Source organism: Uloborus diversus, chromosome 2 (assembly GCF_026930045.1).
Source record: "Uloborus diversus isolate 005 chromosome 2, Udiv.v.3.1, whole genome shotgun sequence".
Taxonomy (NCBI): Eukaryota; Metazoa; Arthropoda; class Arachnida; order Araneae; family Uloboridae; genus Uloborus; species Uloborus diversus.
This window is the reverse complement of record NC_072732.1, coordinates 63,355,001-63,499,179: the sequence shown is the minus strand read 5'-3', so window position 1 is coordinate 63,499,179 and position 144,179 is coordinate 63,355,001. Positions and strand designations below refer to the sequence as shown.

Genomic DNA, 144,179 nt, shown 5'->3' with positions numbered 1-144,179 from the left:
GTTTTTATTTCTCACGTGATTCTTCGAGGCTTTTCTCATGTCAAATAATAATGTTTCTGTCTTTTTCTTCCATTTTTTAAAAACTAGAAACGAAGTTTTTAAGAACATCATCACAGGCGGACTATCCTTTTGAATTTAGAAGAGTGCATTTTCCTGTAAAAGTTTGCTTTGCAATAATCGTTAATAAGTCACAAGGACAGACATTAAAAGTAGCAGGGACCAATTTAAAAAAGACTTTTTTTTTTTTTCACACGGCCAATTTTATGTAGCTTGCTCCAAAGTCTGTTCATCAAGCAGCTTAATAATTTTAGCACCAGAAAAAAAAACCAACCTAAAAATGTGTTATACAAAGAAGTTCTTGCTTAAACATAGGTATAACAATAAAATGTGGATGACCTGTGTTTGCAAAGATAATCAATACTTTAAAAGGATCGTTAATAACAGTTAAAGATCGGTTAAGTACAAGGGCATATACATAAGGAGTCCAGGGGCCCCGGGATCCTCCCAAAATTAGAAAAAAATATAGGTAATAAGTAATTATTACAGGGGATTTTCGAAACTAGGTGCCTCAAACACGGTTAACTCTTGCTAATTCCATTACCCGAGCAATATGCCAGGTACGGGAATGCTAGTATATTATATTATTATTAATTATTTATGTAATATATTATATTATTATTGTTTTATGTTTTTAATTCTTTTGTTCCTAAATTGGCCAACAACTTAGAGTTACAGAATATTTACAAGAAAAGAAAGAAAAAATATTTTCCGTTAACTAAAAACTGAAGTGTAATATAGTTTTAAATCTCATCGTCATATTCTGTACGAAGCTGTCAATCCTGTGATTAAAACATGCTACGAAACTTTAAAACTTGTTAGTAAGCAGAGTTATATAATTTGGAAAAAAACGTTCATTCTGACAATTACTGTAGGGGAAGCTGCTATATCGACGGACGGTTGTACCTACGGACGTTGGTCGGGAAATTCCGGGTATCGTCGAGAGAGATCCTAATTGGGGTTCAACGTGTGTCACAGCCCTCTCCAGTACCCCCAGGAAGTAGGCTTACAGCTAAGTGGTGGGGTGCGTGCGGAGAAAAGTACCCCCAGGAACTTTCAACGCCATCAAACAAACATTTAAGATTCTATCACACATTTTTTCGGTTTCGGTAGGATCTAAGTAAAAAAAAAAAAAAACGAGCAATTTTTTTTTTTGTCCGTCGTATATTGTATTATTGAGCAATCACGAATTGCTTATTGTTCTCACTTGACTGTTTTTGGCGTCCTTTGATTTTATCCCCCCCCCCCCTTCTGTAGCACCACCGTCGACCGGCCTTTCCCGATGCGGTTCCTCCAGCGCCCTGCTAGGCGGTGGCGTTCATGTCCTACACACACATGCCTACATACGCACGCTTTCACACAGGGCCGATCCTAGGGTGTCGGCCGCCCGTGTGCAAAAACCTAATGTGTCGCCCCTCAAGAGTAATTTGCATATTTTAACGAATCTTGAACGTCAATATAAATCTTTCTTTAAATTTCTATGCCAAGTTCGAATTCAAAAAAAGGGGAGGGGGGACAGAAAAATGATCTTACAAAAAGGAAGAAATTTTTTATAGAAAGAAACTTCTTAGGGACAATATATATCTCTGAAAAAAGTAATAGATACCAAAACGCATTTTATAGTCTTTCTTCGGTGACATCAGAGAAGGGACAGCGGAAGGGGAAGCGTGGGGGGGAGGTGTCAGGGGTTCAGGGGAGGATGATTGCTCCAAGAAAATTATCAAATTTGGCGTATGAAAAATATTTTTGGTTAATCTTTAGTTGTGTTTGGTTGCAAGAACAAAAGAGTCAAGTATATTCAAGGTGCATGGAGAAATTTTCGAAATCTACGTCACATATCTCAATTTTAGGAACTTTTTCGAGACTTTAGGTGAAAGTAATGTTGCAGTTCTTTCCTAAAATTCTTTCAAAATTGAAATCAATTTGAAGCTATTTTTTAAGACCGTAGCTTAGGAAGGATCGGCGTTCTTCCCGAAAAATTTCCGAAACTGAAATTTTAAACCCGCAATTTTGGGTTACCTTTGTTGACGTTGCAAGAGGGAGGGAGATTCAATCGTCTCCCATCGAAAGATTTCGAAATATAACTTTAAAACGCAAATTTAGGCCGTCTTTGGTGACGGTAGGGGATATGGCGGCTATCCTCCGGTAATTTCTCCGCACTATTTTTTCAAAAACCCGTTTTTGGCTAGATTTGAAAACAATAGGGGAAACGTGAAAATATTCCGAACCAAAATATTTTTCGGAACTGAAATCCATTATAGGCTATTTTTGGGAAGGAAGGATTTTGGGGCTCTTAAGCGGATATTTCTAAAATCGAAATTTTATATTATCCTTGGTGACGTTAACAAAACTGGGAAGCTTCTACGGATCTTTCGGATATTTTTCAACATTAATATCTGAAAAATATAACTATAGACTTTTGTCCACCTCATCTCGACGATTGATGGATATGCCCTAGCGCCGTAAAAAGTTACATAAGCCAGGCAGTTCTCCTCCGGAATTCTTTAGAAACATAAGTCCCAAAATCGTATTTTAAGCCTTGTTTGATAACGATGGGGCTAAGAGCGGGCGGGGGTTCAGTGTGCCCTCACGAACTGTGCTTTTGAAGCTGAAGTCAATTTCAGGCTAGTTTAGGTAAGAAGCTGTGGCTCCACGGAACCATCTAAAAACGAAATTTTCAGGTATAGTGATTGCGTTGGAGAAAATTGGGATCCGGGGTCTTTCCCCAAAAGTTCTTGAAACTGATGTTTGATAAACGCAATTTTAGTTTGTTTTTCAATACGTTAAGTGAGAGGGGGTGGAATTAGAGGCTTCTCTAAAGACGCTAATTGAGACTGTCTTTGGTAGTAATGTTTGCGAATGAATTTCGGGATCCTTCACTGCAAAAATTTCGAAAAATGCCAAAGCAATTTTATATGACGTTTGGTGATAGGAAGAGCTGTCGTCTGAAAACACGTTTTGGATTTTGGAGCCAACATTTTTACGCTATGTTTGATTAAGTTAAGTTGGAAGAGGTGAATCAGAGACTTAATTGAATCCTTAGGATCGATGGTTCAACCAGCGAAATTTTCCGAAAGTAAAGTGCTAGAAACGCAATTTTAAGCCTTCTTTAGTTTCGTCAAGGAGGTAATGGCATCCTTTTGGATCTTCGTTTTGGAGCCACATTTAAATTTACTTCCCGGGACAAGGGCCCTGTCCTCCTACCTGATTTGAAACCAGGCAGTTCATTCAAGAATTTAATCAGAAAAATTATCGTAAAGGGGGGAAAAGTACAACATTTTAGTTCGTCATTCATACATGTTACTATCAAGGGAGTCGCAATTTTCCACTTTCCCTCCACGCATCCACGATTGTTAAACACAGAGTTTGTTACATAGTTTGTTGTTTGAAATGCTTGCGAGAGTATCTAATCAGTATAGCTTTTTTTTTAATAAATAAAATATGTCTTCATTGTTTAGGTCAATAAAAGCTTGGGGGTAAACATTAGTGGCCGCCCTCGGTGCTCCTTTTAGACAGCACCATTTCATGCCCCAGAAGGGGACCTTTCCCCTCCCCTGTATCCATGCCTGATTACCGGTTCTGTCACAAACTTTGCAACCAAATGAAGCATGTGTGTTAAGAGTAGATATTAATGTACAATAAACCAACACAATGTTCCCTAACATTCTATTTTTCTTAAACTATGCCATGCTGTCGGAAAATCGACACATACTTTGACAATTGAACATTTAAAAATCAGCATATTTATTCTACTTATTATAAGTTATCTTGTGAGAAATTCTTGAGAAATTTTGCTTGATTATAAGAACTACATGATGCGGCCGCCCCTTGCTTTGGCCGCCCTTGTGCGGCGCACACTCTGCACACCTGCTAGGATCGGCCCTGCTTTCACACACACACACACACCTACATACACACGCCCACACACGAAGGCGCGCACACACGCACGTATATGTACACACGCACGCCTACACACACACATGTCTACACACACACACATACACGACGTGATTGCGAAAAGCATAATTTGAATTCAAGATGTCAAAAATTCAAATTTTCAGTTTTTGATTTTTGTTGTACGCATCATGATTCCCTATATTTTGAAGGCTTTGTTTCTGATTTTTAATGTTGTAAAACTGGTCCTGTCAATGTGACTGGCTTGCAAAACCAAAATGGTGAACCTTTGTACCCAAGGACACACAACCATATGTACCTAAGGATGGCAATTTTTAGTCTCCTTGGGTCACACCTGAGTCTTCTTACAATGTGAAGTACCTCAAAATGGTACCTTGTCATCAACGTCCGCTTTCAACAATGATGATGAATGTGAAGTAGGGCTAGAAGATCTAGTGTTGAAGTAACCCCCACCTGTTGTAGGATCTACAGATCGTCAATCCCACCTGTTTTCATTTGAAGTCGACTTTTCTAGATTTTGATGGTTTAATCTAAACTGAGGTTTTTGTAATGGGTTAATTTTGGTTAAAGGTTTCAATTTGCATATAATTTGAAGTTATTATGTAGGTACAAAGAGAGCCATACTATCATGAATGTAGTTATTTTTTGCTTAAAAACATATTAATAATTCATAACATCATTTACTCTCTTAAGAGTTATAACTTTTTTAAAGAGTTCACTGATGCTAAAAATTAAGGAAAATTTTAAAAAAGGGAAAAAAACCTTCGATTAATTTTCAAAGTTTTTAATTTCTGTTGGATATTTTATTTAATGTTATTTTCAATGGATATTTGAAGTATTTCAATATAAAATGGCTTATGAAAATGTATTGAGTATAATTGAGTTCATCAGACCTATTTATATATTTTATTTTTTTATATGTCCATGGGTACAAAGGCACCTGTTCGCGGGGTGAATGGGGTGTTGTACTCACGGACAAAAAAATGTTTTAAGAAATTTTTTTTGAAGGTGAAAGCTTTGAGATTTTCAACTGACAAAAATTGCCAAATTAGATGATAAGTTGTAGATTCTGCCAGAAAAATTTTCCGATCCATTATTCATTCCCAAAGACCAGCAAAAATTGAAAAGTAAATTTTGTCCGTGGATACAGCAGCTTCCCTTACAATTTAAATTGACCAAACAACTGCTACTTGGTTACAAACTCTTTAGTGTAATTGGAAAAGACGTATACGTTTCAGAAAAGAGTTTTTCGTTGTAATATGATGCCTGTCTTGCTTTTTTTTTCAATCGTGTTCATATGTGCCTCAGACTTGTTCACATGTGCCCTCCCACAGGGGCGCATGTGAACAACTGAATATATTTTTTTAAAAACACCATGAAGTAACGATATATATATATATATATATATATATATATATATATATATATATATATATATATATATATATATATATATATATATATATATATATTCTTTTTTTTAAAATCGGAAAAAAGTTAGGGCACAAAGAAAAGACTATTTAATCATGAAAACACTTTTGCTCTGAAAAATTAATAATATTTTTTGAGATATTATGAAATGAAAAAAGTGTTCACATGTGTCCCTTTTCCCCTACGTATTTATGTGTTTGCTGAATAGTACTATCTGATTCGCTGTTTGGTGGATGACGTCATCACTGTCATTTTTGAAACGGATAAAAACAATGGTTTCAATAAGAACGTAAAATTAAGTACATGATTAATAACTTGGTTTTAATCATAATTAATTTTAAAAAAATCTCAAAAAATGCTTAGTAAGTTTGACATGAATCATTTACATAAAATACTCTTGAATTTGAAAGCAGCATTAAGGGATTGTATAAAGAAACGAAAAAAGTTATTTGAATTGTTTCACTATACGAGAAAAAAAAATCATTGAATTTAAACTTAAACATCGTGAAAGGAATCATAAGGAATATCGGAGATGCAAAGATAGCTGTGGCGATTTTCAAGATTTCAAGGGGGTCAAGGGTCAATGACTAGAAGTTTAGAAATGAGATTCGTTTTAAGAACAATGGATTAAAAATGAAGAATAATTGTCCTGAAATTCCCAAGGCAATCATTTTCAAGAAAATAAAAGGAAGGGCGAATAAAGAATAATGAGGTAATACTGCAATGCTTTTTGTTTTGAGTAAATTCAAGTGGAACGCTTGGAAGAAAATAAATTAACTCACTTCCAAGAATTTTGTTGAAGTTTGACTGTCAATAACCTCTGCAATTTAAAAGTTGTAAAAAGAAAGCTATTGTTTATGGTTTGCTTTCAAGCAGAAAAGGAGGAAATCCGATTTACCAATGTGCCGTGTGAATGAAATTGAAATTCTACACCATTGAGGCTATTTGTTTTTGTTTCATGGTCTACAGTTGAGACAAGTTTTAGTTTTTTTCTCAAAGTTAAGAATGCATGTTATTGACCTCTACACCATAGTACTTGACTTGACTACCATTAAAACACAGCCTTTTTTTTTTTTCGTAAAATATTATTTCGATAGCAATTTCTTGCGAAATATTTTGCAGTTGCATTGTGCCGCGTGAGAAAATATTAGCAGCGAATGATTGTTTCCTTTCAAAACTTGTTTGTTTACAGCTTATCTTACATATTTAAAAACTGAGCGTACATATACCTATCCATCTATCTATCTATCTATGTCCGAGTTACCTCTCCCGAACACCAGTCAACTGACCATCGAACCAGGTATCGATAGATTCGTCATTTTCTTGTCTTTATGTTTGGCTATTTAACATAATCCTCCAATAATAATTAGTGGAGATATCTATTAAAAACTATTAATTATGATACTTAGATTTCAACGTAATCCCTATTTTTCGAAGGCTTTCCTCCACATTCAAATTATTATTCAGTTCTCATCTCAACTTTCCATAACAATTCTTATAGTAAAATTTGTAGCGTGAAGAAAATCATTGAGAAGAAAGATCTGCTGACATTTTTTCCCCTCGAATATGAACAACTAATTTCAACATAAAATCCCTATTTTTCGAAGGCTTTCCTCCATTCAAATTATTATTCAGTTCTCATCTCAACTTTCCGTAACAATGCTTTTATTACAATTTGTAGCAATGAAGAAAATCATTGAGAAGAAAGATCTGTTTCAATTTTTCCCGTCGAATATGAACAACTAAAATTCTGGCTTTTGTTTTGAGGCGTTTCCTGTAATCGGGGGGGGGGGGGTTAAAATATTTCCTATTTGGTTATTTTTCTGCCATCTGCCGCAAAATTTTACTGATTAATATTATTTTCTTTTTTTGCTCAAGCCTGATTTATGAACACGCGTCACTTGGTACAACTTTTATTTTCGAGGTAGACCGTGCAAAACCGGGTGACGCAGTTAGTACTTTATTAATACATAATGATATTTACGTCAAAGTTACAATGAACCAAAAATGTAATTGGAACATAATTTAAATAGAAAGCGAACTGCCTCTGGCAATCGTCGACTTCACTTACAATTTATACCAACATAGGGCATGTTTCTGATTTACAAAAATAGACATCGATATCGATGATAGTGATAAACTATAGACACAATAGACTATCATCGATTCAGAAATCAAGAAGAAATTAAAAATAAAGTTCCGTAAACTGGGGCTACTTAAACCTCCAGGGGCTACTTGAAACCATGAGAAAAAAAAATGTTTAAAATCCGTCATGGTCCTATAAAACTCAATGTATAGTCGTAAAAAACCTTCTGCATGACAGGTAGCAGTACTAGGCAGAGGCTGGAGCATGAAACGAAGTTTCTGCTATTCCCGTCTTTTTCTGATTGAGGTTATGATTGCAAGTTGTCTAAACAGTTGTTTTTAATGTCTGCAAACTTTCACATGTAAGTTCCTGGAAACATCTGATATTTTCAAGGTAAAGATGGTTAGTTTTATGTTTGCATTCTATTTCGTAATAAAATAACAGTGTTTTAAGGTTATAACTGTATAATTAACACAGTAACTAATATAAGTAAAAGTGCACTGGTTGCCTTAAAATGGGGCTACTTGAACCCAACGTTCAAACAGCCCCAGACCACATTTTAACAATACATTAGTATGTTATGTAAGATTTGTAATCTTTCAAAATAAAGAGGTTAGCTACTATTTATACCCGATAACTTGCAGATCTGGAGATAAAAAGGGTCCAAAAGTAAAAAAAGAATCCTTTGAAGTAGGAAATATGAGGATTATTACGAGGAAAAATTACAAGTGTGTCCAGATTCAATTAATTCAATTAACTCGAAAATTTATAACCGGTGAATTAGGAGACTTAACAATTTTATTTGTTTCAAGAACACTAAAAAAAAGTTTGAATAATATTTCAGTTTTATTATTTTCATGTTCTTTTGCAACAAAATTCATTGAAAAATCAGTAGGTTTTTATGATTTAAAGCAAATTTTTTATATTCTTCATGAATTTTCTTTTCTTTTTTAACTTCTTTTTCTGTAAAAGAAAACTTTCTTTCAAATAATTTATGTATTTCCGTAAAATCACTCCACGGCAATTTTATAGCTTCTTGCTCTTTTGCTATATCTTGATTAGTTTCCATAACTTGAATATCGTTAAAATCAGCATTAATTTTTACTGCACTAATTAATATTTAAAAACATATTATTACAATGATATTCATAAATTTAGTTAAGGAATAGTTAAATCGGACGTTTAAAAAAGTAATTAAAAATTAAACGTTTTGAAAATAGAAGATTTTTTCGTTCCATGTTTTTTGCTCATTCTATATGAACTTCGGTGACTAAAAGTAGTATTTTTGACTGATGTAAACAACCTCATTTCCAACCTTTCTGTTGTTACACTTTGAGGTCTAATTTATCAAAATGGAACATATCCATTTTCTAAAAATGTTCAGGAGGTGAGAAAAACGAATAGGGTAAGAACAAAATAGTTTATCAACTTCTTTGGGTACAGAATTGAGCATACGAAAGCACAGCAAATCATTGCCCAGAGAAAGCAATGTTTGTGTAAAAAAAACAAGGAAATATAGCCATCTTAATTTTGGATATTTGGCCTTTTTAACGAAAACCTGAATGTTAAGAATACCAATTTTACCAAAACCCTAATATTTCACCTTCTCATATTCTCTTATCGAAGTACATGAACCTAAAAGTAGTGGATTAAAATTTGAGGATTTTAGACATGTGTTCCTATGGATCTAAAAGTCTTCGTACTACAGATTATTTCAAGATATGTTCCCTTTTGTTCAAAATAAAACGTGCAGAGGATGGATTTGTTACCTTTTGATCAAAAATCCACACTTTACTCTTAAATAAAATAGGATTTTCCACGTTTGGACTTCTTGAGAGTAAGTGATTCGATAAATGTCATCTGAAAGATTTAGAAAATGTCATAAAATGTTTTTTTTCTAAAAAGGGGATATGTTCCCTTTTGATAAATTACTCCTCACTTTTCATTACATCAACGTTCATTCAACTATAACTAATTTCCCTGAGAGTTTCTTTAGATTTTTTAACAGAGTTTTCAAATTCTCTGTTCTTTTTGTATAGTATAACCTCGTCTTCCCGGATTAACTGGAACCAAATGCATTCCGTATAAACGAAAATCCTATGACCGCGGTATTAGCTGGACGCTCTTACCAAATGAGCCAATAGGCCTTCATCTCGGGATGCTTTACAAAAGCAATGCGCAATTAAGTAACGAAATAAATTGAAACGATGCCTCTGTTTTGTTTAAAATTTTTTTTTTTTTGATAGTTATGCTGCGATTTATCATGTTAAATTTAATGTTTCTTTTCCTGATTTTAGCAACAGCAGAACCGTAGTTCAGAATTCTGCAATGAGTTTAGGTTACGCAGTAATGGAATTTTTTATCGAATATTCTGCTCAAGCTAAAAAAAAGTTATCAAAACGACCTGTTTTTAGCCCATGGGGATGTTAACTTACGACTTTTGCATTGTTTGCGCGACGCTGTAACCAATTGAACCAATGGAGTCTCCATTTCGGGATGCTATACATTAAAGCAATGCGTTATATAAGAAAAAAAAAAGAGTAAATCAGTTTTCTTCTACAAAACAACCTAAATGTGAATTGTCTGTTTATTTTTCGTCAAAAGCAGTGAAATTTTTTTAAAATGATGCCTTACTTGTAAGATTTAATAAAGTGTTTAGAAAGTGATGACGTCCCCCCCCCCCCCGCCGCCAAAAAAAGAGAAATAATTTGAATGCCAATAATGATGATGATATCGATGATGGCAATGATTATGATAATAGTAGTAATAATATTCGTTATGAGAAAAATATTGAGAGAGAAATTCTCTTCTCTCCACGAAAACCGAGACGGTGTAAATCGCCGATAAATGAAGATTAAATGAAGGTGATGCCGCTAAGAAAAATAAAAGGTATCATACAATCGCACCATAAAACGTTCGAAAAGACGACAGAAGATATTATTTCTTTGTTAGCTACGCAGCGACAGCTTTGTTTTGAGAAGTTCATCGGGTGTAAATAACTATCAAATGTGCGTCATTCTACTACGGGTCAATGGTTAAAAACAGGTCGTTTAGTCGAGTCGGTCGAGCAAAACAATTTTGGGGGATTTTATTTTTAAAGTTGTTGTGAGCTACCATATTACCTGCAATAAAAGAAGGAATTAGTGAACTTGGTTTAGAAAAAGCGAAGCTACCACGACAGTTGTTTACAAATGGATTTCCCTTTATACTTGGGGAAGCGTGAGAAATTAAACTGCTTTACGTTGTCTGTTTGTAGTTGTTACTTGCTTTTGAGTTATGCAACATACATAAGCACATATGCACATACATACGCACATATGCACATACATAAGTACATACAGACGTCACGAGAAAACTCGTTGTAATTAACTCGGGAATCGTCAAAATGGATATTTAGCGTGTCTATACGTTCTTAGGTACTTTTCCACGTGTGGTCGAGTCGAAAAAAAAAAAAAAAACTCAACGTTCATTCGGGGGGTGAGCAAAATGGAAATTAAGATCGATGTTTGAGTGAAAATTTTTTCGCGAATACAACGCTTCCTTTTTTGTAAAAGGAAGTAAAAAAATTGTTGGTGGAAACTTCAAATTGATTAACAAAATTCGACAGGACGGACATCATTTGCACTATTTTTGTGATAATGACCCTTCTACCCCAGCAAAATTTTACCAATTCTGATAATTGCAATGGGAGGCGAAAAGCGCATTCGTTTGGCGACGTCTCGCCACCGGCAACCCTTCCCGCGGCGAAAGGAAGAGAAGAGCGAAGTGGCAATCCGTCGAGCGCGTTCTTTGGTTATTAATTGCATCTAAATAGGCTTAGCGATGCGGCAAGGCAGCGCGGCGTCCGGCCGTCCCGCTCTTAAGAGCCGGATCCGGCTCGAAGATGAGGGCTCGTTAGAGGCGGTCGCGTTGCCGGATGCCAGTCGCAGAAATTTCCTTCCCGCGGAGTTTTCTCCCTTTCGAACGAATATGCCGGATAGTTGGGAGGAGCACGGAAGTAAGCTGAAAAAAAGCGGTCAATTTCAATGAAATTTCGTCCAACCAGATGTCTTATAATATTGAACATCATGCTTTTCCTCTTTCCAGAAGAAAAAAAAAAGTCTAAATTATCATTACTAATAATAAAGCTGAAAGTCTGGATCTCTGTCTCGATGTCTGTTGAGCGTAGCGCTTAGACCGTTCGGCCGATTTTCAGGAAATTTGGCACAAAACTAGTTTGTACTATGGGAGCGTGCACCTCGAAGCGATTTTTCAAAAATTCGATTTTGTCCTTTTTCAATTCCAATTTTAAAAGCATTTTACAGAGCAAATTATCCTAACATGGACGAATAAATTATCATCACATGGACGAGCAAATTACCGTAACGTGGACGAGCAAATTACCATAAAATGGGCGAGAAATTCATCATCCATTATTCGTAAATATACAGGCGAACCAAATGACCTTTTAATTTTCTACTACAGCAAAACCGTGCGGGTAACACTAGTAAAGAATAATACTGACGGAACTACACCGTGAATACAACTGTAGAGAACAGTTATCTCTACAGTTGTATTCACGGACGATTCGAACATTGGTGAGACACTTCACACTCCAGGGTCCCTGAAACCTACTACTTTTCGTAGTTTACAGGGTTGAATGGAAACCTGGACGCAGCTCTTATTTTTTTATTTTTTTGATCCAGACAAGGAGCCAAGCAACCCCTTATCTAGGCTCAAAGCGGGTGAGATTAGTTTTTCGATACAATCTGCTAAAAAACTTTCTAAAATCCGTAAAGACTTCATTTTCACGGTTATTTCCCCAGCATTAACTTCCATTCCTGGCCATTTACCAAGATTTGGAACGGACCAAAACCTAACATGACATCCATTTTTTATTGTTAAATGTTTACTAGTTTCGTTTAATTTCTTTTCGTTCTTCGTTTAGTTTCATCCAACATTATGATTTATGACTGTTTAACTTTTAAATTTTGTAGTTTAACTGTATTTAAATATTTTAATAAATTTTGCTAAATATTCTTTACCACTCAACCAGGATGCTTAATCACCTTACGATCTCAAGAAATTTCGATGCGCGACGGCATCAAAGATGAAATCGAGAGAGCTAAATTACAATGGAACGTGTGAAGTTTCTTCTTTAATTCTATCTAGGAACTTTCTTCGTGAATGTTGTCCTAAGTTCTATTGATAAACAACATAGATTGTTTAAATGAAAAAAAAAAAACATTTAATTAGCACACTCATTCCTACCATTTACCTACAGTATACGAGCATGCAGCAGCTTTTGATATCATATCCACAAACCTCAAGCTCAATACTCCATCTCACACTGAATCTTATTCAAACTAAATTCAAAACTGTTCGCCTTGAACACTTATAGAGTATATTTGAATAGAGCAACTGGTTAATCCGGACGGTATTTCATGACGTTTGATGACGTCAACGGTTAGTGCGGTGAGTGTTCATAGAATGTAATCATATCGTCGCTGAAAAGACGAATGGGCGTATCTTTAAAAAAAAATCGAAAAATGAGTTATGGCTACCGCAGAAACGTTCAAAATCGATTTTATAATATGACCAATGGGCGTATCTCTACAATAAATAGAAAAAAAGTTACAATCCCTCACACTGGTGGCGGTTCTCAAGCGATACATTAAATTGAAAATCTTGAAATCGGTTTTCTGCAAAATGCTTAAAAGTGAGATACGCCCATTCGTCTTTTTAGCGACGATATACGAACCGGTACACTGTTAAAAAATTTACTGTAACACGTATTGGCATCGATGGTGCAAGTACTTTTTACCGTAAAATCCTATTTTACTGTAAAATTTTGTGGTAGAAAAAAAAAACAGAATTATGTATCTAGTTGCACTGAGTCGCTCCATAAGTCATGTGGTGTACCGGTTATTGCAGTAATTGCTTACTTTTTCCGGTAAAATCTACTGAAATTTTTTTCTGTACTGCTAACACTATATTTTAAAGCACAACTTACCGTAATTTTTTTTCTAAACGTACCTCATTAGTCACCGGTGAATCCGTGTTATCCGATTGCTCTATTCGAACATGCCCTTTATCGACCATATCAATTAAGGTCACGGAATTTGCATATGTTTACAGTTAAACGCTGTTGCTTATTTCCAAACATTTTAAACTAAGAAATATGTAAATTACATTTAAAAAAATATTTTTTTAATTTTGTACTTTTTAAACGCTTTTGAAAACTAAAAACAGCGTTTAAGAGGGAATGAAAAAGGAAATAATAATAGTAATGTCAAATATCGCTGCAAGAAGAAAGTTTAGTGCTGTGGTTACGGGATCAGAGAGAAATATATATACATAAACAGACTCCGTACAGAGATCATGAAGATAAAAAGAAAAAGAGAAAAAATTTTCATCATTCATTGACTGATCGTTTTACCGTGGTTTTGAGTATACGTGACGTGGCTTCATTAGTTAAGCTGCGTTTTCAGTCGGCCGAAATGCCATGGTTGCCCATTGTGAATTCCCGAATTGAAACAATTTACAAAGAGGACAGATGAGCACAGCTAATTTTTTGAAAGGGTGATTGAACGACTTGAATCTACAGGAAATCTGGCAATGCAATCAGTTTGAGGAAGAAAAAGAATGAAGTAGCAACGTTGCAAAAGTTCCACCTGCTGCTTCTAAACAAGAAATAACTGCATTGCTGGCTACACAAAATGCAAGTGATTACAAAATGAAGGCTAAATATTCATTTATTACTGAGGAAATCCCAAATAAATGGAGGTTTAAGTACCTTGTTAAGCCACCTCCAGTGTGACTGTACGATACGAGGTGATACAGTCGAGCATTGTGGCATAGCAGTCTCGTACGATGTCCTACGTCGTTTCGTACCACAGTTATTACTGTAAACGCGCCTCTAATTCGACCTTCAAATTCACAGACTGCCCAATTTACCGTCTCAAGCAAGGGCGGAGCTAGCTGCTGGTTTTGGAGGGCTCATCATTTGAATGGAGGGGATCAAAGTGCAATTTTTAGGCAAAAATAGCGTGTCTGGAATGAATTTTCTGAAAAAAAAAGCCCCAAAACACTGATTTATGTTATATTAGGTCGCTTAGTAGAGGGGTCATGCTCCTCATGACCGCCCCCTCCCCCGGATCCGCGCGTAGTCTTTAGTTATCTGAGATAAGCTCGATTTGAGACAAATCCGGCGCGGGTCAGATCACTCTTAGAAATCCTCACTGTTTACGTGTATGCATCTCCTCCAAAATGCTTTTTACTCCTCTAAAAATGCCAAGGTGTATTTTCACGCTTTGAATAAAATCTTTAGCTATATCTCTGCCTACACTACACGAACTAATGAATTCAATCTTTTTTTGTCTCTGCATAAAATGCTTACATAACATATTAATGATGTACTACTTTAAATATAACTGAATCTTGAAAACTTTGTGATATTTTATTGCAGCACATCATCTCAATTTAAAAATTATCCTGTAAATTAGTACATCACCGCTCTTTGGTCGTCTGGTGCAGAAGTTTTCTGATCATGTTTCGCAGGTGGTCACACATACTACAGCTTGGTTTACCGCCATTAACTATGTGCTAGCAGAGAAACGACTTGTACATTTTTTAACCAGTCAATTGTTCCTTCAATTCTTAACGACTCTTTCTCGAGGCCAGATTCTCAATCTTTAGCGGCTGTAAGCTGAGATTTGAAATTGAAAGTCTGTTATACAACATTGCAGGAAAACGGATTGTCTCAAATTTACTCTTTTTTTTTTCAAGTTGTTGCCTCACCGCTCATTGGTCGTCAGGGATAGAATGTCTCTCAGAAGATATCACATTCGTCGAGTTAACTCACCTGCATTGACAATGTGCTAGCAAAGAAACGACTTTTACAGAGTTTTCTTAACCGCTGATTTTGATCCTTTAATTCTTCTACACTTTTTCTTGAGGCCAAATTCTCAAGCTTTGGTGGCTCTTCGCAGAGGCTTGAAAGTTTGTAATAGCACAGCAGCAAAATATATCAATTTTACTATTTTTATGCAAGTTAATGCGAAACCACTCATTAATCGTCTGGTGCTTGGCGCAGAATGTCTGCCGATCATTTTTCTCAGGTGACTTCACATTCTACAGCTTGTTTTGTCTGCATCAATAATGTGCTGACAGAGGAAAGTGTTTTACAGAGTTTCTTTAACCAGTGACTTGTTCCTTCACTTCTTCAAAGCTTGTTGCTAGGGGCCAAGTTTCGGCGATTTGGCGACTTAAAAGTTTACCGTGCGACATTACAGCAAATAGGTGACTCAATTTTTACTATTTTTATGCAAGTTGGTGCTCTACCGCTGCTTGATTGTCGGGTGCAGAACATCCTGCGATCATTATCTCGAACTCATGATTTTCGGCGCTAGTTGTTCGAAGCCTAAAATTAATGATGGAGGCTTTTGACGTCCTTCCGCCAAGGCTTGAAAATTTGTATTACCACACAGCTGCAAATAGGTTTTCTCAATGTCATTATTATTTTGTAAATTGGCGCGGCATTGCTCCTTGATCTTTACTTTTATCGAGTTTATCAGTATCTTGTTCCTTCAGTTCTTCGAGGCTTGCTGCTCGAGGCCTTCGTCGGTCCTCTTCCGAGGCTTGAGTCCTTGTTTTTGCAGCACATTATGACAGTAAACATATTTGTCTCAAAATAACAATTGCAGTGAAATTCCGTTACAACGAATACCAATACAATATTTGTTTCAAAGAAAGAATAGCCGCCTGCCTTGTCTAGTGGTGAGAGAAGTATGACTGCGACAGGAAGTTCCGGGTTCGAATCCCGGCTTGGGCATGGACGTACTTCCTGTCTCCTGTCTTTGTCCTTTCTTTGCGTGAATGTGCTGTTGTGCTGTGAATGGTTGCCAACTCTATAAACGGGTCCTTGTGGCATGCGTGTACTGTAGAAGTTGGACTTCACACCAAACTACGGTACAGTTGGAAAAGTGAAGCAGCACACCCCGAAATGTCAGCCTAGCTGGCACACCACAACAACAACGACGAAAGAATACAACGAAATATCCGTTTTAACGAAAACCAATACAACGAAATATCCGTTTCAACGAAATAAATGTTCTGTCTGGATTTAATTTCCATTTTATTGCTTGAATTGCATTACCAGTGGCGTACCCAGGGGGTGGGCTGATAGGGCTACAGCCCCCCCCCCCCCCCGAAATTTTCAAAATTAATTATAAAAATTATAATAAAGAACAAGTTTTTTTTTTATGATGTATTTTTGAAATCTTACATTCGTATTGATATCAGAAAAGCGATACATGAACTTTTCTTAGCTACAGTTCATAAGTATCCCCCCCCCCAGCTCAAAGACTTTCGAGCTCAGCCCCCCCCCCCCCCGAACTGATTTGTCTGCGTACGCCGCTGTGCATTACAACGAAATTTCCGTTGCAACGAACAAAATTTGCGGTCCCTTGAAATTCGTTGTAACGGGATTTCACTGTATTATGCAAGTTGGTGCGACATTACTCATAGATCACCACTTTGAGACAAAATAGACTGTCTCAATATTGTTATTTTTATGCCTGGAGCGCAAACGCTGATTGGTTGTCGGAAACAGAATGTCTTGCGCTCCTGTTTCTCAGACTACGAGTATTTCACATTCTATAGCCAAAACAAGTGTCTCAATTTTGCTATTTTTATGCAAGTTAATGTGCCACCTCTCTTTTTTCGTCGGATGCAGAATGTCTCGGGCTCATTTTCTCAGACGATTTTACATTCTGCAGTTTCATTTGCTAGCATTAACAATCTGCTGGTAGAGAAACAACTTTTAGAGTTTCCATGCCAGTCACTTGTTCCCTCAATTCTTCGAGGCTTTTTTCTCGAGGAGTACTTCTCAATCAAAGCTGCTTTACGCGGAGGCTCGAAAGTGTGTGACACAAATTGCAGCAAAACAAATGTCTCAATTTTACTATATTTATGCAAGTTCGTGTATCACCTCTCATTTGTCGTCGGGTGCAGAATGTCTCGCGATCATGTTTCTAACACGAGTTTATATTCTTCTGCTTCGTTTACCTGCATTAACAGTGTATTGGCAGAGAAATAACTTTTACAGACTTTACCTACCAGTGACTTTTTGCATCAATTCTTAGAGGGTTGTTGCTAGATGCCAAGTTTTCAAGTTCATTCCGTTGATGATGAATATTTAAAATGTAAGTCGCATGATTTGCATGTAATGTGACTTAAGTTTCCCTAATTTGGGACTTTTAGTTTAAATGAAGTCGATATTGCTTCAATTAGGTCGAATCAGAGATTTGCGGATGTATCTTCCTCCGAAACTCAAATCACAGAAAAAGAATTGAAACTAACTATATTTCCCTCTCTGAAATTTAACCATATCCAACTCCGAAATTTTATCTTGCTACGCCACTGGCTTGAATCACGATTCCTTTATTTATACAGAAGTTGAGGAACCTGATTTATTGTTGACATACAAAATCAAGAGGTAAAGTAATAATAACATTACAGTTTTTTTTTTTTAAATTTAAACGTCTCATTGACGAGGCAAACTTGGAAAAATAAGTTGAGCGAAATGTTATCGTATGTGACATAACACTCACAGTTCTCTACTTCTTAACTTCCATTTCAAGCAAAGTCGAGATTATTCCTGATCTCTCAAATCTTAATTTATTTACTCCAGCAGGAGCTAAAGCTTCTGATGGACTGACGTAAAAAGTAAATTCAGAAAAAATTCAAATTTAAACACTTCATTGATGATGCAACAAGAACAAAACGTTGGTTTGGTGAAAGTATTTTGCACGTAAGGCTCAAACCCTCCCGAATTTTGACTTTAAAAAACTCAAGCAGAAGTTGACATTACCCTTTCCTGCTCTAGAGCAGAGTCGAGACGAGCAATTTCCGATAGTGACTCGAAATTAATCGAATCTCCAGGCTCCGGATGAGAGTCGATGGCACATGTTCTCTCCCAGATATCTCTCCCGTAGTCAGTCCGGCAATCGTTAGGACACCCACGGACAAAATACAGGGAACCATGAGGCGTGTGGGTATTGGTTTCCAGAAAGTCCATTATTCACCGCTTTTCCTTGCAGCGTCTACGGTCGCTTTGTCTGTGAATTTGCATGAAATGGTCGCTTGATGCAAGGCAAAAAAGACGGTGTTACTTTTGTTTTCAAACGAATTGTGAAACTTCTGACAGGCGAACAGAGTTACGTCTTTGTAACTTTCTGAGACGAGAGAAAAACAAATAAATAAATAAATATAAATAAATAAATAAATAAATAAATAAAAATGTCATTGAGTCACAGTAAAATTCCTGTTATACCTTACTTCGGTATATCGAAACATAAGTGATACCGTGGCTGCTATCTTGTACCACATTATTCTAAGATCCTGAATTCGATTCAAAATATTTATATTGTCTCGCGCATATTTTTTTTTATATATGCGATGCCTAATTCTGCGTCATAAGCTCTATATGCTCCATTAAAATACACACTGTCTGTTCTCCTAGCTGAGTTTCTATTGTATTTACGCTATATTTACTGTTCCTTCGGGAACATTTTAATTTAAATTCCTTTTGTTTAATTAATTTACTTTCATTAAGAATGCATGGCACGTTATTGCATCCAGAATTACCTTCTGAAAGAGTTTTTTAAAATCAAAACAGTCGTTGCATGATATAAATTATTGTGTTTGGATAGGCAATAATGTAGAACTGGGCCTCTGTGGGGCGTTTTCACCCCCCCCCCCCCCCCACCTCATTAAAAGCTGACATTAAAAGATTTTCTGTTTGGGTTGGGGAGAGGGGGGGGGGGGTACCACGAAATACCTTCCCGGGTAATTCTAGGACTAAGAGCACCATTGTTACTACTAATTGTCCAAATATTTACGAGTTCAATGAAAAATGAAACAAATGTTGGAATATTGTTACAGTGCATCTGCAACAGGCCCAAATGTCCCATTCATTCGTACAAAATCTATAAAAACAATTTTCACAAAGTTTACTTGACATACACGTTGCAGACGTCGCCATTAAATAGTTTTACGTATAAAAAATGTTCATGCATTATCTTTAAACATGCGTAAAGAGTTATTTTTGTTTATTTATTTTTTTTAAGTGGAGCTTCCATCTTATAAATATATATATGTACATTATGTATGTATGTAGAAAACATGTTTCTAAACTCTATCAGAATTTTCTTCTTTGAGCTAAATACTAAAAAAGAAGAAAAACCGCATTATCTCACAATGTGTCTGAAAAGATATGCTATTAAATAGACATATCTCCAGTAGCAAGATTACGGGAGGAAAAAAGAATAAACGCCATTAAAAAAAAAAAAAAAAAAAAAACTCGTAATCAGTACTTGTCCTGTTATCATACATCCCACTCCTATCATTTTACAGCAGAGGGGAAGGTCAGCTTTTCTAGATTATGCTTATTATCCCGTTTTAAGATGCGAAGTTTGAGTAGCTTAACATTTATATAATACAATTTTATTTCCCCTCAATTTAATTTGTTCGTAAATTGAGGGTTATTTATACTTCACGTTTATTTTCCACTTCAACTCGAAGGGGTTTTTCCTTCCTCCTTCTTTTAATGGTAATCCAGAATTAAATTATCGTCTTGAATAATATGATGTAACCTATATCGCATGTAAAAGAAGTAAGTGGTAGGAGACGCTTGGTATTTGATTTTTTGATCCCCGTCGCAAAAATTTACTGCTTCATAAGTTTGACGTGCTTGAGTATGTGTGTACCTGTTTGTGGCATTATTGTAGCTCCTAGATGAGATCCAGATGCAGAAAATCGCCAGCCCTCACGTAGCTGAATAATGCGGCATGTAAAAAAAAAAAAAAAAAAAAAAAACAAGTTTATTATTCGTTTGGTTTTAAGCACCCTCGCAAAATTGAATTCTTAGTGCAGTTTTGCATCGAAGAGAACGAAGTGCCTCCGTCTAATGGGAAACTGGATGTCAAAATTCTCTACGCCATTGACATCCGCGCTTTTACAGTGGCAGTTCAAAACTGGATCCCATAATTGGGGATCGCGCTAGGTTTTCAAAAAAAAAAAAAAAGAGTCTACGTGGTACAGTATTAGTACTTCGAAAAAAAATCTGAGCTTTGACTCACGCGATTGGTAACGGTTTCGTTGTTGGTAGGCAAGGAGAGTGCTCAATAACTTACAAATTTTATCTGTTGCCATTTTCCATTTAGCAAAATACTTATAATTGATTTTTAAAGCAAGAAATTTTAAAAGTTTTTGGTCAATCACGATTGCTTATTGCTTTCATTTGACCATCCTTGATTTCCGGTCCCTTTTTCGGAATGGACCAGGGGGCCTCTGCAACACCGCCGTCCACCGGAGGACGGAGCTGCTCCTCTGGTCCTAGCCTCCACTAGCAGCACTGTTCACCGGAAACCCCTCCTCCTAGGCGGTGACGTCCATGTCCTGCATACACACACGTTTACACACAAACAAATCTTTACACACATACACACACGTAACCGCCCTGGAGGAGGGACAGACTTGGGAGGACATGAGCCGTTTCTAGAAAAAGTAGCCTCCAATGAGTAGGCTCGTGTCGCAACTCGTGATTGCGAAAAACATAATTCGAATTCATAGTGTCAGAATTCAAATTAGCTATATATAAACACATTTTTTAAATTTTCTCTCTTGATTTTGCTGCAGAAAATAGCAAAATTTAATACTTGCGGCTATCTTTTCTTTTACGCGTTTTCTTTCATTCCAGATTACTCTTTTTTTTTTTTTTTTTTTAAATGAAAACTTTTATGGAAGGGCTTTGAAATTATGATCAGATCAACAAGCTTTTTGTGCGACAATTGTTTTTTATGTGTTCCCAAAAATAATGAAAAATAATTAATTATAAAACGAATTTTGTTAATAATTTTTTACAATTTAATTTCAAAGCTGAAATTAAGCATGCATATAGTTCAAGTCAAATCATCAGTTTATAGCGTAATCCACATTGCTCAAGTTTAGCCTTGAAAATAGTTTATCAAAATTAACTTCTTAATTCCTTATGTTTTTCATTGTTTTTGGCAACAATTAAAAAACGGGTTTCGAGTATTGTTGTTTTTTCGTTGTTTATAATCTATTTTCTTCATTAAAATATACAATTTTTTTTTGTAAAAATGCCTAAAAGAGCGTGGAGTAAGAGAAAACGTGAGTGTAAAGTAACAGTTCAGAATGGAAAAAAAAAAGAAAAGATTTAAAGTTTCAATTCTCTTGTGTGTATTAACGACACTCATTTTTTTTTTTTAATTGAAGATTAAATGTAAGTATTGGCATTAATAGTCAAAATATTTCTGACTTGAACAATAAATTAACGTAATTTGAAAAGTTGTTATAGTTTTGCATCTTTAATGGACTATATAGATACATATTTCTCATCCATTTCTACAAAACCTGAAGAAACTATTTCCAAAAAACTTGACACTGGTTATTGTCGTCGCTATGTAATTATTTTATGCATAAAAAAATATTCATGCTCTTCCTTAAAGCATATGATCGTGAAAGGGGTAAAATATTTGAAAGAAGTAAAGCTTTCATTACAAAACATGTTTCTTAACTCCGTCAAAACTTTCTTATTTAAGCTAAGTAGTGAAAAATATAAAAAACGTTCTTCAATTCTAAAGACTTTCTACATGCTTGGTTCGCACTAAAAAGTATGAAATAAAATCAGTACATGGTTTCTTGATTACAACACTCAAAAATTGAAGTTGATCTTAACATCTTTTTATTTATGTTAAGTCTAAAGCTACTAATGAAATTTAAAGTTAAAAATTGACAGGAGGAGATATATAGGCGGTATAGTAAAAGCTATTTCTTCTCTCCAGTTTTTAATTTTAATTTAATTGGCTGCTTTAGAATTAACATAAACATAAGGATATTAAGAGGAACTTCAATTTTTGACTGCTACAATCAAGAAATCCTATTACCTACTTTATTTCCATGCTTTTGAGGGCGAACCAAGCTAATAGAAAGTCTTTAGAATTGAAAAACATTTTTTATATTTTATTTTAAAGTTTTTACATTTTGAAATTTATTTGAGGTGAGACTTTTTTAATTTGAAAATATATTTACTTGCTACCAATCCTTCTTTGAAAAAACAAAAATTGAATTTCGTTTCAATATAAATATATTGCATACAAAGGAAGAATGACTTATATTTACTATTAATCTTTTTTCAATGTTGCTGATTTGTATGCTCGAATTAAAAGCGCTTTTGAAGAGGAATAATGGAAAGAAAAAATGCTTTTTAAAACGCCTGCAAATATATGTTTGCTTAAGTTCAGCGTTGAAATTAATTTAACTTTATTAATAATTCATTTATTCGTTTTCTTTTTTTTTTTTTTTTTTGCAAAAATTAAAAAGCGGAAGTATGATAACTTTATAATTACTATTTTTCATTGTTCTTAACAACAATTAAAAACCGGAAACAAAACGCAGGAATTATGACGGAGAAAGTAAACTGAGAAATAGTCTTTAAAAACAACAACAAACCAAAACGCAATACAACTTACAATGGTGAATGAAAAGATATCCCGCTATTAAATAGACATATCTCCAGTAGCGAGTTTGCGGGAGAAAAAAAAAAGAGTGAGCGCCATTTAAAAAAAGAAAAAAAAAATTGTAATCAGTACTTACCTTCGTTATCATAATATTCCACTCCTATCATTTTTACAGCAGAAGGGAAGGTCAGCTTTTCTAAATTATGCTCATTATCCCTTTAGAAGATGCGAAATTTGGGTTTGCCAAATCTTTTATACTTATTTCGTTTTCCTCCAATTTAGTTTGGAGTTCGTAAATTGTAGGTTACTTACTCCACATTTATTTTGTACTGCAACTCAAGGGGTTTCCTCCGTTCTTTTGTTGGTAACTCACAATGAAATGTATTTCTATATGTTAGAAATCTCATTTGAATGTATGTATCATACGTTTGTAACTGATTTTGCCTATCACATAGAAAAAAGTAAATAGCAGACGAAGCCTTTGATCTTTCGACCCCGACGCAAAAAGGAAGGCGGTTATAATTTTGACGTGTTTGTGTAGGTGTATGTGTTCGTGGTATCGTAGCTCCTAAACGGGAGTACCGATTTTGATAGTTCTTTTTTTATTCCAAAGGTGACTTCATTACTGAAGATGATAGATAAAAGCATAAGAAATAGCTTTTTTTGAGCAATCACGATTGCTTATTGTTCTCATTCGACCGTTTTTGATGTTCCGTGCCTTTTTCAGCTTGGACGATAAGCCTCTGCAGCACCACCGCCCACCGTCCTCTGCAAGCGGCGCGGCGCGGCTGTTCCGGTCCTGAGCTATCCGCTTCTCCTGGTTGGAGGCGTCCATGTCCTGCACACACGCACACTCACACACATACACACACGCCTACGTGTATACACACAGGTCTGCGCACACACACAAGCACACTCACACACATACACACACGCCTACGTGTATACACACAGGTCTGCGCACACACACAAGCCTACACACTTACACACACAACTATGCACACGTAACCGCCCAGGAGGAGAGGCAGGTTTGGGGGGGGGGGACAGGAGCTGTTTCTAGAAACAATAACTCCAATGAGTAGAGTCCTGTCTCAGTTCGTGATTGCGAAAAACATAATTTGAATTCAAAATTTCAGAATTCAAATTATTTATTTATTTATTTATTTTTTTGGTAATTTTGGTGGTGAAAGCACACTTGCACATTTGAAATATATTAGTACTATTCGAAAGAGGGATTTTTTTCTGCGTACGGGGAAATACGGTGGTTGTTTAGAAATTCCAATTTAATGTAGATATTTTTAAATAAATTTTAAATACAGTACTAAGCCTTTAGAGTTAGCCGAGATTAGTAACGATTTCATAGTTGGCAAGCAAATAAAAATACAGTAGAATCTCTCAGTCAGGGACACTAATAGTGCGGTCAAATTAGGTCAAAAAAGGTCCTGTTAGCCTAGCCGAAAACTAGGGGCCTTGTCCTTAGGGGGGGGGGGCGATACTGACGCAAAAAAATAAGTAAAGGAAAAAAGGAAGGGAAAAAAGGGGGGGGGGGTGGACTCAGCATAATAGGAAATGAAAAGATTAAGTGACATTAACTCTTTTGGTATTAATTGTTTTATAGTAAGCAGTTTTGATTTTTTTTCTCTCCCTCCCCTTTTTTTCTTATTTCCCCCTTTATTTTTTTCTTCTTTTTGTGGGAGAGGGGGGGCAAGAGGGGCCCGTGACATAACTGACAAGGGGCTCGCCTTGGCTCTCTGCGGTCCTGGACATTTCGTCGTTTAAATAGAGGTGTCCCTCCTTCGGAGGTATATGAGGTATTGCAATGTATTAACTCATTATAGTTTTGTGATGAATGTAAACTGTGAACATTTAAGATAATGTAATGAACATGCTTCATTTATTTCGTACTTTTAAAAAATCGGAATATTTAAACATTCATTCTTTAAAAAAAAAAAACCCTAAGATCTCAGAAACTACCCGGCAGATTTGGCTGAAACTTTCATCGTTTGTTCTTTTCGGTACTAGGAAGGTTTATAGACCAGTTCGAAAAAATCCGATCGATAGTTCCTTTTTTATTCTAATTTAATTCCCAATTTTTGCATAAAGGCCCCAATATGGGGGGGGGGGGAATACGTGCACATGTTAAAATTATGTGTCCATTGAAAGCGCTAATTTTTAACACGCTTTTATTAACTTCACCTGTATGTATGTATGTATGTATGCATGTATCTTGCAACGAAATCTTGCAGCTCAAATTTCGCAGACTTCCTGCGATCGGATTCTTTTGAAATTTGGCACTCGACCTCAGACCCGAGGACAATGCAATATTCTATAATCAAATTAATTGATTAACTCTTTTAATTGTTAGTTTCCTCCAATTTTAATCAATATTTTGCCATAAATCCAACATTGTGAAAAAGGAAAAAATAAAAAAAATACATTAAAAAATGCTCGCAAAAATTATTTAAAAATATCTACAAAAACCTTTAATTTTTCTGCATCAGACAAAATTTCTTCCAATGTTCCAAGGTAATTAGAACATGAAATATAATTGTTTTCAAATAATTTCATGCCAAAATTTAGGTGAGCCTTCAATTGGAAATTCATTGCTGATCAGACCATTGTTGAACAAAACTTTTATTCAAATGCATCTCAAATTTTCAAAGTAATATAAATATGATTTCCGCAAACATACATCGATGACTCACAGTAGCTTCCCATCAGGGTGCCCTTGTCTTAACTTTAAGATATTACCTCGCACTCGTTTTATAAATAATTTCGTCGCCTGATAATTCTCCAACATATGACTAAAAAACAGAAAAATAACATAATAGTTTAAAATACTAAAAAAACACGCTTTAGTAGCAAAATGAACTAAGAAGTGAAAAATAATCTTTGGATGATAGTAGTTGACCAGTCACTTAATTTTAATGTAATACAAAAAAGCGTTGGGGGCTTCTTATCAGTTGTCTTGAATTTCTTCCATTTGTTGTCCAAGCAAAAACGTAAATAGACAGCACCCCACGCTTTTTTGTATTACATTAAAATTAAGTGATTGGTCAACTACTATCATCCAAAGATTATTTTTCATTTTTTAGTTCATTTTGCTACTAAAGCGTGTTTTTTTAGTATTTTAAACTATTATTTTTCTACTAAAGATGGCATCTGCTAGAAAGTTCTAAGTTGTATAAGAAACAATTTATGAGCTTTTTTGTTCCATTTTCGAAGGCTTTCATCAACCCAATTCATTATTTTGTGTATTATCTCAACTCCCAGTTGATAGCTAGGATTGTTGTATTCTTTATCTTTACTAATAATAAAGCTGAAAGTCACTCTGTCTGGATCTCTCTATGTCTGTCTTTCAGGATCTCTGTGACGCGCATAACTCCTAGACCGTTCGGTCGATTTTCATGAAATTTGGCTCATAATAAGTTTATAGCATGGAGGTGTGCACCTCGAAGCGATTTTTTGGAAATTCGATTTTGATCTTTTTCTTTTCCAATTTTAAGAAAACTTTACCGAGCAAATTATCACAACGTGATTGAGTAAATAACCAAATTATCATAACGTGGAACCGTAACATGGGCAAGCAAATAAACATAACGAGTTGGCGAGAAATTTGTCATCCATTATTTGCAAATATACAGGCGAACCAAATGACCTTTTAATTTTCAACTACGGGCAAAGCCGTGCGGGTACCACTAGTGTTGAATATTTTTGCGTTTCGTCTGACTGTTCGAGGCTTTTCTCAAGTCAAATCTTAAAATAACGTTTTTACACAAGGTTAGCTAATAATAAATGGCTGTTCATTTTCCATTTAAACGGAACTATAATGTAATTAATGGCTTGTAATATTATTTATGTTGATTGAACACTTACTCATAAATCCAATCAACCAGCAGAAATATCGCCAAAGTTTTTGCAGAAAGATTTCAGTAGCTGATCCATTTGGCAGTTTTTTTCAACGTCGCGGTTTTTGAAGCCAAAGACTACGTAATAATGTTTCTCAGCTTTCACCATGTAAAATATCGCCAATCAAAGAATCTTTAAAAAAACTTTTTTTACTGCGTAGAATAATCCAGCAACTAAAGGTAAATCCACAAACAGCAGAAAAACTTCCATTAATTTTTCTTTTTGCACAATTTCAAACAATCGCGAAATTTTACTGCTTATTTTGGAAACATTTCGGATGAAACGGTATAGCGCCAATATATGGTGACCAAAAGTATCTCAGCATCTGGCGACAATATCTCTGTAACGAAAATTAGTAACATAACGTTTTACAAAGTAAAGAAAGGAGGGGGGGGGGAGCATCATCGAAGGTATCCCAAAACGATTCTCGAAAATTTGGTAAAATCGCACCAAGAGCCTTCAATGATTGAAATTTCCCAAAATAACTAAAGCAACGGCGGCTACTTTTTTAAAACACTTCGTACTTCAATAGCCATACAGAGAATGTTTTAGACTCCATGGTAAAAAAAGGTATTAACAGATAAATCTTTTTAAACATGTGAAGATTAATTTCCTACTTTAGAAATTCTTCAAATTTGTAAATCAATACTATTTTGTTCTTTATAATTATTGCTATTTTAGTTTTATGAGTAAGGAAGAAGCTCGATTTTTAATCACGTCAAAAAGGTGTGTTAAAACTTTTTTCTCTTAAAACAGAAAACAAATGCAAATAACGATTGTTTCTCATAATTATTACTGACCCAGGCAACGCCGGGTATTTTTGCTAGTATCTTACTTGAAACTTTTGTTTCAAATCTTTCTTTCCATCGCAAGATTTAAAATACCGCCCTTAAAAAACATTGCTCCCTCGAGTAGAACATAATCTTCAATTTTCACACCTACGATACTAGTGCGATACTACACTGTAAACCAGTAAATCGCCACATTTTAAGTAAATTTTCTCATTTGAGGGCTAGGAAATGTTTTATTTTCCTTTCTAGTGACAGTTCAGAACGTTTTTCTACAAATATAACAAATAAAATATACTTTAACTTAAAAAAATCCCCTCCCCCCCTACTGATCATTGTGCTATGTATGATGATACCTTTGTTGTCTTGCCAATGCCACTCGCTACTTACGCCACTGGCTCCCACACTTTCTCTCGGTCCCACTCTTTTAAAAAAATTAAATAGTGAGACAAATTTAATCAATTCGGGATGAAGCTCTCCTGTTTGGCAGTCTCTCTCCTCTAAACTTGTCCGAGGAGGCGACAGCTGGCCTGCGCATGTTGTTCTCAGTGACACATGGCCCCTTTTAGAACAAGTCTCCCTTCTGTAGGCCATTAGGGCTAGTGGAAGCTGCGCACGCGATCCCAGGCTTTTGTTCTTCCTCCCTCGGTGTCGGGTGTTGCATGTTTACAGAGGCAGCAGAGCGCTCGTTTTAATCTCGTATGCGTAGAGCTCCCAGCGTTTTCTGGAAGATAAGGATCTTGGATAAGAATTTGCCATGCTGTCACTTATTTACGCTGGAGATTGGAAAAGTTCTATGAAGCAGGGGCGGTGTGGAAGGGGTCACTGTGACCTGCCAAAAATGGCCTTATTCGGCTACTTTTTTAGACTAATTCTTCTATTGAGCCATTCCACGCAGGGATGGCTCTTTCTCCCCCGCCCCCAAGTTCAGTGGCATCCCCCCCCCCCCCCATTTTTCTCAAGCTTCTTTCCCTTTTTTATTTTCTAGCTCTCTTTATTTAATTGATTTTTTTAAATATGTTATTATATATATATTTTTTATTTTTTTTTTATTCATTTGCTTATTTATTTATTATTATTATTATTTTATTAGAAAAGTTCTGTGCTACGCCAATGACACACACACGTTAAATAAATAAATGAAAGGAAATATTAACAGAATAAAATAAAACAAATAACTTTTATTAAAAATAAATCAATAAATAAATTTAAACAAATGAAAAAATTGACCCCCCCCCCCCCCCGGATTTTTTTTTTTTTTTTTTTGCGCCATAATCCCTCCCGGTGGGCACCCGATTCCACGGACAGCGGTCATTTTGTTCAGCACATAACGCCTCGTATATTTCATCAAACATAACACTTTAACATAAATGAACCAATGTTTTCTGCTCAATAAATTACAAACTTATGTGGGGTATCTTAGGCGAAAAATTTCGTTATTACCCAAAAAATTATTACTTTTTAATGAAGTATAACAAAGGGTTGACTTTTTTGTGGAATGGCTCTATTGCAGTTTTTAAATGCTCGAATGTCCCTTTTCATTAGACTTTGGTGTGTAAACACGTATTTTATCTTTCGGAAAAATTTGGAGTTCTATTCGGAAGACTGAGAATATCCATCCTACCAAACATTTAAGTTTGGAACGCCCCTTCTGTCAAAAATGGGTGTTCTCTATAATTTTTGAATTTTGCGTTGCGTTAGAAAATTAATCTTTAAAAACTCTATACATAAGTGTTTTTTTTTTTTTTTTTTTTTTTTTTTGTGGTAGTTCAGTTGAACAATTTTATTTTCTGTTGTGCTGCGTCGTTTTTACGTTTCATATTTAAAATGACATTTTTTCCTCAATTTCTTTTTCCACCGAAATAAAAATTATTTTAGATGAAACACTCTGATTTAAGCTAAATAATCTAACCGAGGAACCACATGAACAATGTATTGATGAAAAAAAAGTTAAAAATAGGTAGCAATCGAAGGAGCATATTGAGACTATTTGCCCCGATTCCCACTCTTATCGAGACATAAGGTCTTAAAGTCTGCCGAAATGTTAAAAAAAAAGCGCCAAATCTGAAGATTTATCGAGAAATTGAAGGTGTCACATTTAATCGCCTGAAGATGGGATCTTCCGTTTTCAATTTCGGAAACTCGCTAAATTTAGTGACTTTTCTTAATATTTCGGTAGACTTTTAGGATTTCATATTGCGATCACGGGGGCACGAGGATAAATAATTTATGAATCCAGATTCATATTTTACTATCTTATATAATTAAAAACTGAGCGTATGTATCTATGTCCAAGTTACTCCTCCCGAACGACAGTGAACTGATCATCGAACCAGGTATCGATGGATTTGTAATCTTCCCGTCTTTATGTTTGGCTATTCAACATAATCCTCCGATAATAATTAGCAGAGATATCAATTAAAAACTATTAATTAGGAAACTTAGATTTCTACGTAAAATCCCCATTTTTTCCTCCATTCAAATTATTATTCAGTGCTTCATCTCAACTTCCCACAGTAATACTTGTATTAAAATTTGTTGAGTGAAAATAATCACTGAGAAGAAAGATATGCCTTTTTTTTCTCTCGAATATGAACAAATAATATTCTGGCTTTTGTTTTGAGGCTTTTCCTATAATGGGGAAATTAAAAGTTTTTCTCTATTTCGTTGTTTTTCCGCAATCTGTCAGGAATTTTTAGATTTTTTTTTGTTGTTGTTGTTTTTGTTTTGTTGGAATTCAAGCCTGATTATTGAACACGCGTCACTTGACATAAGTTTTATTTTCGAGGTAGACCGTGCAAAGCCGGACGACGCAGCTAGTACTCTTTTAATTGCTGCCTATTTAAAATGTTTTCCTCATTAGACAATCGTATGGTTTCCTGAGAAGGTATTACGTTCAAATAGAGCAACTGTTAACCGCTTGGTTGATTTGATGACGTCAGTGACGAGTGTCCCTTGAATGATTTCATATACGATTGACAAACCGGTAGAACGCGCCTTATTAGTCACCGGTTAACTGGTTGCTCTTTTCGAGAATACCCATTATAATATAGTTTCATAAGACTGTAATGGAGACAAGAAAGACAAGATTTTATAACGTGTATTTCTTTTTTTAATAAAAGACAATCAAACACACATAAATTAATATACATACAAATTCGGGTGGCCGAAAAAAGTCAATCTTTTTACACAGTACGCTTCTTTCGCACAGCACACTCCGAACGGCATTCACATATATATATGACTTTCTCTCTCTGTACATCTATATATATAATAGGCAGGCTTTTTTCTCTCCTCTGCCTGAATTTATATGACTTTCTATGTACATACAAGAAGATTCCTATGTTCTGTGACATCCCTGGTAGCATTCAAGTGCACAGTTCTCTTATATACTATTTTATAAATCAAAAGCAGTGCATATTTATAAGCGTACACAGACCGAGTATGCTTTGTTAACGTATTGCGAAGTGAATGAGAAAATATATTTTTCAATCATTGTGCATCTCGAAGTTGTCATCAGAAAAAAAAGTCGTTTTTTTTAAACACATGTACAGATATTTACATATAATAATACAAGATATAATTTAATGGACTAGCATAGATTCGATTTCAAATATGTGTAGTTTATTTTATAACTGCACATATTGGTTAAATTTTCATTTCAGGCTCCAATTTTTCGAATAAATTTTCTGCTGGTGCCTTGGAAATTGTACAGAAGTGCATATATATATATATATATATATATATATATATAAGACTTTTTTTTTACATATAAAATAAGTTTTTTTTTCCTTATAAACATTAAAAAAGCATACTTTAGGTCAAGCTTTAACGAAATTTTAAAATTGATGTTCCATGTTTCACACAATGTCACTATCAGTTTCAATGCTTTCAGAATTTTTTACAAGCAAAATTTAATTCGTATAGCTTCAACAGAACAATTATCCTTTGACTATAGCATTACTTTTTCACTTTTAAGCGCAGTCTCTATCACAAATTGCTTCAAACGATGAAAGAATAATTCTTCAGGGGCTATTCACAAAATACGCAACGTAGGTGGGCTTATATCTCGAATAGCGTCATAGGTAAACGAAATTCTAACAGTTAGAACAATTTATAGAACCAACTGAGAAAAGGTTTTTATTAAGAAATGTTCGAATTTAACTGTTCTTTTAAATTTAAGGCATGAGAATGAAAAAAAAAGTACGAATTTGAAAAACATTGAAACGAAATATATTATATGCATAAAAAATGCTTATTCGTTCCTATATTTACAAAATTTATAGTTAAATTATATTTTAAAGAGTAAATGAAAACTTGGGAAAAGTCGCGCATAAAATACCGAGAAATCATGCATTAATTTTTAATACTAAACGCTTTGTAAAAAATAAATCACAAAATAACGAACTATAAAATAAGGAATGTTAATAGAAAGCAGTTTTGAAAAGGAAACCCGGACTTGCCGCATTTTTTAAAAGAGGAATGAGACCTAAAACGTAAAGTGGCGAAATTTGCAAATAGCCCCCGAAGCTGAAGACCTATCTCTGCTACCGCACGGAGATAGTTTCTATTCCTAGCACTTGCCGGATACTGTTATCTAGCCGGACCAGGTCCGTAGTGCTGCTCCCATTGTCTGTCATCCGATCTGCCGGGTTGCTGGGCTGGCGAGACAGTGGCATCGGTGCGCCCGCATTTGCCCCGCTGTCGAATTTCGTGCCCGTGAGCAGGGGGCTGCAGGTCGCACTGGCTTCGAATTCGTGCTTGGGCAGGGATAAGATTTCAATGTGTGGGTAGACCTGGTGGAAAACGTCCTTGGTGATGGTGAGTTTCCGCAACACGTCATTCAAACGGAGATAATTGCATTGCCTGGAAAAAGAAAGAGTAATATTTCAGTTTCTGGAATTTAAGTCTTTAAGCTACATTGTTATTTTAAGTAAGCTAGCGTATCTCGACTTTTTCTTCAAAACAGTTCTGTTTCATTTAAAAATCCTTTTCTAGACTTACAGCATATGAATTGGTGGAGGAAAAAAAGTTGTATGTAGATTTTCAACAATTTTTTTTTCAGTGAAAACTGAAAATTAATATAATCCAGAGCAGTGACGCAGCGAAGGAGAGGAGGGGGGGGGGACACCCCTTAAAGTCATTGGTTTTTACATAAATTCAAATCCTAATGCAGTAGTTTTATGCATATGAAAGGGCTGTTTTGATCAAGAAAACCCTCTTCAGAAAGTATTTCTAGCTGCGCTAGTGGTCCAGACAATGAATTGTGCTTTTAGTTTTTTAACACGGTTAGAAACTGCGGTAGTTGGCATTGGCTTTGTAAAAAAAAAGCGTTCATAATTGATGGAAGAACGTTGTATGTTGCAAATCTGGTTTGGGGTCTTCCTTGCAATAGAAAGTGAGTAGGTAATTCAATGGAAAAACGTTGTATGTTGCTCTCAGTGGCTGATTCAGTGTATTGCACTATGCAGATTCATTTTTTGGCTGTAGTGAAAAGTTGTTGTTTTCAACATACAACGTTTCTCCCGCCATTCATTCATATAAGATTAAGCTAAAATATTATATTGAGAAAGCAGAATTAAAAAAGGTAATATTTACTGGTTTCGTAATTATTTAAGGGTTAAATAACTACATTAGGGGCTTATTTCGGAATTCACACAGAATATTTCGACTCTGGATTGAAATTCATAACTCCTCCCTCATACCGTCTCAGTTTGCGTAATTTCTATGCGGAGACATTTCAAGGAGGACTTATGGCGTCATTTCGAAGCGAGATGCTACAGATCTTTTCTGGAATAGGGTAAACTTTTCAGATACATACGTCTTTTTTTTTTTTGCTTGGATGGGCAATACAGAATGCAAACAAACACTTTCCACAGTGTGAAGGTTTCTCATTTGAAGTGCGTCTAGAAGGAGGCAGGTCGTTTTCTAGACATTTATTTTTTTTTCGATGAAAAATTGTCGCAACTAGCTATAATAATTCTGTTCCGGTTAGTTGAGCTATAACCTTGACAACGTTTACTAGTAAAATACACTGTTCAAAAAAATTAGGGGAGCACATGGCTTTAAAACTAAGAAAAATACTATTACGGAAACTAATTTCCAATAAAGCCTCCATGTTTTCTGAAAACATGAGGATAAAACGTCAACTTCAGAAGCAAATCTACGTTTCTGTCGTCGAAAAGCAGAAAAACTATACAAGGGCAGAATTCGCGATTTAACAGAAGCCTATTTTTTTGACTGAGCAGTAAAATTCAACAGTTTTTTTTTTTTTTTTTGGAAAATACCACGACACCGTAATTTTACCGGATTCCATGGCTCGACGGTTTATCGGGAGACTGGAATCCGGGCTACCACAAAGAATTATAGCAGACGATGTTGGAGAGGCATAATTTCATGTTCGTTTCACTGTTCTATAGGAGTAAAGTTCCCAGTCAAATGTTTTCTGCTTCTTTTTTGCTATATAGCATCTTAATGCACGGGTATACTCCATTTTATACTTTTGCAAGGCTACCTCACAACGGTTTCTTCACTATTGCGATTGCTCCCCTAATTGTTTGAGCAGTGTAGTTGAAGTAATAACTAATTATATATACTTACGCCTTACTACTAGCAGCCGACAACAAAAGTCTGAAGGTGGGCAGGTGGGGTGAATCGCTCACTTCGAACAAGAAATCATTGTCTCCCTCTCCGTCTGATGGCGGGTCGGACGGAACACCATCGAACACATCGTAACCACAGTCTTCGGAATCTGAAAAGAGACCACAAAAGTTTGATCAATTATAAACACCCACATTCCTGTTGAATCTTGATGCATTATTAATGAACAACCACAGGCAAGAAAAAAATAAGAAGTACTCACCAAGACAGCGTGCAGAACCCCAAAACCTCCAAGGCAAATGAGGTCTGCTATCTACTTCACCACTGATGTCGGCAAAGAAACCTGTGAGGAAAAAAAAACTAGAGTCAGTTTTATTGCGCTCGACTAACAGCAAGTTAATGTTTTAACTCACCAACCACTGAAAGAAAAAATAAAAGCTTCGATGACTTTATCGATACTTGTTTTCTATTTATTTGCCTATTTCTGACGATGATAGACGATTTATTTTATTGCAATGGTCTAAAAAGCCAGGGCGATATACAAAGGGGGGAGGGGGTTCTTACTGGTTCAACCCCCCCCCCCCATCCAGAAAAGTCCAGTAATGTTCGTTTATTCTTAAAAATTTCCAAAAAAAAAAAGTATTGTTTCAAAACTCAAATGTATTTTATATGTATATTAATTGCATAAAACGCTTTCATAATAGATAACTCGACGACTTGAACATTAGCATAAATAGCTCAAAGCTCCGCATGAAAGTTTTTAAACCCTCGCCGAAATTATTTTCTGGTTACGGCCCTGTAAAAGGCTGCTCAATCCATTTGCACCAATGAAACATTTTTAAGCAAATATTTTCACTTTATTCCCAGAATTTTAAGCTTTGGCTTTTAAGAGTGATACATTCGGGCATAAGGCACTATTATTCATCTCATCATCATGAAGTATCAATTTTCAAAAAGTTTTCTTGCATTAAATATTATTATATTTAATTTAATACGAGATGTTTCTCACATAAAAATAAGTAAAAAAATAAATAAATAAATACAGATTTTAAACATTTTGTTGAGAAAATAAATGCTAATAAGTTACTTTATTGGAGTTTCGAAAATATTCTCTTTGCTTGACCATTCGGCTCAAAGATATAGAAATGCGATGTAGCAAATGAAGCAAACTTACCCTGTAGAAATTCTGCCATCATCGGTGATCGCGCCAGTTTCATTGGCTCCAGTCCCGAATAAGTAGCAATGGTCGGATCGGCACCATACGATAGAAGTAATCTCACTATCTCTACATGGTCATTTTCGACGGCATCGTGCAGAGGTCTGTAACAGGACAAAAAAAAAAAAATTGTCCATTCAGCTTTCGATGTAATTGTCTTTACATGTATCAAAAGTTAGTACAAATTTGAGCTTTATTTAACTAATCTCAAAATTTTCTCCTCAATTTGCTCAGTTTCATTTCTTGTTTTTTTTCATGAACCGTTACAACTGTTCAACTAGCATTTATGAATATTATTATATAGAAATTTATTACATAGAAAGATATTATGAATATTGTTATATAATATAATATATATATATTATATTATTATATAACATTATTACATTATATAGTATTTAATTTATCTTAGTTTTTCTGAGCACCAATCTTTCATCCTTATGTCAAGAATAGAATTACATATACAAATAATTGACCTATCTAGCTATACTTTTGTAATATTAATAGCCTATTTATTGTCTATTTTTTCCTATTAATTTATTTAGCTATTTGTAGCCGTACATTAGCAGATTTTTTGGATTATCACTGCGCAATCTTGCACTACATGTTAAGTTAAAATTACATTTCTAACCAAAGTTGCCTATTTTATTTTTTCCAAGCAGAGTAAATGCTGACAATTTTGGATAACATATACATAAATTATTCACAGCATTAACCACATTTAAAATATAAATGATTCATTAGTAACAATTCGTTTTTAACTGTCTTCCAATGCATTTCTGCAATTTTCAATGTTCAGAAAAGTTTCCAAATGTAAGAAAACAAATACCTCTTCATCCTCCAACGTTTCTAGAATACAGTAAACTCCCAATTTTCTGCATAAATGGGTGGCACGAGTGCTGCGGATAATAGAAATCGCGGATAAACCGCAAAAAGGCTAAAGTGAGATACAAATAAGAATAGAATAATAGAAATCGCGGATAAACCGCAAAAAGACTAAAGTGAGATACAAATAAGAATAGAATAATAGAAATCGCGGATAAACCGCAAAAAGACTAAAGTGAGATACAAATAAGAATAGAATAATAGAAATCGCGGATAAACCGCAAAAAGGCTAAAGTGAGATACAAATAAGAATAGAATAATAGAAATCGCGGATAAACCGCAAAAAGGCTAAAGCGAGATACAAATAAGGTAAACATTTTCCTTCCTCAAAACTTAGCTGCATTGATGCATAATACTTTCTTCAAACGGTGAAAATAGATACAGTACAGGAAAAATGTTTTGTATTTTTGCACAATAGAACTTAACATCAATACAGAACAAGTGTACATACGATGCAGAAAGCACAAAAAATTAATAGATAAATAAAACAAAAACAACTGAGTTTAATTTTACAATTTTTCGGCAAAAAAACATTTGCTATTGGTATTTGCTTTTTGTTGCGAAAATACATGTTCCTGATTGTTGATTGACTCGCGTATAATCAGTAGTTTACCACATAAATACGAAATTACAAATTCTCAACACTTTTAATTACCTAATGCCGCCAGCAGCACTAGCATTCACATCAGCTCCATATTGCAGCAAAGCTCTCGCAATATCCAGATGGCCCCTCGAGCAGCATTCGTGAAGGGGCGTGTATCCAGCGTTGTCACGAGCATTCACGCTCACGCACTTGGTCTTAAGGCAATAGGCGACAGCCTCCTGGAAAATACAAAACGGAAAGATTCACCCGGGGAACAAACATAACTCTATCGAAAGATACGGATAAAAATAGCCGCGTATCTTCTCTTTTGTATACGACATGGGTTTTTTCACTGGCTCTTTGTGACGCATAGACAGAGGTTTGGGGAAAAGATCCGATATTTGGTTTCGATCTAAGTACTTTTTCGGAAAGGAATGGCGAGTTTTTCAAAACTCCAATTTTTGCCAAAAAAAAAAAAAAAAAGATTAACTTGAATTTTGAAGTCATTCAAAATTTTTTTTCGCAATCACGAGTGTGTTTTTGGAGGCGCTTGTATGTGTATGTAGGCGTGTGTGTGTGTGTGTGTGTGTAGGAGAGTGTGTTTGAGTGCAGGCGTGCGCATTTCAAGAATGTTTGACGTTAAATTTAACTCAACGAAAAATAATGGGTGATGAATTTCTCGCCAATATGGCATAGTAATGTGCTCGTCCATGTTATGGTAATTTGCTCGGTATTGCTGCAGAGTAAGCCGGTCGAAAATTGAAATCAAAGGACATCAAAACAGTCAAATAAGAACAATAAGCAATTCGCGATTGCTCAAAAAAACGGATATGCAAACAGAAGCAAGTCTAGTTTAAAAAAAGAAAGAAAAAAAAGTTCAGACATTTCAAAATTGCAATTATATTCAAGGGCGCCCATATAGGAGGGCAGGGGGGGGGGGCTAAAGTCCGCCTTAGAAATAAGAACTTCCTAGCTTTTAGTACTTTTTTCTTTGCAAAAATGTAAAAACATTTGTTCTCAAGCCATTAATGAATAAGTAATTAAAAATGTCAAATTTTAATGACTCTAATCAGTAATGAAATCTGTTTCCATGGGGAAACTATCCTGCTAAACCATGGTTAAAATATCTGAGCCCCCTCCTACAGTTTTGCACATGAGCGCCCATGATTATATTTCCAGATTTGCCGAACCGGTAGGCAAAATTTTCAAATAAAAACATTTTTGGAAGGTCACAACGACCTCTCGTGACAAGTACAAATGTATTTATTCATTTTCATGTATACTAATATTAGTGCTGGTTCCTGATTGTTGGAGGGAACGTTACTTTAGATTGATGGAACTTTCGAGGAGTTGTAGCATAGTAGGAGATACATTCGATTACAGTTAATTTATTTTATCAAAAGTACACAGATTACACATTTTGGCTCTAATTTCAAACATTGCGAAATATTTTAGCTGAGTTGTGTTTTTTAAAACAAAATTCTATCACGTTTTGATTAAATATAAATGCACGAAAGTAGAACATTCTATTCCATTCTGCATTTCCCAGCAGCAGCAAAATATATAACTCGTCAAAAGCTTTGAATGTTGAACAGCGTATTTAGAAACCGAGCCACAAAAAAGAAAAGCCATTTGGCGGAAAGAAATTCCCAGAAATGCAGTAAACTAAGATAATTTCCATAATTTGAGAGGAATTTTTCAAAAGAATCAATTTTTTTTACACATAAGCCATGTTTGCTGTTGTTGTCTTCACCTCCAGTTCATTCGGAATTAAAAATAGCTCATCTCTTTCGGCATGAAGTCCCTGATGCAAGTTAAATGGCAAACGCATTCTTATAATGGCAAAAATCCGGTGAAAAAGAGCTTCATTAATGGCAGAGCCTACTTCTCCACATTAAATCTTCTTGTTGCATCGGTGCTACTTGTCCGCTTAATAACGAATTCTAAAACACTAAAAAACACCTCCACGGAACAAACTTGACTCCTCTGGCAACAGTCAAACACGGAACGATCCGCCGAGAAGAATTTAATAGGGCCACACGTGACAGACACCGACGGAGAGAGGAAGAAAAAAAATGAAAAAGATCTCCTAAAGACGGGAAGGGGGAGGGCAGCCATTATGCATGAACCCAACGTGCTTATCGAAGCGAACGAACGGCAGATAATGGGGGGATGCAATCCCATTGTGAGGAAAAGTAGGCAGAGGGCGAAGTGAACAATGAGTGGAAATATACTGGGAAAGAAAGAAGAGGAGGAGGAGGGGGGGGGAGAAAAAAAACTAAAAGCGCGGCATTTGTGAAACGGGAGAGGAGAATTAAGTGGTGACGGCCCGGAGAGTCATTAAAAGCAACGTCGCGCTGACGCTGCTGCAGCCTTTATGTTTCATTTCTCCCGATGTCTGGTGATTTTTAGGGCCTCGTTTCGAGAAGAATTTCAGCGAGGGAAATCGGCCGACGTTATTTATATCTGGAGCGGGGATTCGGCGCGAACATCATCGGGGGATGCGGCCACTCTGAATTCCGCCGTCATTTTAATGCAGAAAAAGTACCGCCAGCATCTATTCATTTGTTTAATATTTACAGCAACGGGTTTATTTCCGGAACTATTGATAGCTGTTTATCTTTCAGACATCTCATTTTCTACCTTTGCATTTTCCCAAACAATTAATTTACTTTTGTAAAAATTGAGAACAACTATGATGAACTTCAGATCAAATTTGAACATTATATAAAACATTTTGCAATGCTTTTGAGCGTTTGTCAAAAAAAAAAAAAAAAAATTAGATTTAACTGTAGTGTTTTTTAAATCCCATCGATTTTAGCCACCAAGGCCGAGGTACTGAGGGCCCGTCCGATAGTACAGGGCCTGTATGTTGGGCTGCATGAGTTTTTTAAATACTACTAGAGACCTTAGGACTGCAGGTTGGAGAAGTTGATAGCATTTTTAAAATAGTCTCTTTCAGAAAGCACTTGTGTCCTACTAGTCCGCATCAACTACAGAAAAAAACATTTGCGGAAGAAACCCCTTTCACTTATGAATATACTAGTGGTGCCCGCACGGCTTTGCCCGTCACAGAAAAATTAAAAGGTCTTTTGGTTCGCCTGAATATTTACAAATGTATGGTGAATTTTCTCGCCAATTGGCTTGTACCCATGTTACGGTTCCACGTTATGATAATTTCGTATCTCGCCAATTGGTTTGTGCCCATGTTACGGTTCCACGTTATGATAATTTCGTAATTTACTCGTCCATCTTATGATAATTTTGTTCTTAAAATGGGAATCGATAAAGAACCACATCGAATTTTTGAAAAATCGCATCGAGGTGCACATCCCCATGCTACAAACCAACTTTGTGCCAAATTTCACGAAAATCGGCCGAACAGTCTAAGAGATCCAGACATCCTATAGACATCCTCCGGACATCCAGACAGAGAGACTTTCAGCTTTAATATTAATAAAGATTACGTTTATACATACATCTAATCATTGTTCCAGTTTAGCTAAGTATACTCATCTGTTCCTACTAATTTGTTTTTGTCTAAATTCATCTTCACCTGTCGGGAAGATATTTTGATACCCTTTTCAGGTCTCAAAAGACAAATTTTCTCTTAAAAGAAAGAAAACATGATTGCATAGCAGAAACTAAAAAAAAAAAAAATGATGTCGCAAAAAACGGATCATTCACATAAGTAATCTATACCAAAAATGAACTCATCACAAAGATTACGATCGCAAAAGAGGAAATATCACAAAATGATTACATTCATTTACATAAAAACAATTATTTGAAATGACTAAGGATCTCCATTTTATCATTTTGTAAATCAATGATTAATTTAAAGAAAAAACCATATTAAAAGTTCTAGATCTTTGCAAATCTAACCATCTAAATATTTTAAATCATCAATATATCAGCTTCCAACTGATTTTTTCCCCTTTTGTACTTATGTACATTATTATTAAATCTATCTCCTAAAATGTTTGTTCACCTGGCTGTGGTTTTTTGTAAAATTATCGTCTGCTGCGACTGCATTGAATTTTATTTTATTTTATAATCGTCTGCAATGTTCTTCTTAATATCTTTTCCTATTTATCATCTGCCCTTTATATTTCTTTTTTGGCTATAGCAAAAAAAATGTGTCAGAACAGTTTTTTTAGTTATTGTGATGGAATGACAAATGTTTTTTTCTCACCCTTAGTTGGAGGAAAATTTATTTATGTTACGTATATGTAATTAAATGTCTTCTTTTATTTAAAGTACGAATTGGATTTATTTATTGAAGTCTAGAATCATTTATTTATGGAATTTCCTGAGTTGAAAGGAGCAACACTAACTCATATACATTTATTCAATAACATTTTTGTTTTATGCACAGTCATACATTTTTATTTTCTATCTTTATCTCGATTTGTATTTGTCTCTCTGCATGACTCAATGCACCCCAATCTATAATAACGCATCCCCACGTGTCTCTCCGCTCACTCGATCAAATCGGCCGGCATCATCTATATCCGCTCCGGAAATTTGTCATGAATAACGGTAACTACCAGAGAAAGCATCAAAGGAAGACCGAACTTGAAGCGAGAATTAATTCTAATTACCTTTTTTCGATTATTTACCGGGGAAGACGGGGGAGAGGGTTCAAAGAATCAATGGTTGAAAATTCAGCCCTTGTTTCTAATTAACATCTTCCCTCATCTGTAGGTTTTCATTCAAAAACGTTTAATTTGTAACAGTTGGAACTCTCTCTCGGAAATCCGAATCCCCGGTGGAATGTGCTCTCTCTGCGATGAATTGCGCTTTTCGTGATTATTTCGGGCAAAACAAAAATGGAAAATCCTCTTGATTAAATCGTCAGGGCACTAATCCGGGTAACATTGTTCTTTCGCACAAAGCGAGTCGACGACAAAAGGTGATTTGAGAGAAGTTGCAAAATTAAAATCGAACTGAAAGGAAGAGGCAGTTGCTGCAAGACATTAGTTACAGTTCGTTAATTTTTGACATTTTCATCCGAATACGATGTATTGAAAGAAATTTGAAAAGAACGCGAGGAAAATGATGGTGCAGAATAATTTGTAGACTTTGTATTTACTCAACTACGGCGACGTTCGATTTTAGAACAAAGATCTATGTAATCTTTGCACAGCGGACGATAATTTTTGCATTTTGAGCGAATTCTGTGAACAAGACCTGACTAATAGGAATATTAATTAGTAAACATAAAGCATGACGCGCGTGCGTGTGTGTTAAATAACTCCAGAAATTCTTGAAGTATGAGATGCTCATTGTTGAGAGAAAGATCAATTTCAGGGCTAGCCTTGAATAAGCATTTTTGAATGGGAATCAGAGTACACTCAAGCTTTATACGTTAAAATGTATAGCAATTAAGATACTTTCACTTACAGGATATCCTAATCTTGCTGCTCGGTGTAAAGTCGTCTCTCCCAATGCTTTGTTGACCATGAGTCGTTTCATTTCGGCAGGGATGGCGAGGGAACATTGTGTATTCGAAGTCTGTAAAAAAGAAACATTTTTTGTTAGATTTTGCTCATGCTTCACACGATCAAGAAAACATAATAGTAGAACTTTTTACCACTTTAGAACGAACCCTTATCTTTAATATAATGCATTCATCGAAAGCTATTCCAAATTGTACTTTTGTTTCTTTTCTTGAAAACACCAAACACATTTTGTGTAAAGTCTTTTAATCAAAAACCCAGAAAATTTAAAACGTTGAAAATTCGGAAGTTGATATCCATAGAATAATCTGTATTTAGTTTCGGTTCATTGAGCATCAAAATTAAATTTGTGTTGTTGAATTTTATTCAGTTTCGTGTACCTCAGAAATTTTAGTGCCTAGATTAAGTGAACTTCAACGGTATAATTTTAAGCAATATTTGAAGTAGACCGACCAGTAAGTGAACAGATTCGACCGGCCTCTTAATTTTTTGAGCAATCACATTGCTTACTGTTCTCATTTGACTGTTTTTGGCGTCCTATGATTTTATTCCCCCCCCCCCCCCCGCCTTCCTCTGAAGCACCACCGTCGACCGGCGACTCCCGATGCTGCTCCTCTGGCGAGCAAAGTCGCCAGGTTGCGTATATATCCTACACACACATACATACCCACACAATCATGCCTGCACACAGACACATACCTCCCCCCACACACACACTCACATACCCACACACACACACATTCGTGATTGCGAAAAACATAATTTAAATTCAAGATGGCAAAATTCAAATTATTTTTTTTTTAAAATAAGGTTTCAAAAAAAAAAAAAAAAAATCTAAGACGATTGGACAGAGTAGTAACTTTCTTCAACACACTAGAAAAAATGATAACAAGATGCTGTTTGTCCACTCGTTGAGTGTATTCATTCATTCGGTTGACGCCTTTTCTTTCCATTTCACTCCCCCGAAAAACGGTTCACCCACATTTTTAAAGAAATAATTACAGATTTCAATTAAAATATTTTTTTACTGACATGTACCAAATGCTTCAGTTTTTAACGATTTTAAGATCTTTTGAAAATGAAATAGAGTTTAAGTGTTCATTCCCTGCGGACGGTCGCGCTATACTTAATAAACTTTTCTTGCCACTCCTCTTAGATTTTGGGCTTCGCTTAGAACTGTCAGATCTGACTTTAAGATAAAACTAAATCAAATTTATCACTCTTTCTTATTGCGCTACTCACTTTGTTCGCAGCGTTAGCCAGCTGCGCCTGCTTCTCCTTCACACTTTCCTTGGCCTTCCTGATCTTGAAGACGATCTTCCCGTCGCGCCGCTTCTTCCGCAGGCGGACCACCGCTCCCTTCCTCTGCTTGATGGCGTGCCACTTGTGCACGTAGCGCCGGTGGGCGAAGCGCAGCGTGAGCTGCGACAGTAACTTGCGGGCGTGCCGCACCGCCAGCTGCCGGTCCAGTGCGGCGCGGTCGGGCTGCTGCGCCGCCGGCAGCGGCCGCCGCTGACGACAGATGCGGGCGAGTAGCCGCTGACGGATGCGGCGACGGGCGCGGATCGCACGCAGGCGGTCCTCGGACGGTGGAGGCAGGCGGCTCGCAGGGATGCATGGGAGGGTGACTTCGGGGGTTTTGGCCGGTACTGCGGGAGAGAGAAATTCCGACAACAATTAAAACGTGCACAAGCAATTGAAAATATAGCGTCGGCGTTCAGGCAAAAGTCAATAATTCCACAAAAAGAAAGTAACAGGCTGCATGGGGGAGGGAATCCTGAAATATCAGAATAGAAAATGGTGGCATCCGTTTTCTCAGCTTTTTTTACCGTAAAATCTTGTTTTATTGTACGATGTTACGAAAAAAAAAATACGAAAACTGGCTACTTGCGCTGGTCAAAAAGAAGGAGATGCAAGAAGCGGAGTTCGAACCTGCTTTTTCCACGTTAACCCCGATACTGACTGGACGTGAGAAAAAAGAAAGAAATTATGTGCTTCGCACTCAATGTTACGTGGCTTACCAACATACCAAGAGGAATTGCAATCGTTTTATTTTTCTGTTAAAATTTACTGTAAAATGCTTTCTGGTGTAAACAGTCCATCTCACAGTAATATTGACCCTAAAATTGTCCGAAACTTTAAGTGTTTCAGCGAATTCAAATTTATTACTAATTATTTTCTTGCATAAAGTAATCTACACAATTTAAAAAATTTACTTCAGCTAACCCTATTGTATGAGTTAAGCTTACCAGTGCCTTTTTTAATCAATTCTTAAGAGGCTTGTTGCTCGAGGCCAAGTTCTCAATTAAGGCGGGTCTACGCAGAGACTTGAAAGTGTGGCACCAAATTGCAGCAAAACAAATATCTCAATTTTACCATGTTGCAAGTTCGTGTGTCACCTCTCATTTGTCGTCGTGTGCAGAATATGCACACGACGATCTTTTCTTGCGATCATGTTTTTAACACGAGTTTATATTCTTCCGCTTTGTTTACCTGCATTAACAATGTGCAGGCAGAGAAACCACTTTTACAGAAATTGCTTGCCAGTTCTCAATCGAGGCCAAGTTCTCAATTAAGACAGTTCTACGCGGAGGCTATCGATAAAATGTTTACTATTTTTCACAACGATTTGAGCTCAAATCGATAATAACTCAAAACTGCAGTTTTGAACCATGACTTTTGCCTGAACGTCGACGACATAGTATAAGTCCTAGCTCTCGCCGTAAATTTAAAACAGGAAGTTAAGTTAGTTGATTACGACATTGTAATTAGAACCTTTTAGATGAAAAGTCTAAAATGATTCTTACCTAATATGGGCGATTTTGGAATCGAATTCGGAATGGACACATCAAGAGGTTTTTCCACCACTACATCCCTTCTCAAAGGTTTTTGGATGTCTTCGGGCTTGTGCTGCGAACAGAAAGCTCATTTTAAAAAGATTTTCAAAATGGGACAATGTTTAAAGCAAAAACTTGGACTAAAAGTTTCAAATTTTGAGGCGAAGACCGTTGAAGAGAAGAAACGAAATTCCAATGAGCTAATTGACTCTTACCTGGTTGTAATTGAGAGGCGGCTCTGGGATGAAGGTATATGGACACTCTGGAGCTTCTGGTGCTTCGTTAGCAAAGGCAGTTGGCTGCAAAGAAGAAAAATCGAATCTCAGTACAAGTGGTTTTTAAATTTAGGATTGAATTTTGTGTAATGGTTTAAGCGAATCTTTCCTTCGTACATAATTGGAATATTTATCAGCTGCAGATATGTATGACAATGACTAAAATTTTTACACATTGTTAAGATAATTGATTAAAATTTAAGTCGAGTCTTTCACCCTCTTAACCTTTTTTTTTTTAATTAAAAAAGAAGGTTTCTTAACCAGAAACACATGCATACAATACTCATAACTGCACAATTTTAACAGTTTTAAACCATTCTAATAGCTGTTTGTGCAAATTTAACATTGATTTCATCAATCTCCAAGCTATTTGTGAAATTTTAATATTGTTTTCAACTTATCGCATAAAGATGCACTTTTTTTGGTCTGTGTGTGTGTGTGCTTGAAAACTACCTAAGCTTAACAAGCAATGTATATAATGCTACACCATACTTCAAAATTATAATGTGATCATCCAGATAAATTTCAAATGCTTTTCCAAGGTCACGTATACAATAACGTAAACCTTGGCAAAAGTATTTCCGACCTAACGGGGAAAAGATTAAAATTTGTAACTCATTATTCTATAAGTAATTTATTTGAATTTCTCCCGGAACATTTTAATCTTTTCCCACGTATTTACACCCTATAGAAATTGATACAGCTAAAAATTAATTATATTCTTATTGTTAGTATAAAACTAGCATATAGTTATACTCTAAGTGAAATAAAAAACCTCGTTGGAACGTATATGCTGCCAAGAAGGCAATAAAGTTCTGTTCTGGTAAACCCGGCATGATCGAGTCTTTACGGTAGCCAGCCAAAACTCCCGAAAGCGAAGCGGATGAGCGGCATTTCCTGGTGACCGAGAAACTGATAAACGCACCGCAATTCCGAAAAACTGGCAAATACTAATAACAAAAAGGAAAGCGAGCTTATGCTTCGGAAGAGCCCGAATTCCGGGCATTTTCTGAGAAGGAAGGGTTCTTCTGCCGCATCCTACTCTGTCTCTTTTCTTCTTCATGGTTTCCTGTCATTTAGCAGACGATGTCATCACCACGCAAACTGATGACAAACGACAAATGTAACTTAGTTTATTCAGAAAAACAGAACGGGTTATTTAATTTGGATATACTTCAGGTTTACATTATGCAAAGTTGTATTCAAAGGGAACAGGAGCACCTGTACCTAATTCTTATCCTCCTAATACCCCCTACAACAATACCTCTAAAAATTTCAGGGGCACGGTCTGCGTGGGCACTGGGCACCCTAGTAACAAAAAAACAATATACGAAATATGGGTCAGGGCATTCTTTCTATACCTCCTTGTTAATACACGTACTAATTATAAAGCACCGTCTTATCAATGTTAGTAGAAACGTATATTTGTATTAAATTTTAACGAAAAGGAAATAAATTAACTATTTTGAATAGTTACTACGTAAGTGAAAACCGTATTACATTAACATTTGAATTTTTTTTCTTCTGAGTATCACATACCGTCCAAATCAGTATACTTTGCCCTAAACCCAGAGATATTTTTTATCGCTTTCACAAACATACGTCACGCATTCAAGAATGGAAATGCATTAGTTAAACACCTGACAAGCGATTTTTCAAGCTTTGCTTTTTGGAGGAAAAATTAACAACGTAAAAGAAAAATGCAGAAAAAAGCAATTAAGAATTTTCAAAATATTACATTTAAATGTATTTTCTTTAATATGGTGAGTCAGACAGTCTAAGTATTATGCTATGTTTTTACTAGGTTCCCTGGAGTGAAAAGTCTAAGTATTAAAAATCAAAATCTTCTTTTCCCAGTTATCTTCCATTTCACACATGCTTAGAAAAAGTTTTTCTTTTTCCTTCCTTTTATGAATAGAATTAATCACTATTGTGGTCTTAATTGTTTACATGTATTTCAGTCCTCGAAAGTTCACTACTCTAAAAAAAAGAGAGTATTTTCAGGCATTGAAGAAGCCACAGCAATTTGGGTTAGTCGAAATCTGGTTTCCGGTAGAATCGTTTACACTTGTTTATTCCATATATATCAATACATTTCTTTCCAAAAACAAAAAAAAGGTATCTGACTATGTGTAGCGTAAGCCAAATAGAAATTCAATTCACACATAAAGAAAGCTTCCATCGAAAAGATTTCAGTAATGACGTAAAACTCGAGCCACCGTGACAGCCCAAAATTTGCCCATTTCCAAATAATCCGTTCTTTTCTTTCGTTACGCAGCGTGGGTGAGGTAACCGAAAAACGAATCTGTTATTTATTTATTTTTTTAACCATTCACCAGGTCTTTTTCCGGAGTTCAAGAATGACAAGAAAACTCAAAAAATAACGAACTCTATCCAAAACATGCAGATTCCGATCTGCACATATTTCTTTTTTGAGGAGAAGGGGGGAAAAAATCTTGATGAGAGGGGCAAGTGTGGAAAAAAATGTACAAAGAAATGAATGGTGAGATTTCCATTTTTCTCCCCCTCCCCCATTTTATTCGGGGGTCGAATCTGGAGAAAAAAATGGTGAAAGAGAGAGAGAGGGAGAAAAAACTGCGCGACCGCGGCCGTTAAAAGATTCCACCGAAGCGTTCGGAAACAATTACGAGTGCAGATTCACCTCTTGTCTCCCCGCTTTCTCGTTATGCACGTTTTCCTTTTCTTTCTCTCGTAGGATTTTTTTCTTTTTCTTTTCGTTCTTATTTTCGCTCCGTCTCTTTCTTTTTATTTTCATTCGGCTGCCGCTTCGTTCGTCATTTATTATTTATTTTATCGCTTCGCCTTTTTATCTCGGTTCGGTCGCGCGCTCTTCCCAAACGCCCGTAGGAAGCGGAAAGAGAGGGACCGTCTCGCCGCTTGCATCGGGAAGGACTCCCGATTGGAATCGGAAAGGCGAACGTTCTTTCCGTTCATAAATGCTACGGACTTCTCATTCAGAGATTTCATGGAGAAGGGTAGACCGGCCCGCAGTTGCATAGCGAAAAACAGGTATAGATAAGAGTAGATGGATACAGATAGATGCATGACATAGTCAGACACATAGAGATAGATCGAGGCATAGATGTACATACAAATATAGATGGATATATATCAATAGACAAGTACTAATAGAAATAGGTATAGAAATAGGTATTCTTCGTAAATATTACGAAGATGCTTCATAATAGATGGACCTAAACAGGTATGGACTGATAGATAAACAAGTACAGATGGATAGATATTAATAGATAGATTAAATAGGCATAAACAGAGTGATAGCTTCACTATATAAATTGATAGATATAAATTTGGCGCAGTACGGTCATAAAATTTTGTTCCTTCATGAGAGAGGCTGTAATCCCTGACTCCCTCTTGTTACTCCACTACTGATCAGTGAATTAACAAACCGCAATTTTATTTATTTGAAAAAAAAAGGTTTAAAAACATTTTTCTAGGATGAATTGACCGTATAGTAACTTCCTTCTATGTAATTCCAAAAGGAAAATTATTAGAAAATGCCATGTTTGTACTGGTCGGGCGATAGCTCTATTTCCTTCCGCTGAAAATGAAATATATCGAACCTCGAAACATGTTTATCCAGTGTCCAATTGATGCACGGGTCCGTGAACCTGAGCACCACAATTTTAAGAGCACCAAAACAGCATAAATTTCTCTCCTCCTTTTTAAGCACACTTCATGTGACAATTTTAGTGTACATTTTAGCAGGGTTAGTGTTAGAATATTCGACAGGTTTTCTAGTGCACCACTCCTTTGAAAATAGCAGAAGGATTTTTTTGTAAAGCTGGCACCAACTTTTACCAGGGTCTGGGCATCATTTTGACTTCATTGGATCGTACGTACTTATTTTCATTAGAAATCCAGCTGGAATTCTTTATGCAAAGTTAATCAATTCCAATTGGAACTTCGATCACATATAAATAAACATCTGACATAATTTCTTTTTAAAGTTACTAAAGCAAAAATATAATCATTTGCAATTCAAGGTTTTTGAATTCATAACCTTCCAGGGGGGTGGGGGACACGTAAAAGGCTTAAAGGTTGACCAAAAAAAGTGACATAAATTCAAATGGTGATTATTTTACAGTTTAATACTTTAGCAATTGTTATTTTCAAACGATATGATTAACCGAAATGCCCGTACACATTCGTTTCTCTCCCTCTCTTTTTTTTTGTGGTAATGCGTCGCATTATTTTCTAATAATGCAATTATACTAAATCTCTATTTGGTATCTCTACAATGCAAGCTGAGCTGTAGCATCAGATACGGTGTTTGGCGTTTCCCACTGTATTTACCGCTGCGAAATTGGTATATTGTGGCTTCCGAAAATTAAATTTTTTAATAGAAGCATTCAGTCACAGGTAGCCGTGGTGTTTTCAGGCAAAAAAAACGCACAGCGCTTTTGCTATAGACAGATAGTTTGATTTTTTCTAGCAACTAGTTCTCAACTAAAAAATAGATTGAAATATGCAAAAACACTCGCTTTGAACATTTTAAATTGCAGCTTTATTTAATTCTCACAACTAAACAGCTTTCGATTGACCAGATCTGAAACGACACATTTCTCTAATGCCTTTCAGCAGCAATGTAAAACCATTGCGAATTTGCTTCTAATGTCTCCCGATGGACTGGGTGGCACTTCTTATTGTTGATAACCTTGGAAAGCAATGCAATATGTCCACTCCCGCCATTGGAAGATTGTTTAATTCTGCAATATTTATAAAGTAAAAAAACAGCTTCAGAATGTGAAGAACCTCTTTCAAAACAAATGCCACAAGGTGTATAGCATTTAATCAAATGTATAATATTTACACATTGACTACAAAAATTTTAAAGTAATTACGGCCGAATTAAATTTCTACTCAACATTCAAATAGCTATCACTGGCTTTGAAGGGCATAAAGTACGTGAATACAGATTCATGCTGTAGCATATTGTAAAAAATTAATGCTTTATTGCCGTGCTAAGCACAATAGTCGTATAGGCACTTTTTCTCAAAATTGAATTGATGCCACGAGTTGGTTCATCACAACATATGTTTTACCTATTTTCAATGTTTTATGGCCATTTATGAATGGGAAATATATATATTTTTTAAATCTGAAATTGTGGAATCTGGCCGAATTATATGCATGTGACAAGCAGTAATTGCAAGATTGTTCGAGCAAAATTTTTTAAATCTTTCTCTCTCTCTCTCCTCCCTTCCAGATTATTTTAATAAATAATGTAAACATTGGTGACTGAAACTAAAAGAACGGAAGAAAGAAATGTATATCAACAAGAATTTCCAGGAAAAAAAGTTTGCAAAAAATTTATTTTGAAAAAACTTTTCACTCAAAGGCGTACCCAAAGAAAGCAGTACGCACATGTGGAGATATCGGGACTTGTTTTTCTCTCCTTCTTCAAACCTCGAAATACGTCACCGCAATATATAACCGGTCCCCGTGCGAGCGAAACGAAAAAAGATCCGACGCGTGGTTGCGAGAGCAGAAGGGAGGGGGAGTGACAACAGCGGGAGAGAGAGAGGACTAGCGGCAAGTGAAGTGGCACGTCGTGTGGGTGAGACGAGTAGGGGGTAGAAAAAGTGAGGGGGAAAGAGAGAGAGAGCTCTCTAGACACCGATGCCTGCAGCTGTGTGTGCGGCGAACGGAGGGAGGGGGGGCCGAGAATCGATCACTCGAACCGACTTTGCCCCATCCCCCGCCCCCCACGGGCAGAGAGACCCGCGTCGCCGGAGCCGCTGATGAATAGCGCCTTCCGATGTCGGGAGCGATGCGGCGGGGTTGCCGTGATTTGGCGACTTTGCGCCGAGAAGGCGGGTGCGGGGGGAAAAGTTTTGGGCGCAACAGCTTAGCCTCTTTTTTCCCGATGGGTGCGGCGGGGGATGACGGATTATTTGCGGGGGCAGAGGTGTGAAATCGGTGACGCGGGTGTTGCGAGGAGATTGATGACAACTGGCATATATGCGCGGACTATTGTTTTGTGACGGATGGGAGGAGGGGGGCTATTCACTTTCGAGTACCTGACTTGTGGGCTTCTTGCTCAGCGTCAGCGTGATCAACCTTTTGCCTCTCGCGATGTGCAATTGTCGTGGTGCAGCGTCGTATTCACAGACTAGTTGGAAAAACTTGAATCATGCGTCAAATTGGGAGTATCTATTAGATTGTCTTTCCAAGCAGTAATAATAACTTTTATCAGGACTTGATTAGCTTGAGACCTCTACATACCACTTCTTGTTAATATCACATAATATTTCACTGAGTAAACAGAATCCAGGCTATTTAAAAAATGGAAATAAGTTCTGATGACTATACGACTCCCAACTCCCGTACGATGTCGAATATTCATTTCAGAGCAAAATAGTTGCATTATTTCACAGTTTAATGACCAATTATACCCACTGAAATATCCATAGAAACATACACAAAGGAAGACACTAGCTGTTCTTTTATATCTATTTTTCTTGCTATCTTCAGACTAATAAAAACAAATACTGAACATTAGGTACTTTATGCAAACATATTTTTCAAGAAACTAAATGCGGTTCGAAGAACTTGTTTTCTTTCTTTGGGAAATAAATAGAAGCAATGATTTTGGAATTACAACAAGGAATTTGAAAATAAGGGTTTGGTTAAACTCTGCTTTTTAAACTAAATGTCAATAATGGATGTGTTCATTGATACTAAAATTATATGCTGACAATACATAACCAAGGCTTACTTTACATGGTAGGTTTCAAGGAAGGTTAGCTCCTGTACTACTTTTCGATTTCATGTGGGCTCGCATACTTGTGTTGATAGAAACACCGCCCTGTGCATAATGTTCGTCAAAATCAAATTATGACGCCAACCTCTATACTAGTGCTTTGTCAAGGAATAGACACCAATCTATATCGCTGCATTGTCGAAGAATTGACAACAATCTCTACGTCAGTACTTAGTCGTGTTCATCGAAGCCATGCTTCACATTTGTGCTTTGTTGAGGAATCGACACCAATCTACATCGCTGCATTGTCGAAGAATTGACAACAATCTCTACGTTAGTATTTTGTCGAAGAATCGAAGACATGTTTTATATTCGTGCTTTGTCGAGGAATCGACATCAATCTCTAAATCAGTACTTAGTCGTGTTCATCGAAGCCATGCTTCACATTCGTGGTTCGTCAAGGAACCAACGCCGATCTTTACACCTATGCTTTGTCGAGGAAACCAGAAGCAAGCTGTAAAAGTTTCAAGTCGCTCGCTCAAGCGTTTCCCAAAGCCAAGCATCAACAATCTCAAAGGCCGGAACTGCACATTCGAACGAACCGGACGCCCGGCGACCGGACCATCTCTTTCCTCGTCCTTTGAGCCGGAACCATTCTCTTGGGGAGCTTATCTCCAGTGCTCCCCCCCCCCCCCCCCCCCCCCCCGCGAGTCCGGAAACCCTATCTAGTGCGTGTGTGCTTCTCGCAGATAGCGCCTCGGAATTTTTTCGTTTAATCAGCTGCGCCACTCGCTTTATCAACGGCTGTCAGGATGGGCAGACTGGAAAAGGCGAGCGCACAGGCGGCACTGATAACCTGGGAATGTCATGCCGTCTGTTGAAAGACTTTTCTCTCAGTCCGCTCTGTTTACTTTTCCCCCCACTGCAATATCAGATAGACATGTCGCCGATTTTTTTTTTTTTTTCTCTCCCCCTCCGTTTTTCCTAGAACAGGAGAAAACGCGAGAAGAGAAAACTGGAACCCCAAAGCGACATGCGAATAGACAGGAACTCAAGCGAATAATTTTTACGAAATGACAGTGCTCCTAATTACGAGTCAGGCGCTTTCTTTCTTAAAAAAAGTTTTGTAAATTTAATCTTTTTCTTCAAAAGCACGAAGAAATTAATTCTTAAAAAATAGTTTGACGGGCGCACCCCGGTTGAAAGTCATGGGACATAGTATGCACACTAGGGTGGAGTAAAAAAAAAACGAAATTGAGAAATATGTAAAACCTATATGTAGAAAGGTTGCCTCTTACCAAGCCTATTTATCATACAAAATTTCAGTTAAATCAATTAATATCTTTAGCTGCCCATTTGACTATGAAATTTAAGTAATTAGTTTGATTTTTCACCAAACTGACGAAAATGGAATGATAAAATATAATTTCCTCTCATTTGAAAGTTTAAAAATGAAACTCTTGATAAATAAATACTTAATATACAGTTAGTTGAATGACCTAGGCGATTGCGAAATTGCTTTCCAATGTGCATTAAGCGCACTAAACGCATATGCTTTACTAGCGCACTTTCTTTGCATACACTGCGTTCTTTATTCGAGTTGGTTGTCTTTCTTTTTTAAGTATTCTATTTGGTTCGAATGATTTAAAACTATTGAGTTACAACTTCAAATGTAAATGGAAGTGCTGTCTTTGCATATAAACAACTTCAAAGGAGAAAGAAAAAACAAAATTATAAGCCATAGTATAGTATCGTTGTTTGGTGGCTAATTACAAAAATTTCGCAGTCAAATGCACAGCTAAAGATATTATTTGATTTAGCTGAAATTTTGTATGATAAGTAGGTTTGGTAAGAGGCAACTTTTCCGTTATATAGAGGCTTTACATATTTCTCAATTTAGTTTTTTCACTCCATCCTAATGTACACGCCGTATGAAATTGCGCATAATTCCGAAAGCTTCTTATTTCGGCTTATTTGTGCTGTTTTCACCAAAGTACAAATATCTAAACTTCGAATTGTGACTTAGGAATGACTTGCGCCCACATAACGTGGTTCACTACGACGGGTTTTTTTTTTTCTGTTATTCGTTGATTTCTCTACGGAAACGAGCAGTGATCTATTTGTCTTTCCTGATGCCGAAATGACAAAAGAGGAGGGCAGGGAAGGGGGACGGAACGAGTCAGAGAAGTGGGAGAAATGTAAATCAGATTAAAGGCTAACACCGCTTTGAATACTCCTAAAAGCTTCCAGTGGATAAATTTATGTATCTTTCGCGGAACTGCGGATTCGTTAATTCCGCTGTTAAGCTTCGGGATGCGCAGCGTGAGATAAATATTCGATTAAGATTTGCTTGTTTTAGTGTTTCTTCGACACCAAAGATTCGGATGCAAGGCTGAGATAGGGGAGGCATAGTGTCTCGGATTTCTGCGATTGCAATTAAAGGGTTCCGTCATCGATGAAAAAAGCGAAATCTAACTAGCATAAAGAGGGAGTGTTTCAGTTGAGCAAATTTATGGAACTACGGGAAGTGTTTGTGTTGAACAAGTTTATAAGATTTTGAATAAATTTGACCATATAGTCGCGCCTATTTATAGCGAAGACGTGTATAGGGAGCTTTCGGCTACATCGGAATAATTTCAAGCCATCTTGTTTTTGAGAGAAAAATATCCAACTTTTTTTTTAGCGAAGCAAAAAGTTCTTTTAATGATAGTGAAGCCTGTGCTAGTGCATAAGAATACTGACAAAAACAATAAGCCTGTCGGTAACAATATTTAGCTAATTTTTCATTTATATTCGGCCTGCTTATAGCGATAACCACAATCTACAAAACGATCATTTATACCCCCCCCCCTCCCAAATTATTTCATTTTGAGGGTTTCTTTTTTTTTCAAATCTTCAAAACTACATCCTGGATTCAAGATTTTATTTATTTGATCCTGGATAAAATAAATAAAAATAGTAATGAATCAGGACAATGGGGGGGGGGGGGGGACATAAATTTGTACGGATATTATAATGAGCAATTAGTCATCAAAATTGGAACTTAATCAAATTTGCTGCTTTGCGATTTTTGTTTTAATTACAATGCATCATTTTTTGAGCAATCACGATTACCTATTGCTTTCATTTGACTGTTTTTGGCGTGCTTTCATTTTATTTTCCCACTAGCACCCTCTGCAGCACCACCGTCGACCGGGTCCTCACGATGCTGCTCCTATAGCGAAAGCCGCCTCCAGTTGCATCCATGTCCTACACACACGCACATACATACACAACTACACACGCACACACAAACACATATACTCACGCATACATACAGACACCTACACATACACACGGACATACACACAATTACCCACACATTCATGCCTGCACACAGACACAAACACATATGCCTACATACACATGCACATACCCCGCCCCCACGCACACACATTCATACACACAACTACCCACACACTTATGCCAGCACACAGACACAAACACACATACCCCACACACAAACACACACGCCTACATATACATACTCGTGATAGCGAAAAACATAATTGGAATTCAAGATGTCAAAATTCAATTTTTTTTTTTTTTTGCTGCAATGCTAGTTTACCGGACGTTGTTCAGGCACTTCAATAATTCAGTGAAATTAAGTTAAGATTACAACTATTAAATAATACAATGTAATGCACAGTGAAGCATTCTTTTGTCTGAAATTTAAATATTTCATTACTTTCTACTCATTTCATAATTTTTCCACCGGTAAAAGTTTTCCCATTGGTGAAAGTTACGGATTTTTTCAGTGACTAAGAGCATTACATTCATCAGTCCTACATTCATTTCCACATGTTCCGGAGCCATAAGCTCGAACAGCTCTATAGCACAAGCAAAAAATGTGTAAGGAAACACAACGTTTTGAAAAATATTAATATACTCTTAAAATCAGATTTTATGTAAATTAAATGTTTTTTTTTAAACTAAATGATAAATCAAACAAAAAATACAGACAATCTCAACCGAGCTTCCAAATTTAAGTATTTTTATTATATTGCTTATTTTTCATCTGCACACTTAAAAATTTGAATTCAATGTTTCACCAAGAAATTAATGAAACCAGCAAAATCCAGCTGCAATCATTTATTGGTGGAATTTATCACCAATAAGAACCATCTTCTGAGTGAAACTTATTACCAATAAGAACCGTCTTATTGGTGAAACCTATCACCAATAAGATAGACGCAGCTAGATTTCACCAATTTCTTGGTGAAATACAGAACTTTATTTTAAAGAGTGTATGATAAGAAGTTTCCTCGAGTAACTTTTTTCCCCTTTCCTCCTCCCTCTTAATCCTCCGGAAAACTTCCCAAGCGGGTTTTACTATATTATCCATCTTATAGATACAGGATGACCCCGCCCCCGAAAAACTGCCCAGGATTCGCGATTCCAAGTCTTTTCTACGTAACAAACAAGAAAAGGTCACAACACATCGGGTCTCGGAAATAAAAACCAAGCCGAAAACGGGGAAAATGAACGAAGGATGACAACAAAGAGGGGGAGGGTCAGAAAGAAATCGCCGCACGAATGCACCTATCAAAAAGAGAACATGCTGTGAGCTTTCGTGCCTAGCGTGCATGAAGGCAGAAACACACGCGGGCCCCTCTGGCGCATTGATTTCCGATGGGTCTCTCTCTCTCTCTCTCCGCTTGGACATATTCCCTTCTTCTCCCCTCCCCCTCTCGGGCCACGCGAGGGAATAATAACGAACGCCAGGCAACCTGAATTCCATTCTCGTGCACCCCAGTGAGTGGCCAGCCCTCCTTTCCTTCCCCCTCGCCATAATACACGCGGCAGAATACTTCCCCTTTTATTTGTGGTTTATAGATGGGAGCGGGGCAGAGTGTGCAGTTCACCAGCTTTGGAGGCTGCAATAGCTCGGAGAATGGCAAGTTCAGAATTATAGACCATTCATTAAATAAAAGCATGATTCTTCCCCCCCCCCAGCCCCATCGTGATGTTTTAATTAAAATATGTTCGCATTTCATAAACAGTCTACACTGCGAAAAACGTGATTCGATTTGCCTGTCTGCCATTTGCAATCTGAGTTGAACCGAAGTTTCGGTGAAAATAAGAGATTCGGATCAAAATCTTTTTAACGGGGGAACCAGGAAAATGATGCACCTTCTAGATTCTAGAAGGCGGTCCATCATTTAGCTGATGCATGGTAGAACTTCAAACCCTTATTTTTAACCGTGCAGTAAAATCGTATGTTCAAAATTCCACCAAAATGAATTTTCTGTCTACATCTTGATTTTGATGATTTTCATGTTTTCATAAAGCAGGGTAAACTTGAAGATAAAAAATAATTAAGAGTGAGAAAGGGATAGTAATTACTGCAATAGTGTCTTAAGTCGAAACCTAATGAAATCCCTCCCCCCCCCCCCACCAAGTTAACAAAAAGGCGTCCCTAAAAGGGAACAAAAGACCTATTCCATCATTCCGCCGAACTTTCACTGGCTTTTAAGAGCTAAATCATTGATTTCCGATCAGTTTTTTATTCCACTTCTTACATTCGTATAGCAGCCTTTTTCCTTTCCCCAGTCACATTCGAAAAAAAAAAATCCATTCTTCAGGTACTCTTGTCTTCTCCCTTTCATATCTATTCCCACCCATTTTATCGCAGAATGCTTTTTTCTCCACAGTGTCTTATTTCTTTCCATGGGAAACAAACAAAAAGGCTTTGTTCCAGACGATATGGTTTCAGCTTTATCACGTGCCCATTGTGCATCAACTCTTCTGCCATGATTAAAAATTCCTAGATTACAAGTTGGGTAAAAGAATCTTTCACTCTTGTTTTTATTTCATTTTATTTTTTATTACCACTATTATTTTAGCCGCTATTTAGCGGTTTTATGCAAAATATAACCACAGCCTTTTTTTCTGAATATTAATTTGAAAGTGTATACAGAATAAACAAATTCGCGTTTTACTGACTCTTTTGAAGCTTGATGCAACTATTCTAACGTTTTGTTGTTGGGTAACATCATTTAGTAGTCCAAACATTGGAGTCGCTGTGTTTCATGTAGTCATTATACCAGAAGTAATTAGCCAACTGACAACTTGATGAACAATAATTTTTAAAGTACGTTGGACTTTGTTGGTCTCTTCGAATGCCAGAAGCTGTCTTGTACAGAAACATTTACCATTTGGCAATATTGTATCGCTGGGGAAAACTAAATTTTTTGGCCGCTTTTTATTATTATTTATTTTAAGCATCAAGCCAATTCAAGTGATATTTATATAACGCTGATAATGTATTATTGTTAATATTTTATTTTGTATATTTTTGCAGGTTCATTTCCAATGAATAACCGAATTCGCATTACATTTACGTTTCTTACTCGTTCCATGCTATTTGACAATTTAAATGCGAGACAACTTAAAAGAAGCAAGAATTTTCTTTTCCCATCCAAGAGACGAAGACTTCCCCTTTAGTGCCAAATGAAATCAAGGTAATTTGCTCCTATGGTAGCAACGGCGCTGGTACGTGATCAGAATGTCAACGGCCAGCCCCTGTGATTATATCTCATTTAGATGGAAAGTGGATGGCATTCGAAATGAATTCGGTACTCCACACACGAGATGCGAAAGTTCACTGCATAAGACCTATTTAGTGCGGACGCATTTTGTCACTCATTCAAAAGTCGGTTCATTTAAAAATTTTAGAACCGTTAACTTTTCATGCCTCAATCGAATAATCCAACATTGAGAGCAGAAAACCATCAACAGCTTCATATTCGAAACAATGCCAAGATTCTTTAGAAAATTTCTAAAATAATATTTATAAAATGTATTTTTTAAATGTTCATTATTATTGTTTATACACCTGAGTCATCGACTGAGGATACTTGTCTCATAAAGAAGACAGACAAAGATAGGACTTCAGAGATTCTAAAGCTCATTCCCGAAGTGCCCTGTTGGTTCAACAACGTCCTAAATCGATCTTCTTTTCACATATATATTTTTTGTTTAAATTTTTTAAAATTAAGCAATGGATGATCTTTTGATTGTTCATTTCATCCCTCGATTAAAGTATACATAGAGAATACAAACACAGGCAAAAAGACAGGTTGGATGAATATGAGTTGTTCAATTGCTCACATGCATCAGAATGAGTTACTCCACTAAAACAGAAATAGGATTTCTTTCATGGAAGAAAGTTCGCAAACAAGTATGATTTATAAGGTGATGTGTTTAGCAATGTATTTATTGATATACTTGAATTAGATTCACACACAAGTTTGAAACAATAGTTTTAAAGCTGCAAATAAAGCTCTAGACTAGGAATTCTGAATAGTAGCCACTGGCTACCAGTCGCAAAAAAAAAGGTAGTCGCATTTGACTTTTGGTACACTTTTTGGAAATATATATATTCAGCGCAAAAAATCAATAACCTTAAGAGAGTTTACCCCGAATTACGTTGTCAAGGTAGAGTCCACTGAAGCGCTTAACGTCTCAGGCTTGTCACAGGACGATATGCGATATGATATTTAAAAAATTGAGAAACATATGATAGACACTTTTCGCGACCAACACTTAACATTTTGGTAGCCGTTTTCAATGAAATAATCACCATTGGCGACTTTCGACCGCTAATCTAGAGCTTTAGCTGCAACATGCGACTTCTCATAGAGTGGGGTCGACCGTTATAGGCTTCATTCTGGGTTTTCGATAAAAAATAAAGTCTGAATTTGAATGGCACAAAATTTAAAGAGAAATCGATCGTAGTAGAAAAAATATTCTTACCTGAAAAGAATATCTAGGTTGCTGGATGTGAGGTGCGCAGAAATCCGTTGAAAGAAGTCTTTTTTTAGCAGGAGACATGTCCTCTGAATTCACAGGTCCATTGGATCTCTTCTTGGATGAATGTTTTGAAACGACTGGAGAGGAATGGGTCGCACTATCCGATGATTTATGAACTTCTTGTTTATCTTTCTGAACTGGAACTGTTGCCGAAGTACTGTTGTGGGATGTGGTAACCACACTGTTAATGGGCGCTGTTGGCAAGTTCAATGGATGGCTGAACGGATAACGATAGTCCAATCCAAATAATGGCAGACCATTAGTTGGTGTGATGACACTAGTAGCTGTTCCGGTTCCAGCTGAGGGCGCAATGGCCGTCAGTGGTTCCATTCCGGGTGCAGAGCGTATAAGTAAAGATTGCAGGACATTGGCAGTGTCCGCATAATCAGGTTCTCGCAAGCCAGCCTGCTTTGACGACTGAAGGGTAGTGCTACTATTAGATAAGCTGGTCGTGGTGGACAAAGATGTCATTGGAGCTGTTGTAGTAGGTTGTTGAGGTGGGAGAGGTGCAACAGTCACGTTAGGATTTGCAGGAGGAATCCAACCATTATGCGCTTGAAGATTAAGCTGGTGCTGTGCTGGGCGGTAGTGACTAGTAGCGAAATGAGCAGCGTTTGCAGCAGGGAGCAGATGGCTAGGTGGCAACTGAGGTATTGGTTTGGGTAGCGTAACACTAGGTGCTAAATGGGGTTCCTCATTAGCAAATCCAGATGGCAGTCCATTAAATTTCGAAGATTGTTGTGAAGCTTTCTTGGGAGATTTCGAAGTCAATCTAAAACCAGCTGCATCGTTATTTAATTTTTCACTCGAATGCTTGTATGAGGGCATAAGATAAGAAGAATTGGACATTCGAAGAACTGAATTTTCAGTTGAAGCGTAATTCGTCCTGTTAGATGTGGTAACAGGTACGTGGTTGTCGACAGAACTAGATACAGCTATAAGAGGAGGAGGGCCGTGAGGACTTGATACCAATGTTGGAGTATCTTGGGAAAGTTCTACGATAGCTTTAGATTCTGTAGGTCGAACAGCTTCTAATAAAGGGGGAAGCTTCGCAATAGGAATTGTACCACCTTCGCACTTTGTTGACACAACAGAAGTGGAGTTAGTAACTTTGGTTATGGCGTCACTACCATTAAACACAATATTGCTTATATTGTGTTTGGATGGTACGATAGTTGGAGTCTCACTATGAAAAGCAAAAGGATTATCCGATGGTTTTCTGTGATAAAATCGGGAAGAATAATCTTCCGTTGGAACAGAGGGTTTTTCATGACTTCGTTTGGAAGATCGGTCGCTGATCTCATGTTTAGAAGATGGAATAGTAGTTTTATGATCATACCTTGGAATTTCATTTGAGTTTGAAACTGGATGGGTATCTTTCAAGATGTCTTTTATGCTCCCAGAAGTCTTATGCTCTTTATGATAATGTGATGAAGATTCTTTACTTTCTTTTTTCTTTGGAACCGAAAAAGCAGTCTTGCCACCACTGGATACGGATGGCAATCCTGCGTTCCAAATTGTCGAGGGTCGAAAACCAGAATTTTGCTTATCTGATTTTGAACTGACTGTTGTAGGATCACTAGAAGTATGAGTGGAACACAAGCTTGACACCGAGAGTCGCAGTTCACTAGAGCTGGATGCAGTGGTAGTAGTGGTCGAAATGGCGGTAGTTGCTGTTGGTCGATGCAAGAATGTTAAACCTGGTTGAACGAAATCGCAGACTTTGCCTGTGGCAGCAGATGTAGGATCTTTGTTCGGACAACCCATTGGGCTTCGAGCACATAAAGCAGCTTGCGATGGTGTTTGGACGCAGCAAGCGCAGGGAACTGAATTTTGACCTAAGCCAGCTATTGTGTTAGACGTGCAGCAAGCGTTGTTGCACTTTCCCGATGGATGATGCTGTAAATGTTGTTGTTCTCTGAAACGCTGGAAATGCTCTGCATACCTCACAGCTTCAAGCGTCGGCGCAGTGGCTGTCGAAGTACCGTTCAAGTAACTTTTTTCGTTTGCTACAGTGTTGGCGGGATTTCTCAGGGAAGTGAAAGCCCCTTTGTCTTCTGTGTATAAAGAGAAGGCAGGAAGAACCATCGGTGTAGGTAAAGCTGGAGCATAGAGACCACGGGTGGCAGCGAGCGCTGCAGCTGCCTCCCTCTGGGTTAGTCCGTTTCGTAAATGCAGGGGCAAAGTGCTAGGATCTATATAGGCCGCAGCTGCGGCTGCGACCGCAGCTTGCTGCTGGGCTGCAGCCGCTGCGTTATTCCTAGCAGCGTATAGAGCAGCTTGCTGGTGCTGCTGCTCTAGACATCTTTCTCTCTGCTGCAAGAAGGAACTCATCATGGGATGGCCTGCAAGAGAGGTGGGCACCGCGGCTGCTGTCCTGTCGAAGCAGAAGGGGGGTGCGGCAGCTAGGCCGGGGATTAGGGCCACATCGGCACCATAGGCGCCCAGCCTGAAGAGGGTGGGATCGAGCAGTTGCCGCCCCATGGCCGATAGCGAGTGCGAGGCGGCTAGGTTGGCGAGTTTTCGGTGGTCCAGCATCATGAGATCGTCTGCGTCGGTGCCTGCGGCGGCCGAGACGACTGCAGCCTCCGAGTTCGGCCGGATGGGCTTGACCGAGAGATCGAGCGGGTTCTCCCGCCCCACGGGAACCTCGAGGGGATTGGTCCGGGGATCGTAAGGTCTCACTGAAGCGAATATGGGAGGGTAGTACATGGTGACGCCGCGCGGAAGAAAAGGCAGCTACCCTCGCATGTCTTCATCGGTTCCCTCTGAAACAGAAAAAGATTGACGGTAAACATTGGGCAATCGAAAGCACAAAGAGAGAAGAACACATTCTAGAAAATATTTGAGTGTACAATCGTGCTCGAAACACAAATTCAGAAACCATCTTTTGCCGTCTGAAAATATTAAAAAAATCTTCGGATGCCCAAAAAATAAATCCAAATGAAAAAAACTCCAGCCCCTGTGACTGAAAATATGCTTCAAAACTGAAACGTTCGAATTGTTATTCTAATAACGTACAAATTTACCATAGAATGAAACGATAAGCTGAAATTCAAAACCATCATCCGGTGTTTCAAAATAATCTGGAAAATTGAAAAACATCCTACAAAATTTACAATATCATTTTGTGATATCCTGCAGAAACAAATGCTGCTAATTTGATACTTACAAACGACATTTTACTGTATTTTGTGACTACATATGCAAGTAAGCACCAAAACATGCGCACATTGCCAAAATATGATAAAATTAATGCGCCATCCCTTGTGGCCCATTAACTTCGATTAATTAGCAAATTAGCGCAATCTTTTGGTGCAACATACTATTTTTTAATTGTGCTAAAAACTACTTTTCGAAGCGAGAAAAGTTAAAAACAACCCCATTGGCAACAAAATTTTAGTGCAAAACCTGAATCGCAACAAACTCAAAGCTTTTGCTTCCATTTAGTAATCTTTTGGCACTGTCTCGCTTGATGTGCTTCGTCATTCCGCACACTACTCAAAAATGGCGCGCAAACCGTAAATGGTATACGTAACAAACACGCAAAAGCCCAAAAAGAAGGAAAGCGAATGTCTTATCATTCTACGAAAACGCTTCCCGACGAACGCGAAGTTATCAAAAATGAATCCATGCGGAAAATAAATATGGAGATAAAATTATCCAAGCAAAGTCTTGATAGGTCAAAGAAATCGACCAAATTCCGCTACTTTACGAGCTTCAATCAAAAGGATGTTAAATTTATTTTATGGCCTTTTTATTGCCTTTTAGAACCGTTTTATCATTCATACGCGACTCTAATTCTGTTTCTTCCGCGCGTACCAGTTCGCTTTCCGTTTCGGAAGTTCTTGGCAATTGTAGCTGGCACTTGCAAAACGATGTTTTGTCGCTGACGTTTCAAGATGGAATGGATGACTGCCCTGCCGTCTTGTAAACATTTATATCGAGGTGCCACAGTTTTCCAAGTCATATCGATACGACTTTACATAGTAACCTGGAAGGTTTGGAAGAAGGTTGGTAGTTAAAAAACTTCAGTTGATCTGACAAACAGGGGCGGACTGGATCGCCGGGCACAATCGGCCCGCGGGCCGATGCGCCCTCAAGCTTAAACACATTTTTTTTTATTTAAAAATATTTTTTAATATATTTTTTTTTATTTTTTGGGGCAATTTCCCTTTTTTTTTAAAAATTATTTTGCGCAAACAAACCTGTGCCACTTCACTTCGTTCTTTTTTCTTTTCTTTAAACCCGTAAAACCTTTGTACCCTCGTTTTTTCTCTTTTTCCTTTCTTCCCCCCCCCCCTCTTTGGCGCCTTTTTTTTTTTTTTTTTTCTCCAGCAGCTGCAGCAGATCGATTACAGAACAAAAGGGTTTGTAAAGCAAGAGCAGAAATTAAAAAAAAAAAAAGTTACTGGTTCATTGGACCAGTAACTACAAAATTTCAACTGTCAGTACACACTGTAAGTGGTCTGCTCTGTTGTTGCATCCTGGTTTTTAATATTTAAAAATTAAAAAAGGGGGGGGGGACAAAAACATGGAAAACAAAATTAACATGGCAAGGGGAGTAAATCAGCAGTTTTCAATAGAGATGTCTGTAGTAAAGGAATTTAGCAAGCAAAATCTAATCTCATTGCTTTGAGAAGGAGGGGGGAGGGGAGGCATATAGTGTCAAAAATATGTTATCTACAAGAATAAACATATATATATTTCTTACAACGGAGGCTCAAACTGTACGAAAACGGTTAATTTACTGGTCCCATTGGCCACTAAAATTTATACTATTCTACTGGTCTAATGGATATTTTTGTGTTATTTTGTATCACTGTTAACTTCGAACCCTGAGAATAAACGTTATTTTAGTAACAACCAAATCGTCATTGGCAGCGCTTTCGAATTTAGTTCTAAAAGGGCATTTTTCTGGCAACTGACGATTTTGACAATGTTCCTTTTGGAACCAAGGCAGAGTTATTGGAAATTTAACTACAAAGAGCCAAATTGACCAGTTGGACCCCTTTCAAAGTAACTAATCAGAAGTCTTTTGTCGACAGAATGATTCAAGTTAGCAGCAGTGGATTTCACAACCACAAACAAAAATGAAGATGTTCCTCAAAGCGGTAAAAGTATCTTCAAATTAAAGTAACTTTCTCAATTAAAAGCTAGGAGCACCAGTTTTTACGATGCATCTTCAAGACTTCGCTGCAATCAATTTTGTTTGCATTTAAAAACTGGTTATTAATCATAGCTCTTCATTTTTGGAGTTAATCTCAATTGCTTAGTCTGTTAACCTGAAAGTACATCACGACAACTGCAATCAGATGCAAATTAGAAAACCAGTGCTTCACCCCCAAGCAGTCAATTTGCAGGTGAAATGTGGTCATTAAGGTGCATCAATTTCTTTCTGAAAGGTTTTAGAACGTAACACAACTTCTTATCACGAAGAACATCTCAACAAATTTTGAGCGTTTTTATTTTAATTCGTAATGTATTCAGCTGGAACTGGAAGAAAAAAAATGATAAATAAGAAATCTGTTTCATTCTCAAAAAAATAAGATCAAAATGAGAACTAATGTGTGGCCTTAAAAATCTCATCTAGATATTATTCAATGAAATCACTTTTCGCCAGCATAGCGTCTCAAAAACACTTCTTAGGAACTTCTTATACATAAATGTAAGAACACACCACAGAAGAAATGTTACCTTTCGAAAAATCTTTCACACAAATGCAGTACATAGAAATCAACAATACTAACGATACAATACATTCCATAGCATACTTTCAATAAGGTTTTACATTCCCTATAACGAATAAAAAATATGTATTCTAGTGAATAATCAAACGCATCGCTACAACAGCAAATTGGAAAAAATAATAATAATAAATTAATAAATCAAGATTCTCTCTGAGAAAATCATGGTAGAGCTTTTTATCTAGAGGTAATACATTTCGAAAAAGTTTCATCGAGTCTCGGGTAAGGATTATAATGTGTTGATTTCTGTAGCAAATTGTGGATTATAATTCGCAAAGCAGTCGTATTACCGATTGTGACACGAATAGAATTTCTCCCGCCCTCAGAAATGCAGACGAAAAAGTAAAAATAAAAAGCGATCGTTATAGAAATACTAAATGATACCGCCGACGAAGCGAATAGTTTTTTTTTTTCTTCTTCATTCGTTCTTCCGGGCCACGCATAATTTATATCCATCCCGCAAAAAGACAACGCCTGTCTTATCACAGACACTCTTTTCCCCCTCCCCTGGAAAGAACAGGCGTTTCGTACATTTGCACTATGTTTTCAAGGCCCATCCTCAATTGGTATGTTTTTCTTTTTATTGTTCTTGGAGCTAATCAAAGGGGATGATACAGTGGCCGCCGGTTAATTGAATCAGTGGTTAATTGAATCAGCTGCTTTAATGAATCAAAATGAATGATGTTAATGGATTAAATTTTTGCACCGACAAGCAGGACAAGGGGTCATTGTTTTAAGCTATTCAAATCTCAGGTTAACCTGGAAATAAGGAAAAACTACTACTTTAGTAGGGTTGTGGGCACTTGGAACAGTTTACAGGAAGAGGTGGTAATGAGCAAGGGGTTGGATAGCTTTGAGAGGGCTATTGATCTTCATTGGGAACTAATAAATTGACTAGGACCAGCCTAGCTGGGCCAAGAGCCTGTTGCTGGTCGTCACATTTGTATTTGTAAATTGTCAAAAACAGAACAAAATCCAGCTTTATTGAATCAGCAGCGTCATGGAATCAAAATTGCTTAGAACAAATGAGATCCATATAAGCGGCGGCCACTGTACTAAAACGATGATTTCACATCGGAAGTGTATCATTACATACTAAAAAAAAAAAACTATTGAAGCTCGTGAGATACGTAGAATTCTAATTTTCTTCATATTAAGAAATATTAAAAAAGCGAGGAGCAGGCGTTTTGTAACTTTTTACAGCTTCTCCATTTTAGTTTAAAATATAAAGGAGTGTGGGGAGGAATAGGACGAATGGTGAAATGGAACAGCTGAATTTATGCCGGAATAAAATGTGAAAGTTACTACCAGGTAAATACATCAGCAGATTAGAATCGAGCAAGAGTCTAAGGGTGAATATAAGGAAAAGTTCTGATTTAAGTTTGCCATTACTAAAGCGTTGTTCTTTGTCTTCAGTTTTCAGTTAATATTATAATACTACTAGCTAGAATTTTTTTAATTTATTTAAATTTTAAGGAATGCTTTTTAAATGTTTGTTATAATGTTTAAAAATACAGTAGGAGAAAAGTTGCAAAAGAATCGGTTGGGAACTCAGACTAGGGTCAAGTAAAAGAATTTACGCATAGGTTAGTTACATTTTCAATTCATTGCCCGATGAGATAAGAACCTAAAAATGTTATAATCCTTCCTTTACTAATTCTTCGAATTGGGCGTAGTTGGTAGTTCTTGTATCAAATAAAAAAAAAGGTTTTCTCTGCATAATGCATATGTTAAGCAATTGCACAATGTCAGTTGTTTTATATTTCTTTTCGAATCAAAACAACGCACAGAAAGACAGAAGTTTAATCTGACAAATAGAAAAGAATAAATAATCTTCAGGTACTTTCAGACAGTGCTCCTCAAGGTCAAAAAAATGTTAGATGAGAGGAGGGGGAATTAGGTGTGCCGCCTTCCTTTCACACCCTTTGCTGTGGTCGACCTCCCAAAACCAGCAGCAGGTTTGACAATGCGTGCACGGAATGGCAGACAGAACGCGAGACGAATAGTAATTAGGGTGCGCAGTTAGCAGGAGATTCGGTGAATTTACCATATTAATTTGTGGTTAACTTTGCCGGAATCGGGTTTCTGGGGAAGGGGGGAGGAATTTAAATCTAAGCCTTCACTGTGAAGTACTTAAAGTAAGTATCTCTGACATTTCCTTTTCCCCTGATCTCTACATGAAACAGGGAAGTTTTCGATTTTTCAATTTTATTTTTATATGATAGAGTAACATGTATGAACATCATAGGTGAAAAAATTTTTGCGATACGATAAGTAGTTTTTTTTAAATTAATTTTTAAAGTTCAAGCGCTTGTGACGTCAAATGGCATAGGAAGTGACGTCATGCCCTCTTCCGATAGGGGAGAAGCCGAAGGTCAAGCATTCGACTTCGAAGACGAAACGTAAAAGGCTTATCTCCTCGCATTTAAATCCTCGCGTTTCTGGAACATTAAAACTCTCATCCTCTCGGAAATATTCGAATATCATCATTGATGTTACATGAGGAAGATTATTTAGATTGTGCTTTAACGAATCCGGTCTCCATAGTGTGTTCAAAAGGATTATTGAATTTCTAAAAAATAAAAATATCAGCGCGCTCAAAATGTCCCTAGCGAAAACAAGGGATCTTCGGCGGAAGGCTGCCCATTCGCGCCCTGTGACGTAGGCTCGTGACGTTTCAGAAGCGCGCACTTTTGCGCGTGGATTTTTAAAAATTCATTAAAAATCAACCACGGTGTTTTAAAATTCGGCGATGGTGAATTTTTTAGTTTTGAGGGTCAATTAACAATATCCAATAGCCAAAATATGAACATTTAATAGGTTGCAACTTCCCTATTGCAGATAGTCTATATAAAATCCGTGGACGATAAACGAACCTTGCTTACTTTCGGAAACGCATGGTCCATTAAAAAAAAAAAAAAAACATGTTTGGAAAAGCTAAGCCCATCCTTTGAACTTAAACGTTGCAAACGTAAGGTGTGTTTTCAATGAGAATTGAAACATCTAAGATTCAGTTTAAAATCTTGACAGCAAGTGCTGGAATAAAGATGTGACTGTTCCAACTTTTGCACATCGCTTCCACTTTTCCTTTTCGAAAATCTTGAGCTTGGCAAAGCAGATAATTGTCTTTTTTAATGGGGCTGGCTCAACTTGTTTCAAACTAGATGTGTATACTTTTCAAATACACCATCAAAAGATCGTAAGCGAATGCACGAAAAACCTTGAAATACAAACCAATTTAATGTACTGCCCTTTCCCTCCTTTCATCAAAAGTCTAAATAATTATCCAAATTATTTAAATAGCTTTCTTAACAATAATCATCAGTTTTTTCATCCATTATAGGTACAACCACGGATTAGTTCGCGTGGGACTTCACGGGAGTTCAGCACCTGCAATTCTCTTTAATTTCATGTGAATTTTTCAAATTGAGCAAAATTCAGGCATTTACATAGAAAATAGGCTCTGAAGCTTTTAGGATCCCGCATTTTTCGTTTTTATTTATTTATTTATTTCATTTTATTTTTTGTTAGAATTTAAGCCCCATCTGATGGGTAAAGCAGAAAATGACTCAAGATAAACATAACGTTAAAAACCCTACTATAAAAAAGTAGACACATAAATGTGAAAAATTACAAACAAACCGTCGATGGGCTCGGGGGGGGGGGGGGGGGCAAGAATTTGATATGCCATATGATGAAAATTTTCAGTAGGCCAATTTCCAAATAATGAAAAATATTTGTAGAATTTTTCAAAGAAATTATGTACAGTCTATAATATGCAATAGTAAAACCAGATATGTTTTTCTCCAAATGACATAATGATTTACTCTTTCAATTTTAGTTATGAGGAACAAACATTTTTCTCAAAAAGTCACTGCTTGTGGTTTGTCACATTTCTGTCCCGAGCCCTTCAATTGTTGTTTTCATATGTTTGAATACAATTTGAGGTTCATTGATTTTCAAAATCTAAAAGATAAATTTTTACAACGCTGGGAATTTAATACATGGCTACAGTTAGAAAGCTGCTAGTAATGTAAAAAACAATCGTTTCTCACACTTATACTCACAACAGATAAACGGTTATTAATACCAGTACAGTTCAAGTTCGGTAAACGTAAAGGGAAAATACAAGAGAACAAAATATAAACTTAGTCAAGTTCTAAATTTGGCTGCATGCTTTGAATAAGACCTAAATCCCTCGACCACGATGAGGAAGAAAGTTAGTAAACCAATCATTCACCATCAAAAAGGGACGAGTTTGCCACTTTTCCAGCTTCTAGTGATGGGAACAAGTAAAAAAAGTAAACACAACTGTTTCGTTTCGAAAAAAGAGTTTCTGCGAAAGCCACGGGGAAAAGGACGTCAGGTGACGAGATCTTTTTGGCTTCCGGCCAAAATTATCGGGAAAAGTTCGAAATCAGTTCGAAAAATGGCAACTGAAATAAACGGATATTGTAAGTTGTGCAGGTGCGATGATTCGACACGAAACAATGATTCGCAGATATTAGTGGATTCGATGATAGATTGGGCAATTTCTGATTCAACTAGTTTTGATAGAGTGCTTCAAGAAGTATTTTTTTAATTTTTTTTAAAGGGAATTGGCAAAAAGGAGATTGTTTCAGAAAGGAAAAAATGATCATTTTTTCAATGCCTTAAAACATGGATACAGTTTGGGAGACGAGTTTAAGGTTGAAAATATTTTGAAAGTGTTCCATCTTCCCACACGAAATATACGCTTTTGGCAAAAACACGATCTTGCACATTTTATATACAGCAAATTTAATTACTTGAACAATACAAATTAAAATTCAATGAATATATAACAGCGATAAACCTTTAGCAGAACAATTAATTTAAAAGCCTTTTCACGACAATACAAATCCAAAGAAGGAAATGGTGACCCCCCCCCCCGTACCGTATCCATCATTTTCAAATAACGAATTTTGTATTAATTTTTCACCACATTTTATATTGTAAAATTTATGAAATTAATCTTAAAATGTCTCCAACAATGTTTTTTTTTTATAATTAGTGAATCAAAAATTAAACTCCGAGGTGCACACTGTCCACAACCCTTGTGTTTAGTCAAAGTTCATTTTGCTAGAAATTACCGTTTTCACAGGAGGTGCGCAAAGGACACGCACACAAACTCCATACTTTATTTTACACATCAAAAATAAGAAGCCAAAAAAAAAAAAAAAAAAGAGAGAGAGAGAGAGAGAACGGGTACAATTAAGTTTTCAAATTTTTACAAATGATTAGCTTTAAAATCCTTTTAACGTGTGAATTTGACATTTGCTGATGAATGCCAACATTTACATCCAGTGCAGATCCAGAATTTTTTCAAGGTTTGACCATGTTTTACACATGTTAATTACAAATGTTTCGAACTTCAATTCCGAAAAATTTCAGAGGAAGAAATCGGAGTCTCCTTCTTTCCCTAATATCATCGAAGGTCATCTAAAATTTAATGGTTTTTTTTTTTTTTTTTTTTTTGAGCAATCACGATATCACGATTGCTTACTGTTCTCACTTGACTGTTTTGAATTCCTATCATTTTATTTTCCTACCGCCACCCTCCACACTATCACCGTCGACCGGCTCCTCACGATGCTGCTCCTATAGCAAAAGCCATCTCCAGGTTGCGTCAATATCCTACACACACACGGATACATACACAACTACACACGCGCACACACACATACACACACAACTACCCATACATTCCTGCATGCACACAAACACATATGCCTACACACACATACACCGCCTCCACACACACAAACACTCATACACACAACTACCCACACACTCACGCCTGCACAGACACAAACACACATGCCTACACACACATACCCCCTACACACAAACACACACGACTACATACACACTCGTGATTGCGAAAAACAATTTGAATTCAAAATGACAAAATTCAAATTAATTTTTTTTTTTTTTCCAAGCTTCAGTGCCGAAAAATCACCGGCGGATGAGTCTTTCAAAGAATGGGCACCTTCTATCCACGCCTGATTAACAAAGCAAAAACATCGGTGAGAGTCCGAATATTTCCCGTGAATAACAGGTGAACAGGGCTGTGGAATCAGAGTCAGTCGGATTGTTTTGGGGTAGAAGTCGCAGTCGAATGCTCTAAAATTTCCGGAGTCTGAGTCTTTTTTTTTTCCTTTCGATTTCGCAGCCCTGCCGGTGAATGCTGACATTTTCAAATTTCGGTCTTTCGCAGTACCATTTGCCGCTCGCCCTGTCTAGTGGTAAGAGGAGTCTGACTGCGATGGGGAAGTCCCGGGTTCGAATCCCAGCTCGGGCGTGGATGTCCTTTCTCTTTCCTGTCCTTTCTTTGTGTGAATGTGTTGTGCTGTGAATGGTTGCCTACCCTGTAAGCGGGTCCTTATGGTGTGTGTGTACTGTGGAAGTCAGACTTCACACCAAATTACGGTACAGTTGGAAAAGTGAAGCAGCGCACCCCAAATTGCCAGTCTAGCGGTCACAAGACGACAACAACAACAGTAACATTTATAATTCTGATATGCTGGTGCAGTGTTCGATCACTTTTATGAGGAATAGGGAAGTTTTCGATTTTTCAATTTTATTTTTATATGATAGAGTAACATGTACCAACATCATAGGTAAAAAAATTTTTGCGATACGATAAGTAGTTTTTTTTAATTAATTTTTAAAGTTCAAGCTCTTGTGACGTCAAATGGCATAGGAAGTGACGTCATGCCCTCTTCCGATAGGGGAGAAGTCGAAGGTCACGCATTCGACTTCGAAGACGAAACGTAAAAGGCTTATCTCCTCGCATTTAACTCCTCTCGTTTCTGGAACATTAAACCTCTCATCCTCTCGGAAATATTCGAATAAAATCATTGATGTTACACGAGGAAGATTATTTAGATTGTGCTTTAACGAATCCGGTCTCCATAGTGTGTTCAAAAGGATTATTGAATTTCTAAAAAATAAAAATATCAGCGCGCTCAAAATGTTCCTAGCGAAAACAAGGGATCTTCGGCGGAAGGCTGCCCATTCGCGCCCAGTGACGTAGGCTCGTGACGTTTCAGAAGCGCGTACTTTTGCGCGTGGATTTTTAAAAATTCATTAAAAATCAACCACGTTGTTTTAAAATTCGGCAATGGTGAATTTTTTATTTTTGAGGGTCAATTAACAATATCCAATAGCCAAAATATGAACATTTAATAGGTTGCAACTTCCCTATTCTGATATGCTGGTGCAGTGTTCGATCACTTTTATGAGGAATTCTAAAGGGAGAAAAAAAAATCGAATGCAATCCCAAAAAACGTCGCCCTTCAGCCTCCATTCTTCGTCCCGAATACGTCTCGACAAGTTCCTGAAACGAGCGCTGTTTTCTGCGGCACGGAGAACAAAGCCGACCTTTCAGTAAATCGAGCACGCAAGGGGGGGAAGGGCGAAGAGTGGTTCTGGCGCTGGCAGGCAGTCCCCGCGAGAGAAGAGAGCTAATTATAATGCGGGTCACATGCGTCCCCCCTCCAGTTCCGCCCTCCCGTGTTATAGGCTCATTGATATGCACGCGTCGCACCCAGACCGGAGAAATTCCCTAAATGCTCTCTCCTCCCTCCCCCCCCCCCCTTCTCTCTTTCTCCTCTAATTTGCGAGCGCGCGACAGCTGGGTGCGAGAATTAGGAACGGGATTCAAGGGTTTTCAATCAGTGGCAATCCCGAAGCGTGGGGATGTTTTTGCCTCCGATGCGGGATGACTTCCAGGGAAGTTAATTCGTCGATTTGAAACGTCGAATGGAATAACAGTCAACAGAATGCAGTTCGAAGTAAGTATTTAAGAGCATGATTTCACATGTCAAACTCTAAGCTACGCACACTCGCAGTTTTGGGTTTTTTTTTTCCCTCCAGAATCCTTTTTTCTTATTCTGGTGTTTGTCAGTCGTTGTTTTTTTTTTTTTTTTTTTTTTTTTTTTTTTTTTTTTTTGACCTGACAACACTTGCGAAAATGCATCGCTCACTTTCGAGGATTCGGCAATCGTCTAATTTCGTCATTTACGACGATTCTTTCTCGCAGGGTCAGAAACTCAAGCCAAACCTCGGAGTATTTTTCAAGAAGTTATTTCGTCAAATACGGAGAAAATGACGTGAGATTTGAGTTTGCTTTTCTGAGTGCGTGAAATTTACAATAGATCGCTCATTGCTAGCAATAATGGTACATCTCAAAACTTTTAAAGACCGGAATAATAACTGACTTGAAACCACAGTTTAATTTTTCTTAACACAATACTGTCACATAGTTAGTGCGCATAACTCGTGCGTGGTGGCGTGTTAATGATATAATTGTAGTGACACATTTAAAAATTTTATACATCAGTTTTTTTTTTTTTTTAACTATCATTGGAGCCACTGGTCAGTCACCGAACATTACAGATGTTACACTTCCCAAGGCGAATGAAACTCGCTCTTTGTTTTATTGCTGCTCAGAGTTTTGTTTAATACAGATACATGTGAAAAGAATTAGTACCTGGAAGCAGCAAACAAACATTGAGAAGTTATCTACATTTCATGACTTAGAGCCAAATACCAACGAATGCCTGATCATTGCGCATTTATTCGCCAATATTCAGTTTCAGACGAATAATAATTACTGTATTCATGTAACGTATCTTTTTGTCCAGATAACTGTAATTTAACTTTTATTTTCCCGGACAACACCACTGTTTGAATGAAACAGAAAGGAATCCGTTAAAGCAAGTTGAATTACATAGAAACTCTGTTATGACATCATTCAATGGCACAGATTATTTATGGAAACCTAGTTAATGACAATCGCTTGTAACCTCACTTATCATTTATGGAGGAATGAAGGGACTGAAATTTTTTGTTGTTATAACCAGGGCTGCAGAGTCAGACGGAAAATGATCGACTCCGGAAGTTTTGCAACCTCAGACTCCGACCATCTTACCCCAAAATCAGTCCGACTCCGACTTCACAAACACTGGCAGAGTTGCGAACTTTGAGGGAAAATGACCGACTCCGACTCTTGAAACCTTTGACTCCTTTACCTTAAAATAAGTCTGACTCCACCACCCTGGTTATAACATAGTTGTCATTGTAAACGATGTCGCTGTGCTGTAACTAAGTTCAACTGTATTTCCACATATTATGGGAAAGTTCCATTTCCTACGGAAAAATACGGTGATATCGGCACACGATGCAACAAGTACCAGTTTGAAAAGTTTTTCGGCGACGCAAACACATGAGCAATCAAAGACCATGCAAAACATTCAGCCTATTCACTTCATACGAACCACGCCGATCGTCGGACAATTTGCGCAATTTTGATCCGCCCCCAAAAAATCCAGCGTCGCGCAAATGCTTCGGGGAGGAAAAGACCGCTTTTCGAGAGAGAAGACGACCTCTCCTCCCGCCCCTCCCCTCCCCCGAACGAAACCTCGTCGGGTTGTGAGTTCGGCTCGCGGAAAGGGAGAGGGAAAAAGATCGTCACGCGGAAAGGATCCCAGAGTCGTTAGAGGACCCCGAACAATAGGACTCAGCGGCGCGGAGGCTTTTGTTTTTTTCCGGACGGTCGAGCGACGTCATTAGAGGCTTCTCTCTCTCTCTTTGAAAGCAGCGCAAAGGCCTATTTTATGGCCGGTTTTGTTTATTTTTTTCTGCCTCTTCGCTCATTTTTCTTTTGTCTTCCGCGGCGAGAAGCGTTCGGTGGCTTTGATTGCGTCATCGCAACTATTCTCGCTCGCCCGACATGGATATTCGGATCCTGCGACGGCATGATTTAATTTTCATGATGTTTTTTACAACAGAGGCACGGACAGAACGGATCCGATAATTTTACACCGATAAGTTCGATAGAAATTTTAAGATCATGAAACAAATTCTGCATTCATGATCAGGGCTGACGAGAGGCCATGTCAGCCTAGTCGGAAACTAGGGACCCGACTCGCAATCTGAGTAATACAAATTTGGCAAGGGTGGAGGGGGCTCGGCGACCAAACTGACAAGGAGTCTGTTTTGACTCTCGGCGGCCCTGGTCATGCTCATGTTAGTTTATTAAAGATATCGTCTGTACAAAAATTTTACCAAATTTCATCTTCATGGATATCATCGAACCCTGCCATAGAAGAATCTGAATTGCATGATGATTTTTCCAACTGCGGCACGAACAGATCCGATTACTTCACACTGATAAGTTCGATATAAATTTTTAAATCATAAAACAAATTCTGCAGTTATGGTAGTTTACTGAGAATCTCTGCGGTAGAATAAATAGACAAATTGCATTCCCAAAGAATAAGTAGGCCCAAAGAATGTTGAGATCCGGCTGTAAAATAAAAATTTTGCTCATAAAATAAACATCAATCGATGAGCTCGCAGTGGATCTTGCCACAAAATAAATCTCTAGAGTTTTATGGGAATCATGGCCATGGAATAATTTTTTCGTGATTAATTCGTAGATCGATCTTGACGTAGGATGCGGAATTAGTCATAAGTTTGCTACGCATCTTGGCCATAGATTAAATTGTTGAATAATGAATTCGTACTAGCTGTCGTGGATAAAATGGGAACTTTGTCCACGATGTCAGAACATAATCAGATAATTCCAACTTTGGAATTCATTTCTCTTCACAAGCTAAGTTGTATGTTTTCTGGAGACATCTAATTTTTTTTTTTTTTTTTTTTTTTTTTTTTTTTTTTTTTCGAGTTTCTCTGCAGTCAAACCCAAATATTTTAGCCATTGGCTAAAACAGATTTAGCTTTTGGAGGGTCCTTAAAAAGCGGAGGCCCGAGGCCACGGTCTAGTTGTCCTATTCAGTACTCAGGCTCAACATCTAAGCCGCAATGTGACACGCCATTGCTTGTCCGAGCTTCTGCAAAACATTCCATGAATCAAAGTACCGAAATAGATCCATATTTCATAAAATTAGCGAACTTGGACTTAGTTCATCGTTCGGCTGAGGCCTTTGAATCCGCATTCGACCAATCAACAAATCCGAAACTAAAACTATATATTTGGAAGAAAAAAAAAAGTCGGGGGAAAAAGGGTTGCATGCAATAAACACAGCGTCCATTCTGAGAACTCGACGAACGCACCACCGGCAACTTCCCGAAGCCTCTGTGTAATAACGATCTGAGCGGCATGCACAAAAAAAAAAGCAGGAAGAATGAACGCCTCAACCGTCCCCCCGCCACACACACTATCGGCACTATTCGTGACACGCCATGGGGAAACATCCTGTGTGTGTGCGCTTCACGCCCTCCGTCGGTTTCCCCCTCTCCTCCCCTGCTAGCGTGCGTTTTTGTTTCTTTGGTTGGTCGCTTTTGCTCTTGTTTATTTTTTTCCCCCTCCTTCGCTCGCTTTGTTGATTCATTGTCGGTGCTGGGAGAAACACGTACGCGTCGGATCGAGGAAAAGTCGTACATTTTTGTGCGTAGGCATGCGACGAATGGGACACAATCGAGTTGGGTACATTTAGTACAAGAGCATGAATTAACTGCCTGGAGCAGAGGTCTCCAACCTTGCTTTATTTGAGGGATACATTGACAACTTTTGAAGGCGAGGCGGTTAACAATCCAGATACATTTCACTTCAGATGGTCTAGTAAGAGATAGCCTACCCCCCCCCCCCCTATATGCATCCTCGATTTTTTTAAAAAAAATCATCTAACATAGTTCTACTAGGCGAAAAGAAAAGTTAACTTTTTCAAGTCTACTTGACTTGATGGAGTTACAAATATGTTGAACCATGCTCGAAAATGCTTTTTGAATAATCATTCCAAACTGAATTCTATACAAAATTTTACCCAGTAAAATCACTGCAACTTTTCACCGGAAAAAAAATATATATATTTATTTAGTCAAATAAAGATCCATACTGCTGGATTTTGTGGAATCATATTGTTGAAAAAATGATTAACAACTGAACTTTAATGTGCAAATATTTCAAAACATTAAAGAACAGTATTAATATTTCTGATTTACATTTTAAAAAGCAGGTTTAATATTATTAATTATGGATTAATGCGGAATCGTTTTCTGAATTGTATTTTATGAAAAGCTCGCGTATGATAAATGAGCGATAAAATTGTCTCAAGGAGGGATTTGGAGTAACACGAAAAAGATAAGAGGAAAAATGTTACACTCTCTTCAACTTTGCAACGTCGAAAAACGGCAAGGATCGGAGACAAAAGTTTCGCAAATGATTCATTTAGGTAATAAATATTCGTATCAATCATTTGACTTCCAATGTTTTTATTCATTGAAGAATCTTCTTTCAATGCCCAAATTTGTGTTATCATTTCAAATTTGATTTAATAAGTATTCTTAACGAGATCTATTCCGGCCGCCTTGTCTAGTAATCAGAGAAGTCAGACTGCGATGGGGAGATCCCGGCTTCGAATCCCGGTCCGGCATGGATGTACTTTCTCTCTCCTATTCTTGTCCTTTCTTTGTGTGAATGTGTTGTTATGCTGTGAATGATTGCCTACCCTATGAACGGGTCCTTATGGCATGTGTGTACTGTGGAAGTCGATCTTTACACCAAATTTATGGTACAGTTGGAAAAGTGAAGAAACGCAACTCATACCCCAAACTGCCTGCCTAGCTGGCACAGACAACATCATTCCTGCCACATATCCATTTTTTTACTAGTGTCATTTTTACGAATACTGTATGAGAAAACGGAAATTTTATTCGCAGCTGAAAAAAATCTAGTTCTTCAAAGGGTGTCACGAGTTGAAAAAGTGTTGCTTCGCCAGAGTCCACCAAGCGTTTTTTTTTTTTGTTTTTGTTTTTGTTTGTTTGTTTGTCTCTCTCCCCCCCCCCCAGCCAACTGAAACAGTGGTTTCAACAGAATCCACCTGCTCTCAGCCTGTCTCCAAAGCTCAGTTCTGTGCCTCAAAAGTTAATAAGTCGTTCTTCGTTAAATCAAGGATCAGCGTAAAAGCAATTCACGAGATACAAAATATCCAATAAATGAAGAACCGATTAGTGATAAAATAAAATAAAAAAATCCCGAAGATGAAAAGTCTGTCATCAAATCATCCACAAATGCCGATAATAACATACACTTAATCATCCGCGCTCAGAAGCAATGGCGTGTGAAGCAACACGTCATCTCTAGCGCCTAATTACTACTGAAATAACACCCGAAAACGGCGGAGGCCACGGACGAATAGAAGGGGAAGCAGCTTTTTCGTCTGGCGAAGGAAAAAAAGAGAAAAAAAAACCGCGGGCGCGTCCTACATTTCGCGGCGAAAGGCCAGGGACGCACGGCGGCGGTGTGCGCCGTGGTTATCGGGGTCGGCAAAGCAGAGATAAACCCGACTCGCAGATAGCGACGAAGAGGAATGGGACTTTAGATCCCTCGCGACCCCCTCCCCCCCCTCTGTCGACTAGAAATAAATGTCGCGGAACACATTTCGTAATTTTCGTCAAGGACAGATGCAGGCACGTGCCCCCCCTCCCCCTCACCTACCCGCGCTGTTTCCTTTTAAGTACTGTAAAAGAACTTATTTTCGCGAAAATGAAGACATCGGTGATTTCGCGAGATGTAAGTTTCGCGGAAATTATACATAAAGCAAATTTTTTTCATAAAAAATATTTCGCGAGACTTAAAATTACCGTGATTCCGATGGGCTCGCGAAAATGAAAGCGTCGCGAAAAAAAAAATGATTTTACAGTAGCGTGCCAAAGGCTAGATAGCAACTGATTTGATTACACAAGAAATGCGTTTTTCTACAGCACACAGTGGTGGTGATTACCTATCTACCCAAATTATCGAATGAATGTATTGACACTAGTTAATAAAAAAAAAATTAGAAGAATATTAACTTGAATTCGTTTCTGACAAATTCAAGTTTTCGCTAAATCCGTATACCTAAATATTGCATAAATTTCAGAATCTCTTCAGCTTTTGTATTCATACTTAACCACACAAAAATAACACAAACGAATCGAAATATTCTAAAAGGTATATCATGAAGCAATAATCAAAAGACAAATTATCTATACAATAAGACAAGTGGGTTATCGCATAAAAGATGTTAAGAAAGTGTAACATTTTCAAAAAGTAACGAAAAACACTTATTTTATATAAGTCAACTTAAAAATGAAAATTACTTTAAATGAATGCAATAAAATATCTTTAGTTTAAGAAATTCTTAAGTCAGATATCTTATATAATTGAAAACTGAGCGTATCTAATGTATGTACCTATGTATCTATGTCGAACGCCAGTAAGCTGGAGCATCGAACCAGGTATCGATGGATTCGTAATTTTCTCGTCTTTATGATTGACTAATTAACATAATCCTCCGACAATAATTAGCGGAGATATCAATTAAAAACTATTAATTATGATACTTCGATTTCAATATAAAATCCCTATTTTCGAAGGCTTTCCCCCATTCAAATTATTATTCAGTGCTTCATCTCACTTTTCGTAACAATGCTTTTGTTAAAATTTGTAGCGTGAAGAAAATCATTGAGAAGAAAGATCTGTTGCCATTTTTTTTCTCGAATATGAGCAAATAATATTCTGGGTTTTGTTTTAATGACTTTTCCTGTAATCGGGAGATTCAAAACGGTTACTTTTTGGTATTTTTCCGCAATCTGCCACAAAATTTACTGTTTTTTCTTTTTTTGAAGTCTGAGTGTTGAACACGCGAAATTTGACAAAACTTTTATTTTCGAGGTAGACCGTGCAAAGCAATGCGACGCAGCTAGTAATTTAAATAAAAATGATTTCAAGAAATATCTTTCATAATGGTTCTATTACTGATGGAAACCTACTAATTTAGCTAGTTAGTTATTATGGAAATAAATTTGCATTAAAACTTGGCAGTGAGAATCAAAGTGGACTATTTAAGAGTAAATCGCGTTTCAGATCCTAGGTAGACTTTTATTTTAAAAAAAAATTCTAACTTATGCTATACAGCAGCACCTACTAGGGCTACTTTTGCCCAAAAGACGATGTCCAAATTTTTAACCCGAGATTGCTCGCGCAGGGTATGACATACCCACCTCTTCGCTTTCAATCAAATTTCTCCCCACCTTTTTTTTTCTTTTTGGAAGTGGACGATTTTTTGAGTAGCTGATCCATAGGTCATAACCTTGAAGAAGTAGAAACGGTGGGAACATACTAAAATTAGTTTCTTTGAAATTGATTTCTACGGGTGTATCATACCCTAAGCGAGTATTTCTGCTACAGTTCTGAACTAAAGCATATGCAATGCTTCCAAGAGACTTAAAATTAAAACTAGGATCTAGTGAAGACATTGCATCTCCTGCTAAAAAAGCAAATTCAAAGTACAAAAGCTGTACTGAAAACCCCAATGTAAAAGACAAAAACCAAATTTGTGTGTGAAAAATGTAACAAAAACATTCGCATGGACCATATGGCATGCATTTGCAAAAAGAAAAAAAAAAGTAGAAATTGAATGCAAGTCTTTTAAGAATGTATTTTATAATTATACTCTTTTCTCTTATTTGCATTTTCAACCTTTTTGAAGAAAAAAAATGAACTCGAAAATATTAAAAAGCCTCTCGGGTATGAGATACCCTGCGTGAGCACTCCCGTTCGTTTTGGTCGCGCGAGCAATCTCGGGTTAATTCTGTGACTTACATTCTTTTTTTCTCACTGCCTCAAATGTAGTCTAAAACCGCATTTTGTAAAACTACTGCAAAACTATATTTTGTATTGCATCGAAAAATTGACGGGAGCAGCGTGGGAAAAAAGAGTCCAGAGTAAAAGGGATGTACGAGAAACGGGAATTATGTTGTCTTGTCCATCAGTTTACACCTTTGGCATCTATTCATTTGTTGCTGCTCTTTTTAGGGGAATATATTTGTGCTGGTGTCTGTTCATTTCTTGTTCTTCTTAAAATAAAATTAAAAAAAAAAAAAAACAGATAAATGAACAAATATTTTACTTAAATAGAGAGAGCTATACTCGACTGCAAGCTTACTTGACAATGCAGAAATTCGGAAGCTAAGCGAAGGAAATAGTTCCTAGCGCCTTGTCCGATATTCGGGTGAAATTACGCTCTTTGCTTTAGAAATCAGATTACTAGTTGGTTAAACCCACGCATAAGCAACCTTTTTTTTTTTTTTTTTTGTCATAATTTCTGTCAATCGTTAAATATTTTCAACTTTATCAGCGAAGCAGCGCGGAGCGTTTTATCCATTTGAATCAAACGCGCCAGCCAATAACAGCTGATATACCGGTAGCGACCTCCTTATTCGTTAATAAGTGTGATGTTTTATGTGTTTTTTTTTTCCGCGCGTCAAATAAACGTACATCATGTAAGAGTACACTATGACCAAACCCTTTCACCCACCCACAGATAAGTTTCTAGACCCGCTACTGAATCTATTTTAAGAATAAACCATTCACTTGAACGGCGTCGGCTTACAAACACTACAACTCATAAAGGAACAACGAGCAACGTCGCAGAACTGTCACGCCGACAAAATGATGGAACAGTGACAAGCAGGTTGTCGTTCCAGCGGGAAAAGCCACTGAAAGGGGGTACTTCTTCGTGCGCCGATCCAAAAAGGGCGACAAAAGAGAACACCGAGCCGACGAACAAAAAAAGGAAAACGGCCAAGAGAACAAAAAACAAAACCGATCGCAACCCCGAAAACAACCTAGAAGTCGGTGCGGGGGGAAAAAATAAATAAAATTTCCCGGCATTGATCGTCGACTGCACGTAGATCTCGTTATCCATCTCGTAATAAACGGAGAAGGAGAGAATACAAAAAAAGAACGACAAAAAAGAAAGAAAAAGCTTTTGGAGAGTAATCTTTTTCGCCGTCTGCTCCGGTCATGTGACGCCCCTATCTCCGCTGTTCCGAAGCGGCAAGGAGGACAAAGCCCTATCCGCGCGCAATGGGCTATTCATTCCAAACCCTCCCTCCTCTCTCGTGAGATCGCCTGCCCGTGTCCGAACTTTTTTTTTACACTGCGAGTCAATCGAGGGGTGTACGACCACTATACATTCCACAAGGAAGCCCAAATAAGCCTCTCCAACAATATTGAACACAGAAATATTCTGAGTTCACCGCTTGGTATCAACCAGGGCTGTGGGGTCGGAGTCGGAATATGAAGGTTTAAAATTTCAAGAGAGTCGGAGTCTGTCATTTTCCCTCCAAATTCGCAACTCTGCCAGTGCTTGTGGAGTTAGAGTCGGACTGATTTAGAGGTAAAGGAGTCGGAGTTGAAGGCTCTAAAATTCACGTAGTCGGAGTAGCTCATTTTTCCACCGACTCTGCAACCCTGGTATTTTTGTCCAGGGGCGCCCCAAACTTAAAATTTTGGGAAGGGAAAATTCTCAACTTACCGAATGATAAAATGCGAACAACATATGAATACGAACCAAAATAGAATGAAAAGTGATTACGGATTATTTATTTTTTTTTTTTAATTCCTTTGATTTGCCGAATCTTCAGACAAAATTTGCCGAATTGGGACTCGTTTAGAAGATCACAGTGACTTGCCATCGAGATGCCCCAGTCTGCATCACAACTTTCTTCCTTGATGCCCATTAGTATAAGAATAAAAAAATGCGTCGTTCCTTTCCGACTTTTGATTTGTCCTTCCAGCATAACGAGCGGGAAAATTGCTTATACTTAAAATCGTCTGCTCGATATTTTTCTAGTTTGGCATCGGCGTGATATCTCAGAGTCGTTATCACCAAATTAAAATAATTTTTCAGGGGTAGGTTTTTCCTACCCCTGAAGGGGTTTTTTCAGTAGTCGGAAATAAGTCGTTAGGTATTGATTTGGATTACAAGTCGAATTAACGCAACATTTTACCCACGTGAAGTCTAAGAAAAATGATAAATAGTACATTAAAATAACATAAAATGTTTTGTTTTTTAAGTGAAAATATTTTTAAATTCCAAATCTAAAAATGACTGAAACGACTCGTAATTTCAATTACTACTGTTAATGAAGAAAAATCAAGCAAGCTAAACTTGATAAGGCTGGATGTTCAATAATAATAAAACTAACAAGTAATACAAAGGCAATTCATAACATATTTTGCAGCTTTCTTACAAAAATAAAACCAACAATAAATAAGAAATAAAAAGTAAGTGCGCTTATTTAATCACAACAAAAATAAAAATTGTTCACAGCAAAAATCGAGAAAGGACCAATGAACCGTAAAAGTCTTCGACTCACAGTTCAAGAACTACCTAGAAGTGACGAACTCCAATGACTTTGGGAACACGAGACACTGTCCCATACTGCGGTTAGTAGCAGCCTTTTACTTGCTATTAAAAGAATAGAGAAAGCATGGGTGACTTGTTATCTTGCTGTTACGGACTACACACATGTTGCGGGTGATTTCATTCTCTCAGTATATAGTTTTCATTATTTGTTTGCGATTTTTGCCATTGGTTTCCTGAGTTGAGCCTAAGGGGTCAAAAATAAACAAAACAGCGATGGCAACTTATGTTATGACTACAGCTAGCTTCACATTGCAGTTATGGCTTATCTTTTATCTCAGCGAAAAAAAGTCAAGTTTCAAGATTAAACAGTTGATCTAAACATTAATCTTTACTAATAATAAAGCTGAAAGTCTCTCTGTCCGGATCTCTGTCTGTCAGGATCTCTGTGACGCACATAGCGCCTAGACCGTTCGGCCGATTTTCATGAAATTTGGCACAAAGTTAGTATGTAGCATGGGGGTGTGCACCTCGAAGCGATTTTTCGTAAATTCGATGTGGTTCTTTTTCTATTCCAATTTTAAGAACAAAACTGGGACTTTCTTTGAGCTGGAATACTTTCGCAAAAGTATTCCAGCTAAAAAAAAATACTACGAGAATAACCCAAACTCGGCACCAATTACCGTTCTCTATTACCTCAAAAAGCAGTAAACATTCTCAAGGTCATGCCTTAAGTTATCACAGCCATAATATAATTCCTGCATTTTTATCTTCTTCCTCTACGATCGGTGACTGCAGTATTTCCAGCCTAAATGATATCCACAGTCCTTTGGAGAGCAGACTTTTTCCACCAATGCCCTTCATTTATTACAAAAAAAAAGAAAAGAAAAATATCGCTGCGTATCCATTTCTTTTAGAGATGCAACACCCTTGCGAGATTTATAAGGGTAGAGGGAGGGGGACGCAATAGACGAGACCCCAAAGAGGATAAGGCAAGTCGGATGCTTTGAAATCCGAATGGATCTCCAGGCACGCTCATTAGTGCGACTCACGCCCACGCAGCACCCCCTAGATCCTCTCCCTCGCTCCCTTTCGCCGATCTGATGCCAGACGATCGATAAGGGCAGCTTTTCGCCGATCGGTGACTAGCCCTCCCCATGAGAAAGATTGCCCCCCTCCCCCTACCGATGAGCCTCACATTTTCCCGATTCAGCAGTTGACGGATTAAAGGTTTCCCAGAGCTCTGCTTCGTGGTTGAAATCGTTATAGCAATCGGAATTTCGTTAACTATTTTTATCAAAAGATGAGAAGAAAATATTGGCTGCGTTTTTTGGCACAAGTGATCCATTCACCCAGAGAAAAAAACGAGCTGATGTGTGCATCACATTACTTTCTTTTACTCCAACTCAATGTTATTTCCCCATTATTGGTCATTTTAATGTGATTCAATAGTTTACTCTCTAAATATCACCAACAGTGGGCAATTTGAAACCAAATTAAAAAAATCAAAAAAAAAAAAATCGCCAAATTTGTCGCCGACACAACTTGGCGAGCAAAGGACTGGCGATACATCGCCACGTGTCCGACAAATTAGAACACCACTTGAGTTTACATCGAAATTAACAATGATTTCCTCCCAAAAAGGGGTAGAAGACCCTTTTAGAAACACCCGAATGCAACCAAAAGGGGAGGTGCACAACTAGACCCCACTAGGAGTCTACGTACCAAATTTCAACTTTCTAGGACATACCGTTCTTGAGTTATGCCAAATACATACACACATACAGACGTCACGAGAAAACTCGTTGTAAGAAACTCGGGAAACGTCAAAATGGATATTTCGGGCGTCTATACGTTCTTAGGTACATATGTAAGTGTGGTCGGATCGAAAAAAAAACTCAGTATTCATTTGGGGGTGAGCAAAATGGAAATTAAGGCCAATTTTTGGGTTAAATTTTTTTCGCGAATACAATACTTCCTTTTTTGTAAAAGGAAGTAAAAAACGGTCGTTGTCAAAACAACTGTAGTCTTTCTGATATTAGAACTTGTTTTACACACATAACCCCAGTCAGTATGTATATGAACAAACTAGGATTAGTATTAAAATCTAGAGTCCCGGTATTTATCAACTAGTAAGAATATGAGTAGTAAAAAATATTCCTCAAAATATGCCACACTTTTTCAATTAATCTAGGGGTGGGGCAGGGGCGTAAGTTCGAAGAATGTTACTGGTCGCCTCAAAAACTACCTGAATTTTTCTGATTTTGAGATTTTAGAACTTGTGAACTATCTCAAGTAAGTAATCATAAGTAAACCTATCATTTAAGTGCTAATCCCATCAAGTACTAGGATTTTGGCAATGCAGCGCAACATTCCTAATGAATATACCAGAACAATTGCTTTTATTTACATTGGAATAAGCAAAATTTTGGCTCCTTAAGGACTCGGAAAATTTGTTTGATGCTTCGATTCGAACATTTTGGGTGTACTGCATTTCTTAAATGAATTCTCAATTTAATACTTATAATACATTCTTCAGAAAACCAAAATTATGCAAAATTCTTCTGTGAGTGTTACATATCTGTGAGTTACAGATAATTTAAGCTCCCTAACTAAGCTCTAGAACAGTAGTGGCCAGCCTTTCTTTACCAGAAGGTCACACTTCATTTTAAGATGAATCGCGCGGGCCAGAACATAAAATTTTAAAGCATTAAAAAAGAGAAGTCTTGACAACATGGGGAAACATAAAAGAAAACTACGAAAGAAGTGTTGTCACGAAGTTTTCATCTGTTTTTCAGAAACAAACTCTTGAATATTTGAAATGTTCCAAAAAGTGGTCTTCGATTTGAAAGCTAGAAAACACACGCGTCACTTTTGCGGGCCATATATGGCCCACGGGAGTCACTTTGACTCCACTTCTCTAGCAAATCACGCACCTACAAGTTTTACCGTCATTAGCATACATTCCCGAAGATCTTACAATAACACTAAAAAATAACACACAAAGCAAAACACAGCAGTAAAACCTAATTCGCATTCAGTTCGTGAGGCAAGGGAAGTTAGTATTCCATCTCACTACAAATACGAAAGAAAGTACCATTAATTTCGGTAAGGTTTACTTTTTCGTACATGAAAATAAGACTACTGTCAGATGCGTCACCTTGAAAAAACGCGACGAGTTTCCTCCTTGGCCTGTGAAGTGCTAAGTAACTTTGGCACAAGCTGGGAATAACTAACTCGTTAAGCTTCAAACGGAACAATCGGGCTCAGCTAAGGTTGGCACATTTTCAAGCCCGAAGTATTAAAAATCTACACGACAGCACATTTGTTATAATATTCGTGGGAGCAAGTTAACCAAGACGCTTAAAGTTGCAACACCGTGCCGATTGGATTACCAATTACAAAGACTCATGAAGAACGTATATATATTGTAACTAAAATTCTTTTAGAACTGATGACTTTTCATAACTTGATTTCGAAGTGCGGCAGCATTAAAGCGAGACAAAAAGATGAATTTGGATGACTCAGTTTTCGCAAAAGACGCGTAAGAAATCAAAGGATTTAACGTTCTATAGAGCCGTCTACCTTTGTCTAGTGGTCAGAGAAGTCTGACTATACGACAGGAAGGTCCGAGTTCGAATCCCGGTTCGAACATGTACGTATTACTTTCTCTCTCCTGTCCTTGTCCTTTCTTTGTGTGAATGTGTTGTTATGCTGTGAATAGTTGCCTATACCCTATAAACGGGTCCTCACGGCACCCATGTACTGTGGAAGTCAGACTTCACACCAAATTACAGTACAGTTGGAAAAGTGAAGCATGATAGTAACATCAACGTCCTATAGAAGTAAGTAAATTAGGCTATACTGGAAAAATATTGTAGACACTGATTATACGAACTAGTGGAGACCGGATCTAGTTCGGATAAGCAAACATTATAACTGCACAAGCAACTTCAGGGGTATTTTTGACGCCGATCAAGACTGCGAATAACTGCACAAGCTACGCAGATGGGGAACAGGCAGGCCCGTCATTTAGAGTTTTGGCGGAGGAACGGGGGGGGGGGGGGGGGCGTTAAGAGTATACATTCCAATTGTACCAAAAAAAAAATCGAAATCACGCCTTATTACGTAAGCACATTAATGTCTTTAAGTCGGGAGGGGAAAGCGGAATTGACGCCTCCAAACACCCCGAAATGACGCACAGTGTGGCATATTGGGCAAAAATCCACCGAACTCGCGCGTTTTGAGCTAGGATCTTCTATTATGACTCAAAATGCGGCAAAATTCTTCGACTATTTCGTAGTGGTGCTACAATTTTGAATTTCTTAACCCCCTAAGCCCCGCAGAGCTCAGAATGGACCCAAGTCGCGATTTTGAAAACTAAAATGTATGACCATATTTTTTCCCTGATATGTGGCTCAATTCTTAGTATAATCGATCTTAGTGATAAAACACAACTTTTGATCGCTGCCGGATGTTTAGAAATGCTTTTTTCCACCGTATAAGTCATTAATAACATGATTTTTCAGGTTTTTCCGTTGAAAAAATAGGTTTTAACGGTCTTCACACATCTCCCGCTCAAGAACAAATATATATTTCAATTCTAATCTACAAGTTTTCAATCATTTTCCAAAGTTCAAAATGTAAAAACCTCCCTAAAACACCGAAAAATTGCTCAAAGTCCGAATTTCAGCTCGAGAACCTAACATTGTCCACGGGAATAAATCTGCAATAGCGGCAAACAGCTTATTTTATATGTATACATTTATGTGTATACATTTTGAGAATAAATCGTCTGCGTTCGAATTAAGACCTTTACATTTAGAATTTCCGAATGCTTTTGATGTTTTTAAGAAAATTTAATGTTTTAAGGTAACAGTTGAGCAAATGTGAAGACGCAATATTAGTATGTTTGTTTCCTTGGATTAATCGGAATATTTGAATTATGGCAGGTATGTTCACTCTTTTACATAAGTATGCAAAATAGAAAACTTTGTCCTCTGTTACATAAATAAGTATTTAAACAAATTATGTAAATTACATTTTTTAAAAATCAGTTTCTGCGTGTAAGACCAACAAAACAACATAAATTTTAATATAAATTCAATAAAATTTTATAATAAAGTTAAAATAACATGTCTTTACTGTTTTTCATACTTCTAAAGTGAAAGCTAATGGACATATAAAAGTAAATATTTGTTTTTTAAATTAAATAGAGTGAAGTAAAATCATATACTAATTTCATTAATCCTTTCATCCCTACCTTAAATTTAGCTGTATTATAACCTATAAATGATTTTATTAGGAACAAAACTGGGGCTAAAAGGATTCATCTGAGCATTAATTGTTTAGTTTAAAACACATTAAAATTTTAACATGTGTTTTTACATTTTAAGTTAGAATTTCAACAAAAACACTTACGTAAAAGAGTGAACATACCAGTTACAAATCCAAGATTACGATTATTCCGAGGAAACAGACAAACATACTAATTTTGCGTCTACACATTTGCTCAACTGCTTCTTTAATACATTAAATTTTCTTAAAAACATCAAAAGCATTCGGAAATTCTAAATGTAAAGGTCTTAATTCGAACGCAGGCGATTTATTCTCAAAATGTCTACACATAAATGTATACATATAAAATAAGCTGTTTGTTGCTATTGCACAGATGTATTCCCGTGGACAATGGTAGGATCTCGAGTTGAATTTCGGACTTTGAGCAACTTTTCGGTGTTTTAGGGAGGTTCTTACCTTTTGAACTTTGGAAAATGATTAAAAACTTGTAAATTAGAATTAAATATTTATTTGTTCTTGCGCGGAAGATGTGTGAAGACCGTTAAAATCCTTTTTTTCAACGGAAAAAACCTGAAAAATCATGTTTTTAATGACTTATACAGTGGAAAAAAGCATTTCTAAACACCCGGCAGCGATCAAAAGTTGTGTTTTATCATCAAATTCCTCGATTTATACTAAGCATTGAGCCACATATCAGGGAAAAAATATGGTCATACTTTTTAGTTTTCAAAATCGCGACTTGGGTCCATTCTGAGTTTTGCGGGGCTTAGGGGGTTAAGAAATTCAAAATTGTAGCACCACTACGAAATAGTCGAAGAGTTTTGCCGCATTTTGAGCCATAATAGAAGATCCTAGCTCAAAACCCGCGAGTTCGGTGGATTTTTGCCCACTATGCCACACTGTGTGACGGGCCTGGAAACGAGCGTAGTTTGAAGTGATGGCCAAGCAACTTCAGGGATGTTTCTGACTGGATAAAAACGGTTGATGTTGATATACTTTTAAAGTAACAAATAGCTTTCCCATCTAGATGACAACTAATCAGAATTATGCCTAAATGGTGAGGTGGTGTTGCTCCTTTCTGCCTTTTAATTCCTTGCTAAATGATATAAAATTAGATAATAACATCAATTGTAGTGAATGCTTATCGATGCCCCAATTCTTGAGCACAATGCAACAAAGAATGAATTTCACAAACTGATAGTTAGAAAAGACTATCCGAAAATCAAACCCCTCAAAATACGGGGAAAATCTCCCAATATATGACTAATACTTCTGTCTTAATTCTAACTAGCCAAGGAATTTGCAGTCTATGCTTTCAACTGAATCCCCCACGCCTGGAAAAGGTTTTGATACAAAATAATGCAAGTCAATTAGCTAAATTAAATATAGGTAACTGAAAATCACTTTTAAATTCCATATTTCATTTCATAGGGTTATTTTCAGCCTTCAATTCGGATAAAATGTACGTATATTTCAATTTCAGCTAGTCCGAGCTCGCTCAGAGCTAAACGATGAAAGGGGGAAAAAAAAAAAAAAACAGGCGGCTAATAATGAGAATGTGATAATAGGTTTCATATTTTCCCCTCCCTTTTCTTGCGATTCATTTCCACCAATCTAACAAATTCGTTTTGTCTTTCACCCTTCGCGAAGCTTTCATTTCGGCAGCGGCAGTGATTACCTCGCGGCGAGCGAAATGGGTGGGGTCGACGCACGTGAAAGGCATATTCGAAACTGAACACGAACACCGTTAACCGCAGACGATTTGCGCCGCGGACACGTAACGTCGCGGCGTTATGTCGGTTTTCATACCATAGTACGTCACACCTATGATTCGAAACTGGTGAAGAGAAGCACAACGATAAACCTGATTCAACAAACGCTTCGTTCGAAAACCACCTGCTTGTCACCAAGCAGTTCTACCCTTTCGAAATAAAATTTATGATCCTTCTGAGCGCATGTAATTTAGGCACGTTTTGCACCGGAAGACATTTCGTAACGCGAACCGAAATGCTCGCCCAATAGGTGAAACTTGCACTGATAATTGGGAATTTGAGATGCCCTGCAAATTTGCATCAAAATTATTTCCCAAGACCAGGGGCGCCTGACCTTCCAAAATTTTCCTTCTTTGGAAAACTGTTTGACGCTTGGCAAAATTATCATCGTTCGGCAAAATTTGGAGTTTCATCCGGTAAAATTATCATCATTCAGCGAACTTTGGAATTCCATTCGGAGACACTATCATCATTCCGCTAAGTTTGCAGCCTCATTTGGAAAATAGAGAATTACCGTTAAGTTCGATGCTTGCAACTATTTCAGAAATGCATTGTAAACTACAGAACACAGGATATAAAAATTGAGTTATTGCAAAACAAAAAATCACTAAACTAAAATGTCGTCAAATTAATACCAGCATTTTCCAATCTGTGAAAAACGAAACGAAAATCTACAGCTTAATTTGCGGCAAGGGAATTTGGGAATGCAATCAATGAGAAACAATAGTTTTATATGATCTAAGATCTTGCAACGAAAATCTCACACATTATAAGCCTCGCTACACCCAAAATTTTTACTAGAAGTTAAGAGATGTATTAGATTCTTTTAATTCTGAAGCCGGATAGTCTTTTTTCAATTTATTTTCATAATGGGGTTGTTTCCTTCAGTCAAAAGTAATACTTTTAGTCAGCGATTTTGATAGAATAAGTGAAAAAAATAACATGAACTCAGAAAATACTTTTATATTCCCAACAGTTATTTTTTAATTACTTTTTTTAAATGTCCGATTTTTCAAACAATGTATGGTGTTGATGACGTCACAAATGATGCTCTTTGGAGCATCTTTCCACCGCATTTCCACGTTATGATAATCAAGAAGCGAATTAAAATTGCGCTCTACGCTTGCTATCAACCATATTGTTGCCACTACACGTGAGTAAAGATGCGATTTAAATATTTTGCTCTGTGAATGGCAATACGAAATGGCATTTCATCATTTGTGATGTCATCGGCAGAAGCTTAAACAATAAAAGCGCACCAATTTAAGTATTTTTTTTAAATATTAAACTTTAACAAATTATTTAAAAAATGGTCAGATACTATGTTTTTAAGCATGCTCTTTCAGAAAAAAATACTTTTAAAATTTTGGAAACGACCCCATTGCAAAATATAGTCTAAGAGAAAGTCATTGATCATAGTAGATATGCTCATTAGCGTCATATTTTCTAGTTGAAATCTTCCGAAATACTAATTGAAAAAAATAATGAAGCAAAGCTTGATTGTTTATATTGCTTAAAGATCTACGACAGCAATTCATAATAGAAAATACTTTGAATAACTTGATCTAAACCAAATATGTTTTTCCAGTTAAACAATGCGATACATAATCATACGCAAAGAATTATTTTGCAGACGTTAAAGATTTTCAAAATGCTTTCCAATTAATTTTTAAAATAGTGTGAAACATTGTAATGTAAAAATAGGAACATCAATCAAATAAACAATGAACGAAATTATTTTCAAGCTGAAAATCAAGCAGGATAGTGTTGCAATGGTAAGTTATGAATTAAAGAGACAGTACTATGCTACTTAAATGAGATATTTTTTACCACAATGAATAGACTATATAAACATTGTCAAAATGGAATCGTCAGAATTATTTTTTTAAAGCCAGGACCTCATTGCTCCCGACCAATGAAAATATTAATTAAATGAAAACATTCATTTGTTGAATGAAAACACGCAACATCGTTTCAACTATAATTCACCGCGATGTTTTAAACATTCTTAATACACAAATTGCAAATCAGCGATTCCTTCCTTCTGCACCCCTAACTAACCTTATGAGTATTGAATAAACATATTTCTCTAAATCCGAACGCAGCGCTTAATTTAGAAATACAATAGTGAATACACTTGTGGCCAATTATAAATACAGTAACAGATACATTAATTTTTGTTATTGGATGTCATACATGGAAAACAGAAAGTTGTCACTAATGCTTTGAAGTATAGCAATTATTGCGATCTTGCTCTAGTGGTTCAAGTTCAACTTTACACTGTAGATCTCCTCGCGATCAACAGAGGCTCAGCCTGTTTAGCCGAATGTAAGTATAAACAAGTACACAGGGCAGTCGATAACCAAAATTCAAAAGTCAGAATAAATTAACATTTCAAAACTAAACAGTATTCTAGCACCAATAGGTAGTGCAATAAATTCAAATAATTTAACCATCCACTATTACGCGATGTATTAAAATTAAAAAGTTATAAAATAAATAAGTAGCGACTAGATTTAATCATTATACAACAGAAATAACACCAAATACAACAAACTTTCAGATAATGAGTGAAATAAACTGAGATCACAAATCGCGAAGTTAGTGGTGACCTTACATACTAAAATTATTGAATACGCAACATTCAAAACAAAAATCATTTCAAAAACTCACCACTTTGTGACGATTTTCTCAAGCATAATACACTCCACTAAGTCGAAGGTCACACAAATTAAAGGGACGAAACCGTCCCGAAAATAAAGTTGCGAATAACTTTTCGAACTCCGTTCGTTCGGCAAAATCTTCCGTCTGCCGATCGCGCTGGCTTCCGCGGAAAGCCTGGATAGTTCCGTCGCAGTACCGAATACACGGATCACTCCGCTCAAAGAACCGATCAGTCTAATGGCTCGCGGCCGACTGTGCCCGAGATAGAGGAGAGGCAGGGTTACCAATGCATTGGGTTCTCTCGTACAGCGAAGCGCCGCCAAATACTTGAAACGGAAAAGGCGCCAAGCGATGTTGTGAAGGTTCCTCTCGTTTGGAGCGCGGTGAGAGTGATCGTTTCATTTCTTTCTGGAAAGCCTTGGAGCTGCTGAGAGAAGAATTTGTCACGAAAATGAAAGTGTGAAAAGCAGAGAGGCGTCCCGAACTCAAATTTTTGGGAGGAAGTTCTCAATTTGTCGCATAAAAATCCAATTGTTGCCGAATGATGATAATTTTATCGAATGCAACTAAAAATTTCGCTGAATGATGAAAAGTTTGCTGAATAGAACTCCAAATTTTTCCGAATCGTCAGGTAAAATTTACCGAATAAGAATACTTTTCGGAAGGTCACAGTGACCTCTCGTCACCTCCCATCGGGGTGCCTCTGATGGAAGAATGAATGAAATTATTGTCTTCGTAACTTAGATTACAGCAGAATAATTTCACTGCACATATTAGCAGTGGCCTAAAACATTTTTTGTTTCTAGAACGAGGGGAGTTTGTTCAGTCACTATACAAGGGTCCGCAGGAGAGAAAGTTTTCCACAGCCCATGAAAAGAATTAAAGTATAATTACCTGGAAAGTTTTATAGCAGTGTTGTAGCTTCTTCTGAACACAAAAACCACCGGAAGTGCAACACTTGTCTTACCGTGGGAGATGGGATAAGTTTTTATAGTGCAGTATATCATATAAGTTTGCCGTCGGGTTGGAGTCAACATGTTTCAGTTGTCAGCGCACTTTCAGCGAATTCCACAAAAAAAAAAAAAAAAAAAAAAAAAAAAAAAAACTCGCAGAAGTCCCGAACCTGCTCTTAGCGATTTCCACCAGTTCTTAAAGCTGTAAAAAATTTCTGTTGAGGCAGCACTTACAAACTTCCCCGCAGACGAAAATGTATAGAACAACCAGGGTGCCCAAACTTAAATTTTTGGGAGACTGAAATTTTTCGATTTTCCGAATTTCAAGCATCATTTTTCCGCTCATTTGGAAGAGTGCCAAAATACGAAAAAATGAAATTTTACAGGGGAAGCGTTTGAAGTTGAACTCTTCTGGCAATTTGCATTAAGAAAAGTAAGTTTGCTGTGCTCTCCAGAGGTTAATATTCGAACGAAAAATCTGTCATTTTCCAAAGAAGATAACGTCTTTAGAAGGCCTTTAAGCAAAAAAAAAAAAAAAAAATCGTATCGTGGAACTTTTCTTCCAAACGAGCGATACGTTCTTTTAAGTGCAAAGTTTGTCATGCTGTCTCCGAATTTTTGGACAGAATTTGCTGAATAAGTACATTTTTCGGAAAGTGAGTGACCTCCCATCGGGGTGTCCCTGAGTACAGGTATGCACATATACGTACATCTAACCTTAAGAGAAATTCGGGCATTTAAAAATTGCAATATTGCAATAATTTTTCTAAATTTGCCGACTTATCAGACGAACCTTGCCGAATAAGAAGCATTTTAGGGAGGTCCCAGTGACCTCCCTATCGGGGCGCCCCTGAGAACACTTCTGCTCCATTCAGTGGCGGATCCAGACGGTCCTGTTTAGGAGGGACGATTGAGCATTATAGGAGGAGGGGGGGGGGTGACTAATGAAAATAAAATTTAAAAAAAGTTTTTTTTTTTATAATGTATATCGTTTAAAGAGTTTGAATAAAAGTTATAAGTGTTTCGAATACCACACACACACACAAGAATAAAAAATTGAAAAAGAAGAAAAAGAAAGAAAGAATTTCTACTACCTGGATCCATTATCCAAATTAATTTTGATTTGTTTGATTACTCGTGAACTATTTAACTATTTTCAGTAGCCATTTAGTTCTTCAATTGTACTTTTTTTCCTTATAAAAGAAATGCTGCAGTATCAAGATATTAATTTAATAATCTCTCTCTCACTATTGGACAACAAGATAAAGGGACTGCCCAAAATCCCAGATCTGATTTCCCATTCGAAGAGGTTTTAGACTATTTGGTGGTTAATAAGAAAAAAGGAGGCTTGGAGGTCCCCTTTCGGAAAATTTTCGAAATTTAAGGTATATTTTCAAAAAAAAATAAATAAATAAACAACTGTTTGTTATTTTGGTTCTTTAAAGGGAACGGATGAGATTCAGGAATTCTCACCGGTCGTTTTTACTTCCTTTAACAAAAAAGGAAGTATTGTATTCGAAGAAAAAAATTTCACTCAAAAATCGACTTAATTTCCATTTTACTCACCCCCGAATGAATGTTGAGTTCTCTTTTTTTTCGACTCGACCACACGTAGATAAGTGCCTAAGTACGTATAGACACGCGAAGTATCCATTTTGACGATTCCCGAGTTAATTACAACGAGTTTTCTCGTGACGTCTGTATGTACGTATGTATGTATGCATGTGCGTATGTGCGTATGTATGTCGTATAACTCAAGAACGGTAAGTCCTAGAAAATTGAAATTTGGTTCGTGAACTCCAAGTGGGTCTAGTTGTGCACCTCCCTTTTTGGTTGCATTCGGGTGTTTCTAATTAGGTCTTTTTCCCCTTTTGGGGGGGAAATCATTGTTAATTCCGATTTTAATTCAAGTGGTGTTATAGTTTGACAGACACTTGGCGATGTATCACCAGTATTTTGGTCGCCAAGTTTTGTCGCCAACTTGGCGATTTTTTTTCTTTTCTTTTTTTTTTTTAAATTCTGATTTCAATTTAGCCACTGTTGGTGATATTTAGAGAGCAATCACATTAAAAAAATGCCAATAATGGGGAAATGACATTAAATTGGAGTAAAAGGAAATCATGTGATGCACACATCAGCTCGTTCGATAAGAGTTTCAAAAACCCAATTTTAAACATCATTAGTGATACTGAAAACCAGGTGTTTCGGGGGCTTTCCCCCGAAAAAAATTTCGGAATTCAAGTCCTAAAAACCAGGGCTGTGGAGTCGGAGTCGGAGTCGGAGAGTCGGAGTCGGACTGATTTTGAAGTAAAGGAGTTGGAGTCGGAGTCGGTAGAAAATATGCCGACTCCGACTCCGACTCCGGTCTACTTTTTTTTCTTTAATTTTCGCTGACTCTCCTGGCATTTTTTGAAAAACTGACTACCAGTTGATTCGATTACATGTATAAAAGCCTACTAATAAGAAAACAACTGTCATTAATAACCAGCTGGCTTGATTGTTCATCGAATTTTCTGTAATAGCCACCTACGCTGTTCCCTAGTTTGCTTGTTTTTCAACATTCTTGAAATAATAGCAACTGTGAGCACGGTTTTCTTACCTAACATTTTATATTTTTTTAATCACTTTAAAACAACAATAATAAAAATTTTTTAAATCACTTTAAAACAACAATAATAACATTTTTTTTACTTCGACCTCAGTTATAAAATTGTAAGAGGAATGTACCCCTTGAGCAAGTTGGAGCCCGTAGTTCGAGAGGTATCTTACGGTGTTCTGTAATTCAACTTAGTGTTGGCGTGCAAAGGCGCAAATCTAAAAGACATGATAAAATATATCTGTCTTTTCAATTTAAGGACAACATCTACAAGCTTGATTCTCAACAAAAGTATGAAATAGAACAAATATCTTGGTTACAACACTCAAATAATTGCAGTTAATCTTAAAATCTTCATTTCAAGATTAATTCTAAAGCAGCCAGTAAAATTAAAATTAAAAATTGAGGGAATAGTTATAGGAAAAAGAAAAGCTATTTGTACAAAGCTGTATATTGCCGCATTTTCTGTAAAACTTTCTCCAAGCGTACATGTACCCCATATTTTCCCTCAATACAAGTATAGTGCCTTATTTTCGTTGAAATTTTATAGATGAAATATAATTTCAAATTTATTGGGGATTTTTTTTTCAGAATTAAAGTATGTGTATTGTTTTTATAAACTCTGAAATATTATTGAGGTGTCACCCACCAGATGGATCTCGGCCGGAGCGGACCGCCCTCGCTCTAGAAAGGTTTTTTGACTTAGCAAAAAAAGCGTTTTTGAAAATCACACGACTTGATCAACATCTATTCGTTAAACATTAATGGGGAGCAAGTTAAACCTTTTCAATTTTTTTTAACAATAGGATGATTATGTGATTTCAATTTTAAAATCGTAAGTATTGGAACAATTTGATTTTCAAATTCAATTTCTGACGTTGTATGCTTCTTAATTTTACAAAAAAAAATACAGCGCTTAAATTTCATAAGAAACAAATTAATATTTCAATCTCTGTATAGAGGTTTTCCTCCCTTTTCATGAGGGGGATAGGGGTTGAATTGAAAAATAAATAAATAAAAAAGCCGGAGTCGGAGTCGGAGTTGGAGTCGGAGTCGGGTGTTTCGAAACCCCGGAGTCGGAGTCGGGGTCGGAGTCGGCTATTTTTCTTCCGACTCCGCAGCCCTGCTAAAAACACAGTTGTAGGCCATCTTCAGTTCCGTAACAGAAGACATGGGGTTCAGAACTTTTCGATGTAGGAGCTCCAAAAACGCTGTTCTAGAAGATCTTTGAATGATGTTGAAAGATGAGGAAAGAAGGACATGGGGACTCATCTCCGGAAATTTTTCGAAATTGATTTGAATCGAATTGATGAATTTCGCGTCCTGAATACGCAGTTGTAATAAGTCATCTTTTATGACTTAGGGGGAAAGAAGGAGTTTGGAATTTTCCATCGGAAATAGCTCGAAATTGAAATTGGAGCCATCTTTATTAGCGTTAGGGAAAGAATGGGGTCAAGAGCTATTCCTCAACTTTTCGATATTGAAGCTTCAAAAACGTAATGTTAGTGAATCTTCATTATTGTTATGGGAAGGGCTTGGGGTCGGGGGCCCTCCCCCCGAATATTTTCGGAAATGAAGTTCTAAAAAACGTAATAGAAGGCCCTCATTAAGGACATTTTCGAAAAACGTTTTCAATTCCGCCGATTTTTTTGAAATTAAAGTTCTAAAAACTCAAAATTTTGGCGATCTTCGAAAACATTGGAGAAAGGAAAACTTTTCCCTGGAAAAATTTTGGAATTAAAGTCGTAAATATGCAGATGTAGGTGATTTTTCGTGATGCGTTGGGGGGGGGGGGAGAAAAAGAGTTTGGTGATCTTTTCCCGGAATACTTTTGGATTTACGAACCTTTGGAGGGTGGGGGTAGCGATGGTCCCCCTCCCTCCCTCCTTGTGGATCCGCCACTGGCTCCATTCCGGCCTCAGACTTCTGTGGTACTGAACTAGAAAACTGATTCCGAGGTTCGACCAGGGCCGGCGAGCAGGGGCGGATCCAGAAATATTTGTAAGGGGTGGTGGGGTCCAGTTTGAATGGACATATCTCCATTGTAAAAAATTATCAGTTAAGCAAGTCTGCCTATCCCTCCATGGGTGATGGAGCACCCCTCATACGCTGCGGCGCTCCCCCCCCCCTCCACCCCCAAATGAGAAAGAAACCCTTTCAAATTGCCACCCCCTCCCTGCTCCTAAAACTTCCAATGGTGCAACTGACACCATGGATCATATTCCCTCAAATTTTTATAAAAAGTCACCACAAAAAAAAACTCAAAATAGCAGTAGACCAGTAAACGAACCCAGTCAATCCTTTGAGTTATGATGCGCTGAAAAGAAATACGTTGCAGATCCAAGAAAAAAAAAGGTTAGCATTGATTCCATGTACTATTTTTTCAAATTTAAAAAACTGAACTTTAAAAATGATCATAGTAAAATTCTTGTCACGGGGGGGGGGGGGGGGTTCAGCTGACCCTTTGACCCTCCCCTGAATCCGCCCCTGCCGGCGAGAGCGTATGTCAGCCTGAAGTAGGGGTGCGAGATCAATGTCGATGTTTTGGAAACATCAATGGTTTTGTTGAAATATCGATATTTTTAACATCGATGCTTTATTTTGAATGTTTTTGGGACATCGATGTTTTGGATTCGATGTTTTTTGATGTTGATGTTTTAGTGTTTTAACTGAAAATTATAATAAAATTTTCCCCCGAGAAGCAAAATCCATTGAAAAACATAAATGTTTCAAAACATCGATCATCAAAAAAAAAAGATGGAATCTTATAAATTGACCCCCCACCCCCAAAATATTGAACTCTCGGAAACATCGACATCAATATCCCACCCCTTATATACTATATACAAAAGGAATTAATGTCTGACAAAAGAATTACTGAACCCATATATATTAGTTCTCAAACAGAAGTCTATTTTCACACGTATGTTGCGAAATTATTCCTATTAAATTGAATTCATGGTTTGAGGCTCAGTATTTTCAATATAATCGTCGGGTACGTATTCTTTTGTATTGCTTAAATTAGCAAATAATTACTACAAATTGTATAATTTATTATTGGCTTTACTTAGAAATTTCTGAAATAATAGCTATAATTCCACGAATTGACGCAATGCCGAAAGAATTCACTGATCCACTAAAAACATTTGTTAGAGATTATCATAAGTCTGTAGTGTAGTATATTCAAAAACGTATGTTAGGTAATGCCAAAAAGATTGATCATCGATGTTTGAAAATATCGATGTTTTTTGGTCAATGTATCAATACCATCGATGTTTTGAAACATCGATGTTCTGCTATCGATGTCGCACCTCTAGCCTGAAGTCGGAAACGAGGAACCCGACCGTTCAGGAGCCCGGCTCGGGATCGGAGTTCAGTCGAGTCCCGACTTACGCGAGGGATGCGTTCCAAGACCTTTCGCGTAAAAATTTCGCGTTGTGAAAAAGGGTATGTAATACGGATTCTTTATTAACATACCCAATTATTTTAGCCATTTTTAAACACCCCTCAAACTGTTTCAGATCATTGCTCAACTATATATTACCGTTCCTTACATAATGTGAGCTGAATTTTCAATTATTCAACATAAAATACTGTAACGGATTCGGTGAGACTTCCAACTTTCTTGAAAGGATGACACAGTTCTGATTAAAAACACAGAGAATTTATTTACACTATGTACAGGAAAGATCGTCAACAACTGCTAAATTAATCATCAGCAATTAGGCAAATATCACACCACACCGTAAACTCAACGATTACACACGTATTTACTTCCAAATACGAAAAACAACACAGCGAAATGCCTCGCAATAAACAGAGATAATACACTCTCAGTTCGAATTCTCAATCGAAACTCCACTTTTTATCACGCGGTACGCTTTTATAAACATCGAAAGAAATCTCTCAAATATTCCAAACGCTTCTGGAAAATAGTAGACCGTTATCAAATTTTATCAATGAACAAAAAAAGAAATAGGGGGGTCGCATACTTTAGCCATATGTATAGGGGTTGTATATTCATTACGGGAAACTATTTACAGGTTACGTTACTACAATAATTACTATTTACAGAATTTGTAACAATACTGTTACGATGCACAAAAGCAGGGGGTGAGAGAGACATAAAATAAAACAGTACGGTACGTACAGTGTGTAGAAATGATGAAGCTCTTCACTATAACAGTTGCACAGTAGATACAATAGATAAGTTAGACTTATGAAAAATGTTGTGGTTATTTGTAAATACAAATCAAGCGATATATTTGAACTAGTGCGGTGTGGGACCTTGCTTAGTCAGTGATGCTAATAAAAGGATGAAAGTACATTCATGGATTTAATATTTAGTAATCAACAACGAAGCCTATACTTAACACCAGGATTCCTTTCCAAATATTTTCGTAATACGAGCGAGGAATTCGCGTTTGCTCTAAAATTCGTTTCCCATGAAAAACTCGCGTTATAGCCATTTCGCGTAACTCGAATCGCGTTGTAGCGGGAGTCGACTGTAGTACGAAGTTGATAAGTTTTATAAACGGGGGGGGGGGGGGGCTACCAAACTGACGAAGGGCCAGGGCTAGTCTTGGCTCTGGACGGCCCTCGGTACGACAAGAGTTCCGGGTCAAGGGCGGCTTCAGGTGAGGGTCAAAGGGTCAGCTGATCGCCCGTGACAATAATTTTATTATGATTTTTACCAATCTTCAAATGTTTAGATTCGAAAAAATATGGAATCAATATAAACCTGTTTTTTGCTTCGTTCTGTAAGGTATTTCTTCTCAGCGCGTCACAGTTCAAAGGATTGACTGGGGCGGTCATTCCAAGCTCGTCAGCTTGCGAGATCGAGTTTTTCGCTCACGTGATTGGTTGTGACGTAGAAATGTCGCAAAGTAGCATTTTGATCTACTCGAACTTATGTTGCGGCTAAGTTCGAGTAGATTAGAATACTACTTTGCGACATTTCTACGTCACAACCAATCACGTGAGCGAAAATCTCGATCTCGCAAGCTGACGAGCTTGGAATGACCACCTGGGTTTGTTTGAATGGGCTATTGCTATTTTGTTTTTTTGTTCATTTTCAAAAGCACAATCATCTCTAATGAGCTTAACCATTGAAAAATTGTAGGGAGGAGTATTTGAATGGGTTTTCATATCATGCGGGGGGGGGGGGGTGAGCATCCGTGCTTAAGAGAAGTTTTTTTACTTAGGAGATATAACGCCGGCCATTGAAACTTGACCCCCCCTTGCAAATATTTCTCCATCCGCTCCTGTTCGGGTGACTTAGTGACCTTATAGCTGGCTTCACCTCAGTAAACCAGATTTGAATCAACGGTTGGGAAGAAAGAAAAGTCCGATTTTGCACGTACCTGTCGCGAAGGAAAATTTCGCTAATGATGAGGTTAAGAGCAGGGGACTGTGATTTGTGTCACTGTTCACGCCATTGTAGCTAATCACCTCGTGATTGATTTATTCAATGAGTTTTTCACCTATATATACAGTAAAATCTCGTTATGGCGAACACCAATACAACGAATTAACCGTTTCAATGAAAATGAAAGTTCAGTCCTGTTTCAATTGTCACTACATTTCTTGAATTCCAGTACTACAAAATTCCTGAAACAGCGAACAAAATTTATGTTCCCTTCAAGCTTGTTCTAACGGGATTTCACTATGATAACATAGTTCAAAAGTGTGTCATAAAAGATGTGGTTAGTCATTTTCCATCTTCGCTTAGAGATTTGTTGTGATGTAAAACATATACAGGGTGTTCCGTCTTAACCTGCAAGACCTTTACTTTCGCAACTGTTAGTGCTAGAATCCTAGATGTATATACTTTCAATTGCAAAAATGCTCAAAATCAGATGCAGAGTTAAGATATTGGATTTTTAAAGTAAAAAATTAAAATAAGTCAAAAAATACAAAATTTAAATTTTTATACGGGATCCAGGTCCCCTAACTAAAACTTAGGGAAATAATCTCCATTGAAAAACAATTCCAACACAAAAAGTTTCAAATCAGTACGACCAATATTCACTGAGATATGAAACGCAGCGTTTTGTGACTTAGACTAAACTTTACAGTCGCCGTCAATAACACATTTTGGGGGTAAACATAGCAGTTAACAAGAGTTCAAAATTATACGTATGCATAAAGTGTGGTTTCGCAAATTGTAGGAGGTTTTGCAGAGCGTTTTTGCGTATCATGGCATAATATTAGCACTCTGTTATTACCTTGTATATTTTTTAACGCCGGTACAAGCATGTTGTATGCATTGAAAATCTTTTACACTTTTACTTATTTTGTATCAAGATCGCACATGGCTACGTGTTTACTCCAGTAAATACTCTTTCTTGTTTAATATCAGGTGATTACTTGCTTGTTTTCACACAATTTTTCTCATAAAATCGTTTTTGCTTGTTTCATATACAGACTAACATAACCATATGCACTCTTTCTCTTGTTTGCTCGTTTCGCATCAGGGGTCTGTCTGCTTACTTGTTTTCGCTCGCAGATGGTTGTTTCGCTTCAAGACTTCACACAACGGTTCGCATGTTTTCTGTACCAGGCTTCTTGCATGTTTTTTTTTTCTTTTTTTAAATTTTATTTATTATTATTATGTTTTTTAATCCTTGCTTGATTTGCGTTGAACCAGGTCAGGGGTACCCATGGAAGGGGGGGGTAAGGGGGATTATGGTGCAAGTTGCGCAATCGAAATGGGAAGGGGGCATTTTTATTTTTGTAAATTTTTTTATTTAAAATTAATTAATTGATTTATTTTTAATTTAAATTATTTATTTTATTAATTTAACTCAGTTTATATTTTATTTGATTTATTTATTTTGTTTGTGTTTTTGCATGTATGTCATTGGCGTAGCACAAAACTTTTCTAATAAAATAATAATAGTAATAATATTAATTAAAAAATAATAAATAAATAAATGAAAAATATTTTTAAAAAATAAATAAAATAAAAAAAGAGAGCTAAAAATAAGAAGGGGGAAGAGGGTTGAGAAAATTTTTGGAGGGGGACATTGCGCCATTGAACTCGGGGCGGGGGGGGAGGAACCCCTGACCAAGATTAACTTTAGAGCATCAAGTTGGTTACATACCTGTTCCTTTCTTCGTTCTTATCCGTTTACCAACAAGACTGATTATATACACCAGGACACTTGGATGATTTCTTATCCTTGTTTGATGCACATTGTACAAGGACCAACGTTATTGAGCTATCTTCGTTTCTTGTGTGAACTGATAAAATTCTAAACTTAAACGCTAAAAAAAAAAAAAAAATGTAACCTTAGGAAGGTTTGAAAAGTTCTGTCCGAGGATTCATGGAATATGCCTTTGTTTTTACTTTATTGATTTGTTTTTGTGAGAGAACGACGTACATATTAAAATAAAAATAAATGCTCTACATATTTACTTTGTTTACCACTTCATCTCCAAAGTAAGATGGGAGCTGAATTCGTCGACATTTTCTGAAAACTGATGGCATTAGAAGATGTCACTCCTTCTAATCATACCCCATCATATGACTTCCTTTCTTTTCTTTTCTTCGGTTGCAGGTGTTATCCTCACTCCTTCTAACTATACCCCATCATATGACTTCATTGATGGGGACTACCGATCATTGCAGGTGTTATCCAAGATAACACGTGCAACCGAAGAAAGGAAAAGAAAGGAAGTCATATGATGGGGTATAATTAAAAGGAGTGACATCTTCTAATGCCATCAGTTTTCAGAAAATGTCGACGAATTCAGCTCCCATCTTACTATATAAATGCATAATGCTGGAGATGAAGTGATAAACAAAGTAGACATGTAGAGCATTTATAACACCATTAATGAAACTGTAATACATTGTGAGGCTTAGCATCAGTTCCATTACTTTTCTGCTTTGATTAAGTAATATTGCGGTTCAAAATCAGGTCATTCTTTTTTATACATCCTGTATTTCGTAACCTCTGTGAAACCCATTTTTTTCTATTTCTAAAACATGGAAACCACATAAATTGCTTTTAGCTTTTTAATTGTTTTATCATGATATCAGGGCAACTAAAGTTATATGTGAATGTCACATTACAATCCCAAAATTTTAGAAATAGGTGCACAGAAAAATAACTCCAAACGGTGAATAGATGTAATTAATGTCATCATGAAATATTTTGTCAGAAGATCAGGGCCGTATTTGGAAGTGTGGAGACCCCGGGGCTTCGAAGGAGTGGAAGCCCCAGTCAGGGTTCGAAAAGATCACCATATTTTCGAAAATATACGATACTTTGATATATATCCGAATATTTTGATATATACAGTGCTGGCCAAATTATTAGACTAAAACTGTTTAAAAAGCAAATTCTTTATTAATTACATATTATAGACAGTTACATATAATTACATATTATAGACATTAACGAACAGTGAAATAATTATCTAATACTTAGTATGCATTCCCTCGTTGTTGATGAGCATTTTAAGTCTTTTTGGCATAATTTTTACTAGGTTTGCACCATTTCTTAACTTTTTAAAAAATGAGGTAAAATTTTTTTATACTCACTATTATATATACTCACATACACATACTTACTAATTACCTAAAACAAACTTTAAATATAACAGAACACACTAATAAAAAAACTAGTGAACTGTTTAAGCTGATTGAGGTTATGTTCCTGGCAGGTTGATAAAAAAGAACATAAACAAAGGAAACAGTGCTGCCACCTGCAAACATTAAATTATGCTAAAATAACGTAATAATCAGTGTACAGTGTGTACTGTACTTAACAGTAAAATAAATAGTATTTTAGTACAAATAGTGTACAAAAAAAAAACTAATAATTTGGCCAGCACTTTTTCGACTCGTGAAAGGAAGGATATTTTGTAAAAATTTTATTGTGGGGGGCCCCTTTGTTGTGGAGGCCCTGGTGCAGTAGCCCCGCCTGCCATCCCTTAAATCCGGCCCTGCAGAAGATGAAAAAAGGCAAGCAGTACAAAACAGGTTCGGCGAAAATAATTTTAAACATTGTATATGAGTATCACTGTCATTAAAATTTAAAAAGTCGAAAAAAGCATCGAAAATAAGATAAATGTCAAAAGTATACAAACTTTTAAGACACAAAAAATTTCATTACTGTTTAAAGTTTTTTAGATAATATGAAAAGAGGAAACGTAAAATTTTGTCTCACTGTACCTCTCGCATGGGACACAGTGAGACAGCAGCATACGGGACTCAGTGTAACGGAATACAAAGCACAGAGAGACAGCATATAAGGTTGAGTGAAACGTAATATGTTCAACGTCTATAATCGCAATTAAATCATAATGAAACGAGCTGATGTGTGCATCACATGACTTCCTTTTACTCCAATTTAATGTCATTTCCCCATCATTGGCAATTTTGATGTGATTCTATTGTTTACTCTCTAAATATCACCAACAGTGGCCATATTGAAATAAAAAACATCGCAAAATTTGTCGCTAACTTGGCGACAAAACTTGGCTACCAAAAGACTGGCGATGTATCGCCAAGTGTCCGACAAATTGTAACACCACTTGAGTTTACATCGAAATTAATAATGTTTTCCCCCCAAAAAGGGTCAAAAGACCCCCTTAGGAACATCCGAATGCAACCAAAATTGAAGGTGCACAACTAGACCTCACTAGAAGTCTACGTACCAAATTTCAACTTTCTAGGGCATACCGTTTTTGAATTAAGCGAGATACATACTCACATACACACATACGCACATACACACATACATACGTACATACAGACGTCATGAGAAACTTCGTTGTAATTAACTCGGGGGTCGGCAAAATGGATATATCGGATGTCTGTAGGTCCTCGTGTGGTCGGGTCGGAAAAAAAAACTCAACATTCATTCGGGGGTGAGAAAAATGGAAATTAAGGCCGATTTTTGAGTGAAATTTTTTTTCGCGAATACAATACTTCCTTTTTTGTAAAAGGAAGTAAAAAAGATTCAAGTTTCATCGTACATGTAAATAAAAATATAATTTTCAGACCACAAAAGAGATAGTGATTTCGTTTTACATCATTTATTTTCGTAGGCGATGTTATCAACGTTTTAATAGTTTTATTCGGAACGGATGCAATAATTGGTACGGATGTTCAAATAAAAACAGTCAAAACGATTTTGCTTTTGCGAAAAAAACTAATGTACAAGTCTCTATATTAGCTACCATTAGAACATTTCCAACATTAAAAAAAAATCTGTTTAATGGCAAATTCTATCAGAACTTACGTCTAGCTCTTCAAACCCAGAAGGTAGATTCTTCACACATTTCAAAAAAATCTGATAAAATAGCAGATCCCCCATTTACTTTTTCTACCTCATCAGTTGTGTCAAATAAGCCAACATTTTTTCTATATTTTTGACTTGTTTTTTTCATTTCTCTGTTTTTGTGTTTTCTTCTTCCAGAATTTGTTTTCAAGGAGTATCACTTGCAATGATATTTTTACCCTTTTTATACTCTTTCTTTATTACTCAATCTTCTCTCTCTTCGGTTTTTGGATAAACTCTGAAACTCTAAGAACCTAAGAAAACACTCTCTGATGTACTAGAGCAAAGCGAGCTTTTTTGTATCAATTTTATATATAATTTACAGATTGTAATAATTAATTTTATCTGAAAGGTCACTTGGAACCAGAAGGTAAAATCAAATGAATTTCTCATGGAATCATCAGAAAATGTCCCTTTTTGGCTAACATTTATTCATAAAAGAAAATGTTATAAATCGATGCATGCAAGAGTCAGAAGAAGAAGAAGAAAAAAAAGAAAAAAACATTGCTTGTCTTGTTTGCTGAAATCAGAAAAATAACGATCTTTTGATTGCAAAAACAAGCAACAACTTCATATCATAGTATCCACTAGGGTGGGCCGAAATAAGCCGAAAAATTTTTTTTTTCGAAATCAATTTTTGGATAGCGCGCAAAAGTTGCGTAGTGAGCTAGTTAGCACTCACAAAAAATTTCTTGGATATTAAAAAATATCTAGCCGGCGCTATTTGACACTGAAAAACCGAAAAAAAAGAGAAAAATGAATTTTTGTCGAAATTTTTTTTAAAAAATAAATTTCAAATATTTTGCTGGAATGCACCGAAAATGTTATATAATGAGCCAGTTCGAGCCCATAAAATGTTTCATTGATTTTAATGAGCATTTAACCGCTCCTTTCCGGCATCAAAAATTGGAGAAAAATGAAAAAATATTGAATTTCTTTAAAAACCAATGTGGAAATCATTTTTCAAAATTAAATCATAGACTAATTAATTAAATTGCGCCATTAATCATAGTAAATATTATCACGCAATAGTATCATACATTTTCGAGAACTACATATATAGATAATAAAATTTTAAAAAAGAAATCTTCAAATTTGATTTATAATACCTCATGCATAATGAATATTATTTTTTGGAATAATATTGTCCCTTGTCATCAAATGATGGAAGTTCTTTCCTAGCTTGAAGTTTAGCACGAATGTAGCCATCTCGTGCAGTTTCACCACGAACTTTTATTGCAGCTTCGGTTATTAGTTTAACACAACGTTTCACAGCTTGCTTGTGACAGGGAAATTTCTCGAAAGTAAACTCTGTAGAATGTTCTTTGCACATTTCTTTCCATTGTTGGTCTTTTAGATACAGTGTAAGAGGTGGCTCTGTTACAACACAGTTTGCCCAATCAACTAAATCAACATAATCAACGGCTTCAAAATTGAGTTTAGGACGCTCAAAAAATCGTACACCATCCGAGCTCTTCGTCTTCTTATTTCTGGAGTTCAGAATGCGCCTAACTGCTAATTATCGAATGTATTTTCTTGAGTCAAACACATTGTCAACAGTAGCTGTTCAGGATGAGCGAAATATGCGGAACTTTAAAAATTATCTCCATAACGTTGTCTGGAAACTGCCTTGCAAGAGAAATCATTTTCCAAAAATGTTGGGCGCGGTACTGGCAGTTCGGTTTCATTTTTATTTCAAACCACATTGGAGCATAAACTAAAATTACATACTTTACAAACATTGTAAAGTTTTCTGATGGAGTTGGAGTGCCTATATGCAAGCGTAACAAACGGTTTGTAGTTGTCAGTCATCGCGCATGACTGACTGAGTTTGCCTGGGCTACTGTCAGCCACGCTTGAAGGACAACTACCATCTTTTACGGCAAGACAGATTCTATACAAATATTGTTGTTCAGTACTTATTTTTTTTATATTTTCCATGTCCAAAACCAGAAGATTGCAGTCAATTTTATCAAATTTGACCACCGGATTTTTTTCACAATCTCTAAGAAGTTGTTCGATAGCTCCAGAATATGAATGTGGCCACTTTGTGCAACCGTCCAATTCCAGTATAAGACGCCTCAGTGGCAACTCATTGGGGACATTGCACACAAGAGAGGACCCCTTTAATTGCTTAATTCCCAGCTGTGGAGGTGTAGAATTACAGCATTTCTTGTCGGGGGGGGGGGGGGGGGGTTGTCTCTTAAGTGGGTTATAAAGTCGAGAGGAAGAAATGGCTTGAGAAAAAGAAGAATATTTGCGTTCAATTCATTAATCAGTTTAAAGGACTTCAGAGGATTCACATTTTTTTAATACTCAAGGGCTCTATTTGTCAAATATATATAAAATAGTTATAAAATAATCTTAGGAATAATAGAAGTAGTTGAGCGCCGTTTATTATCCAGGAGAAACAATTGGAACCGAAGATTAAAAAATTAGCATCTTATATAACTATTTTTTATTTGAGTGTGTGCATTTTTTAAAATTGGCGTACAAATGTCGCATAAAATTGATTGAATTTTCACTGTTTTTTCTAAGTAACGTATTGCGTAACATTTCAGTACTTACTTATTTCAAAACTACTTTAAATTTTTTTTTTTTTTTTTCATTTTTCCAATGTTTCAGTCTTAAAGGAGCGTAGCTAAATATTCTATGAAATGTATAAAAGTCTTTGAGGATTTCAACTAATTCACTGACAGATACTTCTAATGTTTGCTGAAACTAGCTTCAAACTTTTATTTTCGACCCCCACCTTTTTTCTTTTTTTTTTTTTTTGAAATAAGTGCATTTTTGTCCTTTTTTTCAGTTTTTCAAGGTCAAATAGCGCCGGCTAAATATTAAACAAATTTAGCGAAATTTTTCATGGGTAATAACGGGCCCATATAGCAACTTTTCCGCACTATCCAAAAACAGATTTCCAAAAAAAGTTTTTTCGGCCCACCCTAGTATCCACCCGGCCAATTGCTGCAGATTCATGGGTACCTATTATCGTTTCTCGATAATAATTTGAAAAATCCAAAATATAGCTTTGTCTCACTGAACCACGCGTTTCACTGTACCCCACCTTCCCCTACTCAATGCATATAGCATTAAAAAAAAAAAAAAAAAGTACACACAATCCCAACTGCAGAGTCGGACTGATTTAGGGGCAAAGGAATTAGAATCGGGAGTCGAAGGATTTAAAATTGTAAGAGTTGGAGTCGGTCAGTTCACTTTCCCATCGATTCCTCTGCCCCTCAGCCCCGCACGCGACAGGGGAGTAGCAACGGGATTGTGGGTTAGCCCCCCCCCCCCTCAGAACCGTTCGTGTTTAGCTATATATTGTCCTGCTATGACCAACGTCCAAAAGAGAAATTACAGCACGCCCATGCGCAATCTCGAGGAAAGCATTCTGGCTGTGCTGGCACGTAACGTCTTTTATAATTTCTCAAAGTCAGCGGAGGTAGTTACCAACAGCGGAGGTTGTTGCCCCCCCCCCCTCGAGATTTTTAAAATGAAAAGTGAAATATATGTAGAAACGCAGGGGTAAACAGTATGGAGGGGGCACGTAAAAGGCATTTGTAACGGGTCCCAAAATTTCTGTGCACGCCCATTAGAGCAAGGGCGCACCCCCCTCAATATCGCGGAGACCACGCCTCTCCCCAAAAAACAAGAGCCCCCCTCAAAAATGAGAAAAATACCCCTCAAAACACAACTTCCTCTAAAAATTTCAATGGCGCAATCTGCACCATAACCCCTCCCCCCTAGGTGGGCACCCCTGCACGCCCCTGACCCCCACTCTCACAACATGTGCAAAAGTCTTAAAAGAATACCCTGCAAACTAATGCCAATAATCTTTCGAGCTACTCTGCCTCTTTTGAAAAGATGAAATTCTTTATCAACGAGACACTGTGCATAAAATCCGCCATCCTCTTTTTCAGAATGATAAAAAGTTCCACCCGGAAGCGAAGCAGCCAGCCGTCAGACGCGCGCTCTCGGAGTTGGCAAGGCGTCTGCGCACCTCCCCCCTCCTCTTGCCACTCTGACATGCAGAGAGGGGGCCGGCTCCTGCGGGAATCATTACGCCAGTTGATTTCTCGAGGGTGTTTTCCGGGCCGTCATATTTCAATCTGATGACTTACTTGACTCGAACCTCAACTCGAGGAAGGCTCGGGAGAGTGGTCCGTTAGCCCCAGATAAGGGTTCATTTGGAAAGGAACATTTTCCTCACGGATCGGGAAAGGGAGCAGGAAAATTCTGAGAGTGGTCAAATCGCATGTGAATTTCGACCGAAATATTCTCAGACGGTATTTTGAGTTGGACTTGAAAGATGTACTTGAAAGATGAAAAATAATAACTTGAATTCGTTTCTGATGAATTACAGTTTGACCATCGATTACACGGAAAGGCTAATATCCGGTTTATAGGCGGAAATGGACGTATCTATTAGTTTATAGGGGTGTTGTTAATTGGTTTGTTTCAGATGGCACTTTTGCATCTCTATTATTTAGCCTTAGTTTTGTAAAAATGAAAATTTGCTCGCAGCAACATTTTTTAAAACTAAAGTAGATTCTATCTCTATTCTCACGGCAAAAGTTAATTGATTTATTTATTCACAACAAAGTTTTGAGCTTGCCATTTTGCTTTTACGTTCTTGAACGAAATGAAAATATTGTATTTTCTTTTTGTTGTTTCCATGGTAACTATCTTTGTTTCCCCTTACTTTGTTTCTGAGAATGCAATAAATGAATAAGGCACTAGTGACATTACAAAACGCGTGTATCAATATCCCATCGCTATTTTCCCATCTTCCCTGCTAGATTGAATCAGATGGAATCGTCTTTACTTGGCAGATTGCCAGATTACATACAATCCGTGGTCAAACAGTAAAGTTTTCGCAATCCAGGATCACAGTCGGGTGTTCTCCGTGTTCATTGCATAAATTTTAGACCTCCTTTTCAGCCTTGTTTGTTCATACTTCATGTTAAAAAATCATACAAAAAGAACGCTAATGAATTCGAATATTCAAAATATTATACGATGATACACGAAGCAATAAACAAAAGAAATTGAAGGTTTTCGGGACAGAAATTTGACAAGCCATAAGGAGTGACTTCTTGATCAAAGTTTTTGTTTCTCATAAATTAAATGGAAATAAACATGACAATGGAGTGTGTCATTTGGAGAAAAACATATCTGGTTTCAGTATTGCAGAATATAGAATGTATAAAACTTTTGAAAAATCTACAAATATTTTTTAAAGTTAAAAATTGGCCTACCGAAATTTCACATCATGGGGCATATCGCCAAGGGCGGATTCAGGGGAGGGTCAAAGGGTCAGCTGACCCCCCTGTGACAGGAAGTTAATTATAATTAATATAAAACTTCAATATTTTAGATTCAAAAAAAAAAAAATAGTAGATGAAATCAATGTTAATCTTTTTTGCTTGGTTCAGTTAGGTATTTCTTCCTCTTTCAGAGCGTCATAATTCAAAGGTTCGTTAACTGAGCTATTGCTATTTCAAGGATACAAGGGAGGGCCGATGGAGGATATCGCCCCCTCCTTGAGCCGAGATGCAGGAACTCTCCCTCGGCACATTTTCGATACTTGAAGTTCCAAAAACGAATGCAATGCTTCAGTAAGATGCAATAGAGGGAATTTTTTCCCCTTTAATTTCAACTAGGATTTTTTTTCAAAACTGAAATCTTGAAAACATAATTGTAGCAAGTTGCACATCTCTTGATACTTTCGCGATGGGTAGGCTTGCCAAATTTCAGAAATGTTCAACCGGAACACCGGAACGCCCCTCCCCCTCTCGTCGCTAGTACTCAAAGGGATACACACCCCTGGCTAAGTTTTGGAGTGTTTTATAGGACAGTTTAATTCAATGCTATGAATAAAAGCTTACTAATTATGAACCTAAAAAAGAGGTTTTAAAAAATGACATAAGCAGATAAAATTAAAACATTTCACTTGTAAATTTTTACAATTTATTTCAGTTATAGAAAAAACACTTTGAATGAGGAATAAAATATTGAACAATATGTAGATCTACTTTTCCTATTAGAGGACCTTTTTAGTCTCTTTTGGTTTTAATCTTGTAAAAATCCTCTCGCAAGCTAATCCGGTATTAACTTTACAAGTCAATGATACAAATGATGAAGTAATTATCCTAAATAGGCATTCAGTTAACTATTGTTAGACCTTTTTGGTCACTTGTAATCAAATTTATTTTTTCCGGGACGTGAAGTAAACCGGCCGGGACGGCGGGATTTTGTTTAAAAACCAGGACTGTCCCGGTCAAACAGGGATGTCTGGCAAGCTTAATAGTCATAGGGGTCGGAACGTTGTATAGGAAGTTTTTCGAAGTTCCAAGTACTCAATTTTAGACGATCTTAGATGATAGATGGTGTTCGAGGGCTCTCCTCTTTAAAGTTTTTAAAATTGAAGCTCAAAGAGGTAATTATTGAATCCCTTTGAGGATGTTAAGGAAAGGGATGTGTGTAGTGCATTACAAAACTAGTTCAAAATCTATAAGAAATGGTTCAAAAAAAAAAAACTTTTTTTAGACGATTGTTCATAATGTTAGGGGGTGGAGGCTTGGCAGTTTACAAAAGGGTAAGAATCTGAGACAAATCGCTCCCTCCTTTTGAGCACTTTCTGGTTCCGTCCTTGTGCTATTTTGAGTTTTTTTTTTTTTTTTTTTTTTTTTTTTTGTACATTTTCGAAAGAACAGTTACAACTAATATCTCAGAGCACTCTTTCACATGTCGTGTGCGTGTATGGGTGTGTTTAGTGTACTCTTTCCAACTATTTTACAGCTGTAATCTCATATATTCAAAGCTTACGGTAACGTGACCAGCCTGTCTCACTAAAGAAATATGATTTTTTTTTCATAAACATTTGAAGGAAGATAATCCACATGGCGCAGGCTGCACCGTTGAAAAATGTAGGGACGGAGGAAGGAATAATTTAAAAGGGTTTTTTGATCTTATTGGGAGGGGGGGGGGGGTGCTCTGTAGCATATGAGAGGAGCGCCATCACCTATGGGGGAGACGTGCACCCCTGCTTAACTGATGTAGGAAGCATAATATCGGCCATTGAAACTTGACCCCCTTTACAAAAAATTCTGGATTCGCCCCTGCATATCACCTTCTTGCTCCGAGCCCTTCAATTATTTATATCAGCGGTACCAAATCTTTCTCTACCCGAGGCGGCACCTCATATTAAAATGATTCTCGGGGACTAGAACACAATTTTAAAATGTTAAAAAATTTACTTAATAACATCGCAAAATAGGGAAAAGGAAAGAAGGCAAAAGCTTTTGTCGAATGTCTTTTCATGCATAAGCTCATTACTTTTGCAATGAAAAAGGCGTTCCTTGTAATGATGAAACACGTGTCTGCAGTAATCTGCAATTGTGCTTTTTGACGTTGTTATTTCTTACTTTAATTTTCAGCATAAAGGTATTTATTTTTCTTCAATTCCTAAATATTTGACTCCAATTAATTGTCATTAATCGTGATTTTCGATTTGTAACATTAAACAAAAACTATGGACCACAGACACGGATCAGTTTCGCGGACCGGATGTGACCGTAGGTTGGGCACCACTGATCTTAACATAAAAAATTGATGTTTTTTTTTTCCATTTTTAATGTGTATATTTCCCTTTTTCAGATCCACAGCTAACATCAGGTTTTTGTAAAAATTGAATCTCATAGGGGGGGGGGGTTCTTATCCAAATCCATAGTTTTGTGTCAGAACTTTGCCAAATTTAGTTGATACGCTTAAGTATAATAATTATGTACTGAAAATCTATGTTGCTATTCCAATGAGTGAAAAATGTGGAAATCGCCAATTATACAGCATCTGAGCCAAAATTCTTTACGAGTATGTCAATGATTCTGTTTTAAAACACAATAAATTGGTATGCGGTACTCTCCATCAGGTAAATTAGTTCATGATAACGTCCACCTGTTTTTAATAGTATTTTCTTTGACTTATTCTGCAAATAAGAATATTCTATTTTTCATGTATGCTTTTCCATACGACGCCAGAATATCTGCGAGGTGATGTCGAAGGGAATATCGAACAGTATCAGCATCAAAAAATTGGTGTAATCGATACACACATAAGGCAAACCCTAAATTCAAAAGCAAAATTGAAGGATCAACAGTCGGGGTCCATTCAAATTTTACGGGGTTCTTGATTGGTTAAAAAGGAATGAGCCCCGACTGTTGATCCTTCTATTCTGCTTTTGAATTTATGATTTGTCTTATGGTGTGTATCGATTATAAAACTACATATTTCAATGAAGTAGTTATTCAGTAATACTTTCTAAATTGTTGGGCTTATATATTTTTCTTTTTAGTTTTTTTTTGGTTTTTATGCAGTCGAATTTTTTGTTTTCTTTTACTAATTTCTTCTATTTAAGCCTGATTGTTGAAAATGCGTCACTTGACATTGACACAACTTTTATTTTCTGGTTAGACCGTGCAACGAGGCTGTTATGTGATAAAAATGGCTTCCTGATTTGCTTGGAAAGGAAAGATTTTGATAAGTGAATGTTTATGTTTTAGAAACTTGCACCTAACGAACAAACCAGTACGCAAGCTTTACCTCTTATGTACAAATTTACTAAGAAATATTCTTGCATTTAGAACGATGACAGGTGACCCTTTCTATTTCCAATTCCATTTTTCATTAAGATCACTTTTGCCATCAGAATTTACTCTGTACTCTTCAGCACTTGTTCCTCCTCAAGGATTTCTGCAATTAAGATTTACGCAAGATCTCCAACAACTTCCTATTTTGAAGTTTTTTTTTTTTTTTTTTTTGTCATTGCACAAAACATTTAATTACAAAATTACATACCCTCAAAATAAAGAAAAGAAAGAAGGAAAAATAAAAAAAGTCTTAACAGTTTTTCAGGAATTGAAGGCATAGTGATTTCTGTAATGACTTTTATATTACATTTCTGGGTTTAATTTTATGATGTTATAAAGTAACTTAAATTCCAAAACTAGATGTTAGATTTAAAAAATCTTTTCTCCACCACTATCATCAAACTTCCTGACAAAATCAACTCAGGACTACCAGGGAAAAAATCAACAACAAAATCACTTAAAACAACATTGATTACTCGGACGTTGCAGGAAGACACCCCCCTAACTCCCCAAACCCCCCAAATGAGTTGGATCCACAGACAAACGAATAGGCTTTGTCCACATCTTCCAGAATGTTTATGTTAGTACCCAGAAGGTCGAGCTCAAGGATGTAAACTCCCAAAGTTCCATTTTGAGGAAAGCAGAACAGAACACGAGGTCTCTTGGAATAACAAAGACCAAGCACATCCCCAGTGTTTATTCCCTTGGCGAACGAACAGGAATTTCACAAGAAGGCATTTCGTCGAGTATGCCCCCCCCCCCCCTCTCCATTCCTTCCTTTCCTTCTCACTGCTCAGTCGATAATTGGATTGTTTGCCCGTGACGGCGTGATGTTTATCAGCTACGGCGGTAATGCCCCCTCTCTGCACCGTTAAGGAGCGAGGGCCAGTCGATATATTGGGTAGAGAGCCCAGGGAGACAAGGAACACTTGGGATTGAAGATTATTTTTAGAATGCTCCACAAAGAACAAATTTTATAGCCAGAGAGTGGGAGCTGATGTTTCCATGAATTCTATTTAATCACACGTAATTGAAACGTTCTTTTGAGCAACCTATCAATGTGGATTTCAAGGAAATGTTATTCATCAAGTTAAAAGGTTCCCCGCCCCCTTTATGCAGGTGATTTGAAGAGATTACGGTTTGTTAAATTTCAGGATTAGATCCTATCAAATATTTTTGTTTTGATCCGATTGCCAACTTTATTTTGGTAGGGCTTTGTTCGAGTAGATAGAAACAGCAATGTCCAACAGCAGAAACTGCGACGTGTTTCGCAGATTCTGTAGAAAGTCTGCTTACTATTTCTTGGATGGAGGAGAAAAAAAAATAAATAAATAAAAGGAAAAAACATCTTAAATTTCAGCTAACGAATACTTGCATCGCATTTTCTGGGCTATAAATCCACAGGTTGCATGTACAGTGGCCGCCGCTTATATGAATCACGTTTGTTCTAGGCAGTTTTGATTCCATTTTGCGGTTGATTCCATAAAGCGGCTAATTCAATATTGCTGCAGCTAGTTCTTTTTTTGACGATTTGATTCATTAAAGCGGATGATTCAATTAACCGCTGATTCAAATAACCGGCGTACACTGTATTTGCATTAGCATTTTATCTTGGACCATTTCTCGTACTGATTTAGATTTCCTGATGATTCTAAAGTTTTTTAGTTTATCTTGCAGACTATTTGTGGGTTCTTAATCTGCGTCTCAGACAGCTGGAAAAAAAAAAAAAAAAAAAAAAAAATCTGCTATCGGGTGAGCAAGCAAGCAGTTTCTGTACTTATTAGTCATAGTACAGTACAAGACCAGGTTTCTGGGGAAATAAAAGCACAAAAACAGACACATATTTTTTAACGTTAGAATTCCATAATAATAATAATAATAGCAAAAATAATTAATTTGAATTTTGACATCTTGAATTCAAGTTATGTTTTACGAGTGTGTGTATGTAGGCCTGTGTGTTTGTGTGTGGGGGGTATGTGTGTTTGTGTGTAGGGGGTATGTGTATGTGTGTGTAGGCATGTATGTTTGTGTCTGTGTGCTGGCATAAGTGTGTGGGTAGTTGTGTGTATGAGTGTTTGTGTGCGTGGGGGCGGGATATGTGTATGTGTGTGTAAGCATATGTGTTTGTGTCTGTGTGCAGGCATGAATGTGTGGGTGGTTGTGTGTATGTGTGTGTGTATGTTTTTGTGTGCGTATGTGTAGGTGTCTGTATGTATGCGTGTGTGTATGTGTTTGTGTGTGTATGTGTTTGTGTATGTGTGTGTGTGTAGTTGTGTATGTATGCGCGTGTGTGTAGGACACGGATGCAACCTGGAGACCGCTTTTGCTATAGGAGCAGCATCGTGAGGAGCCGGTCGACGGTGATGGTGCGGAGGGTGGCGGTGGGAAAATAAAATGATAGAACGCCAAAAACAGTCAAATGAAAGCAATAAGCAATCGTGATTGCTCAACAAGAACAATAATATTGTAATAATAATAACTGCAATAACAGCGAAAATAATAATGATAATAACTAAATAATGATGATGACTTTTAAAGTTCCCATATCGTATTACATAAGGCGGTATATTGCATGTAGTTCTGCCTGACCCCTGGCTTAAGAGCGGTTACTTACAGCTAAAAATATTTTAATTAAAGTTTATGAAACTGAAGCAAATCTTTCATTTTCGAAAAATTTAAAGGTGTGAAACTCTATTTACGAACATTGCTTCTGTGTAAATTAAAATAAGATGCTTCAATAAAGGACACTTCGGTGCAAAGTCCGATCAAAGTTACCCGAAAATGATAAGGAATTTATTGATTTGGAAAACTATGTGAAACGATACATAATGCATATAATCTTGAATACGTGACAAAGAAAAGGTGGAAGCGAAAACACTGGCAAATTACAGAATAAGGTTGATTAAAAAATGTATATCAATTTTGCCTGAAAAAAATACAAAATGATGGTGAAATGGTATTACGGGAACAGCGCACAATTATGCCAATCCAAAAGAGAGAGAAAGAAAAAGAACAGTGGAGTGGAAATACAGTTTAGTGCTATATCATACGTTAAAGTTCTTCTGTGACTATGAACTAAAATTACGTTGTTGGAGGAATTTAAAATTTTCAAAAATACTTTTCTTTTTTCTCCGATTTCCTTAAATCCATCCAACTGAGCTGTCACTGCAGACTGCTCCATGCTTCACCCTAACCAAAGAGAGATGCGTTTTACGCTAGGGTGACTTCATAAACTCTTCCCCGACCCCTGCTCAAATGAAGAGGGAGAAATAGAGAAAAATAAAAGTCAAAAATAAATATCCGAAATAAAAAGGGAAAAAGTCGCGATAAGGGTAGGGCCCGCACCTGCTGCACAAGAGAGAGCTCCGTGCGCACTTTACAACTTTGTTTTCCCTGGACCCTCCATCCCGCTTTTCCGTCCCCCTTCCTTCCATTCGAATCCCCCTCCGACGGCGGGGTGAAGGGGAGGGGGGAGGACGAGCAGGGCGCGTCTCCCGAGTGTCACGCACCCGTGTTCGTCCGTAATGACTGTAATCGCTCGAAAGCGGCAGCCACCTGGAACAAAGGCAAAGGGCCGCCCGCATCGCCTCATCTTTCCAGCCGCGGCAGTTCGGGAAAGGTTGCCACGGGAATCATTTCAGCGAGCTTTTTGGCGAACTGGAAAAAAAATTTAGAGCAGGGAAAGTATCGGCGGAGACGTCAGGCCGTTTTCAGGAGCGCCCGATGAGGACAGGGAAGGTCACCGTGACCAGCGGCGTAACCAGGGGGAGGGGGCATTAACAAAACCTCTTTCATGAAGTAACGAAATTTAAAACAGCACAACGCCAATCAAAAACTGTCTTTTCGAAAAAACATACTCTAAAAATGCATCTATCACTCTACCTATACTCTATTACTAATACAAAAAACTTGACATTTGTGCGACCAAAACTTAGGGAGATAATCCAGTTCGAAGTTTTAAAGGACCATACAAAAGATGGGTTTGGAACTTACCGTCCTTTTCGAAGAATGACAGGTCGTCAAAAAAAGAAAAACAGGTACAGTCGGACCTCCATATATAGAAATAGCAAATTGCCCGAAAAAAAATTCGATATGTAGAAATTTCCATATATATGGAAATGAACTTAGTTTATCGTAAAAATCGCACATTAAAATTGAAATTAATTTTCACCAACCATAATCAGTGATGTTCACATCAAATTTTCTGAGAGTATTCTCTAAGGTGGCTCAAAAAAACTTTTTTTCAGCTAGAATCCAGGACACCCCTATTTCTTTTAGACTTACTAATGGTATTATGCTGTAAAAGGTTTCAACTTCTTGCTCAAATTTTAAGAGGATGCTCAATGACCCCTTAATTTAACATTAGCTGTAGCATAGAAAATGCCACAAATTTAGAAACAATTAATATCCCCAGCTGCTTTTTTGTAAATAATTATTTTAATGCAATGTATATGCATATTACTAGTGTACATTATAATATGTAGCATTATTTTGTCATAACATAATTTTCTCCCCTAACGTTCATTTTCCATGTGACGAACATAGAAAAAAAATGTTCGAATTGTTTCAAATGTTTATATATCGAAATGAAAATTATTTCGATATGTAGAGATTTTTTCGATATATAGAAACAATTTTTATATGTAATGAGCATGGAAATTTGCTGGAACTTCAATAGATAGAAAATTTCGATATGTGGAAGTTCGATATACGGAAGTTTGACTGTATTTATATTTCTCATTGCTATTCAAAAATAAACGCAAATGTTATGCCGTGATACGCAAAAAAAAAAAAAAAAAACACGACAAAACCTCGAACAATTTGAAAAACCTCACTCTATGCCGCGTATAATTATAAACACCTGTTAACTGCAATATTTCCCCCCAAAAGGCGTTATTGACGACGAGTGAAAAGTGGTGTAAGTCACAAAACGCTGCTTTTCATATCTCGGTAAATATTGGTCGTATTGATTTCAAACCTTTTGCGTTGGAATTGTTTTTCGATGGAGAATATTTCCCTAAATATAAGTTAGGGGACCTGGGGCCCGTATAAAAAGTTAAATTTTGCATTTTTTGACTCATTTTTATTTTTGCTTCAAACTTTCAATATCTCAATTGCATCTGATTTTGAACATTTCTGCAATTAGAAGTATGCATCTATAGGACTAAGGGATGTGAAAATAAAGGTCTTGCCGGTTAAAACGGGACTCTGTATACAAGCATCCCTCGTATAACACGGTACACTTCTACAACACGGTTTCGATATTACACGGTACCAAATTTTCGAGTATTATAGCATTGTTTCGATATTACACTATAATTACACGGTGAAACTTGAATTTAATGCTTCATGGTTTTGATACAGCACGAATGTTATATTTATAAAAGATGGAATTTCATTTTTGTTTAATACATTCTGTTAATTTTTGCTAATATCTCTAATATTTTAATTTGTTTTTATGAAATTTGGTTTCGATACAACACGGTGCACATCCCTTGATTTACATTATTTCTAAGTCTCGTATAGCACGGTTTCGATGTAACACGGAACACGGTTTCGATATGACACGATACATCTTATATATAACCCGATTTTTCTCAAGCACATACATTAGTATTAAAAATAAGTAAAAATGTTATTTTTAAAAAAGTCTCGTATAACACGGTTTCAATACTACATGACACGAATTAACTGTGTTATACGAGATACACATGTGTTTATCAGTGGCGTAACTAGGGGTTGGTAGGAGTGGCTTTCGCAGGGGTGACATTTCGACCGATTTATATACACACACACACGCACACACACACACACACACACACACACACACATATATATATATATATATATATATATATATATATATATATATATATATATATATATATATAATTTAAAAAAAAAACAGGTTTAGTGAGGGGTGAAAATATTGAAAAATAAAATAAAAAATATGTATCGAGTACAAGGCATCATTAAAAATAACTAAATAAAGAAATAATAATATCCAAGTTGGCAATACTGTCTCCAAATTTGCCGGATCAATCAATTAAAGTTTACTGCATAAAGAAATGTTTTGGGAGGTCACAGTGACCTCTCATGACATCCCATCGGAGCGGCCGTGAGGGGAAGGGCGCAATTTCTTTTGTTTGCCAGGGGCACTAGGCCCCGTAGGTACGCCACTGATATTTATTTATCTATTATTCATCGATCTAATTATCCATTCAGATATATGCTTGTCTATCTTTCTATCAATATCTATATGTCTCTCTATCTATACCTATTTATGTCTACTTACAGGGCTGCCGAGAGCCATGGCGACCCCCTTGCTACTGTGATTGCCAGACCCTCCTCCCTCCATAAAGCTTATAAATTTTATTTTACTTAAACTCCAAGTCCCTCAAGGACCGGGTCCCGACTTATTTTCCGACTAGATTGACATGACCTCTCGTCAGCACAGTCTATCTATTAGTATCAATCTATTCTATACCTACTTATATCTATTTATTAATATCTATCTGTATATCTCTTTACACCTCTCTATTAATTTTTATCTGTATATCACTTTACATATGTCTATTAATATCTATTTCTATCTGTTTATGTATTGCGTAAAAATTAAAAAAAACTGAGAACTCCCCTCTGTGAGAAATTTTGTTGCGTCACTGACTGTGACCAAATTTTATCTAACGCTTCGGCAAAATTGAAGACAGTCGCAATAGTGTTTTTGCAAATATACAGTTTGAATTCATGAAATTGCAGTTGTAATTGTTCTTTTCCATGCAGATTTTGTTATTTACATTGATATCCAGTTACAACGAACTGAAAGGGCTGATTTTTTTTTTTTTTTTTTGCTGTAATAGATATTCGTTGCAATGGGATTTATTTGACTGTAAATGGAAATGTTTGTTGCTATTCAAAGTTTATAGTTTCACCACTCTCCCTCATGAAGTTCAATAGTGAAAACTACCCTTTGTTAGATTCAGAATTCCTTGTGTACATGAAGGTTGCAGGGAAAAGTTGTTGTTTTTTTCGGGGGGGGGGGGGGCAAACTCCCCTAACCCAAAAACCTTGCTTTTAAAACAAATACTCATAGAAATCATGAAAAATCGTTGTGCAACGTGCGTAGCTGCTGCCCATGGTCTCATTCTACGCTGCATTTCATCCTTTTATTAATCATACGTTTTCTATTACGGTTGATGCTTACAAGGGACTCATTAAATTTCAACACTTTGTAGATACAAAAGCTTATTATTTTTCTCATTTTTAGTTTTCTTTTTTCGTGAGCATGTTACACTGGTGTAAAACTTTTCAAAAAATTTTGATTTAAAATTCCTCAATAACTCATAATATAAAGGGAGTGCACGGGGGGGGGGAGAGAAGGGACACCTGTTGACCCAGGCCCGAGCCTGAAGGAGACCCAATATTTTTAAAACTAGGGGTGAAATATAAGGGGTAAACAATATGGCCTGTGACGGATCCCAAAATTTCTGTGTACGCCCTTGACTCTAATAAATACCACTTATGCTGAAAAAGGCGTATAACGAACAAAGAGCTTTAGTTTGAATAAAAAATCAATAATAAAATAAAAAGCCTGCCCCTCCTCCTGGGCGGTTACGTGTGCATAGTTGTGTGTGTGTGTGTGTGTGTGTGTGCGTAGACTTGTGTGTATGTACGTAGGCGTGTGTGAGTGTATGTGTGTGAAGTCTGTGTGTATGTGTGTGAGTGTGTGAGCGTGCGTGTGTGTAGGACATGGACGCCTCCGACCAGGAGAAGCGGCAGGAGCGGAGCAGCCGCGCCTGCAGACGACGGTGAGCGGCGGTGCTGCAGAGGCTCCTGGTTCAAGCTGAAAAAGGAACCAAACGTTAAGAACGGTCAAGTGAGGACAATAAGCAATCGTGATTGCTCAAAAAAAAAAAAAAAAAAAAGCGGCGAAAGAGCGGGAAAAGGGAAAAATGTTCTTCAAGTTTCATGTGTTATCGTGTTTCAGACTTTGAGGATTCTGTTCATGAAAGTAGCTGCTGCTGAAAATAGTATTTCAAATCAGTATCGGATCCGAGGGGGGAGTAAGGGAGCTAAAGCACCCCCCTCTCCTGATATCTGAACTTAAACTAGACAAAATCGAAATTTCAGGGATTTTTAATACTGCAATACTTTTGCGAATTCAAATACGCATTATATTTAAATAAATATATACACCATATATACTGGTGTATTAATGAAAGGGAGGGGGGAGGGGGCTAGTGGACTGTAGCCCATTCTCCCATTTGATCAAAACTAAAACAGATTAAATAGTGATCTGCAATGGAATGGAATGGCTTGGAAGTGACTCTAGCAGTTTTAGTGAGATTCGTAATGTTAGTATAGAATAATTACTTTTGTCACTTCGTTCAAATTTTTAACTTATGTAGTCTTGTAATTTTAACTTTTAAGAACGAAGAAGCGATATTTTCATGCCGCGACATTACGCAAATTTCATGGGGCGAAATGTTGTTGTAAACGGTTTTACGTACGCATTAGCCGAAAGCTACGACAGTTGAAAATTAGTTCAAGTAAGGTAAAACCCAGTAGTAGCCAGTGCTCAAGCAGTGGCTATTTCAAGGTTTATATTTCAAAAAATAGGATTCCAGGTTTCCCAATGGATTCAAAAGTGCATCAAACGTGCAGGAGGTATTACTTGAATCCATTGAAAAACCTAGAATCCTATTTTTTCAAATAAACCTCGAAGTGGCCACTACTAGTTTGTTTACCTTATTTGGTCTGAATTAATAAAATGAATCACAAATCATTATTTTTAAATCTCAATATCTTTTCACCTGGTTGTGAAATGAAGAATTTTTTAACTCTTATGATCCTTGTGGATGAGCTGTTTCATATTTTGTTATCAATCACACATTTAAAAGGGAATACATAATTGTTTTTGAAGGTAGCGATTCATCACCGTCTGACAAACAAATTACTTCTAAGAAATACGAAACTAGATCCACACTACAACCAAGCATTGGCATCAGCACGTTTTTCTCCATTTTGCCATCATGCAGTTCTGAGAAACGGGATTGGTGGGAAACATTTTCAACTAAGTGACTCTGTGAAATCGGTCATAATTGCGACCATTATTCCTTGTGAAAATGGTGCCATCATTATGCAAATTCTGACTCTAGTTCTCTCAATAAACTGCAGGAGAAACGTACACTTTTTCATATTAGCATGTGTTCTCGATTTAGCGAGCTCTCATTCTGTTTTCTTCATTCCATTGTTGAACTGTTGATACACCGCGGCTTGGTGCCTCTAATAGTTGTTTACATAGGTGATTTTACGATCGTGATATAACCTTTGTCCCCATGAGAAAGTAAGTTTTGTGAATGTGTTGTTGTGTTGTGAATGGTTGTCTACCATATAAATAGGTAATTATGGCATTTGTATACTGTGGAAGTCGAACATCACACCAAATTACGGTATAGTTGGAAAAGTGGAGCAGCCCAGGGGCGGCAAATAGGGGGGTCGAGAGGGGGCGGTCGCACCCCCAAATTTTTTGAGAGGAATAATAAAAAGTGAGCAAATTCAATTTACATCAATCGCAAATCAATGTTCAAGAAAAAGAATTTTGCTGGTTTTCGGTAATGGTTCATAAAACTTGACACATTTCCAGATATGATCAAGGGTTTTCCGTTTTTTAAATTATTAGACCGGCCTTTTCAGAGCAGAAAAAACTGATGAAGAATCATGGTTAATTTTAACTAAAGACGTAATTTCCTCATATAGGTTGCCCCGTGCATTGTTGTTTGTGGCTGCATGATTTTCTCAAGAAAATGCCTTGGTATTTTACATTCATTGTTACGCTCTTATTTTAAGTGTGCCTATTTAATGAGTGTTCATCACTTTCTTCTGCTAGAAACACATTTCAACTGCTCGATGCATAGTATGCTTTCACAGATACTCTTTAAAAATACATGCTATTTTTGAGAAAAATATCTCACATCAACAAATATCTTTTCTAAGGGCTCTTTTACTATGTAATATCGCCCTTATCATGATTACTTGCTGTTAGCCAATATGTGTTTTAGTTCTATACTGAGGTAATTAACATTTAAGAAACTTGGCCCCCCAAATAAACTACTGAAATGCCGCCCCTGGAGCAGCCCACCCTAAACTGCCAGCGTATAGCTGGCATACCCCGACAACAACTACAACAACAACGCCAAGCAGCGTTGATTGGTTAAGTTAGAACGTGACTATATAGAGTTACGGAATAAAGAAAAAACTATAAGGCAGTAGTATCCTACCTAAGGTCCGCTGGTCATATGCAGCCCGTCGTATAAAGCTGATCTGTGAGGTCCGTTGTTCCGTTCGAGGTAATGAATCGAAAATCATCTCATTGTAAAATCTTCCAAAAACAACCACGAAAGCGTTCTAGACATACTCAGAAACTGGTTTCTGGAAAATAGATACAAATTTCGAGTGATAAGCATCAATTGGTGATAGCAAGTATTTGGTTTGTAATTTTCTTTCCTTTTCCACTTTTTGCGATGTTGTCTAGAAAAAAAATCAATCAACTTTTATGTGTTCCCATAGGCGACTGATGCATCAAAAAAAGAAAAAAGGTAGGTCAGAGGAGACACCGGGAGGGGGGGGGGAGTTTAGGTGAGGAAGTCCTTTGAAGTTCGATATATATATATATATATATATATATATATATATATATAGGGTGGTCCTTATTTTTGAAGTTCTAGATATTTTACACGACGCCCCCTCAATTTGTTATATTATACAAATAAATGATCCATGCAAAATTTTAAGTCAATCCATGAATATTAACACGTGCCCCTAAGGGTCCCCTTTTTTGAATTTCGAAGAAAAAATTGCGGATTTTCTCATTTTTATGTAAAAATATTCCTAGGTTTTATATTTAAAGTAATTTTGAACCTCAATAGATGTTGCTACTTCGAGACCAACCATTCTCTCACTTTCATTCTGTAAAATTTTACATATTACATAGGGTACATGTACACCAATGACCTTGGGACAGGCCTACCGCTATTCACGCTCGTTTCAAACCAAGCGGCAGAGGAACATTTCTTTCCTCCAAGATGGACACAAGATATTCTAAAGGCCATTAATGAATGGCCTAGGCCATTAATGAATGATTTTTGACAACAACAAATTGCCTCCTCCACGCTTTGGGGGTGTTGATTTAGAAAGTTTTCTGTGTATGTAATAGGTGTGGCAAATAGGGTCACTAGGTTTCCATGCTATAAATACAAGTAATGACAATTATATTTTAATTCGCTGTTCTTTAGTTATATACTTAAATGTTTATGCATTCTTATAATTTAAATTTTGAAAAATCCTCGATTACCCTACCGTAAAAATAAACTCTATTTTCCATATCTAAAATATAAATTTAAAAGAATTCCAGATCGGAATAATGTAAAAATTTATACTTTAAACTGTCTTCTATTTCAGTACATAGTCCTTTATTATCATCAAATTCCTCTTGCAAGTCACAAGATTTAGAAACCGAAATGGGTATCTATCCTAACCTGTTGAACCTTTTTTCTATATCTGGTTTACCACAACGCAAAAAAGCTTGACAACTATTGATATCTGCTCGCATTTCATCAGTGTTAGACAAATGTCATATTAGGGACAAAGATGCTTCTCATTTATTAACAGTCTATGTAGATTCAGTAAACTTAGATCCAAATTACCTTATGATCAATCGTACATCCCTTAAGAGAGCAAGAGAAAATCTTCGAGAGGTAAAATCAGATTTCATGAATTTAAATTTAGATTTTTTAGTTATTCCCTGGGATACAAAGTTACATCCAGATGTAACTGAAAAAACACGCCGATAGGCTTACCATGATAGCTTCAGGTCTCAATGTTGAACAGCTATACTCAGAATTTCTGAGATATTTCTTCAGTTGTATATGATATCTTAGATGATTGTTCTTTATTACTAACTGTTCATTGTTTAAGCTATAGTGTTTTATACAGCGGCTTACAATACCGGCCGTATAAATTGTGCATGTAATTTTTTCGAGCAAAAGCTGAACGGTGATATATGCTTCAAAATTCAAAAAGTACACATACCACTTAAATTCTGTTAGAAGAATTTGATGACATATTATTGTTCGTAGAAAGTGGAATTAAGAAATATTACAGAGAATTCTCATAACGTGTAATAATATTTCTTGGTGAAGTCCTCCCTCCTACAGGGATATGTTTTCGGCAACCTGGAGCTTATCTGTGAGCCAGATGGGTGGCAAAAGGAATTTATTGTTTGAATATTTATATATTTAAGAAACAATTTAAATTGACCTTACATGAAAAGAATGCCCGTAAATGCTGTTTTACAGTTAAATGTTATATGAAGATATAGTTTTTCGCAGCAACCCATTCTAGGCCTTTTAAATTAATATAAAGTCTAGTGTCTAAAAAACCTGCAGCGTACAAAATAATGACAAACATGCAGCAGAAGCAGTGATTGAAAAATTCATAAATCACTTATGGTACTTAGGGGATGAACTGGTAGCTTTTCCCCTATTGGATGAAGGAATTAACTTTGAAGATAGGAAAAGACTACTTCAAAAAAATGCTTGCGGAATAGAAGACGTGTCTGATGACTGGATAAAAAATTTCAGATAACAGTAGATGATTTGGAATACTTTCTTAGTAAAGATCTTCCTTTTTATAGAATCTATTACAAGTCAATAACACTGTTAGATAAGTTATAAACACGTAAAGATGTTTTCCTATTTGATCCTGATTCATGGCAAAATGAAGGAAGCTATTTAAAGGGAAGAGATATCGTTAAAATGCTGAAAGTTGTGAATGATACAACTGACAGAGGAGCACAATGAATCGAAGAATTTCACAATCATTTACCAAATATGAGTCACAAAAGCAATTTAGTATTTTACAGACAGTCCAAGATTATTGGAAAAAAATGCACACGATTGAGATACGTTGAGAAAAGCGTACGATTAAGGTTAAGTTTCTAAAGCACTATTTCATTCTTATTCAATGTAAAATCTTTAGACGACATGAAGTAATTAAAAAGATTGATTTTAGTGCTACCTCGCTGTAAAACTATTTTGCAAACATAGGAGAAACGATGCACGGGGTCTGAAGTAAAAATGGGGAAGATTTGGGGAAAAATTATCAGAAGTGTTAAAGTTCAACGTCCCAGGGGCACGTGTTATTATTGATCGATCGAGTTCAAATTGTGTACCGATTACTTTTTATTATAGTGTCACAAAACTAGGGGGCGTCACTTGTTGAATTCGAAAAAAAAAAATCCCATATAAATAAGGACCACCCTAATATATATATATATATATATATATATATATATATATATATATATATATATATATATATATATATATATATATATATATGGAAAATTGGGCTGTAACATTGGATATTTTAACGTTTTTATTGATTAAATTATCTCAAAAAAAAAAAAAAAAAGACTGCCTCGAAAATCGTGTCAGATGGCCGCAGTAGACTCCTTCCTTCGAATTCAAAGCTTCGTTTTGATTTTTATGAAATTAATAACTTGAGAAAATATAAAAAACACGCTTATTAAATCAATTTTTCTTTCTTTAAACACGTGAATTCATCAACATTAGCATTTTTTGATCGATCGATAATTTTAAACTTAGAAAAGTGTAAGGCTACAATCTGCATTCAGGTAGTGCCGGATCTAGGGGGAGCAAGGCACAAATTCACCCTATTTCTTAGGGGAGGTTTTTCGTTGAAAATCGATTTAAAAAATTTGAAAAAAAGATGAGTTAGGGCAGTAGTTTCAAGATTTGCACGGCTCGGAAACAATCGAAGATCCGGTACTGGGTTCAGGCAGGAGCGCGCACAAAAGGGGTTAGAAGGGACACCTGTTGGCCCGGGCCGTGCCAGAGCCTGAAGGGGGCCCAATATTTTTAAAATTGTGGGTGAAATATAGGCGTAAACAATATGGAGGGGGGCCCGGAAAAGTCATTTGTGACGGGCCTCAAAATTTCTGTGCACGCCCCTGGGTTCAGGTGCCTGAACGAGAATCAAATAGTCTGATGATGGACCTCGACTCCCCAGATAATGGACACAGTCTGAATCTGTATCAGAAAAGGTCTCTATCTTTATATCGCAGGGCCTGCCGTTTTTCTCACAGAGATGTTCGACTATCATTCGCTTTCTTCGGGCTTCTGCGCATTAGTGATAACGCCCCAACTCCACTGATTTTTTTTTCTCTTTAACCCCCCCCCCCATCCCCACCGTTCCCGAAGGCTGATCCTCCCCGAGAAAATCTCCTCTGCTCCGGTGGCTTCTCATTCTTCTGAGACTTTTTTTATTCTCTTCTACCCACGGACGTCGTTCGGGTGGAGAGGTTTTTTTAATTCTTTTTTTGTGCCTTTTTTTTTCTTCTTTGCTTTCTCCTAAGTGGACGGGAGTGGTGAAGAAGGAACGATCGTGGAGGGATAAGTTTCGCCTAGATTAAAAAGATAGGCGGGAGCACTTCTTTTTTTGCATGGATCACATTTTGTGTTACACCTGTGCACAATGGAAAAAAAAAAGCAGGATAAAATGCTGTTTTTTTTCTTTTTTTTTTTGAAACGGGGTGGGGGGGGAGGCTTGAATTCTTGGCTATCTCGAAATGTTTCTCTCCGATTTTGTCACTTTATTAAACAAGATCACGGATTAAGTAGGGAATCATCTTGTTGAGGGAGCCGCGTATGACAATCAAATGAGGCAATGAGAAGCAAGGGATGTAAGTGGCAAAATTAAAAATCTGGAGATAACCAGTACACATGGTAGGTGAACCTCTCCTCTGTCTTGGGGCAAGAGATGGTACTAGTAGCCCTGGTAGTTGTTGCTACGCAGCATGATTTAGAAAAGAAAAATCAATGAAAGTCTACCTAAGAGCTAATCTTTAAACGCGTTTTACTCAAAACTTGAAAATGACCACATGTGTGTGTGTGTGTGTGAATCCCTTTGCTTCTCACTGCCTCAAATGTGTTTTTCAATGACTGACGGCTGTGTAGTGTGTACGTTTCATCACGTTCACCAGTGTCGAGTTGAAACGGACGCGAGAGCGATATGTTAAACAGGATAAGTGTAATATTGTATATGTACAATCATGGTTAAATGATCATATTGAAATACGTTTTGAAGTCATTTTCTCACCTTTTCAAAATTCACATTACACGCGTCTGTTTAAGGATGAAAGAGTTGAAACTGCTTCTTTTTTCTTAGTTTGTTCTTCACATGTTTATACACTTGAACTCTGTTAGTACGAAATGTGAAAAATCCAGGGTTTGTTCGTATTAGCCGTTATTCGTAACAACCGTGAATGAATGATACTGTGGAAAAACGACGAAATGATCACTTACATTAAAAAAAACATTAATACGAATACGCACATTGTAATCCAACTATTAGTACATTTTTAAAAAAAAATCACATATTTCTTATAAAGGAATGTTTTTGGAAAATATTGAAAAGGAAGGTGATAATCGACAATCGCGGAATAGGTTGTAATCCACAATGAAAGATGAACAGTTTATCTCCGAGTAAATTGAAATATCCACAGTTAAATAAATGAACGGGCTTTATTTTCTATGCAAAATATTTAATATTTTCTTCACGATATACAATGGGACTTCTACTATCTAACAAAAGGATGAATCATTTCTGAAAAAGAAAATGACAGTATTCAACCACGAACCTTTTACGTAAAGAGGTCAGAAATTTTTGTTCGTCTTACTCGAGACTTGCAATGTGATGTACGTATAATACGTGAACCTTTTAATGTAATTAAACAGTAAACGAAACTTAAGAAACAAAATTTTCGTTTAAGCCGTGATTTCGTATTAAACGTGATCGTATTAAGAGAGTTCAGCGGTACTTTGAAGAACAAATATAACCTAAACGATAAGAGCAAGGGGAGTTCATGGAAACTAGAAGTGTGAGTTTTCCGTTCTTCTATAATCGTTATCCACGCGTGGCTCATATTTTGAACAAAAATGTAACACAAAATACTTTTGTTCATATACATTATACGATAAACTTGAAAGGAGTTCGTGGAAACTAGAAGAGCGGGCTCCTATCTCCTTTATTATTCCTCGTTCATGCGGTTCATATTTTGCGGGAATAACACAACGTATACATAATAGGGATAAGAGGTGTTACTACAAACCAGAAGGGTAGTTACTTCGCCTTTATTTGTTCTCCTTCACAATTTTTTCATGTTTTTAAGATAAAATACAACATTGATGATGAGTGTGAGAGGAGTTCGTAAAAACGAGACGCATTTCCTTTCTCTTCTTGTGCTCCACATGATATTCATATTTTGAACAAAAATATAGCACAAATGATAAGGTTGAGCACTAGCGCAGTCAGGAATACCATCTGGAGGGGGGTTTTTTCATGAAAAATACCTTCTGAATGGGGTTGTTTAATCAAATACCTGCTGAAGGAGTTTTTTTTTTTTTTTTTTTTGATGAAAAATATCTTCTGGAGGGTTTTTTTTTTTAAATCAAAAATACCTTCTGGAGGGGGTTTTTTGATTTAAAAAAAATATGGTCCGAAGGGGATTTTTTGATCAAAAATACCTTTTGGAAGGTTTTTTTTAAATTGTTTTTTAACAAAACAACAGTCCTTTCACATGCATAAACTACTGTATTAGAATTTGCATTTATGTTAAAACCAATGGCTCTGGGGAGTGTTTTCACCCCCTAAACCCCCCTTTCGCTGCGCCACTGAGGTTCAGAGGAGTTCTTAAAAATTAGAAGAATGGAATCCTTTCCCTTTCATTTGTTCTCGTTCATGCGTTTCATATTTTGTAGAGAAAATAATTACATAAATGATAAGGATGAGAGGGGTTCATAGAAACCGGAAGAGTAGGTTCTTTTCTCCGTTATTTTTTCTGCTTTGCTGTTTTTTCACGTTTTTAAGAAAAATTACAACATAAATGATGAGGGTGAGAGGAGTTCGTAGAAACTGAAAGTGTGAGTTTTCCTTTCTCCTTTATTTGTTATTCATATGATATTCATATTTTGAACGAAAAATATCACACAAATGGGTTATGTGTAGGGTGAGAGGAGCTTGTAAAAACTTGAAGAGCTCGTAAAAAACGAGAACTCCTTTCTCTTTCATTTGTTCTTCATAAGATCACAAGTGACTCATATTTTTTAGAAAAATTATTACATAAAGGATAAAAGTGAGAGGAGTTCATTGAAACCAGAAGAGAGAATTCCTTTCTCCTTTATTTGTTCTCGTTCTCATGTTTTTCCTGTTTTGAAGAAAAAAATGCAATATAAATGATAAAGGTGAGAAGAGTTCGTACAAACCAAAAGAGGGGGTTCCTTTGCTCCTTTATTTGTTGTCCACATATTGTTCTTATTTTCACGGAAAAAGTATGACAATTGATAAGGGTAAGAAGAGTCTGTAGAAACTAGAAAATTATTCCTCCTTTATTTGTTTTCCCAAATACTCTTCCATATTGTGAAAGAAAAAAGTAATTTTAATCAAAATGCAAATCTTTAGAAATAAAAATAAAAATAGGAAGAAGGAAAATTTGATTGCTTTCATTTACCCCGAACCCAGAGCATGTGTAAATGGAAACGTTTAAATTTCACGTAAAAAAAATAGCCGGTTAAGTGAAACCGTAACAAAATGTATATGCGAAACTACCATATGACGAAATAAAACTAGTTGAAATCAGTTACTTAGCGAAATGAATGTGAAGCACTCAGATTTTCTAGAGAGGAAAAAGTAAGGTGACTAAAATTTAAAATCAACTTTTTTCGGTGTCAGCTTCAAGCCATAAAAACGCTTATACAATTGTTTAGAAGCTAACGAAAATCCCAGAAAATATTTTTTGTGTTGCCTAATCTTAACTCACCAACAATTTAGTTTCAAAAATCACTCCAAGCGTAGTAATGAAGTTCATTTTCATTTACCTCATGTTTTCACTTACGCCCATCTGACTCCACTTATTTTTATTGAAACTTTATTTTATGCTAAAAACTCAGTTTCTTTAAACGAAATCTTTTAAATGAAAGCTACCTTCATTAAAAAAAAAAACATACTGCATATAAACTTTGTGTCAATTAAACAGATATAGACTAACTCAATTATGGTACGAAAGTTTTCAAATGAAACATTTAATTGATGAGTTGTTGTAATACTGGGTCCGTTAATTGAGAGAGAGAGAGAGTTTTCATATGAAATAACACTTTTTAGAAAAACTTTAAAATGAAAATTAAAGAAGTTTCAGCGACTCTGAATCGTATTAAGTCGTTGCAGGTACAACAATTTTCAACACTCTATTGCACCAAATAAAATTGGCCTAACTTCTGAGCTGTAAATGAAGTTGCGAAAATAAATAAAAAAATAAATAAACACTTCTTCTAAATCAAGCGCAGTTTATTAAAATTTACAAGAAGGAAGGAGTAGTAAAAAAAATTCTTTCCCAAAGTTTCACTTAATATTCTCTGCTTTATCAAACTCGAAAATAAGGTAACAGTTACAGAGAACGCGTAATTAATAGTACAGGGTGACTGAGAATCAAATCTTATCAAGAGCAGATGCAGTAATTGAATTAATGCATTTTAATTAGAGAAAAAAGATAGAACATTACTTGCTGACTAATAAATATTCTCACATGAATTTCATTTAGTTTAAGAATAAATTTTTCAGCAAAAAAAGTAAAAGTAAAGAAAATGTTTGCTGTATAGATTTAAAACTGAAGGAATTATTTCGAATCCAAACATACCCATTTATCAAATAAAACATTTAAAATAAAAAACAAATTTCTTACTTTTTGTGTAATATTATATAAATTAGCAGTTTGTGTGATCTGTAAGTCACATCGCTACTATTCAGTCTTCTGGCATTACTAGCTGCGTCGACCGGTTTTGCACGATCTGGCTCGAAAATAAACGTTATATCAAGTGATGCGCGTTCATCAATCAGAAAAATACATGAAATACACCGCCAGCTCAGTCAATTCCGCCGAGGACTGCAATTTCGTGCTTATCAGCACTCATCAGCCCGGCATAGGAGTGACTGAGCTGGAGGTGGAAAACCTCTTAAGGAAGCCAAGAGTGCCAAACAAACTGGTAGCTAATACAAGAATTAGCACTGAAGAATACAGAATTAGAAATTCTGTATTAGCTACCAGTTTGTTTGGCACTCTTGGCTTCCTTAAGAGGTTTTCCACCTAAAGCTCAGTCACTCCTGTGCCGGGCTGATGAGTGGTAATAAGCACGAAACTGCAGTCCTCGGCTGGAATTGACTGAGCTGGCGGTGTATTTCATGTATTTCTCCCTTAGCCCTGGCTGTAGGACGATAACTTACTGAATCAGACGTTTTTTTTTCTGAAAATATATTATGTGATCTACAATTTCTTTTATTTTCTTTTTCCAGTGCTTTTCCGTCAAAGGATGCCACTGAGCGTAGGGTGGGCCGAAAAAACTTTTTTTGGAAATCTGTTTTTGGATAGTGCGGAAAAGTTGCTATATGGGCCCGTTATTACCCATAAAAAATTTCGCTAAATTTGTTTAATATTTAGCCGACGCTATTTAACCTTGAAAAACTGAAAAAAAGGGCAAAAATGCACTTTTTTCAAAAAAAAAAAGGGGGGGGGGGGTCGAAAATAAAAGTTTGAAGCTAGTTTCAGCAAACATTAGAAGTATCTGTCAGTGAATTAGTTGAAATCCTCAAAGACTTTTATACATTTCGTAGAATATTTAGCTACGCTCCTTTAAGACTGAAACATTGGAAAAATGAAAAAAAAAAATAAATAAATAAATAAATAAAAGTAGTTTCGAAATAAGTAAGTACTGAAATGTTACGCAATACGTTACTTAGAAAAACCAGTGAAAATTTAATCAATTTTATGCGACATTTGTACGCCAATTTTAAAAAATGCACACACTCAAATAAAAAATAGTTACATAAGATGCTAATTTTTTAATCTTCGTTTCCAATTGTTTCTCCGGGATAATAAACGGCGCTCAACTACTTCTATTATTCCTGAGATTATTTTATAACTATTTTACATATATTTGACAAATAGAGCCCCTGAGCAGTGGTTGGAAGTAGCGCGCTACAAGTAGCGACGCTACTGTAGTAACTACATTTTTCAGTAGTTTGTAGTGTAGCGCACTACTTTTAAAAAAAAGTAGTGTAGCGAGTAGTTCGATACAAAAAAAAGTAGTTTGTAGCGATTTCTGGAAACTACTTTTAAATAAAGTTGGTAAAAAAAAAGAAACAAGATTCAAACGAATCTGTCTGGTGCAAAGTGCAAATCTACCGCGACTGCATCAGCGGGCGCAATGAAAAATAAGACTCAAAAAAATAAAAATAAAATTAAAATCGAGCTGACATCAGACATATCATTTTGGCACCACATGTTCTACCTCCTTGACGCCAGTGGTTTCTTTGGCATCTTAATTTTTATAATTCGCCAATATTCGTGTTGAATGGAGCGTGGATTAGAAAGAAAAGTACATATGAATTAAGCGATAACTGCCAATTTAGTACCCCGTTTCTGTCTTCTGGCAGCCGAGAGTGTCCCGTAGACGAGCATTTTAGATTCCAATGGCATAATTGTTCATCTTTTCACCAAATATGGAAGCGACTGTTCATGTAATAGAAGATGACGAAGATGTAGTACTGCCCTGGCCGGCTTACAACAATTATTATAATGTAATAGAAAAATATGAAAACGGAAATTTTTCAGTTGAGTGCAAACTTTGCCCGCTAAACAAAAAGCTTTCGGTGTCTAAGTCATCTGCATACAATTTAAAATTGCATATTGAAGTAAGTTAAGCATTCTTAGTTTTCTTTTACATTTCGGATTGCTTATTTATTAATATTTAATTATGAATACTAGTACCATTTGAGACGTTTTCCATGTCTGTTGTTTTTTTTTAGTCATTGAGTGTTGATATATTAACATAGTAAAAGTCCTTCTAAGTTTTTGAAATTATTTGGTACGATGGAAAAAACATTATTTTATTTTATTAATGGCGTAGAAAAGAGGGTGGTACCTAGGTCTGGACCTCTCTCTTAAGGTTCAAAATTACTTTCCTTTAATGAAAATTAAAGTTTCTCTTTTCTGTTTAAAAAATGTTTTTCATCTTCAAATCTATTTTATAAATATATGTATGTTTACGAAAAATTAAATTCAAATTATAACTGTTTCTATTTTTATTTCCAAGTAACCCAGGTTGACTATTTTAAAGATAGACACCATCTTGAAGATTTTTTTTTCCGCCTCTGCATGTAATCGATTGATTGCAAAGTCTAATATATTGTTACTGTCTTATTTTCATTCATATTTCTTGTTTTAAATTTTCTTTACGGCTGGCACAAGATCACCGAGAGCTTATTGGGACCCATGTCAGTGTTATTGTTGCTCCCCATCTCACAACCTTACCCTCTATAGTCAACGCAATTCGTATTTCGAGATCCTCACCCCCCTCTACAAGGCCTCGACCCTGTCCCCAAGGCCGCTCTTAATATATATATATATATATATATATATATATATATATATATATATATATATATATATATATATATATATATATATATATATATATATATATATATATATATATATATATATATATATATATATGACGTTTTTAGACAGTCTTTTCTGGTTTTAATCTTGCTGTACAAATCTTCACAAGCTAATACGGTATTGATTTTACAAATCAATGTTACAAATGATAAAGTAATTACCCTAAATAATCCTTCACAGTTTAATATTTTTAGACCTTTTTGGTCAATTGTAATCAAATTTGTCTTTTCCGGGACGTGAAGTAAACCGGCCGGGACACAGGGATTTTGTCTGAAAACTGGGATTGTCCCGGTCAAACCGGGAAGCCTGGCAAGCCTATCCAATCAGGATCGCTCCGAAATGAATTTTTTAGGAAAAAAAAGGGGGGGGGGATCCTTAATTTGCCGAATGGATCTCTCACGCTTTAAGGAGAGGGGCGACTCTAAATTGTGCCTATTTGTAATCAGGGGGACGGAACAAGAAGTGTGACACCATGTATTTTTTTATAGGAGCATGTTTATTAAAAATAGGGTGACATGTGACAAAGGGGAGGGAGGTTTAAGATGAAGTGTGACGCTTGTGTAAAACGAGAGGAGGGAGGTCAAAAACGTTGAAAAAAATATGATTTAATTTATATGAACAGCCCCTAGTGAAGAGGATATCCGGGTGTTTTAAAATGACAATATTGTGATTATGACTCCAAATTTGGCCGAACCGTCAGACAAAATTGGCCGGATCCCGAAGGAAGCCCGAGATTTTTAAAATGTGGGGTGAAATATATGTAGGGACGTAGTGATAAACAATATTGAGGGGGAGGGCGTAAAAGTAATTTGTGACGGGCCTTAAAATTTCTGTGCACACCCCTGGTCACAGTACCCTCCTGCGAGCTGCGATCACGGTGCTCCTGATAGCAATTATCAAGTTAATTGTTGATGAAGTTAATAAATTTATTTCAAGGCTGAATTAGGACTTAATTTTTAGTAAAGAAAGTAAAGGAGCCTCATAACCCTTAGATATTATATTTGCACGTAAAATGGGCGGATTTTCGTCTAATATGTTAAATTACATAACATTTAAAAAAAGGTCAGGAGCTCAGCTCCTGTGAGCTCCCATGCAAATTATGTCCTGCGCTTAACTTAGGTAAGAGTACAATTATGGCTAACCGACGTTTGAAATTAAAACTTCGAAAATGACACAGGTTTTCGTCTTTCTTCTATTCGCGTGATTAATTTAAAACAGCTTTGAAGGCTTATTTTCATTGGACACTTTTTTTTAAATAATTTTGTGCCGAGTTCGCCATTATGTGCCATGCCTATTTCACGCATCAAATTGAGTTTGGTTCCTCAAAAGTAGCACGATAAATTGAAATACCCCTCTTAGTTTACAAACTAATACCCTTTTGCTTTTAAACAAGAAATAGGATTTATCATATTCGAAAATCAGCCGTAGCGGGTGACTTTGTCGTTCCCATTTCATTGCAACTTCGAATTATTCTCAGGTTGAATTTAATGCATAGCAAGCATTTTTAATGAAGTTACACTTTTTTAATATTTTTATCATTGCGTTGCATTCCTGTGAAGTGACACTGATTTTGTAGTAATCAGTTCCGTCTACGTACTTCAATGAAAGCGTTTCATTTCAACTCGCCTGCAATTCAATTTCGATTTTTATTTTTATTTATTAATTATTATTATTATTATTTTTTATTTTTTTTTTTTTTTTGCTCTTTCTTTCTGTTACGTGAAATATAACTCAATAATGAAATGTTACCTATGATTTTAAAAACATCTCCCATTTTGTTTTTACTCAAAACCACAGCGTTGTATGTCTGTAGAGTTCCAATAAGGAAAATAATAATAATAAGTTGTTTAAATGTTTGAATTAATAATTTGTTTTACAAAATGTTATCTCTTGTTAAGATAGTTTCTAAAAATTTTATTACTTTTCTGCGTGGAACATATTTTTTCCGTATATTACATGTTTTCAAGATTACGACCTTATGATATAACTTTTGTTGTTGCAGTCAAACTGTACAAACAGAAGAGATTTTTTTTTTTTAAAGAGCGTTTTACTTCATGGACTTTTTTTACGAAAAAGTTGCATTTGAAGGATTCGCATTTTCCAAAAATAAGTTCTCCATTTCAAACATACATATAATTACTCTTCGATAACAATGTCTAATTTTACAATCATTTTCTTTTCCAAAATCCTTTGTTAGTTTCACTTAGTGACAGCAAAACAGTTCTGTTTTACAGCAGTTCTCTGACATTTAAAAAACAAAGTTTACTGTAAAAAAAATCAAAATTAAAAGATTTGAAGCTCCGCCGAATAAAAGTTTTTAAATAAAACAGTGCTGAGAAGCAAGTTTTTCATTCACTAAAAATTAAAAAATGTAACCGCTACGCAACTACAAGAAATATGCTGTTCTTTTTTTCAAACTGTATTTAGTATTAACTAACATTTTTTTTTTTTTTTCAAATTTCATACTATACGCTCTCAATTTACCAGCAACAACATTTTTATACTTATGACGCCATTCGTCCTTCATGCAATTCGGCGACGAAAATTAATTGAGAAGAATATTAATGTAAAACCACTTATTTTCTTGAGCCTTAATTTTCGCAAAAATGAGGATATGCGTGATTTCGCGAGCAGAAAATTTCGTGAATTTTACATGTTCAGTATAAAAATTGGTAAAAATAAATTTGAAATATTTCGCTATTATTGAACTTTTACGATTACGACGGACTTGTGAAAATCGCGAAAACAAAAGCGCTTTTGCAGTATTAATTCAGATTTCCTTACAGCCGTATCATTGATCTTGCGAAAGGTTTTTATGGACTGTACATTTTGATTAATTGGATCTTTCTGGAGAATCCATAAACACACTCAAATTTACTCTGGCCAGACCAATGCGTGAAATAAAGTTTGTTTTCGATTGATCAATTTATTTATTATTCTTTTAATGTTTGTTTTCAGAGAAAGCACCGACATAAGCTATCAGAACTGGAGGGACATATTAAATCATTAAAAAGTAATAAAAGCCTAAAAACACAGGATTCATTGAAGCAGGTTACCTTGTTTGATAGAATCCCGCCAAAAGTATCAGCCCGGTGCTCCCAACAAGAAATTGACGATGCTCTGTTAAATTGGATCGTTGATGGTGCCCATGCTTTTTCTGAAGTGGAGAGGGACTCCTTTAAAGTTTTATGGGATAAGCTAAGCGCAAGTAAACTTATGTGCTCAAAAACTTTAGTGCAGCGCATGAGCTCGAAATATGAGCAGATGAAAAGTCAACTAATCTCTGAATTAGTTGATGTTCAGTATGTGTGTGCCACAGCAGATTGTTGGTCTTCCAACAACAAGGCTTTTTTAGGAGTCACTTGTCTTTACTTAGATAGATCGTTAGAAAGAAAATCAGCTACTTTAGCCTGTAGGAGGATTATTGGTAGACACACATATGATGTCTTAGCGAAAGAAATTTTTTCGATCCTTACTTCTTACATGATCCAGAACAAGACCCTGCTTATAATAACGGACAATGCAAGAAATTTCGTCAAAGCTTTTCGCCTGTTTTCAGAAGAATCAAGCGATGCAGATGATTTCCTGTTGACAAGCGTTCCGATATCACATATTTTCGACGAACAGAATGACAATTCTGAAAATGACGTGGTGTTGTTGCCGCCACATCACCACTGCTCTGCACACACACTCAATCTAGTGGCTGCGAAAGACAGCGAAGAGGCCCTCGAAGACATTGCCTTCAAAAAAGTTAGCAGAAGTGCATTTTCTAAGTGCCAAGCTCTGTGGAAAAAATCCAAAATGTCTGTTGTTTTGGCAGATAAGATTGCTTCCGAGTTAAGTGCCCGTCTTGTCGTGCCAAGCAAAACGCGATGGAACTCGATGCATTCTGCAGTTGCACGCATATGCAGATTCTTAAAAGAGAGTGAAGAAAAACTGCAGAAAATATTTGATGCTGCGGGCTTAGGGCGGCTATTGCCTCACGAAATTGAATTTTTGCATGAATATTGTACCGTAATGGATCCTCTTTCACGGGCATTAAATATTCTGCAAGGAGAAGCGAGTGTTTCCATGGGATACCTTGCTCCTACCATTCATCAACTATTGAGGACTCTTAAGTCCTGCACTGACCTGAGGTTTTGCTCTCCTTCGGTTCTAGCTGTGGTGTCTGGGATTGAAAAAAGATTTGGCCATTTGGTGTGGGACAGAGAAATTGTACTTTCAGCTTGTTTTCACCCCCGATTTAAACTGTTCTGGATTGAGGAGAAGGACAAACAATGTGAGGCTAAAAAATGGATGGAAGATTATCTACAGAACATGTTTCCTGGATCATCCGATACTTCTAGTGAAGTTGAAAGTTTGGACGACTTTTCAGGATTCTTTAATTTTTCGTCCAGTAACTCAGGAAATACTTACCAGGAAGAACTTAGGAGCTTCTTAGCTGAACCGATAAAATCAACCGCAACACTTATATCGTCTACCTATTTAAAACAAGCATTTATTAAAACAAATACTGGTGTGCCATCTAGCGCATCTGTGGAAAGATTGTTTTCTTTTGCTTCTGATATATTTTGTCCCAAGAGAGCATGTTTATCCGATAATAACTTTGAGATGCAACTTTTGTTAAAAATGAACAAACATGTTTAAAGTGATTATTTTTTACTTTTGTATCTTACTGCCATATTTCAGTTTTTATTTAACTGTAGTGAATATTGCTTCCCTTTGTTTTCGACACATTTTGTCCTAGGAGGCCTCATGCTTTATTTCAGGGCTTCGCAACCGGTGTGCCGCGGCACACTGGTGCGCCGCGACAAGGAACCCGGTGTGCCGCGATATTTTCGTAGTTATATAAAAAGAAAGAACCTTGATGTATTTTATTTTAAAGTTACGACCGAATAGCGTTTGTATCGTTCTGTAACTTCTCAATTCACCCTGTCGATCTTGTGCAATAAGACATACCCAAGAAGGGGAGAGGCGGGATTTGCTGCCTCGCCTCTTTTAACTTCTTGTGATCCTATTGCTTTCAGTTTTTGAAAACGGATTCTAATTTCCACGAAATCAACAAATAATACAGAATTTTTTCTAAATATTTCGCAAACGGGATTATCGCCCCCCCCCCCCCCCATGCAGGGATCGAGCCCACCCGCCCAGAATTTTAGCCACAGCTTTAACTTTTGTTTTCCTCTTTTCCGGTTCCGATACTAATTTCATTTGATCGTAGTTTCTCAAAGCTCGGTTCTGAGACTTAGAAAACTGGAAATTAAAACCATATACTGTTTCCACCAACGTGAAGCTCTCATCGCAAAGATCTTAACAGATGAGCTGAAGTCAGCTTTGGCTGAAGTCGTGAAAATCGTGAATTTCATAAAATCGAGGCCGTTTAATTCTCGCCTTTTCTCCGTATACTTAGTGAAGAACTGGGTGCAGATCACCAACTTACCTCCCTACTTACTTCTTCATACAAAGATTCGCTGGCTTTCATGTGGTAAGATACTATCAATAATTTTCGAATTTAGGGACGAGGTACGACAGTTTTGGATTTTAAAAAACGAAATGCAGTACGTCAGTTTATTGCAAGACAAATATTGGCTAGGGAAACTAGCGTACATGGCTGACATTCTTGAACACCTCAACAAATTGAATTGGAAAATGCAAGGACAAGGAGATAATTTGGGTTACATGTATGGACAAGCTAAACGGGTTCAAATCAAACATTCAGCTGTGAAGAGAAAAAGTAGATCGTGGCTCATTGGACATGTTCAAACGGACCGTCAACAGGGTATGTGAAGAAAACGGCATGGAAGAAAAGCTGCTGAATGTGGTGGCAGAGCATTTAGTCATACATTAGGATAAGTTTAAGCACTATTTCAAGAATACTGACATAGAACAGTATGACTGGATTCGCGATCCATTCTCTTCATCTGCGGATGCATCAGTTAAAGACCTTTTTTTGAAGGCGCGAGAAGAATTTACAGACCTCAAGAGCGACCGTACTCTTAAACTTGGGTTGAGCGAAGTGTCTCTGGACGAATTTTGGTTGCTGGTTAAGAATGAGTATCCCACCAGCTCTTGTCTTGCTATTGTTGTGCTGCTACCATTTTCAACTACATATCTTTCCGAACTCAGCTTCTTAGCCCTCACACTTATAAAAAACAACAAGAGATAATCTCTTAAGAGCCTAGATCAAGAACTTTGTGTAGCTTTTTCCAGCACAGAGTCGAACATCAAACGTCTTTGCTCCTTAAGGTAGGCTCAAGTGTCTCAT

At 36.7% G+C, this 144,179-nt stretch overlaps 1 protein-coding gene across 1 annotated transcript; it reads right to left on the bottom strand.

The window, feature by feature from the left end:
- Window positions 1-31,453: 31,453 nt before the first annotated feature.
- LOC129235197 (uncharacterized) lies at window positions 31,454-94,064 on the bottom strand. The gene is made up of 11 exons (XM_054868898.1): window positions 93,840-94,064; window positions 60,111-62,935; window positions 45,509-45,592; window positions 45,264-45,366; window positions 43,699-44,105; window positions 42,401-42,511; window positions 37,067-37,233; window positions 35,485-35,630; window positions 34,573-34,653; window positions 34,311-34,461; window positions 31,454-32,576 (listed from the first exon to the last, which is right to left on the bottom strand). The coding sequence occupies exons 2-11, from the start codon at window positions 62,877-62,879 to the stop codon at window positions 32,258-32,260; spliced, it is 4,338 nt and encodes a 1,445-aa protein (XP_054724873.1). The 5' UTR covers window positions 62,880-62,935; window positions 93,840-94,064; the 3' UTR covers window positions 31,454-32,257.
- Between the last annotated feature and the right edge of the window lie 50,115 nt (window positions 94,065-144,179).

Bases quoted from the DNA above. Each gene is read 5' to 3' on its own strand.
- LOC129235197 (XM_054868898.1), bottom strand. From the start codon at position 62,879: ATGTACTACCCTCCCATATTCGCTTCAGTGAGACCTTACGATCCCCGG. The intron at 45,593-60,110 runs GTAAGAATATTT...TCTTCTTTGCAG, and splicing joins AACCTAGATATTCTTTTCAG to CCAACTGCCTTTGCTAACGA. The intron at 44,106-45,263 runs GTAAGAATCATT...TCTCTCCCGCAG, and splicing joins TCCAAAATCGCCCATATTAG to TACCGGCCAAAACCCCCGAA.